This window comes from Anas acuta, chromosome 2, assembly GCF_963932015.1.
Source record: "Anas acuta chromosome 2, bAnaAcu1.1, whole genome shotgun sequence".
In the NCBI taxonomy this organism is placed as follows: Eukaryota; Metazoa; Chordata; class Aves; order Anseriformes; family Anatidae; genus Anas; species Anas acuta.
This window is the reverse complement of record NC_088980.1, coordinates 76,364,600-76,508,778: the sequence shown is the minus strand read 5'-3', so window position 1 is coordinate 76,508,778 and position 144,179 is coordinate 76,364,600. Positions and strand designations below refer to the sequence as shown.

At 40.0% G+C, this 144,179-nt stretch overlaps 1 long non-coding RNA gene across 2 annotated transcripts; it reads right to left on the bottom strand.

Annotated features, from left to right (window-relative positions):
• Positions 1-37,284: 37,284 nt before the first annotated feature.
• LOC137851751 (uncharacterized) lies at positions 37,285-105,531 on the bottom strand. Of its 2 annotated transcripts, XR_011093430.1 has the most exons (4): positions 105,409-105,531; positions 103,023-103,104; positions 43,018-43,135; positions 37,285-39,899 (listed from the first exon to the last, which is right to left on the bottom strand). It is a non-coding gene; the product is annotated as an uncharacterized lncRNA (long non-coding RNA). The 2 variants fall into 2 exon arrangements; XR_011093431.1 differs by lacking the exons at positions 103,023-103,104; positions 105,409-105,531 and adding an exon at positions 43,490-43,659.
• Positions 105,532-144,179: the final 38,648 nt, after the last annotated feature.

The following is a 144,179-nucleotide window of genomic DNA, read 5'->3' as shown; positions in this document are numbered from 1 at the left end:
AAAACTGCCTTGCTTTACGTAACATCTTGAAATGATGTACTGTTCTTTGTGCCCTGGCCATTTTTTATTTCATTGTAGGAAAGAAAAAAGTAACAACAGAAGTATACAAAAGGGACATATTTATTTTGAGTATAAAGTATCTGGTTATGACCAATTACCACATACATATACATTATATATTAATATAGTTTAATTTATAAGAACTTCTAAATAAGTAACAATTTATATATTACTACTTTTTAACAACAATAATTTAGTCCTGCTTTTGGGATATTTTAGGTATGCTGAACTATACAGAAATTGATTTAATTAGCAAGTATTTAGGAGATATCATACAGCTTTGCCAATGCATGCTTAAATACAAAATGCATATGCTGAAAATAATGCTGTCAAACAACATATTTAACTGGAATCTGACAGATAAAGCTGTACCAATAAAACATGTGCTAATAGACAGAAAGAAAATAAAGATGCTTCAAATTAGTTTATGAACAGCACAAACAGGAGATACTTTGGTTTTATTTTTCTCAGAATATCTACAAAATTGATAAGGAGTACCACCCTGCACACAGAAATTAATTTTCTACACATGAAAACTATTAATGGTTCTCTGTTACTGCATAATCATTTGGCTTGTAAGCAATTCACAACACCTTAGAGTACTGGTCAATTTATTTGTATGGAGGTGCTGCTAGACAGAAGTTTTTCAGCATTAGTATATGCCATCATTTGTTAAACTTAATAAATGTTACAGACATGCATATATTTAATTTTAAGTACACATCCAGATCCAGTGAAATTATATGTTATTTGTCTTCTATTGCTAAGAGTGAAAAATGCTTTTAGGGAGAAAATTTCATGCTAAGAACTACAGAAAATGCAGAGTGTAAGGCAGGCAAATACTAATGTACTTTCCCTCAGCATTTTGTTAACCTAAGAAGAAATTCCTTTATTGTCAGTACAGGTTTTAATGACATTAGATTTTTCAGTGAGATGAAGTTAGTATTCAATGCAAAGGAAAAAAAAAAAAAGATGCTTTTCCTTGTTTTGTTTTATGACTGCAACAATTTTGTATAATCACTGCAATAAGTTGTGAAAGGGGCAGAAAATGAATAAAACCTACCTACTGCAGAGAGGATAAAGCTGTGAATTTTCAACTGTGCTGCACTAGTCTATTTATTGCACACCACACAAATTGGTGACCTTCAGTTCAGATGGAGCCAGAAGATAAAGGCCTTCCAAGTCAAGGTGTCTTAACACTGAAGAGAAGAAACAATTTGAATTTTAAAGTGTTTATATTTTATGTCTAAAATATTTTTATCTTAATTTTTCAACTCCTTAAGGCACTTTTTCTTGTCTTCTTTAAACAACAAGTTGAAACTTGTGGAACAAGAGCTATTTGCACATTTCAGTTCTCGGTCTCTACCATTTTTTGGTAGAAAACTTGATGGTGTTACTTAAGAATAAAATACTTAATCACTCATAGAATCATAGAATCATAGAATATCCTGAGTTGGAAGGGACCCTTAAGGATCATCAAGTCCAACTCTTGACACCGCACAGGTCTACCCAAAAGTTCAGACCATGTGACTAAGTGCACAGTCCAATCTCTTCTTAAATTCAGTCAGGCTCGGTGCAGTGACCACTTCCCTGGGAAGCCTGTTCCAGTGTGCAACCACTCTCTCTGTGAAGAACCCCCTCCTGATGTCAAGCCTAAACTTCCCCTGCCTCAGCTTAACCCCGTTCCCGCGGGACCTGTTGCTGGTGTTAATGGAGAAAAGGTCTCCTGCCTCTCGACACCCCCTTACGAGGAAGTTGTAGACTGCGATGAGGTGTCCCCTCAGCCTCCTCTTCTCCAGGCTGAACAGGCCCAGTGCCCTCAGCCGTTCCTCATACGTCTTCCCCTCCAGGCCTTTCACCATCTTCGTAGCCCTCCTCTGGACACTCTCCAACAGTTTCATGTCCTTTTTATACTGTGGTGCCCAGAACTGCACACAGTACTCGAGGTGAGGCCGCACCAGCGCAGAGTAGAGCGGGACAATCACCTCCCTCGACCTACTAGCGATGCCGTGCTTGATGCACCCCAGGACACGGTTGGCCCTCCTGGCTGCCAGGGCACACTGTTGGCTCATATTCAACTTGCTGTCTACCACGACCCCCAGATCCCTCTCTTCTAGGCTGCTCTCCAGCGTCTCATCGCCCAGTCTGTACGTGCAGCCAGGGTTTCCCCGTCCCAGGTGCAGGACCCGGCACTTGCTCTTATTGAACTTCATGCGGTTGGTGATCGCCCAGCTCTCCAACCTATCCAGATCCCTCTGCAAGGCCTTTCCACCCTCATTCGAGTCCACAACTCCTCCAAGTTTGGTGTCATCAGCAAACTTGCTCAAAATACCTTCTATACTCATACAAAAATACCATCATTGCAAGAAAGGTAGCTAAGAATGAGACCGTTAAATTCATTTCTACTCTCCTCAAAGATTACAGTGCAATTAAAAAGTAATGAAGGACGGTTTGCTTGTCTGAGCTATCTGTAACACACAGTTCAACAATATCTTGTACAGCAATAGCACAAAGCTGCAAGAAGCAGAGCTTTCTGAGCTACTCTAAAATCCACAGCAACTCTGTCAAAGTCAGTAGTGTGAAAGTACTGCCAAAGTCACATTCAACTAGCATAAGAATAAGATCAGCGTGAGACCCTCTGTGTAGCCTTAGCTGTAGGAAGCTAAAAAATGATTTACACCATTTTAAAAAAACATATAGGCAGGCAGCAGGCTTAAACTGAGCCATGCTTCATCCCTGCATTTGGAACCGTCTGTGATTTGAAAACAAGGTACTCTGTTAGGAATTATCAGAGCTGTATTTTCACCTTACTTCAGCTAATGGGTGAAGTCCAACTTCACTGCTCCTGGCCAGTCAGGATGACAAACTACAAGGAGCCTAGGCTTTATCTAAGACCGATAATTTTCACCAGAAACACACACCAATTGTGGAACAACTACACAAAGTTGGCCTTAGGAAGAGAGAAAAGGGAGAAAAATAACAGCTATGTTTACATCACCTTCTGGACACGGTCTCTATCTCCCTAGACCCATCCTCTTCTTTAAACTTGCTTCAGAGTCATACAGATAAGGGTCAAATCCATCCTCAGCAAGCTTCCAGGCAATGCACAGAAGAAAAATTGAGCCTGTGCTACCCTTTCATATGAAAACAAGTGCTCACTTATTGTAGCGTGCATGACTGATGGGCACCCTTAACCACATTTTCCATCACACAGTACTTGTTTCAATGTCACTCTGCAAACTTTAGACAGGTCAGCTATGTTTTTTCCTAAATGGCCTGATGTTATGCTTTGCACAGTAGTATGATAGTCTCAATTAGTCAGCTAGGGGCAAGTGACCTGCCATAAAATGGGGAGATAGAGCAGTACAATGAACTTTAGACTATTTCTTGTCCCAGACTCCAGAAGTCAGTCAAAACCAAGCCAGTGTGCTGTCAGCTATTTGTTTTTGTGAGCTCTGAGCTCTGCACTGCAGAAGCAGAAAGGTGAAGGTGGATGTATGTGGAAATACAAAAACAATTCCATACACATACCTATTAAGAATAGGATTTTATCTGTTGCTTCTCTGCTTCTCTCAGGATTTAGTAGTGTCCCTTTAAAAGTTTCTGGTCCCCTGTTCCCCTGCCTATCCTACTCAGATGAAGCAATACCCAGAAGTCTCACTACAGGCTTTCATCACAACAAGGAACAGTGTTTGTGAAAATCTAATCAAAAAGCAGTACAAAACTAAACCTCAAAGGGGCTGTGATATTACGTTACAGAAGCATCGTCAGAGAATATGGGCCAAAGAGGTCAATGTAATGTTAACTGAGCCCCAATGAAACACCATCCTCCTTCCAGCAAAGTTAAAAAAGAAAAGAAAAGAAAAGAAAAGAAAAGAAAAGAAAAGAAAAGAAAAGAAAAGAAAAGAAAAGAAAAGAAAAGAAAAGAAAAGAAAAGAAAAGAAAAGAAAAGAAAAGAAAAGAAAAGAAAAGAAAAGAAAAGAAAAGAAAAGAAAAGAAAAGAAAAGAAACACTCCCCTCAAACTCTCCACATCCACTTACTTCAAAATAAAAAGTCTGAACAATAGAGAACTTAATGTTATAGAAACTGAATGGGTCATGGATTCGGGCAGGAGGGACCTCCAAATTCACACCCAAAGCAGGGTTGTCTCTGAGGTCTCAGACCAATTTGCTCAAGGTTTTATCCAGTCTGGTCTTGAAAACCCTGAAGTATGGAAACTGTACAGCCTCTCCCCTGCTCCTTGACTACCCTCAGAGTGAAAGTGTCTTCACAGACACTGAATCCTACATCTCTATCAGCTTGTGCCCATTGAATCCTGAATCTCTCATATCAACTTGTGCCCATTGAATCTTCTCTTCCTGCCATACACCAAAGTAAAGAGCCTGGCTATTGACATAATTTACATGAAATTCATGCATAAATATCAGTCACTGTATAAAATACAGAAGAGTCTTCCAAATAGAGACTGAAGCTTGGAAACTTAACTTTTGGAAGGAGAGTGAAGAAGTATCCCAAAGCCTGATGAGCTTTTAAGAGAGATGGCTACATTTTATTTTATTTTTTTTCTTTTTGTAGCGTGTGTGACCCAGCAAGCATACTTCGAAAACATCTGCTAGAGCCCTTCAGGAAAGGCAGATAGAGAAGTGCCAGATTTCTGTAGACACATTTCTCTGTTTTAAATATGTAATTTCTCTGAACAGAAAGCATTCCCAAGTACGTCAGTTCAGTGTCAGAACTGCTGCAGTTTCAAAGTGCAGGCAGCTATGTGATAATGCACAAGTTCTCAAGAGTATACTTTTTAGTTTAAATGTTGAGCTTCATTCCAAAAGAAGCAAACAAGAACAAAAATCCTTTCATACATTTGCTGCAGTTATTTGTTACAACTACTTTGTGTTTCTTCACATACCTCCCCTTAATTAGCATAACCCTTTAGGCACTTCATAAATATTGATGTAATTTACAGAGGACCTAAAAGGCACAGACTTTTTTATTTTGTTTTGTTAGAAGTCAGAACACCTTTTCTAACTTCACACGGAAGATTTTCAGCAGAGCCAGAATCTGAATCTCCATGCCTTACTTTGTCAGGTAGACTTAAGTGCAACAGCTTCTTTTCTCTCTAGACCACCACATTAAGTTGACTTTTTTTTTTTTTTTTTTTAGATCTGAGATTAAATGTTGAGGAAGAGACAGGTCAGCAAAGAGATAGGTGCTTGACTATCAAATTAGTAGGGAAAGCAGAGGTCATGCTCCACAGCAAATGGTTGATTATAATGTAATATAGACTCCAATTATCTTTTCCGGGTAATAGAAATTTCTGCTAAAAAATAAAAAAAAAATTCAACATTAAGAATGAAATACTCACAAATGAAATTTAAAGCTAGTTTATCTAATAACTCCAGGACATAAAAGCCAATTGATTTGTTTGGGGTTTCTGCAAGTTTCTCACAGCCAGAAATGCAGTTCAAAACTTGGAAGAATAGACAAACAGTTGGAGAACAGCATTAAAAAATGAAACCAACAGTTATATATCAAACATTTCATTCAATTTTAAGTCTTTCTGCTGACATAACAAAGTTAACCTGGGCATATTTTTAAAGGTGTTCCTCCCCCAAGTTTAAGGAGATCTGTATAAGGAATTTTACTGATCATGTTCCTGGATGTCAATGGAAGAAAAAAAAAAGTTTTAAAAAAAGGCAATTGACAAAACAGTGGTAGGTAAATTCAGCCATTATCATCACAGTTTTGTTTTGTTTTGTTTTGTTTCACACGGTAATGTAAAATCCATCCAGGTTAGCCAGCTGGCATCATGATCTCTTAGCCTCTCCCTCTCAAAGGGATTCAATTTCACAGGGCTCTTCTGCATAGCATTATAAATTTAAGATTTGTATATTTAGCAGATGAACTAGGGAGGGGGCAACACTTATCCCAACATAACCCAAAGATCTTCTAACATAGACAGGTAGATGGGACCAGCTGGTATATCACCATAGTTCTGCCCTTATCTGATAGTGCAACACCAGACCATGGGATGCTAGTCCACCCCCTTGGTGTACTCAACATGTTCACACAAGTGGCCTGTACCAGGGAAAAGGAGAAGAAAGTGGTCTCAGAAACAGCGAAAATGGAAGTTATGACTACCACGGAAACAATATCAAACCATCATCCAATTCATAGAACCCCGCTTCTCTGGTACTATCCTATATCCCTTTCAGATGGACAGTCTTGCATGAGAATCAAGAAAAAACAAAAAACAGATGTAGAGTTCTAAGTCTGTCAAACCAAACTCAAACTCAAAGTTAAAGATGACATCAATAAAGCATTCATCTGCTACAAAGTCCAGGTCATAATGTGAATTAAAAAAAAAAAAAAAAGTTTTTTTGGTATTTTATCCCAAATGTGGAGCAAAGGTTAAACTTTGACAGAACAACTATTGACCTATCACTAACATTAACATTTCAGCATGCCTAAGTATACTGATAAATGCTACATAAACAAAGATAAAATGAGAGTAACTACAGCCATTGGAAAATTATGAAAAACCAATTACAAACAATTTACTACAGCTTTCATGTTTCCTGGCCACCTAAGTACTTTAATTAAATCTGAGGTATGAGACAAAACACTAGTTTTTTTTTTTTTGTGTGTGTGTGTTTTGTTTGTTTGTTTGTTTGTTTGTTTGTTTGTTTGTTTGTTTTTCACTGCTAAAAGATCAGAAGAAATGGCCTAACCATAAAAAAAAGCAGCAGGCAGACATCATACCTGTAATATGGTATGGTCATATCCAATTTTTATTGGTAAGACAAGAGTTTAAAACCTATCCTCATTTAGAAATACCTGTCTATCAGAAGTTCCCAAACCTCTCATGAGAAGACTTAGAGATCACATAAGATAAGATATCGGCTCTAGTACATTCATTCTAACCTTCCTTAAGCTCTTATTTTCCAGCCTCACTTAAAGTTAAAAATAAATAAATAAGGAAAATTATTTAACAGCCATATAATCAATCACATACATTTCAAACCATACTTTTTGCTACATCTTTTCTGTATTACGTCTTTTGTTACCCGTACTGAGTGGTTAGGTTAAGAGATTCTTTAACAAGTTTGATAAAAGCCTAGTCTTCTATAGAGCTGATTTCTTCCTTCATATTGTTTCCCAGCTAATGTCTGAAGGTCAATAAAATTTTTCAGCACTTCAGAAATGCCATGTTTTTATGTATTGGAAAAGTTTTTTCAAGCTTCTGGGTTCTTGAGAATTCCTGGGTTCCTTCATTCTAGAAGAATACCAGCATAACTTCAGAAAGCACAAGCTGCAAAAACTTTAAAGCAGCAGCTTTTTAGCAGGGTTCAGATTTTCTTAAAATTACTCAGAAATTACCTGTTAAAATAAAATAAAAAAAAAAAAAAGTAAAAAAAAAAGATGTATATGGTAACATTAAAAAAAAAAAAACACTTTCAATAAAATAGCTTTTCTTGAAGAAAAATCCTCCATTAAGTACCAGCTTTCAGTATCCATTAGCATGGAGCTAGAAATGGATTAAAAAACTTTACATAATTGCAAAGCTTAAAGTTTTTACTTCACTGTTTCAAGCAGTGTGGTATTTGCTTTCCATGTTAGTTTTATTTTCTCCCTTCCCTAACAGCTTTACTGTGCAAAGAGTCTTTTTTTGCCCCCATGGGAGGAGAAGGATTTGGGCTAAATATGTATATTCAAACACATACATATATTTTTATACGCAGTTAATTTTACATTGAAACACCCCTCTCTGCCTTTCCTTTCTGTAACAGGAATTACTGAATGAAGTCAGCTGGCTTAGACTATACAAGAGGTCAGAGGAGATGATCACAGCAGTCCCACAAACACTTAAGACCCTAACAACTGGGAGACAGTGGTAGTAAGAACATACAGTAATATTAACAATGAAGCTTAAGTTTAAACATGAAGGGAGACTGCATTATCCACACAATTAGGTCTCTCCACACTAGGGCTGAAGCAGGTCATTTGAACAAGCCTAAGGATGAGTTACAGTTGTTCGTGACAGTGTATTTTACAGACACAGATTACTGTGCTACTATCCTCATCCTGCCTCTTTACAAATAGTGCATTTTAAACAAACAAATAACTGGTAGATTAAGTTGCATTATTAAAAGACATGTAATTTCAGGGTTTATTGAATAAACACTTCTGAAAGAAGAATGCACTCCCCTGTAAGCAACAGCTGGAGATGGAAAAGAAACAGCTGGGGGTTGTCAGCAGCTGGAGACAACAATCACTGATCAGTAACTAAAATTTCTCATATAGAAAGAAAACACTATCCTGAACACTGGAAACACTACACTGGCAAAAGGGTTAAAACTGCTTGATTGCGTTATTATAGATTCAGAACACACCTATCATTGGTAATAGAGCAAGAACTGTCCAAAAAAAAACAAACCAGATTTGAGTCCAAAGCACATGCTAAGTTTTGGTCTAAAGACAGAACAGATGTGTTAACCCAGCACTACAGCAGTTGGAATGCAGTAATAAGTAGGCAGCTATCTAATTCTGTAGTAGACAGCTGTGAACTTTCTGTACCTTGCACTGTTACACAACTATGCACACACTTTGAAGTGTTTTCATGTATCTTCTGAGATCCTATTAAATCTGCAGTATATCCTTTCAGTTTTGGGAAGGCAGTACACAGGTACAAGTGTCAGTATACAGAGATTAAAGTGCATAATCATAGTGGTTAAATCCCCATATCCAGGTACTTTTCTCTGTAATACAAAGTCCATCTGTTATCCTAAGTGTAAACATTTTAGTATTCAAAACTTCCTGGAACAAAAAAAAGATCACCTCAGAAGAGGCCTCCGAATTATTCACTAAAATGGAAAATTGCTGAAAGAAACATATTTTCATTAAGTTTCTTTAATCAGAAACCATTTCTATAATCTAAAAGCTCTAGCCATAATTTGTTGCTGGGTCTCCAACCTGTTCTGTCAAGGGACAACATGATCCAAGGCTAAGTATCAGAGATTCCTACATAAACAGCGGCTCTGTGTCAAGAAGATTTGAATTAGGATCTGAGAATATGAAATGAAGAAAATCAGTTTCTTATTAGCTTTATGGAGGACATCTAAATAATTTTACAACCCAAAAAGTGGAACAGAAATGGTTTGCTTGACACTCCTAACTTTTTATTCATGCCTTTTCAAACAGAACTACTGATGCTAACCTTTGAATACTGAATCCAAAAGTTAGAGTATTCAATGAATAAACTACAAAAATTATTAATCCATACAGTCTTGCTAATGATAGCTGATGATGTGAAAAATACTTTTGCACAGCATGGATACTTTTATTTTAACCATTACTTATACAAAGCTTCAAAGAACACATGCAACATACATTGAATGTCTAGAAGTACAATGGATTTGAGCTTCACACCGGTGCATGGATCCCACACAAAAATAATACTCAGTAACCTCCACCAGAAGCATAGAAAGTATTTTGCAAAGTACAGTTTGTTTATGTTTAGTCTGGAAAAACAGACAATTTGCTCTTTCCCAGGGAACAGCATGGCTAATAGCAACTATCTATAAGGTTGTGTTGAAAAAAAAAAAAAAAAAAGGTAACACTGTACACATCATAAAACATAAAATCGTGAAAAGCAAAAACAATTAAGTAAAAAATAAAGCTCTACTGTCCTTTCCTCCAATTTACCTAAAGATCTGGTAAGTGCTTGACTTTCATCAACCCAAAAGATCCCAGCTTCTCTCCCCTGGCCTTTCCCCTCCCCCAAAAAACAAGTTCACACAAAGCTCAGCTATTTTTAAAGTTCATATTCATTACAATAGGGAAAAAAGATGTTTGAGAAACCACCTAATGATCTCAGACTACTAAAGACTCAACCAATTTATACAGGTAACACAGCATTTCAACTTTGATAATTCAAATTGGCTTGGAATTGCTCATTTCACTAAATACCTAGAAGCCTTTCAAAGTAATACACAAGATAGAGTTTTTTCTTGTCTTTCAAGGAATAATGCCAAAAATAAATACTCAAAATATTCTTGAACTAGATCATAAACCAAGAATAGACCCAAGAGAAAAATACTCTCTATGATTTCAGAGTCCTGTGAAAGGAGCAAAACAAGGATGGAAGAAGGATGTAATTTAAACAAACTAGCAGAAGCTGTGTTTGTTAAAGTTAGTTTTTCTATATTAATCTATGATGAATGCTAATTTGCAACTATAAGTTACAGAAAAATTATGAATTCATTCAATTTTCTCAGCACTGCTTTTCCAATTTGCTCTGTTCATTTTCCATGTTACTGAGATGCAATTAACATTCAAATTCCATTAAGCCAAATTCTGAACACCACAGTAAGCATTAGAGCAAAAGCATACTGATGTGAGACAGGTATTCATACCTTTGCAATATTTCCATCCCCTTCCCTAACGCCTTCTTAATGCCCCAAAATTAATTCAAATCCTCTGTCATTGACATGCTAAAATACACAAATTGTTACTATTGTGGCAAATGTCATCTTTTAAAACCTAACCTGCTGGTGAAACTTTAAAAAAATATATATATAATAATAAAAAAATTACACCAACTTTCAATGGGAATAAAACAAACAAACAAACAAAAAACAACACTAATAGGTTGCTGCTTTATACATTGGTAATTAATAGCAGAACTTTGTTTTCTTCCCTTCCCTGCTTCAACTGAAAGTCACCTCCTTATGAAATTCTTCTAGGTGTGGTTCAAAACAGAATACAATCATATGCATGGGTCCCCCTAAATCATTTGAGGATAAACCATCAGACCAAATACAGACACAATCAGAGCATCCCAGAGGGCCAAACTCAAATAGCTGTGATTAGAAAGTGCAAGCTCATTTTGCAGAAGAACTTTACTATTTGGAAATTTATCTGTTCCAATTCAACCTGAAAAAGCAGCTGAATGATTTCTCTGTATTGTTATGCAAAGTTGTACTGCAAAGTCTCAAAGTTACTATACTGTCACATTTTGGTATCTTCAAAGCATTGCCATCATGTAATATGCAACTCCATTTAATGCATAATGATATTAAATACTTAACGTTATGTAGTAAGACAGATGAAATATTCACATTGTCTTAACAATATTAGAATAGATAATACACTTAATAATTAATAGCTAACAGAATGGTTAATACATCTAAGGGTTTTGGATATTTATATATGCATATATACATGTATATGTGTGTGTGTGAATATATGCATATACAATATATATTATATGTTATACGTATGTGTGGATATATATATCCATAAGTACACGTATATCTCCAAATTAATCCATACTACTCCACATAAATAGAAGTATTATAAATTTGGCAAGTTGTGTGTGTGTGTGTGATTCTGTGATTCTGATATTCCTCCCTCCCCTTGTGCCTCCCCACTGTCCACTCAGCCTTTATCAATATTCATCTCTTTTGCTCTCTAATAAGATTAGTTCCCTAAAGGCCTATAGTGGTTATAGTCTTTTTAAAACAGATAACTGGCTTTGCCATTAAGAGTCTTAGCTGTTGTGCTATTAAGCAGAAGAGTTTATGGTCCAGTTCTTAACAAGGTATCGACTCTGACAGAGACATAAAGAAGCATTTGGGGGTGCTGTTCAGACAACCTTGCCAACAATGATCTGAAGTAGAAAGTTAAGTGAGAGAAGTCCTTCAAAAGAAGTTAATTTAGTTATAAGCTTGAGTTAAAGCCTTAATGAAGGAGTACATTAAGAAGAAATCTTAGATTAAATTAATTCAACCTCTGTAGAGACATGTTCACATTCATAGCTAGGCAAATCAAAGCAGGGAGGTAGATGTAGTACAAATTAAACAACAAAAAGAGCTCCAAAAATTTCTCTAACCCAGAAAACTTCCAAAACCAGTGGGGGTGCAAACTGAAACACATTATATTACCAAACATCAACCAATAAAAAGGTCACCGTTAGCAGAACTGAGCTCCTAAAAGATAATTTTCTCTACTATTCTCTTCCTCTGTTTCTTCTCCCATTCCAAGTAGTTTTTCATCTCCTTCACATCACTCTCCTTCTCTTCTCACCTCCCATTTTCAACCTCCTCTGCAATTCTCCTCCTGCATCAAACCCTCTTTGTTAATCAATTCATCTAGCTTTCTTGTTCTAACTACACAGATATAGGATATCCACATAAGGGCTACTATAACAACAAGTATGACAAGGAACACAAGTCCTACACACACTACTACTTTAACCAAGAAACTTTTAGATTTCATGGCTGAGATCCTCATTCACACCATGGATGAAGGAAGTTTTCCACTTCTGAATGCACTCTTGCTTCTGTCATTTATTTTTTTTTTTTTGCAAAACCCAAATTTCTTTTGCTTCAGGTCTTTCTCTTAAGCACCATATATGAAAAAATGCTATAAATGAAATAAAACTAAATTTAGAGTTAAGCTCTTTAAATTATACTATAAAAATATTGTAAGGACAAATAAATTTCAATGCTACATTAAAATATTACTGGTATGCATAATTAAAATAAATGGCAAGCTTGAGGAAACCATTGTTATATACTGTTAAGACATGGACTGAAAGTATCACCTTATACAGGTACAAAATACATTTTTTTTCTTTGCTTGTTTGTTCTAATATATAGTTGTTGGTGGTTTTTGTTGTTTTGTTGATAGAGAACAAGCAATGATTTTGGATATTTACGAAGTTTCCAGTAATGCTTTTATAAATGTTATATACCTCTTAGGTATAGACTAATGAAGCTACTGTCTAACACGGAATAGATTTCATTAAAAAAGGTCTCTACCACAGAATCAGAGAATAAATTAGGAGATTTAGCTTTCATTAGGTTACAAACCACTTATTGAGACCACGATGCACAAAGGATATTACTTCTACTCCCATAAAACTTGAGCATTTAAATAGCACTACATAAGTTAATGCAATTAAGCCAAGATATAAACAGAATGGGAAAAAAAAATCATTACTAGCATAAATATTTTATTAAATAGATGTTTAGCTAGAATTTGTGAAGAAGCTAAAGACAGCAAAAAATCATTACATTCATTATTACCTATGGCTATTAAGATGACATTTTAACTAATGATCATTATTTCAAGTCTATCTTGAATGTAGAAATTAAAGATTCTCTCTTTAAAATACAAATTCCATTTCATACATTCAGATCCTTTGAGTTATATTCCTAGCATGCAAATTCTCACTAAATTAACATTTATCTACCTAACCCACCTCCCAAAGAAGTCATGTCTTAATTTCCAGAGGCAAGAGTGCTCTAAAACATCACAAATGTATGTTGAAAAGATCAGAAAACAGCAGTAGTCCAGAACACTCAGTAGAAAAAAAAATAATTCTACTACATTTTACTACATGAACACAATAAGATGCCCTTCACAGAAAAGGACAGAAAGACACATAGGCAAGAGAGGACATGTCAAAATCTGAGCCCAATACTGTTTGCTAACTTCAATTAATTTATTTCTAAAACCATATTCCATCTCATACAATGAAACATCACCATTACTATAAGCCCTCAAGGTACGTGAACACGAGACAGAAAAGAAACCTTAAGAGCTCAGGTTGCAAAGTGTCTGGGAAAAGAGCTGAAGTCAGATAAAAGGCAAAGAAAAACCATAAGAAAACCCCCGCAGGTATTTGGAATGGCCATTTCCTTAGAAGACTTCTTCCTATCCTCTAGTAATAACTCCTTCATATCAACAATCTTTTTCGCTTGCAAAGAAGTTTTGCATTCTACTTACCTAACTGTTGTTATTACCAGTTACATTCCTCATGGAATTTTCAAAAGATTAGTTCTCAGATGGGAGTGATTATTTATATGATTACATAAACAATACTGCAGTTTGCCTAGGTACTAACTACTAAATCAAATATAAACTTGCAACTCAAGTATCATAGTTTTGCTGTAGTCTCAACAGAAATGGAGGATTGTTTACATGCTTAGAGAGCAAGATTTACCACATGAACAGGGTCTTGCTCTAACTCAGATGAATAGACATTAAAATACAATCTTTCCCAGCTTCATGAAGTGACATTCACCCAGTAAAACAATATGGAGTGGTTAAATGAATGATGATGATGATGATTATTATTATTATTATTACTAATATTAATGCAATGACTTTCATTACTGACAATACGTTATTCAAAGCTGCTGGAGCACCTTTAAAACTAGGCTTTACTAGTTCTCAGAAAGGTCCCAAATTCAGCCTTCCTAAACAAAACTCACTGATAAAAAAGTTCTGTCCCCCTCCCCTAATGACTAAATTTGGTGAAGCAAGCAACTTCTTTTGTAATTTAATGTTCCCCAGTCTTTCCCCTTTGTAATGCCAAAGGGACAGCAGACAGTTTCTCTGAAAGACATAAGGAAGACTGGATCACCAATTTACTGGATGAACAAAAAAAGGCTTTTGAGATCAAAGGTCCACTGCAGGAAAGTAAACAGTAAAGATAAGTTCTGGGAGACGTTCCTTCCTTCCCTGTCTACTAAACTTTGATGCTAACATTGCTTTAGCACACTGAGTAGAATTGATTAAATGAAGAATTGACTATTATAGGCCATGATACATGTATGTCATCCCGCAGAGGGGCAGCTAGCGACAGTAATATTGTTTCCCTAAATACTAAGTTCTGAGTTCAGAGTATTGGATGTAAAGATTTTAAGAAAAAGTGAGATGTGTTAAGATTCTTACAAAAAAAAAAAAAAAAAAAAAAAAAAATCACTAAATCCAGTGGACTCCAGGACCAAGAGGATTCCTCCATTCTACATGCTGAAGTCCAACGTGATATAGTCTCAGACCAGCTTTCCTGTCCTTGTCCCATGGGTGCAGCTGCTCATCCTCCTTGCAGTCAGAGGCAAGACTGAGCACTCACTCCAGAGAGACATGTTCAAACACACTCATGATACAACAACAGCCACACAAAGAGAGATGTGTCCCTACCAACACACATGTAAACACCAACAATGCTTACTTTAACACTACAAATAAGACTTGCTCCTCTTCAGCTGATTAGGGTTGAAGTTCATTTGTGGAAAAAAAAATACATTTCTGTCTCACTTGGTTCACAAGCATACATGTCTCAAACATCATTAGAGACTCCACATCCATTTGATATCCATCCTTAGACTCTAGGTGCCTTAGTCACTGCTTCAGACCTTGAGTCTTTTCAGATGCCAGTTTGGCATTTTCAAGCTCATTGCATATGCATAAAACAGAACTGCAGCTCAGGAGGAAAGGGAAACCTGGAGAGGTTAGTTGCTGACACCTAGACCTACAAGCCCTGTGATCCACAGCTACTTCTTCAGTAGTACACCTTTAAACACAGACACATAGTCCCTCCAATTGCTGGTATTTAGAACCTTCACCACACATGCATGTTACATGGAAAACAAGAACAAGTTTTATTAAGAAGATAGGGTAGTGCTGGTCACTGCAGTGACCAGGTGCTAGGTTCAGTCAGCCAAACATACTGACCAGTAGGTGCTTACATGTGGCTAGGCCCTTATCCTCTTCTCTCCATTTTCTTATGCTTGTATTTCCCCCAGACCCATAAGACACACTCCCCAGCCCTCCCTTTCCCTTTTTCCACCACGTTTGTCTTCTCCTAGCCAATTTGTCCCTAACTCCTGTTTCCATATTAGTCCCAGTTTGGCTTCATCCATGTTAAAATTTGGAACTTCTGATACTATTACCTATCATAGAATCATAGAATATTCCAAGTTGGAAGGGACCCATAAGGATCATCAAGTCCAACTCCTGACACTGCACAGGTCTACCCAAAAGTTTAGACAATGTGACTAGGTGCACAGTCCAAACACTTCTTAAATTCAGACAGGCTTGGTGCAGTGACTACTTCCCCAGGGAGCCTGTTCCTGTGTGCAACCACCCTCTTGGTGAAGAACCTCTTCCTGATGTCCAACCTAAATATCCCCTGCCTCAGCTTAACACCATTCACGCGGGTCCTATCACTGGTGTTTACAGAGAATAGGTGACCTGCCTCTCCACACCCCCTTGCGAGGAAGTTGTAGATTGTGATGAGGTCCCCCCTCAACCTCCTCCTCTCCAAGCTGAACAGGCCCAGTGACCTCAGCCACCATTCCTCATACGTCTTCCCCTCTAGGCCTTTCAACATCTTTGTCGCCCTCCTCTGGGCACTCTCCAACAGTTTAATGTTCTTGCACTGTGGTGCCCAGAACTGCACACAGTACTCGAGGTGAGGCCGCACCAGCGCAGATTAGAGCAGGACAATGACTTCCCTCGACAGACTAGCAATGCCATGCTTGATACATCCCAGGATACGGTTGGCCCTCCTGGCTGCCAGGGCACACTGCTGGCTCATATTCAACTTGCTGTCAACCACAACCCCCAGATCCCACTGTGTGGGGCTGCTCTCCAGCGTCTCGTTGCCCAGTCTGTACGTATAGCCAGGGTTGCCCTGTCCCAGGTGAAGGACCCGGCACTTGCTTTGTTAAACTTCATGTGGTTGGTGGTCGCCCAGCTCTCCAATCTGTCCAAATCTCTCTACCTAAGTCATCTCTATCTTACATGGCAATACTGATAAACTTATTTATTATTCCCTCCAACTGTTTCCAAAACTCAGCAATAGCTTACGTATCCAAAACCCAACCATTCCTCATGGCAGTACTTATGTCAACTTCTCAACAACGTTTTTTTTCCCCTCCACATTGAGCAGTCTCAAGTCATATCCAGTGGTTTCTCACAGTCCATTCAGTTAGCTGTCCCTCAAGACTAGGGCCTAGTCTTTTGCCCACATATTTTTAGTGGTATATACAAACATCTGCCTCCAAGACTATAAGCTGCTTTCAACTCATCTCCAATGACTCTAAGAACACTGCCACCCTGCGAGTTAGTGAGCATGTTTCCCTTTCACTCCTACAAGTTTTTTTCACCAAAACTGAAGAGCTACCTACGTCTTTCCTGATAACAGTTACTTCTACTCTTGGTGGATGGAAATTACAGTGGACTAATGCAATAACTGTTAAGAGGTTGGAAAAGCTTTGTTAGTTGAGCACAGAGATGCATAAGAATGAAGTAATAGTGTTGCCTGTTAGAGAACAGTTGCTAGGGTACTGCTATTCTGGACTTGGGAGTTCATTTACACATTGCTTTTCTGATACAGAATTAGTGAGCTGATCTCAACAAGAAGTCTCAGAGGAAAAGCTTTGTATTTTTGGCAAGGTCATGCTCCCATGTTTTAACAATAGGCTAAAGCCTCAAGAAAATGAATATGTTTGAAGTCTCTTTTATGTTGCCAGAACAGCATATTGGGAATTTAATGCAAGTGAAAGTTGCATTACTTTTTGATTAATATTGCTGCCACGGTTACAAGTCTCTTGTCTGGCACAGAAATTCATCAATCATTACATCTGTCTCCTCAAATTAAATTAAATATATTAGGCATGAAACAAAACAAACAGCACAATGACAAAAACAAAACCAACTATAAGGGGCTTAAATAAGAAAATTTAGGTCAGAGGTTGGACTGAGTGATCTTGGAGGTCTCTTCCAACCTTAATGATTCTACGAAAAACAGAGTGAAATTCAAGACACAAAAAGGCAGCAAATGCCTACCACACAAGAGCTTGCCAGGGGCTACTACTGCTGAACACATCCTATGTTCTGTTTTGTAAAATACAAGAGTTTTCTCCAAAAGTAAATATCCATTAATAGATTAGCAAAACTCTTCTCTATTAAAGCTCGTTGGGGTCACCTTATGCAGTATATGGTATTTATTAGTTTGGGCTGGAGTCCAGCAATGACAAGCGCAGGACAGCCAAGTAATGGAGTATCTATTGACTGGGCCCCTGAAACCTTTATATGATGTTTAAAACCACAAAAGGAACTCAATTTCAATCCATCCAAATGAAATCATAACTTGCGTTTTAAACCACAGACTCCTAGGGAACTAATCTGCCAGCAAAAACAGCATAAACATGCCTGCTTGCTGATAGGCCCATTATCCTAAAACCAACTGAAAATGCTTGTAATCATTAATCCATACCCAGACAGATGTCTGAACTTGTCCACTAAAATTTGAAGACAGACAGGACCAATGGTCTCCTTGTATTATTTTTATTATTTCTTTTTTTATAGCTACTAGCAAGCAGCCCAGGAGTTTCAAAATACCAAAAGTATTGTGGAGATCCTCACCAGGAGCAATACCTTCCCATGAGTCAGCTACAGAAACATGGATTTTCTGTAACAAAAGAAAAAAAAAACTCCAACTAGATGTTCTGACAGAGCTTCTCTTGTAAAAGCTATTCTAAAAGCCTTTAAGTATGAAATATGGATGAAATACGAATACACATGGTACTGATATACACATTTGGAAGAGAAATTAGGAAAAAAATAGCTCATTATCAAATTCCTTTGAGACTTGGAATCTGACCTTGTATATCAAACTTCAACTGAAATAATTTTTAATACAACCAAAGTTATAAACTTCAGAAGCCAAAAGCTGTAATGAAAACGCTGAGTGACCTGTACTACAGCAGCAAACACTGCTATAATTTAATTTCCCCTATGATTCAGAAATGAGTCTAATTTCTTACTCTTAATGGCATTCTACACTGACCATTTAAAGCCTACTTATTAGATACAATATAGCAAGATACACTAAAAAGAATTTACCAATTAAATAGAATCATCTTATCTCTTTAACCTTTTTTCGCTCTGTCCCTGTTGTGAACTGACAAAATTTTATTTCCCCATGAAGCTCTTCATATTTTCTAAAGCAGGTGTTGCCTCTTCTTAAAACCAGTCAGATCTTGAGGTCAAGAAAGGGAGGGTGATTGCCCTTTCAAATACTGAGTACACAAATTAGTTGGAGAATTGAGGTGAATTGGACTTGATTTTTTTCCTAGAATTAAAACAGAAGTGATTAGTGAAGCTTAGCCATTCTTAGTGTTGGTAATTATTCACAGTGGTAGACATGACTTGAAAAGTAGTTTTGTTTTGAAAGCATATCCTTGCAGTTTATCATGTTAATGCTAACAAAAACACCAAGGCATATTCAACCGAGTCTGTAAATTCCTGCAGACTGGTGTCCCACTGAGCTCCAATTCAGGTTTCACCAGAACCACCCAGGTGGCAACCGACCATTCCTCACCTTCAGAATCCACCTGCAGGTGGTCCACAACTCCATGTCTGGTTGGATGATTAACTCTTCATGCAGTGGTTCACAAAGTAACTCTCTCGCAAAAAAGTCTACCTTTCTTACGCTTCCACTTCCTTGTTGCACCTGCACAGAGATGCTCATGCCATAATAAGAAATTATCATTTTGATTTAGTTTTCAGTATCAATTAAATGGTTTGTAAAGCTAGTCTGGATCAGTCTTGTTACCAAAACAGCTTTTTATGAATTTTGGATCCTCCTTCTTGACATTTTTGGTCAACAGCAATTTAAATATGAGCTAGCAGCATGCTGTGACTGCCTAAAGGGCCAGCCATATCCTGGGTTGCATCAGGCACAGCAAGGCCAGCTGGCTGAGGGAAGGAATTGTCCTGCGCTGCTCCTGTCCAGCCACACCTCAAGTACTGTGTGCACTTTTGGGCACCAAAAGATAAGAAAGATATACAACTATTATAGAGTGTCCAGAGGAGGGCTACAAAGATTGTGAAGGGTCTGGTGGGGAAGATGTATGAGGAGTGGCTTAGGTCCCTTGGTTTGTTCATCCCAGAGGGATGAACAGGCTGAGGGGAGGCCTCATGGTGGCCTGCAGCTTCCTCACAAGGGGAGTGGAGGGGCAGGCACTGAGTTCTGCTCTCTGGGGACAGCGACAGGACCCAAATGAATGGCATGGAGCTGGGACAGGGACAGTTCAGGGTGAGTGTTAGGAAAAGGTTCTTCACCAAGATGGTGGTCAGGCACTGGGACAGGGTCCCTGGGGAAGCAGTCACAGCAGTAAGCCCACTGGTGTTCAAGATGCATTTTGACGAGATTCCCAAATATATGATTTGCTTTTTGGGTGGTCCTATGTGGAGCCAGGGGTTGGGTCCCATGATCCCTGTGGGTCCCTTCCAACTCAGGATAGTCTATGATTTTATTATTTTGCAAATACAAGAGTAAGAGATAAAACTAACCATAGAATGGTTTCGGGTTGGAAGAGACCTTAAAGGTCATGTAGTTCCAAACCCCCTGCAACAGGGGGTTCCACTAGACCAAGCTACTAAAAGCCTCATCCAACCTGGCCTTAAAGACTTCCAGAAAGGGGTCATTCATAGCCTCTCTTGGCCACCAATTTCACTGCCTCGCTATAGTGAAGAAATTCTTCCTAATATATTCCTAAATCTACTCTTTTAGTTCAAAGCTATACTTCCTGATAAATGGTCCCTCTCCAGCTACCTGAAGCTACCTGAAGCACCTTTAGGTATTGAAGGCCAATATAAGGTCTCCACAGAGTTTTCTCTTCTGCAGGATGAACAACCCCAGCTCTCTCAGCCTTCATAGGAGAGGTGCTCCAGCCCCCTTGATCATTCCCGTGGCCCTCCTCTGGACTTGCTCTCACAGGTCCATGTCCTTCTTGTGATGGAGCCCCCAGAGCTGGATGCAGTGCTCCACGTGTCTCATGAAGTGTCTCATGAGTGCAGAGCAGAGCACCTCCTTCACCCTGCTGGTCATGCTTCTTCTGATGTAGGATAGTGTCCCTTTTAAAACATTCAGTTTTTATAAGGAAAAACAGACATGCCCTGCATAGAGTTGTGTTTATTTTAATCTCCCAAAGTGCAACTAACTAAAGGATGCCAAAGAGGTGAGTACTGCAGCATGTACCTTTCCTGTCACCAACCTGAACTATACAGAGCTTCAAATCTAGCCACTTTGTCCAAGTGGAAAGTAGAACTTCCTGCATATTTTGATCGATTACTGTTTTTGTAGACCTAAAAGCATTTGAAATTTCATCAAAAGTTCTGGTTGAATTTTCAAAAAAACTTTTTTTTTTAAACAATTTTTTTTTTTCCCAATCAGAACTAACTTTCCAAATGCATACGTGCAAGATGCACTCCTGTCTATGGTCAAATGCTAGTACAACCTCTACTGAAAATTGACATGAAGGACCTGGGAGCTGTGGGAGAACCACAGGCTGCAAATGCTGTGATGATGAAAGGAACTTCATTGAATAAAAGGGAAAATAAACAAAATAGCTGCCTGCATGGTGGCAGGGCCAGACTTGCATTTAAAAAGACCTGCTTTTGAAGTTCATTTTCCTCGGTTTCTCTAGTAAACCAACAAGCAAAAAAAAAATTTGTTTTTTCCAGTTTCTATTTGAATAGAACCTGGTTGAGTTTAAGAGCCTTCTAATCTTCGGGAGCCCACATCACGATCCTATTGCAGCCATTGAACAGGAGGAAGGAGATCTGTGTTAGATTTCTGACACTGCCTGGACTTAAGGTCACTCATTGTGCATCAAGTCCCTGGCTGCAGAAACATGACAGCATTTCCATCTTCCTGAGAGGTACAGTAGAGCTGAAGGATACATGAATGGGCAATGAAAGAAAGCAGATAACATTAACTCTTCACAGCATCAATGGTGTTGCAAGGTTGTTATAGTATGGAACAGTAATGCTTTGGTGCTCATTATGCAGGCACAGTATTCTCATTCATATCTGATACTCTGGCTGATGGCCAGAGTATGCTGGCTGAAAATGTAGGAACAACAAAAAGGAAGGTTTAAGACTGACAATAGCTACAAACATTGACTAATTTACACCTTAGTGTAAATGTCTGACAACACAGTAGGTATACCTGCACCATCTAGAGTCACCACATAACATACAAACATCAGATCATATTTATCACCAGTCTGATCTCTCATGACCCACAAAACTCCCTTTTCAGAACAAAACCACACATTTTATACTTCTTTTTCAGAAAGTATGAAGACTCAGAAAATCTTTCATAGTCCAAGTGCTTTCTTAAAAAAGTAAATATCAATAATGCAATTGCAAGCTCAGTATCGGAAATGCAATGATGCAGTTCATATGTTCCAGTGTTTTAATATATGCACAAGGACTCATACACAGAGAAGCAAAAAGTTGGAGTAATTTGCCAGAATTCTAGTAAGAGGTTAGCATACCTTATATCATATAAGGGTTGCATCAACAAAAGTGCATCTTAACTGAATTGTATCACTAGGACATAGTGGAAGTGCTTAGGCCACTTTCGAGTTATTTTTAGTCCAGGTCTTTATTTTGCTAAATAGGTTCAACTGCTCCTTTTTTAGCTCCAGGGTGTCTCATAATGAGCAGCATAGCTATTATTAAATGATGTTTAAGCTTTCTCTAGCTCCTGTTTTCTCTCTTTGTGAAAGCATTAGAAATTTCCATCTCAGAACACTAAAAATATTAGGCAAGATACCTGGAGGGATGGTGCACAATCTTTCTACATAAACTACATCTATCTGTGACTGTTAAGGTCTGTTCTTCCCTAACCCAGATAACTGTATCCTCTAACTGTACCTGGGTTTATGATTTTTATTTCCCCTCTAGGCAAGGGCATTCTCTTTCATTTGAGTTTAAAAAATAAACAAACACCCCACACTTAGTCTAACTACTTATACAAAAAATAATCTTAGAAATCTTTAAGACAATGTGCAAGACTATCAAAGAGGAAGACAATTTTATGAAAGGACAATGCTCAGGTGAAGATGAAACTGTCAAGGGAGGTGAAAGTAACAAATGTTTTCCTGACCACCTGTGTTGACTTTAGCTACAGTACCAAAGTCACCTTGCCCAGGAGATGCTAGGAATGGTACCATCCACAACTGAGGATGAAAAAATGAATCTAATTGTTGCTATGATACCTCCCCCACTCAAAAAGCAATAATTATTACTTCTTTGTCTAAACTACAGAAGTTAGAACTTTGTTGTTGTTAAAAAAAGGATAATTTATTGTCAATTAAAATATAGCATTACAGTAAGAAATTACAATAACAAAAACATCCCCCTCCACACCTTTTCTTCTTAGGCTCAGCTTCCCTCCTTCATTCCCAACTTTTCTACCTCCTGTGGAATAGGGGCTGGAGTCAGTCCGTAACAGCTCTTCTCTGCTGCTTTTTCCTCTTAGCTCTTTTGCCTTGCCCCACCGTAGGTCCCTCCACAGGCTAAAAACCTTCAAGACAAACCTGCTTCAGCATGGACACTCCATGAACCAGAGTTCCTTCAGAGAACATCCATGCACTCCAGCACAGGGTGCTCCACAAGCTGTAGTATGGATATCTTATTCACTTATAAAAATATTGTATTTAAATTGTAGTTTCTCCGCAGAGATTAAGCTAATGGTGCAGGTACACCTACTGTGCTGTCAGAAAACATGTGACTATTTAGTTTATTTTCCTTGCATGAGATACAAAAATCTGAAGTGTGTTTTTGTGTACTCAAAGTGTCTCTGGAAATTCAAAATAAGATTAAGGCACTGATGATCAACTCCAGATTGAATACATATGCATCAATGGAACATAAAATGGAAAAAAAAAATTGCCCATATCAATTCATTTGTTCCAAAATCTGCAATAAAGACCTGATAAAACACCAATGAGAAGTCTTCAGGAAAAACAAAATTCTCTCTTCAAATGGGATATGAATATTTTCTCCATGTCTCAGTGGCAAGTAAGATTGTAACAAAGCTCTCCTAAATACACTGATTTATGCAACTGCATAGTATATCTACAGGAACAGTATATTACCAAGCCCACTGAATGAGAACACTTATTCTGCTTATCAAATAGCTGAAAACATCAATTCAAGACATCTATTGTATATACAAAGCAGCAGCAATAAGAAGTCAACAACGGAATACAGGCAGAAATTTTTTTGACACCCAATACCAATGACAATCACACATCACGGAAGATAAATCCTTCCTCTTAAAAACTACTAACCTTAGCAGAACCCAGGTGAAGTTTGTCCCCGTATATGCTCAATTTAAGTATGATAGGATCATTCATATTTACACATGTGCTTATATGTACTCTGAATAAGCCTATATTGCATGATAAAAAGAAAAGTATTCAAAATTTCTCACTGATTTGAAAACCCTAGATAAAACTCACTTAAAGATCTAGAGGTCTGTGAATCAAATCCAACTTATGAGAAATTCAAACTTGCTTTTTACATACAACTGTAAGCCATAAGGTCAAAACCATAAAAGAAATGTCGATTAAAATAACTGTAGCAGAATTAACTAGAATTGCTTTACGGTGTAGTACATTATTTAGAAAAAAAAAGGATTGAATTGGAATTCAGTGGTATATTTAGTCAAAGTGAATCATGATGTAATGGGTGCAGCAATGCAGTGGAAAATTCACATAGAAGCTTCTGCTTATAGTTTTGGGGGATAAATCTTCTTCCAAACAACCTCAGCCCAGAGCATTCCCATATTCAAAATAAGAAAGGAATAGCAGGAGCTCTAAAAATAATTTCTTTCAACTTTGGAAGAAGTCTGCAATCAACTGAACCAATGAGTAAGATTGGCTAAGATGAAAGTTGGATGATAAAGAATTAAAAGAACTTAAAATGGGGAAGTCAGGTTTCAATATTTCTTTCTTCAGCATTGAGATAAAATTATTCAGTAGGAAGACTCAAAATCCATTACTAGCACTTAAAATAGGCTTCTATATAGTCTTTTAAACAAATGTGGAAAGATCATCCTGTTTATAACAAGATAATAGCATAACAAGCAATTAAAAGGAAAGCTAAAATGAGTATGACCCCTTTGGGAACTTTCTGGTGTTTCACTTTGACATCAGCATCTCCATTGTCACAAGATCGTAGTCGAGTGGTTATATGTCCACCACATTTTGCCCCTAGAGTAGCCACTTGCTGCTGTCAGGAAAAATACCTGACTCCATAAACTAATAGAAGTACTGGATAAACAGTCAATACTCCAAAGACGTATTTATTTATTTAAGCCTCAGGTCAGTTTGGCATGTCCAAACTCATTAACTTAGTTAATGTTAATTAACTAGAAGCTCTGTGCCTTGCTTTGCAGATTTTAAATGCAGGAATCACTCAATTTTGGAAAGCAATTCAGGTTTCAGGAAGCATCTTTTTCTCTCTCCCCCTGCATTAGCTGATCAAGAAATAAGGAATGAATTGGCATTAGTAGAGCACCCTGGTCTTAAGCCAGTGTGCTGGGTGTGGCTTGGATAGTTAGTTTTTCTTCACAGCAGCCTGTATGGTGTTATGTTTTGGATCTGTCATTAAAACAGCATTGATAACATTTTTTATTTTTTTATTTTTTTTTATGAAACAATTGCTGATCAGTGCTTGTACAGCATTAAGGCTGGAGGTGCCCAAGAAACTGGGAATGAACAACTGTGACAGCTGACCCAAACTGACTGAATACATCTGGCTTGTACTGCATATCATGCTCAGCAATTAAAGCTTCCAGAAAGGAGGATGCAGGAACGTTCACGGTTATGGCATATCTTGCCAAGTAACCATTACATGTTCTGAGGCCTTGCCAAGAAGCTAGACAGCTGCCTGCCAAGGGGTAGTCGTAAATAAACTCCTGATTTTGCTTTGCTTGTGCACAGTTTGCTTGCTTCACCTGTTCCACTGTCTTTATCTAAACACACAAGTTTTCTTTTGTCCTTCTGACTGTCTCCTGAATCCTGATGACAGGGTGGGAGCTTAACTGCTGACCAGCATCAACCCACCACAGCCACTTAAATCGTTCTCTGGAGGATTGATCCTCTCTACTGACTGAGGCATCTAATTTAAGAGCTCAGTGGGAGAAACCTCAAATCTTCAAATTATACTTCTCTTTTCCTTTTTTTTTATTTATTTATTTATTTATTTTTTGCAATACTACCACACACTCAATTCCACAACAGACTTGTTCACTTAAACAAAAAAAAAAAAAAAAAACACCCACTGCATTTCTGGAGAGCTACAAAACAGGCAGGTTTTGTGTTTTTATTTATTTATTTATTATAATTACTTCTCCAGAAAACATTAAGCTATTTTTTAAAGTGATAGCAGGGTAAAAGGGAAAAAAAAAAAAAAGGTAGGGCATTGAGGTTTGCATCACTGTAACTAGCCAACACCTCAGCACAGACTCTTGAATAGTCCATAGTGGCTTATATCAGAGTGTTTCAAAAGGTGTGGCTCCACACAACTGGGAGTAAAGGCTCTGTGAAGTCACTTTTCCTCTGGATTGACTGAAGAATACACTTTATTAAGTAATAAGACACTGCCTGTTTACTTAGTCTCATATGTCCACATCAATCTCTCACACAAATTAATGCTTTCCTTGAATCCATCTATAAACATTGTTTTCTTAATGCTAAAAAACACTAAATGACCAAGGCTTAGTAGTTCTGCTAGATGTAAAGACTTCAACAGTACTTTGGAGTAGGTGATCTTAATAAAAAATGACAGCAACATACTTTCATTAGATGAATATTTCTATTCCTCTATTATTTCACCAATATTTATGTAGATGAAAGGTAAAATACTCCATGAAAGGCATAGACTTTCTACTTCCTTTCCAGTTATCGATCAAGAAGATATAACTGAATTATTGCTGGCATCTTATTGAAAAGTTTGAATAATTTAAATAGCTCTGTACATCCTCCTTAATATATCCTTCAAAAGAAGTTAAAAAGATCTACTTCTCAGTCCTCTTCCACTCTTACAACATAGGTTTAGTCGATAAAATGTTAAAAAGTGATTCAGACTACTTCCACAAAATAAAGAAAAATATAGGTTTTAAATAGTCTGTATTCACTTTTACATGAAATCAAGTTTCATTGTCACTTAAAAAAAAAAAAAAAAAGGTACTAGTGTTTTTGGTCCTGCAAAATCAAATCTTCATCTCCTTCATTAGAGCAGAGTTATTTTACTTAATCAGAAGCTCTACTAACTTCAGTAGAAGTACAAACGGACCTCAGTGAAAACACCAAAATTTGTCTGTTAAATCTGGAAAAGGAAAAAAAAATGTACAGAATTCTTCAAAGTGCAGGGAAGACGCTCAAGGAACAAACATGGAGCATACAGCCTATCTGCCTACTACCGTATCCAGCTAACACAGAAACTTGCAGTGGAAAGTTATGAGACTTTAGTTAAAGAGACAGTCTAAAACATAGCTTCTCTAGCCACAGAAAGATGCAATTTTAACTTTCAAGAACATTATAATATAGTACAGAATTAAAGAAATAGGTTTTGTCATCCAACTCACAGGAGAGTACATTTGAAAGCACATACCATGGCAAGTAGTATAAAAACACAGAATAAGAACATTACGATAATTTCACTACAAGAGTTTTGAAAAACTGATAATGCATCACATGCCACGATATAGCTTTTTGACTCTTGTGGGAAAATGATTGCTCTTTTAAGAATAGGCAGTTCCTTTTCACTAATCACATCCTGCAGTTATTCTCCGTACAATATGCAAAAGCCAGAACTGTAAAAAGCTTTTCACACCTTTTGCTTCTGTAGCTTTTTGGAATGTATGCTGTACTATCTACAGCAACCAGCTGTGCTCACATTGGATATCCTCAGCTAAGCAGGATCAGATTTTGGCAGTGCTATTATTAACTGCAAGTATTTGTTTATTTCCTTAGTGCCAATTATGCCCTGTTGGGACTGCCAATGACACACAGTGATTCACGAGGCAGAGTTAATAAACAAGCTTATATCAGCGACAAATATTCCATCAAGTTGCAAGAAAGCACTGTATTTAAGATTAGCTATTTTTCAAAAGGTTACAGTTAACTTCTGGACAACAGGATTTTATTTCTTTTTTAATAAAGTTATTTAGGCCTCTAACTTTCACATTAGCTGTGGATGTGGAATAATTAAAGAACAGCTCTCAAATTTCACCAGACCATTGCTCATTTACAGTTAAAGGAATACCCTTGCTTCTTGTTCAGCATGAATGTGTCTTTTAGCTTACTGATTCAGAACCTGATGCAAAAATACTTTTTCTTTTGATATCTACAAGACTATAGGACTATCTGCAATAGGAGTTTAACTTCATAAAGCTCAGCCATGGAAAACCAGACCTAAACTTGAAGATAGTCAAGAAAAAAATAGCACAGAAGTCCACCATTCTGTATTAAATTGGAATAAGATCAGTGAAACGGATGGGAATAAGAACAGGTAAATCACAGATATCATCATAAAAATGATAATAGCAGCAAGTATTGAATTAAATTTCTGGCTTGCAGCATTCACTTCAGAGCAAAGCAGAAGTGCTAAGGTGGTACTGGAAGAGTTGTCCTTCATCCTCAGATAATTCTATGCCAAGGAATTTGGGGGAAAAAAAAGAGGAAGTTTGTTTCAAGATCAATCAGTCTCAAGTGTTTAGATAGTAGTGCAATTTGTCTTTTCCCTGTAAAACCACAAATTGCTTAACAGGACAGGATGTTACCCATAAAGTACATTTTAATTGTTAGATATTAACAATTTGTCAAGCGTACAATTGCATCCAACTCTCCTTTTGTCATACACTCAGCTTAGGAAAAGTCTCAAGATCTGAATTTTTCTTCCTGAGACCAGCAGTATAAAGACTCAGATCTGCTCTAGTCTCTATGCTCTAATTAGTATAAAAAAAAAGTAACCTTATTACGAAATTTGTAACTTGGGCAAAAGGTCATATACTAATGTAGAAAAAAACACAAACAAAACTAAAACAAACAAACAAACAAAAACAACCCTACATGGTGGAAATTTTGATTACACTATTTGGGGAAAACCTACTAGCTATCATTCAGGGGAGACATACGGTGGGATGGAAGGTGGCATACCAGATAGCCTGACCTCTCGGCAGTTCTGTTCTAAAAGAAGAGTTCTGCCCACATGAACAAGAGTTCATTCCAACCACAGGAAGGACCTAGAACTCAAGGACCTAGAAACCAAGATGACAATTTAGAACCAACGTAACCACAGAGAAGTAGGTGACAAATCATTAACAATGTGAAACAATTCTTCCCCTTTTATTTGGGAAACCAATTTAAGCCTGAACAAATACTGTATATCATGAACCATGGCAGGACCCCAATCTCCACAGTTCTCCAGCTGTAGAAATCTGCTTGTTCTCATTAGCTTCTTAACCCACATTAGAAAGTATTGAAGCTAATAATCTAGTAAGAAAATCAATGTTCTTTGAGACACAATCAGAAAATAAATGGTCAGTGATAAAGGGAATTACATGCAACTCCAAGGTTCCAAAGTTGATCTAAATCTTCATTGTGCTTTCCACCCAATTTCAAATAAAGTTAAGAAAATATGCTTTAAAAAGAACTCACTGTCAGTCCCCGTAAAACAGTTTTTTTTTTTTTTTTTTTTTTTTTTTTTCTTTTTCTTTTTTTTTTCTTACTGTGTTTACATTTATATACTTACAGGAAAGGGAAAGCTCTAAAGAATTCTATTTTGGGGAGATTATCTGTTTCATAAAATATCATCTGCACTGGATATTTACTCAATCCTTTATAAGATGAAATTTGGCAGCTGAATATTATGTATGACAGACTTCTTTCACACCATCTGTTATCTGCAGCAAATCAGAAAGCATTTCTGTGCTGCTTTTTGTGCAGGAATGGATACAATTGGAACACAAATAGCAAAATGTATTTGCTGTTTGAGGAGAAATAGCAACAGTGGTCATTCTTTCCTTGGTCTTCATTGCCTTGCTATTCAGAGTCCCTTCTCAAGAGTACACAAGCTTACAAAAAGACAGAAACTTTAAAGGTTATAAAATTGGGAAATAAACTCCTTCGTTTTCTCTTTCTAATCTACTCACTGCTGAGTTAATCCAATTGTCTTTCATGTGAGCTTGTTCCGCACAAAGAAAACTTAGCTCAAGTGAGGCGTTGCTTTTAACTTCATTTGGTCACACTGAACAACTTCAAGCTGTTAACTTCTCATCATCTGTTAGTATGAGCATTGACTGAAGCCAAAACTTTCTTTCAGCGTGGGTACCCTCTCCAGACTGGAGTTCATGTTGTAAGAAAAATCTCAAATAGTTTTCTTCAGACAGGATCTTCTGTGAAGCTATTTTATTTGCGATTACAACGGCAGGCGTCCTGTCAATCAGGAGCGCATTTTAGGAAATAAATCATAACCATTATTCCCTATTACCCGACACTTAATCACCTCCCCTGTTTCCTCATTGGCTTAGTACTACAGGTTCACAAGCTACTTGATGCTCCTGTATATCATATATGTACAATTTTTCTTTTCTTTTCTTTTCTTTTCTTTTCTTTTCTTTTCTTTTCTTTTCTTTTCTTTTCTTTTCTTTTCTTTTCTTTTCTTTTCTTTTCTTTTCTTTTCTTTTCTTTTCTTTTCTTTTCTTTTCTTTTCTTTTCTTTTCTTTTCTTTTCTTTTTTTTAACCCTTTAATTTCTCCTTTTTCCTTTTTTTCCCCGTCATATGTTTTGAGAACCTGTGATCTTTGTTTTACTGTTCCCACACTGCTCATCCTGTTTTTCTTCAAGCTTCCAACTTATTTTGGAACAGTTTCTACTTCTTCTGTCCACTTCTTCCTTCTACTGTCCACTTACCTACTTAGCATTTCTCCTTATTATGACTACACAACTACCTTGGAATACAGAAAAATAGTTCTCTACTGCAAAAACACAACTTAGTTTCTCACAACGTGAATTAGGCTTTGAGCAAAGACATAAATAACTATAGCTATAAAAAAACAGCAAAAAATTAGACTAATGATGTAGGTGGGTTTTTTTTGGTGTTACCACCAGATGTTTATTTGCCCACTTCTACACTCCAGAAATTTCAACCACTGTTTCTTTCCCTGACCATGAATACAAATATGAGGTGCAGAAGTGGTTTGAAAACCAATTTACTCTTACAGTTCCACCCTTCCCAAGGCACACAACTACTAGGTATGCCGAATAACTGAACTAGAACTTGAAAGGAGCTAAAACATCAAATTAATACTGTTCTCTCACAAATCAGGACAAACTTGATCGTTCTTTAAGCAAAACTATAACTAAACAAGGAAGTACAAAATAAGCTCATCATTAGCCTCATGCATAGTCCACCTATCCAAATTGCTCTGGAAGATAAAAATTTTACAGCGATATACTTTCTAGATTGACTGAAATCACTGAGAATTTCTGAAGTATGAGAAACAAAATACCTTAGTAGACAAGTTAGCACTAATGCATGCTTCCTATCTTTTCTGTGGACGTAGCTAAACTGAAGCCTTTTTACTGTGGAGATAGTGTTACATCTTTATCTCTGAAAACAGATCACTAATCAGGAAGTTTAGTGAACGTTTGCATGTTGTATGACAGTATCCGTTTAATTCACCTATATTTAGTAACTGTAGTAATCTGTATGTACCTCTTTCCTACATTTCCAATTACTCTTTGGTACTACTAATTGCTTCCGTCTGTTTTGTGAGTGCAGAGGTTGTATAAATGACATCAATTTGTGCAGCTGAAGGTTTATCCCCAGCAGGCACACGCATGCAGCCAGACACAGATCAACATGAAATGAAAACATGTAGCATAAAAATAAATGGCACAGATGCCCAATCGTGTGTTTTCTACAGCAGATCAGGATGGAGTCTGCTAGTTGACTATAAACACACGTGTGTGGTGGCTTTATAGACTAAATCTATCTGGTAGGTGGCCCTAGATTTTCTGGTCTCTCCACCTGCTAGTACCTCATGGTAGAAGCCTCCTGAAAGCCTACAGTCTCTCCAGTATCTGACTGCCAGACCTCTTAAACTGCTCAGCAGGCCATTTGACTTGAAGTCAGCTGGTGAGATACAGCACTGTACTGCACTGTGCAGCACTGTAGCTCCCTAAGGAAACAATCAGACTCCCTCCAGTCACTGGCACTTCAACCTCAATACACACACAAACCCAGCTGGATCAGTCTCCAGTGCTTGACATTTAAAGAAGCTTAGTATGAAGTTCAGAACTAGGCTAACTTCTTTAGCTTTGGTATTTTTTAGAAGTTACAAAATGAGACTAATTTCATAGAGATTCAGAGAATTTTCAATAACACTACACTGAACACAAACAGACTTTCCAATCTTCAGTTTATATAATGAGAGCAGTTCATTCTTTGTAAGAAATGCAAATAGAATGAACAAATTCTGCAGTACATCCATAAAACATTTGAATGATATCTTCAGAATTTAATTAAATATGCACTTTTCCCCCAGAAAAATAATCCATAAGTTCCTTTGGTTTACTCATTTCTCCTGCATCTTGACAGGCATTTGTATACTGCAAGGTGGAAGCGCAGAATCTTTCAGATATAATAGAAAGTTTTATGAAAACCTAAACAGTAAGAGGTTTTTCTCTCATGCTAAATAGTTGCCTGCAACTAAGATTGGTTTTGGGGATCTAACAAAATCGCAGACATTGCTGCTTTAAGAGGGATTTTCTTTTAACAACACTTTTACCCATACATAGATTGTATCCTATAAACACAATAGTTTTTGTCTGCCTACTGCCTTAGAAATATACAAGCCTTTTCATAAGAGGTTTCGTATCCTGCAGTAGTAGGTCTACTTTCTTTTCATTGCCCATCTCTTATTTTCATGCACATGCTTCATAATTTCTCTGGCCTTCACTAGTCTGCAAACTGAACTAAGGCCTACCTTTTAACCATCTGTATACAAAGCCACGATTCCAATTGGACTTCATTTTGACCAAATATATTTTGCTACATTACCCTATAAGAATGAAGAAAGCATTTATTCTGTCTGCATCCAAGCTGTCATATTTATTTACTCTCTCAGCTGGTCCCACTCATGATCCTAGGATAGCCACTTTTCATTAACAATTTCAAACAGATTCCCTCAGTGGTTCTTTTGTTCTGTTATTCAGGAAAAGAAAAACAAAAGCACGTGTGAAGTGCTATAAAATGACAATCCAAGCCCTCTTCCTCTGACCTTTCTCCTCATCTCATTTAGGTATGTGCAAAGAAGGTAAAATTTTGGATGCAGTTTTTGAAAGATTTTTTCATCCTCAGAAGTAAGAAAGAAATTAGTCACACCTACACTAACACAGATGAAGAATAGCTGCACTTATTTTGGATTTTTTTTTTTTTTTTTAAATAATTCACTGTGTTCCCATATTGAGTTTATGCAAGTTCCACGACACTTCAGCATTCAGACATCAGCGTGATTATGGTACCAAAAGATGCATCTGCATTCAGTATAACTGGACAACTCCTGACTTCATTGGATCCATAATTCAGCCCAGAATACTTCAAATACAGATAAGGAAATACAACAATAAAGAACTCCTATGTACAAGTGCGTAGGCATAAAATATTATGTTTTAAGAGAACTGATGTCCTCAGCAGAACTCCTGTGCTTTGACCGCCATTCTTCTCCCATAGTGAAATACTGTATTACATAAGGCTTAAGTATGCCATTCCTGTTACCTTCACTAGCAGAAGTAACAGCATGACACCGACCAGTCAAATTATTAACAATGAATGTCAAATCACAGACTGAGACATAACAATAAAAGCATTTAAAAACAAGAAAGCTTTCTCCATAACAAACCTTACATAAACCTCCTTAAGTAGCAGAAACACATGGAAAGTTATCATTCTGGAGAAAAGAAGCCCGAAGATCTAATTCTTAAATCTACTTATAAATTTTGTTATCTAACTAAAATATTAATTTATTCCACAGCAGGGAGTGCTTTTTCCCATTGGTTAATCAATTGGTTAATCAATTCACTCTCATCCAAATCATTTGTATTTGTAGCATTATGGTCACAGTCTTAGACATTTTATTAAAAATCTAAAGGTTGACAGTAACTTTGTATCAAAATAATCAAACCTCACAAATGAGTTATCAAAGCTTTATTACTGAGAAGCAGGATACCCTTATAAGCTTTTGGAAACACTCCAGGGGGAAAATTACATATGAAGTAATCTGTAGTTTCTCACAGCTAAGTACAGGCTCTACAAACCACCTAGATGCAAGAACAAATGAAGCTTTTAGTCCTTAGTTGAAGTTTCATACTCATTTGCTAAAGACCAATTACTATGTGCACAGTAATGGGTAACAGGTCTTTTAGATCTCTCTGTGTCTGACTGCAAGACTGACCTATGGCTTTTAGGACAAATTTTTTAACAGATAGCAGTGCTAAAAAAAATAAAAATAATCAGGGTTGACTTTACTGTATCTCCAGGAAAAAAAAAAAAAAAAAGTAAAAAAAAAGAAAAGCCATTATCATTACAGATATTAAATAAGCAATCTACTAGTCTAAAGCCCTTAATCACCTAGAGTTGAAGAGGGAAAAAAAAGAACAGCCCTTATGCACTGTAAGAAAATGCTGATGACTTGCTCTTTGGATAGGTAGAACAGATTCCTTGCAAACTCCTGAGTCCTGAGAAGTGGATAAGCCACAGCTCAGGCTAACAGGAATCACATGAAAGTTACCCTTCCCACCTTCATCAGTCCTAGAACTCACTTTCCATTTGCAAGGCTATAGATAATAGCCTTTTATAGATAATTCTTTCTCACTATTTGTAAATGAACAAGGGGGGGTGGGTGGGCACACGCTGTCTAGTTCTCGTAACATGACATCTTGGTTATGTCTGGAAAAGAGCTGTGTTTTTTTCTAGCACTTGGTACGGTGCTGTGCTTTATCAGTATTGTTCTCATCCTAAATCCAACATGCTGATGTTTTAATTGTTATTGAGTAAGCAGTGCTTACACAGAGTCAAGATCTTCTCAGCTTCTCATAACACCTTGCCACAAGAAACTAGAAGGGGACATAACCAGGACAGCTTACCCAAACTGCCAAAGGGATGTCCTTTGAGCAACCACATTGTGCATCACTGTTTTTGTATATTCTGTTATAGTCTTGAATATTCTACTTTGTATATTCTGTTATCATTGCTACTATTATCAGTTCCTTTTCTGTCCTATTAGAATTATCTTTATCTCAACTGATAATTTTTACCTTTTTCTGGTTCTGTCCCCCATCCCAGGAGAGAGCAAATGGCTATGTGGTGCTTGGCTGCCTGCTGGGTTAAACCAGAATAGCTCTTCTGGTGCCCGCCCAACATGGGGCTTGAAGGGGTGCGATAATGATAGATCTGATCAAAGCATGTTAAAATAAGTTTTTTATAAGCATTATATTAGTTTAATAGTTGCTGGTCACAATGTTGATTGATTGATTTTTACCCTGTGTTGTTGTGCTTGCTCTCAGAGTTGTATTTTGTAGAACCTTACTTGCAGTGTATGCTCCCTGTTGTGCTTTTTATCACCTTGGGTGGGGGGCAGGGGGCACGGCGGTGGTGGATTGGTTATCATTTTGCTGTACTGTGTAACACTAGGTTACACATACACAATATGATAAAATTACCAGTCATTAGACTAATCCAGCATTTGTACTCAGCATTACCATCATCCCGTCATCTCAATCTGTCTGGAGCCATCTCCTGAAAAATGTTAATAATTACACTCTCTACCTTTCCCCCTCAGAAAGCCAATCTATGGGGGAGACACTTTCCCCATGTTTTTTACCTTCCTTTTCACCTTGACCTTCCCCTTCTCCTCCGGGTAGCTACATTAGCTCTTGAGAACTTTGAATGTCCTTGGGATGTTCAAACTAGCACATTCCTGTTTTTATGTCTCCCGAATGCGTTTCAGGTTTTGCTTATGATTAAATAATTATTTATGAATATTACCCAGAGATCTACCCCATGTTTGGATAGTTATGAGCGGCAGGGTGTGTGGGACAGTATGGGCATGCACCTAAGGCAGTGGGTACCTCCTATGTTTTGGAATTCCATCCTTGAACAAGTAAAAATACTTGAAAAGCTAGTAAGTTATTTAGAAAAAGTATTCTGTCACCCTGACAAATCCAGAGAGACACAATCACTGCAAAGCACAGGTGCCTGACCTATGCCTACCGAGCCCCACTCACCTCTATTTGGCACCATCAAGGGCTTTGATGACAAAATTATAGGCACAGCAGCTGAACCAGAGAACCAACCTGTGCTATTATCTCTCTCCCTATATTTAAGAAGATACAACGGATGTGAAAGTCAGCTCATTTAATAAGGAAAGAAACTCCTACTCAGACAAGGCAGAAGAAGAAGTGGGCAAAACAGGCTATTCTGAAGCAGGGCCATCAGAAGAGGGAGGAGGCAGAACTCACAGATGCAGCACTAACCGCCCTATCACTAGGTGACCCACAAAATGTGCGTAAAGATTTCAGTCACTGCCCAGGTGAGCACACTTACCTGGCTGCTCTGAGGCTGGGTTAACAGGGCTAGTAGCATAAAATCAGAAGGCGGGGAAGCCAGGCAGCTGGGATCCTTCTAGGGATGGAGGCATTGACAAAGCAGTTGGAAAAGGGGCACAAGTCTTCAACCTCTGGAGGCAGCTCTTGTCAGGCGTGAAGAAAGGCATTCCTTCAAGGAAGATGATACGTGTCACCCAACCAACCAGACCACTATGGAGAGTACCCCAGGGAATTCGCCATGCTGGAGATTATTTATGATGACCTAGATAATTCTTTCTGTGAATTCTTTCTGCGAAAGAACTTCTTCACGGTGAGGGTGATGGAGCATCGGAACAGGCTGCCTAGGGAGGTTGTGGGGTCTCCTTCTCTAGAGATATTCAAGGCCTGTCTGGACACCTACCACGGCGGCCTGCTCTGAGGAACCTGCTTTGGCAGGGGGCTGGACCTGATGATCTTTCGAGGTCCCTTCCAACCCCTACAGTTCTGTGATTCTGTGATAATGAGCAGTTATCCAAAGATCCAGATGAAGTCACGTACATGTGACCCATTGTGGCAGAAGTTTGTATGGAGTGCAACATCATTGTATGCCAACTCACTGGCAGTAATAGCTTGGAAAGATTGAGAGGAACAAATAGTGGATGAATTGGCTGCCAACTCCAGCAGTATGAAGAAAGCCTCTCTTTTTCTCTGTGGGCTTGCATCTCAGCTGTGGAGGAACTGTACCAGGAGTTCCAGCAATTAAGAGGCCATGCCCTATTCCCCATTTGTACAGACCAGTATCTCAGCTATTAGGAGTAAGCATTCCTCTGATAAGGAGGAAGGATATAGTGGGTACACACCACATGCTACCCAGTGGTTCTACCTGTGTGACCACCGAGTGGACATGAGAAACTCAGATGGAAAAAATCTACCCCAGCCTAGAGGCGTGGGTACATGTGTTGCAAGAAAAACCACCACAAAAGTGCAACAGCAATGGAGCCAGAGCTGGCCTCAGCACACAGCAATCCAACATTGCACACCATCTCTCCTACCCTGAAGGACTGTTATGACAGATGGAGCCCAGAGCCATGGACTAAAACTCAACAGACATTTTAGGGTGGTGGCCAATAAGCCAAGGTAATGGTATCTGTATATATATATATATACAGATGGTATACATATATATACAATAAGCTAAAGGAAAGGTATCCGTATATTTATATATATATATATACACACACATATACATATATATGTATGTATATGTATATATATGAAGAAATGTGATTAATTAGGATTAATAAAAAGCATGGGACCTGAGCATGAAGTAAACAGTATAGAATAAGGGGTAGATATTGTCCTGGTTTCAGTTGAAATAGATTTATTTTCTTTATAGTGGTTGATATGTTGTTTTTAATTTAAGAGAAAAAAAAAGTGCTGATAACACACATTTTAGTTGCTGCAGATCAATGCTTGCACAGAGCCAAGGACTTTTCAGCTTCTTATACCACCCTCCCAGCAAGGAGGCTGAGGTGGACAAGAGGCTTGGAGGGTACAAAACCAGGACAGCTGACTCTGACTGACCAAAGGGATGTCCCATACCTTGTGGTATCATGGAGAACAATAATACTAGGGGGTTGGTGAGGGGCTGCCACTGCTCAGGGACCACCACTGCTCAGGGACCAGCTGGACATCAGTCAGCAGGTGGTGAAAAATTGCTTTGCACATCACTTGCTCTGTATATTTTTATACCAACACTGCCCTCCCTTTTCTGTCCTATTAAACTGTCTCAATCTCAACCAATGTGTTTTTAACTTTTTTCCTGATTCTCTTCACCATCCATCTGGAGGGGAGTGAGCAAACAGTTGTATGGTGCTTGCCTGCCAGATTAAGATAACACATGAGATGTTAGCAGAGATGAACTGCCTTCTCTACATGGTATCTAGTTCAATTCACAAAGCAGCTGAGCCTACATAAAATTGGTGAAAGTTTTCTATCAAAGTATGCAGTGGGAATGTTTTGTAGTTGGAATAAGTCAGTCTTTGGAGACTGCCAGAACAGTTCTGTTCAGCTAGTTAAATGAAAGAGTGAACATACTCTGCTTAAAAACAGTGAGAAACTCTAATCCTAGACACTGAAGGACAATCCCCTACTGTATCATAATTATTCCTGATTTTCTCTAATGAACAAAACAGGCTAATATTTGACTTGCTTTTTGAAATAATTATTTGATACCTCATTTTCTCATTTTTAATCAATTTCCAGAAGCATTCCCCCTTTCTCAGTCAGCTCTGATTTAGAAAGACAAAAGCCTGAGCAAGATCCACTTACCGTAGAATGAGGATGGAGTGCTTGAATATTCTACTTTCTCATTCAAAATTTTTTAGTTCTAAAAGCTTCCTACTTTCTCCTTTTATCACCTTTTAAGTCATCCACTCAGTAGCGAAAACTAAGCTTTGAAGCTGATTTCCAAATTATAGGCAACTAAGTCTTTACTTCAACTTCTAAGAAACCAGACATTTTCCTAAATGCAAAGAAATCAAAGCTCCACAGGCTAAGAACTTCAGTCCAGTTATTCTGCTACCTAACCAGATTCAAAGGCCTCTTATTTAAAAGGCCTCTTATTTAAAAGGAATATTCAAATGCAGATGGCTAAGCAGCACTAGGTCTGAAGCCTCAGTCCTTTATTTCCCTAAGCTTCCATGAACATCAATAGAAGTCTGAAGCAATATGATTCATGAAGACTGGCCCTTCATTCATTAGGCTTGAAACTCAGTTACCTTTTAATCCAAACTTCCAGTCCAAGATGCACATTTACTGAAGTGTCAGGAAAGAAGTTGTAAAAAGTTCCCAAGAATGAACAGCAGTTACATTTTAGGAGCCTAGAATTGAAGCGACAGTATTTTTGTTACGATTCCGTATGTGAAACTCATACTTAAACAGCATACATAAAGAAATAGATCATTCTTCTTCAAAAGTGACGTTCATAAAATTACTTCCAATCTTAAGTCTTCATTTATGCAAGCAGAGTCATTCAGTTCCTTAAGGGGGGCGGTTGGACAGAAAGTTTCTATTTGTGGTGGAGGAACTGGGAGAAGTTAGACTTTGTATATAGGTTTATTTTCTCTAAGATCAGTGAAATCATTAGTTTGGATTGATAATAACGCACACATATAAAAACTGTCTTTAAGAACTAGTTAGCATGTAGGAGTAGGTGAAGGCTGGCATACAAGCCCATCTTCCAAACAGATTTGCTCTTTTAGGAGATTTGGTGCTTTTCCAGGGCCCAGAACCTCAACCTTGCAGAGCATGCTGGAACTCACAGAGGTCTTGAAGTACTCCTCCTTGTTGCCCATCTACATAGGTATGAGGGGACTGAGAAGATCAAGGGAAATTACATGGCTCTGAGGACTCAGGTGAAGACGACTGAAGTCTGCAGGATATTCTCCTCAAAAGTCAAGAAGACAGGTTATGGCAGCAACATTCTGTCAGTCAACACAAATCCCTCTGCCCACTGCAGAGCCAAGATTTCTGCAAACAGTGATCTTCCAAGAGCAGACAGCTGGGAAGGTGTGCTGGTGCTACCTGAAAAAATTGGGCAACACATAGACACAATAGTTTTCATGAATAGAGTTCAGACAGATGGATAGAAAATTTTTAGGAAATAACAAAAAGTCCACATTATACATAAAGAAACTGCTTTCCTACAATAGTCTGAAACAGGATCAGTGAGACCTCAAAAATGGAGACATGGCAACTATCCAAAACGGACGTGGACAAAATCTTATTCAGACCATTGAAAGATGTTCCAGTCACATATTCATTCTTAAAGATGACTTTAGACACTTTAATATCTACTATAAAGCCAATACTGCATAGCACAATCAATCCATAACATCTCAGCATTTTATTATTATTTTTTTTTTATTGCTGTACAAGACAGGCCAACAAGGCAAGTAAAGGGTATGTAACACCCCTACGCAAACACACAGTAAAAAGATTTTTAAATGCTGAGTCAAAGTAAGTAAAATTGTTGAGACTTTGACCAGAGAAATTTTTTTTATAACAAAAAACTCCTTCAGTGAATTGCAGACTAGCAGATGCAGAATCTTACACATGTGATGGACATAAAAATAGGTGCCAGTTATTAGCTCTTCCTTTTTCATCGGTTTCCATGGTCATTTTAACAGAGCTGAAGTCTGTCCAAAACATGACAGTAGAGAGCTTTTCCATCAGAAATCATATCTGTCTAGACAGCTAACACTTTGTCCCTTTTTAAATTTTACTTCAGAAAGTAGAATTGTGTCAAGAACCTCACTTAATGAAATCCACAAAAACAGGTACTGAAGAAAGTTCTGTTTTTAAATGTATTTTTAATGAGTACTGCAAATTCTTGTTCTAGTATTCATTTTGCCCATTATTCTACATTTTGAATCACCTTATATAGAGGCATATGTATTTTACAAATGAAAAGTGTTCAGAAAAAGATTGATTGCTTCCTTTGAATAAATATAATTACGTTACTGTTTGAGTTTCTTCACAGTCTAAGTATATTTTGCAATAGTATGGATGTACCTAAATATACTCTAGCAATTTTTGCATCTCAAATCAAATATATGGCAATGATGGCACACATCACCACCACTTTATATAGTTTTACTTGGTAAAAAATCCCCATTCTTCTTATATTTAGATGAGCAAATACTGGACAGCATTAATTATGCATTTTTGTAACACACGCACACACCATTATTTCCCTTTTTCTTTCACTCAACCCCTTAGTGTGAAGGATTTCTTGAGAAACAACCAAACTTATAAAATCTATAGTCTCATATTTTGGTGATCAATACAAAGTTTCTAGCCTTGTAGTGAAAATGCCAGTAGAGTGACTAGCACTAGTGATCTGAAATAACAAATAGAACAAAGAAAAGAAAATAGGAAGGAAAAACAAGTTTCAGGTATACATAATCTACCTCCACGATTCATTAAATATCATTTATTCCTAGTGGGCTATTTTAGCTTAACATGCCTTTCAAGCTATTAGAAGGTGATGATGTTATTTTTCATATTGATATATGTTAATTTAGCATATTTTGCCTTTCCCTAACATAAGTGACTTTTCTTCCCAGTTTTATTGAAATAGGATCCTGTACTTGGGGAAAAACAGCACAAAAAACATGATCTTTCTTCAGTTCACAAAGTTCCAATACAGATTTAATTGAATTATGCAATCCAGGACAAAATAATTAAAAATTAATAAATCCTTTCTTGAAGCAAAGAAAAAGCGTTTTCATAATTAACTTCCTTAATCTCCAAATTATCTTCCAGTTACTCAAATTCCTGACTTTCAAATCAAGTACCATCTAAATCTTCTAATATTATTTTAAGTTGTACAGTGTTTATGTGGCAGGGTTGTGGTAGCTGGAGGTTTGCAGAGGTGGCTTCTGTGAGAAGAGATTAGGGGATGCCCTGATGTTCGACAGGGTCAGTTCCAGCCAGCTCTCTTCAAAACAGGTTCACAAGCACAGGGCACAACTGGACCACCAGCCACAGATATGGCAGCACTGTGATAACACATCTAAGAATTCATTTTATTTTTTTAATATACTTTGGGCAGTAGTTGAGAAAAGGGAGTGAGGGAAGAGGAGCAAGGAAAGTGAAACAACCCTGTAGACACCAAGGTAAGTGAAGGAGGGCTAATAGGTGCTCCAGGCACCCTCTGCAACTCATGGAGAAGGCCATGGTTGCTCCCCAGAAGAACATGGAAGAACACGTCAGAAGATATCCACACTGCAGCCTGTGGAGGACCACACACCAGAGCAGGTGGAAGTGCCCTGAAGGAAACTTTAGCCTGTGGCAAGCCCACACAAGCAGCAGGATTGAATTGTATCCCCTATGAGGGATCCAACATTAGAGCATTGGAAAAATGTGAGGAAGAAGATATGGCAGAGAGGAAGTGTTGTGGACTGATTGCAACCCCCATTTCCTCATCCTCTTGCTCTGCTTGGGGTGAAAGGGGTGTGGAAGCATGAGTCATGAACAAAGGAGCAAAGTTCAGCCTAGGAAGAAGGGAAGGTGTTATCAGTTCTGTTTTTGTCTGTCAGCATCCTGCTCTATTTTTATATAACTTAATCTTCCTCAAGTCAAGGCTGTTTTTGCCCATGATGGTAATTGGGAAATGAGCTCCCTGTCCTTTCATAGAACAGTAAGTGTTGTCCATCTTTTCTCTCCATCTTGCTAATGAGGAGTGACAAAGTGGCTGGGTGGGCATCTGGCAGCCAGCCAAGATCAATCCACCACAGTTTACCTTTATCTTAGTAATTACAATAACAGATTTAGGACTGGCATCTAAAAGCAACCAAAATGCTAGTGTTTACATATAATCTATTGACATCCAAGCTCATCTCCAACACCTTTAACCCCAAACCCAGCTAACTATCAATATAATATTAGCTATCACTAGCAAGCCTACTTCACATCAGGATCCGTTTTCTATTTGCAGTACTTTCAACCGTGTTCTACAGATTCTCTCATTACTGAAGACTAGTCAATTTGTAAGTAATATTCTTTAAATCTATGCCCTGATTTTTATCCCCACATCGAACAAGTATCAAATTACAGATATTAAGTCTCCATAATCAAGCAGAGTGTGCGTCAGTTTTCATAGCATTGTGAAAGGGAAATTACCAGTCTTCTCACCCACATGATTTTCAGCACTTTAAATCTTCAGTTTTCCCTTCCACTTCAGCTGCTGTCACTTCCACTTTCATAACCACTTCCATTAGCCATCTCCCTGCTTTAAGTTCAATGTCACCACCAGTCTAAAAAACAAAACAATCATTACATTCAAACAAATTAATCTCGACCCAAAGCAACAAACTGTCAGTTCTTGACACACTGTCCTCCTCACTTTGCTTTCTCCACATGACTTTGCATACATAAGATCATGTTAAGTTTAGGAATAGTATCTTACACATGAGTTCTTATACAACTTTTTAATAGTCTTATTTTTGGACATGGAAAACAGGTTATGATCCCCAGAATTCAAACAGTACAAACAAAATAGCAGGTAAAAAGTCCAGAGGACATGAACGCTTTGCACTATTGGACCTGTACTTCTCCATGAGGGCACAACTACAGGCAGATGTTGCAGGCAGGACAGCATCAAGTCTTACCCCAGTTAATTTACTGCCAGCCCACACATAGTTGTGACCAGAGGAGCTGGGTAGTGGCTGGGACCTCTACCCCACCCCAGGGGCACACAGACACCAGCCTTCACCCTCCCCAGTCCTAGCAGGGCAGAGGGGCAGGCGGCCATCACAGTGCTCCCACTACCCCACCTCACCATTCCCCAACGACCACTGAGGGCCACGCGCTCGTCTGACTGGGCATCTTTTGATGCCTGTCAGAGGTTTCTCCACCCACCATTTTTAGTTACCCCAGGTTGGCTGGGACCAGTTTTCCCCAGCACAGGGCAGTTTGTGCTGCCACCAGGTGCCACAGCAGCACACTGCTGCTTGCAGTTTACACTATGTTGGGGTTGCAGAGGAGGTAAGCCAGCTGCTTAGTCAGTTACCTATCAGAGTTCACAAAAACTGTTTCCAAGAACTCCAACAGCTACTTGTGTTGGGTCTGTCTGGGATGGAGACACCTTTCCCTGCAGCAGCCCACACAGTGCTGTGCTCTGCACTCGTAGCTGGAACAGCACTGATATCACTCCAGTGTTGTGTCTATTGCTGCATAGTGCTGGCACAGTATCAGGACTCCCTCCAAGCTCCCAAGAGCCAGCAGGCTGGGGTGGGCAAGTGATGGGGAGGGGACATCGCCAGGGCAGCTGAACTAAACCAACCAAAGGGATATTCCATAACACCTGATGTCACACTCAGCAATAAACGAGGGGACTCTCGTGGGGGAGGTGGCTGTTCCATTCCTTTTCCCTTTAATTCAATCATTCTCATATCAAACCTTGAGATCTTTGTGTTGTATTTTCTTCCCCTTCCTCTTTGGGGGGGAGGGGGGTGGGGAGGAGTGAGAGAGCTGTTGTGGTAAAGCTCAGCTGCCCACTTGAGTAAAACCACCACACTACTTCAAAGCATTGCATAACCCAAACTTTAAACCTGATCATTTCCTTGTTTTCTATAAGATAACAGAAGAAAATATCAAGTCTTGAAGTGTTGGAAACATACTGACTTAAGTTATCTTCTTCTCCTCCTCCCCTCCCTCAAGGCTGAATATTTTGCCAGCTTTCAAGGCTGATCAACGCAAAAGACAGCATGCCAATTCAGATACTGTCTGCAGGCAAAGGAGTGACCATGCATCAGTCATAGAGTGACATATTGTCGAGAACAGGAGCAGAATAAAGAAAGTGAACACATCTGAAAGGAGGTAGCATTTGCCTACTTGACGTAATAACAATCTGAGTGTGTTTACTTAATTTGTGGATTGATTGAAAAGAATCCTTGCACAGAAAATTTCACCTCTAATGTCATTTGTTTTCTCAGAGTGAGCGATGGAGTAAAAGAAGTTGCTATACTTACTGCAAAGAAAAATATTTCTCACCTTTTTAAATATATTTAAAATTATTTAGACAATCAGCAATCTCATTTCTCTGAAGGACAGATTATTGTTAAACATACTATTTACAGTACTGGAAGTACAGATGTGGTCTAGTTTTAAACAGCATTTTCAGTCGCATTAAATTATTTTCAAGGATAGTCTTGCTATGATTACTTGTTCTGAGGAATTTAGCACTCACCCTAGATTTTCAAGCTTAGAGGACAGAGATCAAGTTCAATTATATCTGAGAGCACAGTTTGTCGGTTTTAACATCAATGCAGTTACAGGACTTGCATTCTCTTTTCAGAGTGACAGGAAGAAAAGTTGCATTGGGACGAAGTTCAGGAATAAGTCTGAAAACAACACATCCATTGAGTGCCTTCCCAGGCCATGGAAGAAATGTGTTCAGATCAGTGAGAGATTAAGATGTGTTACTTTTCATGGTAACAGCAGAATCCAATTGCATTATTTTCCATCTCAAAGTATTTATGACAGAAGATAGTGGTAAAGGTGCAAGAGCTGTCTAAAGTCCATTTAAAAAAAATCTACTCCAAAATTTTTTTAGGGTTATCTGAAATAACTGCTAAGGCTATACAAAATAACTAACCACAAAAGCATCTATTGGAGTGAAGACTGAGTGTAAGATTCCTGAGTTGTCACCCATGCAGAAGAACTGCTTCTGAGGTACTCAGTATCAGACAGGAGAGAGCTTCCATTTAAGAAAGCAGTAGTTCTTAGCTACCTAAAGAAACACTGAAAGATGGCACAGTAACTGAATTGTTTTTAAAGAGAGATATCTATGGAACACCACTGTAGTATTTAACATCTTTCATTTATGACTAAATGTTTTATACTCCCTCCTTCCATTTGCATTTGAGAACATAATTTTTCATTTACAGTTCACTGATTAAAGAGTATCAATCTAATGCAACTGTGACAGTGACCTAGTCCTCTATTAGGTTTTACCAGCTTGTCACTCTATCAATTCAGATGTATTACCTTTTCCTATATCAGTTAAATCAAGGCCTGATTAAAAAATAGTCTAAAGTTTTGGTCAGTGAAACTCTCCTTTTAAGAAGACTTAAAATATTAAGGTAACTGTAAGGTTACCTTAATTCTTATGCTGTTTCACACATTCCAATTCAATACTGATAAATATTTCACTTTGATCATTACATGAACACAGCATAACTGTTATGAGGACGGGGGAAGTGTGAATAAACAAAGGCAGATGAGAAACTTGCACAATCTAACTAAAGATCAGAAATCTAGAGCAAGATTAAACTCATTATGAAATGTCTATCTTAAATGTATGCCAAGCTCTTGCATCCACTAATTCGCAATACAATCAATCTAGAAGCAATAGCATCACAATGTTACAGTCAAGAGTAAAAAGTCCTCAAAGAGCATGAGGAAACTTCAATCCTTTAGTTTGGGTAGTGTGTGGGGGAGAAGTCTTGATTAAGTATTGGACCTTTAAATCATACTTTCAGGCTTGCACATTGAACCAATTAAACGATCACCTCCAGGCCACATCCACCTGCTCCACTGGGGACTCCTCCACGGGCGGCAGCATGGAGATCTGCTCTGCTGTGCATGGGCTGCAGGGGGACAGCCTGTTCCACCAAAGGCCTCTGTACAGGCTGCAGAGGAGCTGCTGCTGCATGCCTGGAGCACTTTCTGTCCTCCTTCTGCACTGACTTTGGGGTCTGCAGGGCTGATTCTCACTCCTTGCTCTCCTAGCTGCTGTTGCACAGTAGTTTTTCCTTTCCTTAAATCTGCTCTCACAAAGATGCAAATAACATCACTTGTTGGCTCAGCCCTGGCCAGCAGTGGGTCCCTTTGTAGCCAGCTGAAACTGGCCCTTATCTAACATGGGGCAGCTGCTGGACTCTTCTCACAGAGGCCACCCCTGGAGCTCCTCACCACTACCAAAACCTTGCCACATAAACCCAATACAAAAGGTATTTTTGAGCAGAGAATGAGCAGAACTCACTGTCATTCTCAATATAATTTTTACGATCAGTTAAATGTGGTCATTACAGGGTTAGTCTTGAACATGATTAGGCAAGAAAGCAAGAGGAAAGAAGAACAGTCTGAAAGGGAACAAATGTAAATAGGGAGCAGGGAAAGAGAACCCAGAATACAACTTTCTTCACTGCGTAAGACCCAATTCATACTTGAAGGAAGATTGAAAGCATTACACAGTAGATCAAGCCAACTATCCTTAAGATAAATCAGGTAAATCAACTCATAAGCAACACAAGTTCCCACCAGAAAAAAAAAAAAAAAAGAGCAAATTATTCAAACCACCCAGATCTGAAATCAGTCTCAGTGACCCTTGTTCATATTCAAAAGGTAGCAAGAATAGCTAATTTTGTCCCTTCTTCTTGGTAATAGATTTGAGTCTCCAACACATTAGACTTCAAAACATTCATTGCTTCAGCTGAGGTCAAGGGAATGCGTCTTGAACCCTGATATCCTAGACTGAATCAAGCTATATACAATTACAGGTTATTTCTTACAAACTTCATCTTGTATTCCAACCTATGCCTTAGGGATTGCAGGTCTCTGCCTTTGGAAGGGTACTACAAGTACGTTAGGTCTGAACCAGACATTGCGATCACAAGAATTACATAAAAATGTTACGTCAATCTTTAAATAGGGTGCTAGCAGTGTTCAGAAAACATGTTAGGGTCATATCTCAAACACCAATCTGAGTAAGGACTCAGATTTGTAGACTGAAACAGAAATATACAGGAAAAAAGATTGTCACAGAGCTGAAGATTATAATAGCAGACAAGCAAGGAAGTGAAATTAAGTTTATGCTTAATTTTGTTTTGACTAGCTTTGCAGAATTGTTACTGAATATTTAATAGTCAAACGATTTCCAAGCATCACCTCAGTTATTTTTTTAGAGAACATACTACACTTATAAATACTAACATTAGTAGAAATTATTTGATTTCTTTTAAAGTATGTTTTAGTGTTCTTTTTCCAGGCCAGTATAATGTGCAATAATATGCCCTGCTATATTTTCCCAATGCACCATGGTGTAATTCTCATTCAGAAGGAATGATACATACAAAGCAAGTGTTTAATCTCTCATGGGCAAGAGGTCACTTTCATGGGAAATTCATTTCATAACAATTTCATATCTGTAATACTTAAGAATGATCTTCTAGGATCACAGAATGAAATAGAAATCTTCTTGGGAAATGATACTACATTTCTCCTTAAGATTTAGGTCATCTGTGTTTTGAAGAACTATGTTTCTGTCAGAATGTAAAGGTGTCCTTAGCGAATTGAAAAGGGCACAATAATAAAACTATCTGAACTGGGGAATGTGTGCAATAGGAAATAATTTCTGTAGGACACAATAGAATATAAATTAAAGGTTAGAAATGGAAGCATTATAACAACTTGTAAGGATAAGGTACCAGATGCGTATCACAAATTATCCTATTATAACAAGGGAAAATACGGAGAAAGGAGAAAAGGGGAAAAAAGATATTTGGAATGTAAGAGAAACTTATTTCTATAAATATCCTTTCTATGACCTCTGAAAACATTTCAGACCAAACTACTTTTTCCTGCTATTTTATATCAATGAGAAGGCAGTGAACACCTATAAGCAATATATGCTATTACTTTGGAATTCAGGATCACAAGATTGCTGTTAGCTCAAACTGATTCATTAGGAAATCTGTTAGATATATTGCTTTTTTTTTTTTTTTTAATTGCTCTGATTTCAAGAGTCTCATAATGAGTTTCATACAGAAGCATCAACTTAGAGGAACATGAAAGAAAAATTTAGAAGAGGTTTTGAGCAGGTTTTGAGAGGTATACATTAAAGGACTTAAGCAAGCTGTACTCCCTTGAATATACATATCCTACTATTTTTAACCCTAAAAGACTCAGCTCCAGCTATTAACTGTAGAAAAAGAAAACATTTGTTCTTTTCTTGATCTGAATGTTATAGCCTAGATTTAGAATAAAGGCAGTAGAAACAGAAAACACACTTACTTATAATGCTAAAGGTCACACTGTATCTGTCCCAGTTGAGAGTATTCTCCATATGAAACATATGTAAGGACAACAGAATAAAAATAAAAAGGTTAAAACATCTGTTTCTACATTGCAGTGTTTATATTGTATGTGATTTGTGTTCAAAACCCAATTTCTTCATTGTTGTAAACTGTTCAATAGGCTGTTGAGTACTGCATTTTTGTTTAATATAGCCAGTGTTCGATACTCAAATTTTTAACTTTAAACTACATTGGAGGTCAACACACCTGGGACACATTCCATCATCTGCTACAAATGTCCTTCTCTATCTTGAATGGATTTCTCAGTAAACAATAGGTCCCTGGTCCCAGAACAGAAGAGATATTTGTATGCCAGAACGGTATATCAAGCTTTTACTATAAATTGTAAGGATTCTCTCTTACTATAACTACAAAAGCCACAAAAGTCATAAAATGACAAAATAAAACAGGGAAGGAAAATGTTATTCATTATTCTTTTAAAGTGGACATTACTTGTGTTATAGCAAAAATCAAGCACTGAACAGCTTTGTCTTCATATTGCCTAATCACATTAATATTTCTATAAAGTTCTGTCTGATATATGTGCATATATACTATTAATAAAAACCATACTGCACTTACTAAAAACACTATCAGTCTGAAAATCAGACTGCTTTTGGCTAACACATTGCCAGTTCACATTGAATTATGAATTAATTTATGACAATGATATAAGCATTAAAATATGTATTTATCAGGCTCAGTCCCATAGCTTTACACTAAGCACTTTTATTATTAAGGTTTTTTGTTGGTATACCTCATACAGTCAATAGAGTTGTTCTGATTTATATTGTCCAAAAAAATGGCCCATGGCTATCATATGATTAAAGAAATTAAATTTGACAAAGTTCCAATATCGTTAATGGAATATTAAATTTTAAAAACAAGCCATGTAAGTTTTGTTGGGATTAAAAGATTCCTTCTGGGTATATATTTGATGGATAGCATATTCAGTGTTACTTTTTAAGCAAAAAAAGCTTATTTAATTGAGGTATTTTTAGTGTATTAGTAGGCTTCTATAAAGATTAACATTGAAAATGTAATAGCCAGAAGTAGAGCCTCAAACATAGGGCATTGGCCCCAGAAGGAATTTTTAATTGGCCATAATGCATTTTAAAGTGCCAGGAATGGCAGAGTCCATCAACTGAGAGATGTGGCCCATTCATGTCTGAGGACAACTTTTAACATAAAAATAAAAGGCTCTTAACTTCCTTTAGCTAGTAATAAAAGTTTTTTTTTTTTTGTCTTCTACCTTTCCATTCTTCTAATAGTCATGTGACAGTTCTAGTAACCATGACAGCTATGCCAAAAAAAAAGATATACACTACTTAAAAAAAAATAAAAATACATACTTTTTCCAGAAGCTTTATACCCCTTTTCATTTGAAAGTTACTCATATTTGCACAAAAAAAATCAGGCCCTATCTGAAAAGTAGTACAATTCTAAAAGGGCCAAGGCAATGTTAATTAGGAAACTAACAAGTTCTGCCTGGTGAATAAGATTTTTGAAGAATTACTGCAAGCACCAAGAATAATTTGCCTTTTTCAGTGTTTCCAATCAGCAGGGTTCATTACTTGCTGATTTTGAAGCCTATTAGCAGGCAGCATGCATGAATTAGGACATTGTTACCTATGCTTTCAAGCTGTATGAGGTAGAAAGTCATAAGATTAAGAGAAATTCACCTTCTGGTTAAAGACTTTCAAAAATGGTTAACTATCCCCCAGTTAATCTGGAAAATCCTTCCTTATGAAAGGGGACAACTGCAGTAGTTGTAGCTGGGGTGGGTGCTTCTTCCTGTCTGCCACTTTCCTGCCTCAGTCACCTCCTTTTCCCACTCCTTTTGGAGTGGGGAGTATCAGCATCTCAGCTTCTTCCCTTCCCATACAACCTAACTTGGTCAGATCTGGATTGCTTTTTTTTTTTTTTTTTTTGAAAAGAAAAAAAAAGTGCAAATAGAAGGTGCCGATATGATATGGGTGATGTGGATGTCATGCTTATGACAAAGGAATGCTATTGCATTGCTAGTCTCTTATTTGCAAATTACTGATTTTGGGAGAGGTGAAAGCAGATAAAGCGTATCATTCTCCCTTCTCATCACCATCTTTCTGTAACACCTTACATTTGTCTCCACTAATTCTTATCTACCAGCACTCATTTTTTCTAGTTTTTCCCATAACTGTGTTGGAAATCAGGCCAGACTCACTTCAATCTCAACTTTGAAGAAGTAAAAATACTGTTTCCCTGATTCTCTGGGGGAAAGCAGATGGATGGAGTTGCTCTTCAGCTCCCTCCCTTCCAACTACTTCCTGATTGATCCCTGTTGGCCGTGACAGCCCTGAATCATAGAAAATGGGTAAGGATTTTTTTTTTTTTAACCCACCAGAATAGTCTTTCCCAGCAGAACCAGATCAGCTATTGCACACATGACTACTGGAGAGACTTTTGGCTCAAGATGGACTATGCTTCACATGGAGAGTCTGAATGTCCTTATTATAGCATCTGAAAGACATGGTGGTGCTTCTGCTAAATAAATACCAAACCAAACAAATGCTGAAGTCCTGTCTATGGGACCTCCTGTACATGAAGATACCTTTGTTTTTTTTCAAGTTAAAAATTCTGCTTTTACCGCTCACTTTATTATGTGATCATGCACAAATCACAACCTTACTGGCAGAGTTTAATCTTGCATTATTTTGTTAAAGCAGCTGATTAGGGATGCATCTATCGAGTACCTTCATTGGTACCACAGCCTGTACTAAACCACTAATGATTACATTTTGTATCACCCTAAAATGCTAGCATATCTAATCAAGATGTTTTGTAGCTTAGAGTATATATTTCATCCTAAAGCACCCTAAAACAGAAAGGAACCCAAGGAGTAAAATGGCTAAACAACAGCCGTATCACTAATGATTTCATATGGTCCCAACAATTCAGAGAACTCAGAGCTCTATCTCAGTTTCAGCTGCTTAACAGGCCATAGCACTGTACACAATTTAAATTATCACAAGGATTATCTCAATCCATAACATGCTGGTTTCTGACAGATTTCTGAGTATCCATCAAACTTCGGGAAGGGTGTTTTTTCTTGCATCACTTATTTTCTAAGATAGAAGAGGCATTTTCAGAATTCCTTCACAAAATTTTTTACAAAGAAAAAGATCACAAGTTACAGGTAGGGCATACAACATCTGTTTTGTTTGTTTGTTTGTTTTTCCTTCCAATTGCCTTTAAAAAAATTTTCCTAGAGTGTGCAACAATGAAAATTAGACATTTTCACTTACTTCAGTTTTCACCTTTTACAATCAGCAAAATAATCAGTCTTCCTCTTTTTTTTTTTTTTTCCTCAAGGCATATTCCAGTAGACTAACACCTGCAGATCCATGTGCTGTCATTTAAACTCAAAGGACAATACTACATTTTGCATTGACTAATAAAGTTGTCTTGGACTGCAATTTACACTGGTCCCTGAATTAGTTTTAAAATCTCCCCTTCATAATATGTTACTGCTTTATCACCACATACTGCCTTGTTTGCAGTGCTTTAGTCAATTTTCAGCCCAACCAGTCTAAATGGAAAGTATCACTGACAAATATTTGTATAGATTATTTAAAAAAAAAAAAAAAAAAAAAAAACTGTTCTCTTAATCCCTTTTAAATAAGGAATCAGATATATAGTAAGTTTTCTTGCATTACAGTTCTACAAACCTTCATACCAACATGAAACCACAAGTTTTGAGTTTTGAATTAAGTTCACAGGGTTAAATTAATATTTACCTCAAGACATGTTTAAGCTTATAATAATGGATAACGAGAGAGTTCAATCATGCAAGACTAAGTTGAATCCTTTAGCAGTCCAATATTTCACTCAATTTCACTCAGTCATTGCAAATGTCCAGTGAAAACTGGAACAGGTAGAGGGCAAAAAGGACAGTCACTTAATTACACCCATTCCTGCTTTGACATTAGTTTAAATGAAGCAATGAAGCAGTAGTGATAGAGCCTCCTGAGTTCTTACTAACATAAGCTAACTTAAGTCAAACACTATTTTTTTCCCAACCAACACTGGAAATGCCATTTGCATTTTGCATATTCTCCCAGCTCTTAGTACTGTAAGTTTCTAAACTGAAAAGAGATTAAAGCTCTATGAAGATTTACAGTTTAATGGTTTAACTCTGTTCTGAAGTGGCATAAGTAACAGAGGGAACCCTGAAAACAGTGGAAATTCTTTGCAATGTGTTGGTGTTACCATAAGCAGCCAAGCAAATATTGGGGTGTTCTAGCAGCATGTTCCTTCATTCTGATATTACATGCTCTCAAGCAGTTAAATAAGCTAATATATCTTTAAAGCCTGCCTCTGGTTTATTTTACTGGGGGGAAGAAAAGTGATCAACAGCCATGGACTCAATTACATAGCGGGTTACAAGGTTTCTCTAGCCTCCTTTTTCTCCATGCCAATAACCTTTTGGGAAGCACTCCCTATTGCAGTCCAGGTATATCTTTTTCTCACTTCTGTTTCAAGAGATGAATTTGGTAAACATCCTGTGGCACTGGTAGCATGAACAAAAGCTGTAAATGTTGCTGGAAGACACTGAGGAACTCTTAATTGAGACTGTTAAGACAATGTCCCTTGTTGTCTAAAGCTTTACACAAGCCAAGGACTGTTTTACTCCAGGATTGCTATCTTTGCTTACAGAACTTATTTTCATTTTTGCAAGAAGCCTTAGCTAAGTCTTAACAGCTAGTCACAAGACAAAGCTCTAGGACAACTGACATTATGCAACCGCACTAAAATTTCCCACAGAAGCTTAAATGCTATTCTATGGAGCTCTGATATTATTATTATTATTATTATTTTATTATTATTTTATTATTATTTTATTATTATTTTATTATTATTTTATTATTATTTTATTATTATTTTATTATTATTTTATTATTATTTTAATGCACTCTTTCAATAGAATAGCAATTAATATAAAAAGTTCTTACTGAAGAACACAGACCCAGGAAACATCAAATGAAACATGGCCACCCACACTTCAAAGAGAAGATTTGAAGCTCCCAGTGCTGTCAGGAAATTTCAGGTGCACTAACCTTAACTCCTTGTGTCTAGTAAAGCTAGTGAAGAGATTTTTTGCAAACAGTTTACTGACAACATATAAGGTACAATCCCAGCTAGTAATTTGTTTGTCATAAGAATTTAAGTCTTTTTCACTTTGATGGCTGCTTTTTTTCCCTCACTGTTCAAGTCTATATCGGCTAGGAAAAGCATTTTCTTACAAGTCATGCAGTATTAAGACAGTTTGATAAAAGGTTACTGCTTCATTATTCTAAAAATAACATTTAGTTTAAATCAAGCTTCATTTTTCTGTAGGCAAGGAAAAATACTAAACCAGACTCTGCCTTGATCACAGATCTCAACATTCGCATCTACTTATAAATGAAGCTGTATATAATAAGAACTGCAGTTTACATTGTAATGCCTATATACATGTTGTATTAACTCATTCATTTCTTTCCTTTCTGTACAAGACTAGCTCAGTTGCTAAGGTGAATTGTAAGTATTTGACATTAAAAACCGCCATGTTTTGTAAAACATTCAGTAAACATGTAGCATACTAAAAGCAACTGAGGACAACAGGACCTGGCGTATGTTATCTGATGGTGTAAATTGATTCCTTTAGCACAGTAATTCTACTGGCAGGAATATTCAGGTTGGTGCAAAGGGTATTGTTCATTTTATTTTACTTCAATTTCTATTTCACTCCTTTAAAAAGAGAGATGAGTACCAGTGTGGCCCTTGGAAAAAGGAGAGGACACCCTCTGTTGAACACAAGAATGTACACTCAGATATTTGGATGGCAGGGTCTATTACCTAAAAGGAACTGTAGAGAGAGATCCACAATCAGGTTTCAGAGGCATCTGACAACTCTCTAGGGACTAAAAGGAATCACTGCAGATCAAGAAATTAATTCGTAGCCTGCAACCAAGCCTGAAAATAGTTGCTCACCTGTACAGTTGGCACAAAAAATGTTCATTAGACTGAGACTGTTTTACCTGACCCAATCACCAAGTTGTCTACATTTTAAGAAAAGTATAGTTCTTTTAAGACTTTTTTTATTTATTTTTATTTATTTTATTTAAATTAATCTCAAAAGCCCTTTAGTTTCCTTTGGGGTGTTGATCATAAAGGATAGAAATGTATTCTAGTAAAGTTCTTACCAAGCTATGACCCCGCACTATTTTGTTAGCATCTGACAACAGAAAAGACAAGACTTGTTTTGACCTTCTGAACTGAATTATATGTTGTCATAAAACTGGGAGTAAAGATTTTGTTGAGAAATAGAGTAGAACTGGTAGAGAAGTCAATGGAGAATGAGGTATAGAGAACTGTTAAGTGTTCAATAAATCCAATTTTGCAATTATCCTACAAACTACGATTTTTCACTTTAATAAACCTCAGTCCACAACCTAAATAGTAACTAAACATTTGCTAGAGCACTGCCTTAGTAGAGTCCGTTAGGAAGGTGGTGGGAATCCTGACAGTTTCAAATTCTCCAAATGTTAAGTAATGATAATGAAAATACAAGCCACTCAGAAGTGCAGCTCTATCCCCCTCACTTAGGTAGCCTTGTGCTTAGGGTCCCAGGAAGGCAGTAGCACCTTAGTAATTTCTGTAATGTTTTCATGCCTGCTTGGTGGGAACAACAACTCCTGTGAACTTACTTAACTAGGACTTGGGACACCGATTTACAGAGCTCGCACCCTCTGAAGTGATGAGCCAGCATAGCGTCTGTGCCCATCACTGCCTCGAGGCTACAGAACCCTGTGCTGAAGACCAAAACCAGGAAAGGAAAAAAGGTAATTGCAACACCTTCACCATGGAGTCATGGCTCTGAATTACAAGATATTTAGATATAAGGGCACAGACAAAATAACACATAAGATACCAGTACAGCCTGAAGGACACTAAGGTAGTAGACTACTGTCACTGTATCTGATGGATCGCCTCCAGCTCAAATTGTTACATGGTTTACCATAATTGATTATCATGTGCTGGTATCCTGAATACAAAGCTCTCTCCACTTTTAATGAAATGAGAATCCTGTAAAGCACAAGGATGACACTGACCTTTAGAGACGTGTTTCAAGATGTTATTTTTGCTTCCCAAACAGGAAAACATCTGCACTCAGTGTTAGCATGAAGTAGTTTTAACAGGTGTCACCCAAGACAATGGGAGAAGTCTGAAGAGATAGATCACTTTTTCAGTAAAGCCAAGCCAGCATTCAAGAGTAATCACTAATCTGGTTTAGCATTTAGAGATCTGTGGCTGAACACACTGGCTAGTTAGGGAGTTATCCAAGTGATCTGGTCACATAAGAGAAAAAGTTCCATTAGAAATATGGTTAAGAAGTGTGGAAAAAATCATTAATTTAATAAATGAAATTAGGCTTTTTCGATGGGTGTTTGTATGGGACATATCATCACTGGTGCACGAGAATCTTACTTCGCATTTCAACAGCTCACTTCAATGTTTCTTACAGCAGCTATACAACATGACAGAACTTTAGGAAATTCAGTTTGACTGAGGGATGGGGTAGACAGATCCAGGACAAAGTTTAAGTTCAGTAACAGCTGAAAGAAGAAACATGGTCTAACTCTTGCATATGTTCCTCACAAAGAATTTTTATTCACTCAGCTGGCATTAAGGAGCATTTTCTATTGAACTTTTATGAAACAATGATAACCAAGTGAATGATTACAGTAATCATACATCAGTATTTCCAATAGATATTACAAAGATTAAATCCCAGGCTCCTTCCTGATGTAAAAGCACTACTGTGAAAGTGAATCAGAGTCCACTACCAACCACTTCAAACACTGACATCTATACATTTGAACTCTAATTACACTGACTTGAATTTGCCTTGAAAGTATTTTCAATACACTATTATGTTGATTTACAATACTGATGTTTCTTTACGTTGCATATACTCTGCTTGTATATTAAAACTTATTTTTAACAGAGCTATACAAATTATGACAGTGACAGTGCACTGCTGGACTATAAGCAGTTATAATACTTTAATCCTTCAGTGTGTTGCCACAGGAGTGAAAAAAATGTTTTTGTTTCAGTGACTGTTTGACTGTTGTACAGAGTAAGACTTTCCTCCAGAGCATTTGAAATTCAGGAAACAGAATCTAAGGTCAGAATACAAATACTGTAAAAGATGCTGAAGATGTTAACAGATTTTTGCTCCCTTAGGGGCAGGATTGAATGAGCAAGGTAGATAGGTTAACAGAATAAAGACTGAAAAGGTTTAGGGTTCTAGAACAGAGACTGTGCCCATACTGTGGAATTCAGGAGATTCATGGTAGATAAACTCTAATAAGCAACACTGGATATCATAGCAAACAGCCACCAAAACATGCTCCTGCTATCTAATAAGAATCGTAACATGCCATAATAGCCTGTTAAGTCACTGTCTTGCCCTTCTATAAGTTACCTTAAGCTCTCAGTGTTTAAGAAGTGTTTTTTTTTGTTTGTTTGTTTGTTTTTGTACAAATAGGCTTAAAGCTGTCTTTAGCCAATTCTGATCTAAGATTATGGGTAGCAGTAAATCTCTAGGGTGTTCTCTGAACACAGTAGCTTCTGATCACTTATTTAGATTAACAAGCAATTGCAAGAGATTATTTTCTAGCAATCTTAACAAGCAGATAAAATTTGGTCATGGTACAGACGAGGCAGCTAAAATAATGCAATAAGTCTTCATATTATTGCTTTTCATAACACAGCATGACCTTCTGAATTCCCCCATGGTGTACCATTTCTGGGATCTGTACCAAAAACTGTAGTGCAAGTATCCCAGAGCAAAAGAAGAAATTTTGCCTTAAATCAGGCTACTGTGCATGTAGGAAAAAGGCATGTGTGAAGATGAAGGGGTCTACTCAAAAAACAAATTCAGCACAAAGGAGGAGAGACAAGTAGAAACTTCCACACAGAGCTCCAGCTATATTAGATATTGTAGTATTAGATGTTGTTCTTAGATATGTTCAACCAGGCAGCTCTTAACACGTGTTTTTGCATTGAAGTGGAATTTCATCTTAAGGGACTGTGTGCTTGCACTGCCGGCAATAGCACAGTTCCTGTTACTAGAGACATTCCTAAATCAGGATAAACAACAGAAGAAACACACTTAGAAAGCTTCAAACGAAATTACTGGGCTAATGAATGATGCAATGAAGGTATAGACAGTTTTGTCCACCTCTTCTAGGAAGAAAATATTGACTACTTAAGTAATTTGCTCAAGAAATGGTTTATAAACTCAAAGACGGTATCTCTGAATGAGCACCGTTTTCACCAGTGGAAGCTGTTTGCTAAGAGTCATCTTAAAAAAAAGGTGTCTACAACTAGTTTTTAGCTAAGTGCTTACATGCAGAATGTTTGAGTGAAATGATTTACTAGCTAATCCCTAATATGCTTTAAGAATATTTACAGGAAGTTCTACATTTAAATATAAATAGCCTTTAGAAGAGTTGTGTAGATTTACTAATAAACCCTGTAAAATACAACTACAACTTCAAGTAATCCAAGAGCGTTACAGCTATCTAATCAAAGTTGAAATGAAGTTGTCTGGCTTTCTGGCTTGCTAACTCATTTTGCAGCAAAAAATATTATTTCTTGGTTTTATTCCTCCCTCTCTCTCCCTCTCCCCCCCCCCTTTTTTTTTTTTGAATGTCAATCTGATTTGAATAAATTTCTTAGATTAGCTAGGATATTACTACTATACGAGTATTCACTAATCTCTAATTAGCATTTTAAATCCTTACATTTTGAATTAAACATGCATGAAGTCTAATCTCTGTAACTGCAATTAGAATCACTTATTTAATTAAATATACTTTGTGCTAATGAATGCATTGTTCTAAAATTGTTTATCATCAGATATTTCACAGAACAATAATGGAGACTATAGAAGTGTCCATAGTAATATATACTTTGATTACTTCCTTAGTGACAAAGTGTTGTGGGTTTTTTTGTTTCCTGGCTTTTTTATTATTATTATTAGTGAGGTTGTTTTTGAATTTCCTCTGATTTGATTTAAAACCAACATTAGCCCCAGACAGATATGATGGCAACCTACCAGCTTATCCAAAATAGCTCAGTATGATTGAAATTCATAGATCTTTATCTGCAATAGAGGGCATTCCGCCATGAAGTTGTGGCTGTGACATTTCTGCTTTTTAATAAAGATCTGAAGATTCTTATCTCTCAACTAATATAAACTTTTAAAAAACAACGATGAGTTAACACAGATGTAAGTCTCACTGTGCAGACTGGTAAAGCTCTGTTCACTTTCTGCTTTTAAAAATAATTGAAAATTCAATTGAAGAGCAAGTTTCTTTGTAAAAGGTCCTTTTACATAAAGCAAACCACCAAAGCCAAAAAAAACATGGACCCACATTTAACAGCTAAAATAGCTCTTTACCTGGATTCAGTGCATCTGCACTAAGAACCACATGCAGTCCACCTGTCCTGAAGACAGGTCTGATCAGTCTGTGATGCCTAGCCCTAGACTTAAGCTGAGGACTGAGACAAATTTAAGTAGAAATTGTTGCCCTTCTATTTGACAGGAAAGCTTGAGAAAAGCTTAAGATGCCTAGATGCTCTGGTAGGTGCCCTTACCTTTTGAACAGCACAGGAGGCCGCATCTGCAGCTTGAACAACCATGACAGCCTCCACTATTTAGCCTTTTCCCTTGTCACTGGAAAGAGTCCAACTGCTCAGCTGGACATTTCTGGAGCATAATGAAGGTGATGAGGGCTGGATGCTCAGCCAGCTGCAAGAACTGGCTGCTCTACAGCCGTGCAGCACATCATTGCCCTTGCTAGGTCCAAGTTTTCAAGGCATCAGAACGGAGGCTAGGCACAATTGCTGTACCAGACTTTTTCTTGACCTGCCTTCAGCTTTCTTTCACTTGGTTCAGCTGTGACAACAATTGTCTCATTGAACAGGTGTCTATTGCTGATTTGTTTCCCTTCTGTTTATATGGTACAACCACAGCTATACATAGATAGAAGCAAATGTTTACTCTTTGCAAATATCTCCTACAACATTCTACAAATTTTACAGAAGTCTAGTGATGAGGCCAACTATTGCAGCAGAGGCTTTGAGAAGTGGAGGCAGCATCAGATGCACGTATGGGATAATGAGAAATGGGGCATGTGCTTGGTGATAGAAACCCCAGGTTTCTACAGGTACAAACAAATCAGCAGTGGTCAGATTAGGAAGTGCAGACAGGAGCTGAGAAAAGCTGGGATCTCAGATATCCCAGCCCTTTTAAGGGTTCTCTAATTACAATTTCCATGAAATATCATTGAAGGAACTTTCTGTTTCCTGATCTGTAAACTAAGTTATACACATTCAAGAAGAAACAAAAGTCAGCATTTCTAGATCTACTTGCATTTTCTTCAATTTATACTCTAGAAAGAAGAATATTCTTATTTTTGATCCAAATAAGGTTTTCCCCACTCCTCACAGAACCCAAGTAAGTGACTGATTATCTTGAAAAAAAGCATAATGAATAATTTATGCAGCTTCAGGCTTGAGTTGTGATTTCATTCAAAATACCCCATGCACAGCTCAGGAAGTCTGCAGACATACAGATACAGTCCACAACAAGCACATCTTCCTAAAGCTGGATGTCTTCACGCGTCTTTGCTGTTGAGCAGTTTAGATCACTTAAGCTAGGCCAAAAGCCATGCTGTTAGCCAACTAGGTTAATACTTTAATAGAGGGAGGAAGTCCAAATTATTTTTTCCCATTTTCTGTACAATGTCACGATATTGCATTTGAGATTTTTGCAAGTGCAAAGACCAATTCTTGAGAGAACAGTGACTGAAGGAAAGCACTTTTAAAATTAAGATTTTAGGGTTCAAACTAGTTCTTATTTATACTTACATTGAAAGCAATATTTTTTCTATGTCATTTTTAGGTCTGGGCTCTTCTCCCCTCTGTCCCATTCCCCAGGGGAAAGTTAGTTTTCATTAGTTCAATGTTTTACATTTCTATTTGTCATTTTCAAATAACTTCAGCGAATGTGTTTCCATTAATATTTCATCTAAGCTTCATAGCAAGACATCTCAGGCTTCATCACAGTCTTTATAAGTACATGAAGAGGTCATTAAAAATGCTTGGACTGTAATGATTTGCTGATAACAGTTAGGTGTGAACATTAACTTGGAATGTAATTTCATGCATTTCTCACAAGCTATATATGTAACAGAGGGAGGACACCTTTCCCCTTCACATCAATCAAAATCAGCCTATGATATTTTACTTATTCAATTGTCCTTCTAGTTCCATTCTAGTTGTAGATACACTGGTTAACACAGATTTCCTGAACTTAACTTCCATTAAACTCTCAGAAGTGCAAGAGACGTTCCTTTTTTCTGCTACTACAGAACAGGGAATGTGGCTACCTTTGAGGCCTTTGACATGCAAATGTCAGTACACAATAAAATATTACCAATCTTTACATTAGGCAACTCAATCCACAAAGATCTTACAAAATTAACATAGACTAAGCAGTTCCAAAGATCAAGGAAAGTGAGGAAAAAAAAGAACCATGGAAAACATGGAGAACCCTAGAGGCTTGCCACATTTTCTTTGGGGAAGAGGCTTACAAGCGACAAATGGCAATATAAAATACTGTGGTGGTTTACAGGAATACAATATGTTGTCAGATCTGATTGCACCTGAACTCATCAGAATTGATTCAAGTGTAAGGTATGTAGCGAAAGGAATGTCAAAATCAAACTAGACAAAAACAAGGAAATTAACATTTCAGTGGGCTTGACATCAGTTTCCCCAAGGGTTTTCACAAGAAGCCATGAAGTTCATTCAAAGGCTTGTTAGGAATTTCTAAATCTATCCTCCCATCATCTAGAATGAGCCTCCAGAATTTAACAAAAGCTCCTTTATTCTCTTTGAGGTCTGAATATTTTGGAAGATTTCATGCAACTCCAAAAACTTTCTTTAGTACATAATCCCATAAACCATCAGACTCTACTGAAATCGTAGCAAAATAATATTTCTGCTAGTAGCTGCCTACACCTAACCTAAGTTGTTTTTGTACAAATACCAGGTAATCTTAGGTAGTCTGGAACATCATCTGCCTCAATAATTATAGACTGCTTCTTTTCATTAGACAAAAAACAATGTTTTGAAAGATTTAGTGAAAATAACGCTAAGAAAAAAACTATGCAAACCCAAAGCACATTACAAAAACATGAATGGACATAAAATGAATTTATGACAAAGTTACTTGTACTCTAGCTTGCTCTTAGGAATCATAATACCTCTTTCAGTTCAGTTAATTGGAATTAAGCATGTTACTATGAAAGCACTTCACTTTGAAGTGGGATTGTTTAAATGTCATGGGTCATCAGCATCTATAAAACAGTCTCTCAAGAATAAAATCATGAATGTGTCAGAGATTAGGCTCTAGAATTAGGATTCCCTATTTCTAAGGCTAGGAAATCAGGGTTTCCATTCTCAAATCGAGACAGACAACACTAAGTTTTATTGTCTTCAGAATGAATTCATTATTTAAGAAGCAATCAAAAAAACTATAACATGAGACAAGAATTAGGATCAGCTTCTGTTAGATCTGTTCACAACTCTGTCTCAAGTCAGATGATTAGATTTCTTTAGCACTTTCCCTTCCTGTTTCACCATATATTTCCTGTCTGCATCTAAAATGCAGCTATGGGGAAGAATTTATGTTATGACTCAGTATAATAAGTGCCTACATAACTCAATAGTTCAAGAGAAGTTGACTGGAAAAGCTTAATTAGCTTGTAAGTATTCTAAACATGTGAAGTGCAGTAGCAGTGCTAAAGACTAATAACCTCTCTGGTCATTCTCATTTGCAAAGATAAAGATGTAATTTAAATAAAATACCTACACTATCACAATTATGAAGCTGATATTCAGGAATTGTCATTTTAGAAAGCTAACGTTGATCATTGTATTTAAATTCTGATCTTGTAAAAAAGCAAACACCCCATCTCCTCTCTCCAAGTCTCTCCCTACCCCCCAAGGACACAATTCCATTCCACAGCCGCTGCACAAAACATCATCATAACTTCAGGATGCTGGCTCCTGTTGAAGACAACAAATAAGGTGATTTTAGGCCTTTCATTACACTTAGTTTCATCCCCATGCTGAGGTAGCAAGTAAGTAAAGCATGTATGCCCAGAACTAACCATTGGCTTAAAAAAAGAGGCCTCCAAATGGGGAGCACAAATCTGAACGTAAAGCACATCTAAATTTTGGTTATAGATAATGTAGCCCAGAGTTAGACTTGTAGAAGAGATGTCTCTGCACTCAAGGTGACAAATCAAAAGGAAGCATTTCAAATGTTAAAGCATTCCTTGAATTACCAGTCTTTGTGCCTGAAGTTCACTTCTGCCTTTCACAGAATGGTTGAAGTGGGAAGGGACCTCTGGAGGTTATCTGCTACAAATCCCTTGCTGAAACAATGACAGAGCAGGCAGGACAATGTCCAGACAGGTTCTGAATATCTCCAAGGAGGGAGAGTCTACAACTTCACTGGGCAACATCTGCCACTGGTCAATCACAGTCACAATAAAGAAGTGGTTCCTGATGTTCAGACAGCACCTCCTGTATTTTAGTTTGTGCTCATTGCTTCTTGTCCTTTTACAGGGGGCTGCTGAAGAAAGATTTCATGTCTATATATGTTGAAGAAGTTACCCCATAAGGCTTCTGTTCTCCAGGCTAAAGAGACCCAGCTCTCAGCCTTCCCTCCTGTAAGAGACGTTCCAGTCTCTTCAGCGTCTCAGTGATGTTTTATTGGATTATTTCCAGTACATCTGTATGTCTCGTACTGGGGAGCCCACACCTGGACCCAGTACTCCAGGTGTGGCTTCACCAATGATGAAGAGAGGGGAAGAATCACCTCCCTTGACCTGCTGGCAACACTTGCCAAATGAAATCGAGGATACCGTTTAAACTTCTTTCCTGCAAGAAGCTGCTTTCCAGCTGGGTGGGCCCCACTACATATTGGTGCATGGGATTATTCCTCCTCAGGTGCAGGGCTTTGCACTTCTTTGTTAAATTTCATGAGGCTCCTGTCAGCCCTCTGTCCTGTTAAGGTCCTTCTAGATGACAGCACAACCCTCTGCCATATCAGCTACTTCTCACAGTTTTGGGTCACCTGCAAACTTTCTAAGGGTACAGTCTGCCCCATCATCCAGATCATCAATAAATCTGCAGAACAGAAATGGACCCAGCATTGGCCCCAGGAGTATACCCACTAGCTACCATCCTCCAGCTTTCCTCCTTTTGATATGGTTACTATCCATTTGTTTTCTTGGTATAAAATAGACTTTTCTGATTAGAACACATTAACCTGTATAACGTCAACTGTTTAAATTGACAGCAGGAAGTCTGCAACCCATTTATGTACCATAAATCAGATGATAGATTTTCCATTTGCTGTGGGTTAACCCTAGCAGGCAGCTAAGGACCACACAGCTGCTCTCACTGCCCCCAGACCTCCAGTGGGATGGGGGAGTGAATCAGAAGAGCATCTGAGGAAACTCCTGAGTTAAGATAAAAACAGTTTAATAAAGAAAAGCAGTAGGGGAGAAAAGAAAAATGATGGAAGAGCAATTTTTTACCACCAGCCAGCTAATTCTAAATCAGAACCCCATCATATGAACAACAAAACAACAACAAATAGAAAACACTGCTTCTCACCTCTGTCAGTTTTCACTACCGCACATGACATTATATAGCATGGAATATCTTTTTGATCAGCTGTCCTTCCTTTTTGATCAATTGTCCTGGCTGCATTTCCTTCCAGCCTGTTGTCTATCCCTAACCATCTTACTTTGGATACAGAGTGAGAAAAGCCTTGACACTGAAGACACTGTTCACACTGTTCAGCAACAGGTGAAAAAACAGTGCATTATTAACACTTATTTTCATCACAAATCCAAAAAAAGCACAACACTAGCTACTAGGACAGAAATTAACTCCAGCCAGCCAGACCCAGTACACTGCCTATTCACAATTCTATTTTCTTCAAGACTGTTAAAAAAGAATAAAAATGCTTTTTGTTTAAACTTCAGTGAGGTTTTCAAAGAAACCTAAACATAAGCCACACAAAAAGCATACCACCAAAACCACACTGCAGGTCCTGCCCCCAATGCTTTTCATTAACTTTAATGAGCTTCAAATAAAACCCCATCTTTATAGATTTAAAGGAGTGATTTGTATAGTTGTGAAAGCAAACAACTTCCTCCTTACCATTTTAAGTGCTTAGCATCATTAAATCCTCAAAGAATCTATCCTTTCCCATCCCACTTCTTCCCAAGCAACTTCTGTTAGCTTCCGGGAATGAATCACAGTAGAGAAACAGTGGTTATCTCAGATGCTCCCTACTACCTCCCAGTGCTCCAGTCTGTAGGGACTATGGGGAAAAATGAATAGGGTCTCCTTCCAGAAGCTAGGCTTTCTGGCAAAGCAGAAATAACTCATTAATTGGCCATTATTCACATAGCAATGATCTCAGTAGCTGTTAAAAGCATATGCTAAGAACATTCATGAATGCATTAGTGATACTGATGCTAAAGCTAACTTACATATCTGGGACCCTCCCAAAAAACTCAAGCTTTACAAGGTATCTGGTCCCATCCCCTATTGTTCCCACCAGATCGGGATCTTTTTAGTCACATTTCTTTTAACACAGAAGCCCCTTTGGTGACACCACTCAACAAAAGCTATACACATGGACATACTACAAGTATAATGTGAATTTCAGAACATTAGATAAACTTTCCTTTTTACTGCGATGACTATTAAATAACAGGATTGGCTAATGACATATGAACACTGGCTGAAGTATAATCAGTCATGAACAAAGCAGTATCCAAAGCAAGCAGAGAAATTTTAACCATTCATGTATACATCTAACCCTCAGAATTTTCAGTGTTTTGCAAAATCTGAGACAACAGTCAAGCGTGAAAGACTTATAAAATTATTTTTTCCTAATCAAATGTTCAATATAAGCAGTTTTAATAAAACTTATATTTCTCCTCAGCCTCAGGAAAAAAATAAATCCTTGAATAAGGGAGGCTCAAGTATATTTTCAATTAAATAATGTCTGTAGTGCTGTCCTCAAAAGATAGTGTTAACAGATCCTGTATTTTCTTAACTGTAGTATGTAAATGTAGGTAGAGAAGTCATCTAAACTACTTCATTATGTCTAAGATTCAAATCTCTTATCCCCTGTTCTCACACAGCCCTCACAACAATATCTGCCCCAGATGGATTTACTCATTTTGTGTAATGCATTTATTCCCTTTACAACCTGGCTTACATGAAGATTATCGTTACTTACTATCTTTATTTAAAGATGATAAAGCACAAGAACGCTAAGAACCAGAGCAACAAAAGGATTTGTCTCACTGTGTTGACTATTATACAATGTTTTCTAGGAATTTGTTTTTTCTACCTACTTATAGAAAAACATTGCTATGGTAAACCTCCTGTTAGATCTTGCATTATCTGAGGGGCAACACATGCTTTCTTATCTTGTAGATACTAAAGTGACTCCAATACTCTATTAACTGGTGCATAAAACATCAAGGACTTTTAGATATGCTTAAAATATACTTGAGAACTTAGGAACCAACTCCTCAACCTCTCCGGACAACCAGGTAAGTTTTATGAGGCTGATTTTTTTTTTAATTATTATTTTTTTATATATATTCATGCATGATGTAAACAAAGCCAGGACAACAGTAGAAGCTACTTTCTTTTCTCCTCACCTTCAAGAGGATAAACAAAAATATGCAAGGGTGAGTTACTGATTCCTAAGAGAATGAAGCCTTGAGTGGAATCCGTTTTAGAGAATAAACATGTGCCCAACATCCATGAATACCCCAAGTAGTGCAAACGAGAAGGTACAACTCCAGGTAGGGCAACAGAAAGAACAAAAGTATTATTCCAGCATCATCTCCCACAGCTCAGGCCAAACACAGACCAACACTGCTACTTAAACCATAAATTAAGTCATTGGTAAAATTAACAGCTGACAGCTTCCCCCCCAGAAGATCTTCAGTTTTGAATCTGCCTTTTGCAGCACTTTGCTACTGCAGACTCAGCAGTGCTAAGTAACCTTAAATTGCAAACTGCCTTCCTATATATTCCAAGTCACCTTTCCCCAAGGCCATGACAAGGAGAAATGAAAGACCTACAGAAATAAATACAAAAAGCCTTCAAGTACCGACAAGAATTCACACATAAACTGTTTAGAAAAATTATTCCAATAAAAAGGAGCATTAATTAAAAAAATAATAATGAATCACAATAACTTGGTACTGGATATGTACTTCAGGTAGAATTCAAAGAGCGCTGTAGCTAAAATACTAACTTAACAGTAAGCCTTCAGAATTCAAGGTGCCCGTATGCATTCCAGGAAATTGTATTTGCTTTGCAGTATCTTGGTGCAAAATGCTACTAAATATCAGAATTAGGATCAAAAAAGAAGCGTGCATCAATCCCAATGGATAATACTCACAAAAGCCGTAACCATTATTAGCAACAAAGCTGAAAATGCTGCAGAGTCTGGTGAGCTGTGAAACATCAGCTCCTGCTGTTTGTCATAATGTGAACAAATCTAACATAAGATCAATAGACTAAGCACTGAATCACTAGAGAAATATTTCAATGCGAAACACAGCAATTTGTATCCATGAAGGTAACCAATCACACAAGGAGCCTTTGATACAGCAACAAACCCCTTTACCATGGGTAGAAGATGAAGGGTAGAACTTTGCTGTTAAGCTCTACTTTAATTTGGTAGAAGCATTGAAAGTTTACTCTTAAATACATTAACAATATAGTAGCACTTCAGCAGCCAAGGACTTTCAAGTCTGTAAAGCGTACTCTTAAAGTGAAGAAAACAAGGAAACCTTGAAGAAAACAGGGATACTGGTAGCCTTGAGCTAGCAGAAGCAAGGGAGAAGAGGGATGAAAGCTAAAAAAACAAGGAGGTATACAGCTGAAGGAAGATTCCAGACTGACCTTTTGCTCTTTAAGGGTCAATAACATATTAGAAAACACACCCATCAAAATGCTAATGTATGCAAAAGTAGGACTTGGTGTTCCTCCTGCTGGTCCTCTGCAACATGCAGACTCAATAGAGAAATTAGACAAGATAAAACAACCAATCAGAAGTAGCCAAAGAGATAGTTTCACAAGTTACCTCTGTATAAACAAAGGTGATTCAAGTCACTGGTGTGCTTCTTTTGCAAAAGATCACCAAGCACCTGATTCTGCAGAATTATATATTTAATTATTTAATTAAAGACTTCTATATGACTTCCAAATCTGCATGCTTATCAGCAAGGCAAATCATGCATAAACCTATGGATAACAAAAGGATGATTCAAAAGAAAAAGTGTTGAGAGTTCCCTCATAACCATATTCACAGTACAGTCAAAGTACTGTGCCAGTCACAAGGGCTCCCTCTGATTTTCCTGATCACCTGAAAGATAGGGTGGGAGGCTGCAGACCACAACAAGCATCCAGTGTGAATGCAACAGGGCTAATGGGAATATACATGACCTTTGTTACTGAGAACTGTAAACTTCAATAGTGCAGCTCAATGGTCTTTGTGGCCTTGATTGTTATATAGCAATGCTGCTGGTAACTCTGAGTACAGCCTCTTATCAGTATAACATATATAAAATTCACAAGTGCTAAAAGGCTTAAGCTTACACACTTTGTCTGTTCACTATCATTTGAACAAAAAGCCTGGCTTAATTTCAGTGCTAAAAGACTGCTAATGAACTGCTTTAGCTACAATACTATGCAGCATTGCTATGTGCTGGATGTTCAAAGTCTTGCTGATTCTCATTAATGCACCAAGACAACCACCTAGTCTTTGTGATTTGCATCCAAATGTCTTACTTATATTTTTGCTAAGCACTACCTCATTTTTGCAATTACTAGACCAAGGAAGTAGTTGCTAATTTTAGGATGATTTATTTACAACAAACATTGATGTGTTCACTTAAAGTGATTGACAAACCACACAAATCATCAATGCTTGAATTTTTGCAAGAGCTTCAACAAGCCTTTGAATACATTCTTGCTGCTTGGGACTTGATAACTAATAATACAACAAATGGTGTTTGGGGGGAGTGCATCCATGACTTCAAAGGCTTTAAAAAACAAAGCTCAATAGTAATTCTTGAACAAACTGTTGCATTTGATGAATTAGAAAAGATACTCTAGAACATGGATTCATAGAATTGCAGGGATATAAGACAAACTTGCTGGAGAACAAACGTGAAAAAATGAGCTTTCAGAAAGCAAGAATATGTTACAAGAACATGTACAGTTTCTTCTGACTAACAAGGTTCAATTTGTTATGTAAATACAGTACAACATGAAGCAAAGTTAGATTTACAATTTTAAAAAGGTAAACACAAATAGGACTGTAAGAGACAACAACCATCTCAAAATGGAGAATTACCACATAGTTTAAAGTCCTATCGGCCTCCAATATTGATAATGTCTTTTCCATTTCAAGTGGAAATATGCTTTTACACCTGTTTTATATCTAGCTCATGTACTCCACACTCATTCCTATATCAGCTGTGACTGGTGATAGCCCAGGGCTATCTCCAGTATATATAACTCATCCACCTCCACCAATCCCATCACCTCTCTGATATAAAGGACTATCTTCACAAACTCATGAATTTATATACATAACTACTTTTAAAGGCATATTATTATTTGATTACACTTATTATCGTGTAGTCTGGTTCAAACTAGTCTTTTTATTAAATAAAGTTTTGTCAAGTACTCGTGGATATGACAAGAAGTTTAGTCAATGGAATTAACCACTCTATTTTCCATTTAAACAGTCTAAAAATGCAGATTTCTGTAAAAACAAGTTCCCTTTGGGGTGTATCAATCAGCATCAGAGACAGACTACTGTGTACTGTATTGAGCATAGAGCTGTGAGAGCATACTCTGCTGTGGCAGGACATGAAGACATGAGGACATGAAGGCTCTGCAGGAGGATCTGGATAGGCTGCACCGATGAGCTGAGGTCAACTGCATGAAGTTTAACAAGGCCAAGTGCCGGGTCCTGCACCTGGGGCGCAATAACCCAAAGCAGAGCTACAGGCTGGGAGACGAGTGGTTGGAGAGCTGCCAGGCAGAGAAGGACCTGGGAGTGATGGTTGATAGGCAGCTGAATATGAGCCAGCAGTGTGCTCAGGTGGCCAAGAAGGCCAACGGCATCCTGGCTTGTATCAAAAACAGTGTGACCAGCAGGGCTAGGGAGGTGATCGTCCCCTTGTACTCGGCTCTGGTGAGGCCGCACCTCGAGTACTGTGTTCAGTTTTGGGCCCCTCGCTACAAGAAGGACATGGAGGTGCTAGAGCGGGTCCAAAGAAGGGCGACGAAGCTGGTGAGGGGCCTGGAGAACATGTCCTATGAGGAGTGGCTGAAGGAGCTGGGCTTGTTCAGCCTGGAGAAGAGGAGGCTCAGGGGCGACCTTATCGCACTCTACAGATACCTTAAAGGAGGCTGTAGTGAGGTGGGGGTTGGCCTGTTCTCCCATGTGCCTGGTGACAGGACGAGGGGGAATGGGCTAAAGTTGCGCCAGGGGAGTTTTAGGTTAGATGTTAGGAAGAATTTCTTTACTAAAAGGGTTGTTAGGCACTGGAACGGGCTGCCCAGGGAGGTGGTGGAGTCACCATCCCTGGAAGTCTTCAAAAGACGTTTAGATGTAGAGCTTAGGGATATGGTTTAGTGGGGACTGTTAGTGTTAGGTTAGAGGTTGGACTCGATGATCTTGAGGTCTCTTCCAACCTAGAGATTCTGTGATTCTGTGATTCTGTGACATGAACACAGTGAATCTGTGGTTGGTTGGACATACAAAGGTAACTCACAACCAACAGGCTCCAAGAGTAAATAAAATACAGAGCTATACAGGTAAGTATTATGTGTTTAACCTTTATGAGAGCAGCTGGGCAGTATATACTTGAACAAGGCTTTTTCCAGATCTATACAAGCAAGCTATTTTATTAAAGTCATGGTCTCATTTAGTAGATACCAATTCTTAGTTTTTTGTTTAAAAACAAATCTTTAAAGAATAAAACAGATACAGAAAGAACAAACAAACAAACAAACAAACAAACAAAAACACCAGAAGAGATACAGGTGGTTCACAATTGTTTTAAGTAAAGTTTAGACATCACAGTACAGGAACATGGAAAAAAAAGATCAGACTAAATACAGCATACTCTGGACAGAGCTTCTCTATGAAGATCTGCAAGTAGACAATAAGGCATAGTATTCGCATAAGCATTTTACTGTCACAAACATCAACAAGTTTATCTTTGCATGTTGCAATACAGCAAAAAACACAAACTCATGAAATTTGCTTGTGTTCTGTTTTAGGAGTACAACACCAGCTTAAAACATTTACAGTCCCTAACCTCAGATTTGTTCCTTAACTTCAACAATGCTTTATACTGAGAAAGACAGATTTTTCTAAGCCTGGAATAATGTAAACAGTTCACGATTTCAAGCAAGAAAAAAAAATAATATATCACATCCTAGCAGAACACCAACAAAACCAGTACAGTATTAGGAGACACACTTGCAAAATAAAAGGCACTCCATTGCAGGCTTCAAGTACTTCTAGCTTCAATACAGAATTTTCAGTTCACTCCTGAAACTTCTCCCCTTTCTTCAGGGTCTCAATCACCACTTGCTCACCCCACATATATCAGATCCACTGTTAGATTCCCCATACTGTGCTCCAAATGAGAAGTCAAACCCCAGGGGAAGGCTGCACTACTCCCTCCCTATGTATCCTTAACAGGAAAAAAAAATCACATTTTTCCCCCCACATCTTAGATACAGTTCACTCACCTTATGAAAGCCAGGCCTTCTTCCTCTTCTGTACTCCCAACAAAATGCAGAATTCACACTACAATAAAAGCCCCTTTTAACTTAAGTTTTCAAATACAGCAAACAGAAACTCAAACCTTCCCTCCTTTACTTTACAGAATAAGGTGTGGTAGCAGCCTACTTGTTTCTTTTTAATTGGCTCAGGGCAGCTGGTGATCACTTGATATTTGAATTGATGGTTTTTCTTTTAAAAAAAAACATATTTTTTTTTTTCAGGTTTTATTTTTATTAATTTTTTGTTTTATTTTTTTAAAATCAGGCCAATTCTCCATAGTTTTGTTTGTTTGTTTGTTTGTTTTATAAATGACTTGGATACAGGACTTGAAACTATACTAAGTTTGTGGACAACACTAAGTGAAGAGGAGTTTTTGACTCCCTCAGGGGTGTAGAGGACTTGTGGAGAGATCTTGACCAATTGGAGGGCTGGGCAGTCACCAACCATATGAAGCTTAACAAAAGCAAGTGCTGGATTCTGCACCCGGGAAGGGGAAATGCTGTGTCTATGTACAGAGCGGAGTCTGAGAAGATGGAGAGCAGCCCTGCAGAAAGGGATCTGGAGGTTCTGATCCACAGGAAGTTGTATACGAGCCATCAGTGTGCCGTAACAGCCCAAAGGGCCTGCTGTTCCTTGGGGTGCATCAGGTACAGCACTGCTAGCTGCTGGAGGGAAGGGATTGTCCTGTGCTGCTCTGCCTGGTACAGCCTCACCTTGAATACTGGGTGCAGTTTGTAGCACCACAGCATAAGGAAGGCATAAAACTATTCGAGAGCCTCCAAAGGAGATCACCAAAGTTGGTGAAGGGTCTGGAGGGGAAGTTATATGAGGAGTAGCCGAGTTCATATGGTTTTTTCAGCCTAGAGAAGAGAACAGAGGGGAGGCTTCATGGTAGCCTGCACCTTCCTCACAAGGGAGAGGGCAGGCATTGATCTCTGTTGATAGCTACAGGATTTGAGCAAACAGCATGGAGCTGCAACAGGGGAATGTCAGGCTGAGGGTTAGGAAAAGATTCTGCACTCAGAGGGTGGTCAGGCACAGGGACAGGCTCCACAGGGAAGTGGTCACAGCCCCAAGCCTGATGGAGTTCAGGAAGCATTTGGATAATGCTCTCGGACACGAGAGACACTTTTTTTTTTTTTTTAATTAATTAATTAATTTTTTTCCCAAGTCTTTTAAGCTTCTGCTTTTTCCATAGGGTAATAACATTATCTGATTACAGCTACTGCGCACTTGTTTGAATACTGTGTTTGTCTTAAGGTCAGGTAGTAACACTGTGATGCATAGCAGAAGGCATATAAGGCATACATGGTGCCTGGCAATTATTTCCATGTCCAATGCTTTCTATAAGGAAATAGTTTCAGTTTCAAACCAATCAAACCAAAGCACTTGTTCTAACTGTATACTCAGCAACAGGAAACAAAGCTGCCTTTATTCTGAACTGGGAAGTGTTGTGCGAACAACACAATTGTGCGAAGAACGAAATGCTGTCTTTCCTGAAATACTGTTGGGGAAGTATTCATAGGATTAGGAGAGATTTAAATTCCCATTTTATCTTTCTATTTCTAAAATTTCTTAAGTTCTGGATAATCAATAATTTTATGGTACCTAAAGTGGACCAATTTTGCCTTTTGAAAAAGGTCCACTTTGCCAAAGTGGACCTTTTGCCTTTTGAAAATTAAATCCAAGAGATTGACACTAAAATGATTAAAATCTGTGCTAAATTTTGCATACTTTGCAAGCTCACCACTACAGTAAGTTGTATATGACATTGTGGCTTCAAAGTATACTTGTGTGAATATGGTTTTATAGTACAATGGCAACTTGAGCCAAAACTAAGTTTGCTGTTTAATTTGTGACTTGATGCTGAGCATATAGTACTTCTCCCTTTCCTGAAGAAGTCACAGTCAAAATTCTGCTAAAGTAGAAATCAGCTAAAATTGCCAGACTGCCTGCAGATGAGAATCTGATTGTGTGATCCTGCCAGTACTGCCCAGAGACAGAGCAGATCTTCTTTGAACAGACCTATTCTAGCTTCCTAGAGCCCCTCCAGATCGTAACACACTGGGCAGGTGCTGCAGCTAAACATAGCTACTATTTACAAAACGTTCAGGCAGGAAATAAGAGCCTCAGTTTGGAGTTGTAGGCTAGGGAGCAGGAATGTACGCAATGCATCAGTAAGGGTTGAGAATGATGGATAGCTCAGCCCTTCTGATGTCAGGAGTTATCTGCACAGACAGTAGTATTCACTGCTGCTCAGGATGGAACTCACTACATTAACTTAGGAAATACCTATACAAGGCAAAAGGGCACAAGAAAGGGCTTACAGCTGTAAGCCAACCGCTCTTTTGAGAAAGAATATGAAGTGCACTAAGCTTGTATTTACAATGCTGTTTGTTGTTGTTGTTGTTTGTTTTTTTAATTTGTTCATTGTTTTTAACTACTTCGTGTAGTTAAGCTTAAGACTGTAATAGAGCTGACAACTGAGTTGGAGTTCCTTAATCTGCAATCCTGCTGCTTAAATATAAGGCTATTTGCCCTCTGCAGAGGCTTTTTGGCTTTTTTTTTTTCTTCTTTTTAATAAACTAGCTAATAACCAGCTGTAGTAATTAATCTTGGAAAACTGATTAAAGACCAAAAACAAGTGAAGACGTTAATCACCCTTGGCATACATTATGATCAGCCAGCCATTGCTTTACTATTTGAACTATCAAAGTTCAGCTAGCAGGCAAAATAAAGGGCAAAATAAAATAAAATAAAATAAAATAAAATAAAATAAAATAAAATAAAATAAAATAAAACAAAGGTAGGTATGCAGTTGAAGCAAAAGCTTTTACATAGAACTAAGAGCCATAAAAAAGGTGATTTGTCATGTGTATGATTCCCTTATTTCACATATAAGCCAAAGGCACTACTGTGCAGCATACCTTGGAGCAAAATGGCAGGTTTTAATTATTAAATGTAACTTCAGGGGGTATGATATTAGATGTAGCTTTTTGTGTACAGTTTCAGGTACACTTGAGACCATATCCCACAAAATGGAAAGCTTAGTTGCTTTGTGGATGTGCTCTAGGGAGTAGCACACTAGTCTGCTGTAGTTCTCACTATTCAATAGGAGGGTGGGATGTGGAATATCTTTATTTTTAGATCTTCACATTCGGAAACAGATGCGTCTTTTCTTTAGGGAAATGTATTCCATTCAGTCTAAAAATCAATGCACATACACATTCCAGAACACTAAGACTTGATTTTAAATATTTTGGGCCTCATTCATTTTTAATTACTAATAATTACTATAATGCAAAATGCTGGCCAGCATTAGTGTTACAGTGGGAAAAGATTAATTTCTCTGAGGAGTTAATAGCAGCCATCATTCTCAAGAGAGTCACAGTTTCTAGGAGCATTTCAGAAACAAAAAATGGGGCAACAAAATAAAAACACAAGAATCTACATTTGAGGTAATAGGGAGTTCAGTTTGTAGACAGGTCAGAATATTGGCTAATGGGTTGTCTTAGAAAACTGCAGAAGACAGTATGATGAAGGAAAATACACTAGCTTAGAGTACGTCATAAATAATACACTACTGCAAAACAGCGCATTGGCCTACCCAATGAATATCACCCCATGTTTTCCTCCAAATTGATTTTGTTGGAGTATTATCTCCAAATCCAATTCTGTTATTCTCCCAACTCCTTGAAGTATTTTGTATCCTATATATTACTGCAAAAATATTCTCCAGGACAGCGATGTCAGCTCTTGCTCTTCACTGACATGATCCAAATGCTATCGCTTCTGAGCTATTTGAGTTTTCAAACCAGGAAAGAATTTGGCATTCTTTCCAACTGTGTTCTAAAATACCAGTTGCAGGAACTGAGCTTGCCATCTGGTTTAGAGAATTTATCCATGCTATTCCTCTTGTAATGGCACCAGTCAATACTGTTGAACAGAGAGGAGAAATAGCAGCGTATCATGCAAGCAACATTAATTCCTCATTAGGCTACTTCCACAGACGGTAAAGCAGAACACTGCCTTCCCTGTCCCCCTTCATCTCCCATGAAATGTTATTTATATCTTTCTGATGATGCTTGTCATCATCTCTATTACCCAGTATGGTCTTTTAGCACAATGAACTTAAGTTCACGTAATGACTTTTCCATATTCTTTCAAAATACAGGATTACTTGGAGATTTCTAAATTGTGCATTTAAGTTTTTCAATGTTAGAAGAACAAACCTTGAATTAACAGAACATGCTCATGCCTAGTTCTCGGGAAGAAACAGAAGTTGTTTTTCCAATTAGACCTATCTTTCAGGAAAGGAAATTAACACACACCTAAAAGCTGTAAGTTATATAGCATGGCACGGTTATGAAGGAAGTTTTCCAGCTTCAGTGTTGTCCAAAAGCTAGCAGTTCTTTCCCACTGCTTTCCCTTCCACTCCCTCTATCAGGATATTTTAATCTGAGAAGCATTTCCTTTTCAGTTTAGTAGGGCATTTAAGCAAGTACTGAAGTCTCTGAAAGCTCTGCTTAGTTCTTCACAAGCCACTGATATCTTGATATTGCAAGCATAAAGCCCTTATTGACATAAGATCAACAAGTAAGACTAGAAGACTCCTAGCAAGGAAAAAGAATACTTCAGAGAAAGCTATCTATAACAACTGGGAAAGTAGCAGAGCAATTTCCCCCCGCATTTCTTCCAGAGATAGTTTTTCAATGTAAATGAAAAATGAGAAAAGAGAAAAGATAGCAATGTTTTCCTTGCAAGAAGACATTTATATCAGTATGAGATCAAGTGTTTTTTGCTTAGCAAAATATAAAGTAAGCATAAAGTAAGCAAAATCTGGAAACTACAGCAACAGTTTAACTCGGGCATTGAACAATCCCTGCACTGGTCACCATTGTTTCTATTTGTTTTCACCAAAGAATAATTGATCTCCTGAAAGATGAAGAAGCCATACCCCAAAGTAAAGCAACAACAGGCAGTAACCAGTCTCACTGCTTCTGCTGTTTGTCAGTCAAGGCCTGAGGTCTGTGAGATGCTGAGTACAGAGTGAAAGGGATAGCAACTGAAAGCCTGTTAGTCACGGAAATGCAAACCTGGATAGCATTCCAATATCAGGTATGATGTAGATGCATACCAGGAGAGACTACACAAGTCCCAGTCCTAACTAAGAGCACATACTATTATTACGCTTGGTTCTGCATCATAATATGTAGACCTAACCCTTCTGTCCTCCCTCAGACAAATCAGGACCATATATGCTAACAATCACTGAATTACAGACTGCCTAAAATGCAAGCACATAAGTGGTACAAAGCTCTGCTATCTTCTGTCTAAATTTGGAGCAATTTAAATAACCTAAGTACACTCTTAAAGAGAGAAAGGCACTTAGTACATTAATTAAATAAATTGATTTTTTTTTTCCTGCTGGAGCTACAGCAGCCAATATTACAATTGAGAGGTTTATAAATGCACAGTAGCTTGTCCAGCTTTCCCTGAATTATTCATAAACCTGATTATGCAAGAATCCTGTTGACCAAGTCTGATAAGGTTGAAATCTTTACTGTAAATTCTGTTTTTCAGATACAGCTGGGCTTCATGTTTGTTTACTTTTGAAGACTTTGTTTTTAAACAAGAAAATTTTCATCTACCTCTGAACAGACAGGAAATTTCTGGCTGGAAAACATGCTCTAGCTATTCGTAAGATTTCATTTTCAGTACTATTCCAGTAATGAATTGAAGCTCTCTCCTGTTTTCATTTAATAACAATATATCACAGAATCACAGAATTTTCTAGGTTGGAAGAGACCTCAAGATCATCGAGTCCAACCTCTGACCTAAAACTAACAGTCCCCACTAAACCATATCCCTAAGCTCTACATCTAAACGTCTTTTAAAGACTTCCAGGGATGGTGACTCCACCACCTCCCTGGGCAGCCCGTTCCAATGCCTCACAACCCTTTCAGTAAAGAAATTCTTCCTAACATCTAACCTAAAACTCCCCTAGCGTAACTTTAGCCCATTCCCCCTCGTCCTGTCACCAGGCACATGGGAGAACAGGCCAACCCCCACCTCGCTACAGCCTCCTTTAATGTACTTATACAGAGCAATAAGGTCACCCCTGAGCCTCCTCTTCTCTAGGCTGAACAAGCCCAGCTCCTTCAGCCACTCCTCATAGGACATGTTCTCCAGGCCCCTCACCAGCTTCGTCGCCCTTCTTTGGACCCGCTCTAGCACCTCCATGTCCTTCTTGTAGCGAGGGGCCCAAAACTGAACACAGTACTCGAGGTGCGGCCTCACCAGAGCCGAGTACAAGGGGACGATCACCTCCCTAGCCCTGCTGGTCACACTGTTTCTGATACAAGCCAGGATGCTGTTGGCCTTCTTGGCCACCTGAGCACACTGCTGGCTCATATTCAGCCGACTATCCACCAATACTCCCAGGTCCTTCTCTGCCTGGCAGCTCTCCAACCACTCATCTCCCAGCCTGTAGCTCTGCTTGGGGTTGTTGTGCCCCAGGTGCAGGACCTTGCACTTGGCCTTGTTTAACTTCATACAGTTTGCTTCAGCCCATCGGTGCAGCCTATCCAGATCCTCCTGCAGAGCCTTCCTCCCCTCAAGCAGATCGACACACGCACCTAGCTTGGTGTCATCTGCGAACTTACTGAGGGTGCACTCAATGCCCTCATCCAGATCATCGATGAAGATATTAAAGAGGACCGGCTCCACTACCGAGCCCTGGGGAACGCCACTAGTGACCGGCCTCCAGCTGGATTTGATTCCATTTACCACGATTCTTTGGGCCCGGCTATCCAGCCAGTTTCTAACCCAACAAAGCGTACGCCCGTCCAAGCCATGAGCAGCGAGTTTTGTGAGGAGAAAACTGGCAATTTGGGCAAAAAGTGGCAGAATTTGCGCAATGTCCCTGCCGATGGAAAAATGGAAACATCATGCCCCTACCCTTCAACGATTAAAACAAAGAATTGAACGAAGAGCACTACTCTTCAACAATTAAAACAATTAGGAGACATTTCTTCTCAGCAAGAGCAGACAAGCAGTGGGACGGGCTGCCCAGGGAAGTGCTCGAGTCACTGTCGCTGAGGGTGTTCAAGGAAAAGTTGGACCTGGTGCATAAGGACATGCTTTAGTGGGTGACATTGGTGGTTGGGTGATGGTTGGACCAGACGATCTTGGAGGTCTTTTCCAACCCTACTGTCTCTATGATTCTGTGTTACACTGATGAGAGGCTAGAGCCTGAGCTGGAAAACATCCTGTGGAACAAGGCAGATAAGGCCGCCATTTGCAAGGTCCTGTAGTTCTGCCGCCTAAGCTAACCCATAAAAGTGGCCTAAGAGAAAGCTGGAGAGGGGCTCTATCAGGGAGGGTAGTGATGGAACAAGGAATAATGGCTTTGAAGAAATGGAGGGGAGATTTAGACTAGATGCCATGTGAGGAAGAAGTTCTTCACTCAGAGGATAAAGCACACATGAGCATTGGGGCTGAAGATGCACCGTGTTTTCCGTAAACAAGAGAATGAAATTCCATAAAAAGCGGCGTTAAAAATAAACCCAGGGCACAGGATGCGAGGTGGAGGGCAGTCCCTGTGGCCGAGGGGCAGCCTTTCTCTCTGGCAAGCCAAATGGCCCGGGGGAGCCAGCCCCACACAAGGGGCCGTCAGCTACCCCAAATTGGCCACGCACGGGCCCCTGCATCACAGAGGCTTCCTGAGGTCACAGTGGCCACCACTGCCCCGCCCTTGCTGCGGGCCCTATAAAAGCGGACCCCCGCCGCTGGCCCGGCACTCGCTGAGCTTCGAGGCCCTCTGAGAGCCAGCATTGGCGGCAGGAGGAAGAGCCAAAGCAGCAAGGCGAGAGGCGGCCCTCGTTGGTGTGAGCGGGCAGCGTTGCAGGCCCAGCGAGCACCAGCAACGAAGGCAGCTGTTAAGAAGGAGAAGGAGATGGAGGAGAGTTATGGGTGGAGGCAGAGAGCCAGCGGCACGACAGACACCAGTGCCCAAGGCAGCTCTGGCACCCAGACCAGCGACACCCCCAAGTGGTACCATGGGTACCACAAGGATGCGAGGAACAGGCCGGCCCCCCAGCCACACAGTGACAGGGGGCCTGGGCCTTCTTCTAGTCCAAATGGCGGCGTGGGGAACCGGCAGGACCAGCGGCCAGACCGCCGCCAGGAGCGCGCGAGCAACAACAACGCGCAACGCAGCGTAGGGCCCAAGCACGGCCAGAAAGAAGATGGCAGCGTGGGGCCCAGAAATGGAAATGAGGCGCAGAGTGGGACGGGACCTGGGCGTGAAAATGAACAACGCCATGGCTCAGCACCCCAGCCGAGAAAGTGCACGGAAAAAAGGCATCACATAGAGCCAGCACTCGTCAAGGACAGGCTCAGACTTCAGCAAGGCCAAGCCGTGCACCATCCCTCCCCTTATCGAGACAGCGACTCGGGCCATGGGCCTTCCAATTCACAGAGCAACGGGATGGGGCGAAGGCAGGAACATCGGGCAGGCAGCCACACGGAGCAGAGGCGCGCCCATGGAGCAAGCAGAGACTCCTATCAGCATCACGATGGGCACCGCAGCCATGCGTGGAAGAGGCCATCCCCTCCACCACGCAGCGACGGGGGGCCTGGGCCTTCCCAGAGCCGCCACAGTGGCAAGTGGCAAAGGTACGTCCATTGGGAAGACAGCCACATGCAGCAGAGGCGTGCCCAGAGTCCCCAGCACAGTGCAGGATCCAGGCATGGCCAGAAACCTGACGGCAGCATTGGAGCCGCAAATGCAAATCCACCTCCCAGTGGCATGGCACCTCGGCGTGCAAGTGAACGACCCCGTGCCTCGGCACCCCAGCCTGAAAGGTCTCCTGATGGAAGGCATCGCGTGCAGCCAGGAACAAGCAAGGACGGGCTCCGACACCAGCAAGTCCAAGCCGTGAGTCGCCCTTCCCCTAGACAAGACAGCGACTCGGGGAATGGGTCTTCCAGCTCACGCCACGATGGCACAAGGCGAAGGCAGGAACATCAGCCAGCCAGCCACACGGAGCAGAGACGCGTCCATCGAGCAAGCCCAGACACCTACCGGCGGTACCACTGGCACCGCAGCGATGCGAGGAACGGGTCATCCCCTCCACCACGCAGCGACGGGGGCCCTGGGCCTTCCCACAGCCGCCACAGTGGCACGGGGCAAACGGAGGACTATCATCGGGCAGACAGACACGGGGAGCACAGGCGCTCCTACCCCAGCGAAACCAGTGCAGGACCCAGCCACGGCCACAGATCAGATGCCAGCAGTGGTCGCACGCAGGAAGATCAAGCCAATGGAGGCACTGCACCAAGGAGTGCAAGCGGACGAGCCCCTGGATCTGCTCCCTGGCCTGAAAACATGCCAAGTGGACGACAGCCCGTTTGGGCAGTCCCAGCCAAGGACTGGCTTTGCCTTCTGCCCAACACTGTGGAGCCGATGGAGACGGATCCCCCAAGGGACGAGGAGGAGCCGATGGAGGTGGATCCACCTCCACCAGAACTGAGCTGGGACCCCCGCGGCGCGTCCTTGCTCTCTACTCTCCAAGCGCACAAGGAGCGTCGCAAGAGTGCCCGCCTAGTGCCCTACTCGTCGTCACGCCGGCCCCATCGCAAGCATTAGCTTGCGACGGAGCCCCCAAGCACCATGGACATGCCTACCTGCAAGACGTCCCGCCAATAAACCACTCTGTTGCTAATTCTCAGGGGTTGTGTGTGTGTGTTTCTTTCCCATCCCCCAGCCCTTGTGCCACAGGCGCCATCCCTTCTGCACAGAGCCTCGAGGACGAGCACAAGAGAGGACCCAGCTGCCTTCCATCTGCTGCGCTGGGGTGACAGGAGGAGTCCCCGAGGGCCACCATGCACCTCTAACATTTGTGAAAATAGACCGAGGGAGGGCTGAAAATAGGAGTGTGTAAGCGATTAGAGGTGGCTAAATTCTTCTCCTAGGAACGGGTTTCTCTAGCTGAGTGATTGCTAACAACAGTCATGGAGAAGGCTGAGGTTCTCAGCAATTTCTTTGCCTCCATCTGCACTGGTAGACGGGCTTCCCAAGTCTTTCATGGCCCTGAACCCACAGGCGGAGGCTGGGAGATCAAAGTCCCACCCACTGTAAGTGAAGAGCAGGTTCGAGACCACCTGATGGATCTCAGCAGGGACAGGTCTATGGGACCTGATGACATGAATCCCAGGGTCCTGAGGGAACTGGCTGATGGAGTTGTCAAACCTCTCTCCATCCTAATTGAAAAGTCCTGGCATTTCACAGCATCACAGAATTTCTAGGTTGGAAGAGACCTCTAGATCATCAAGTCCAACCTCTGACCTAACACTAACAAGTCCTCCACTAAACCATATCCCTAAGCTCTACATCTAAACGTCTTTTAAAGAATTCCAGGGATGGTGACTCCACCACTTCCCTGGGCAGGCTGTTCCAGTGTCTAACAACCCTCTCGGTAAATGAATTGTTCCTAACATCTAACCTAAATCTCCGCTGGCGCAACTTTAGCCCATTCCCCCTCGTCCTGTCACCAGGGACGTGGGAGAACTGATCAACCCCCACCTCACTACAGCCTCCTTTGAGGTACCTGTAGAGAGCGATAAGGTCACCCCTGAGCCTCCTCTTCTCCAGGCTGAACAAGCCCAGCTCCCTCAGCCACTCCTCGTAGGACTTGCTCTCCAGGCCCCTCACCAGCTTCGTCGCCCTTCTCTGGACCCGCTCAAGCACCTCCATGTCCTTCTTGTAGCGAGGGGCCCAAAACTGAACACAGTACTCGAGGTGCGGCCTCACCAGAGCCGAGTACAGGGGGACGATCACCTCCCTCTCCCTGCTGGCCACACTGCTTCTGATACAAGCCAGGATGCCGTTGGCCTTCTTGGCCACCTGAGCACACTGCTGGCTCATATTCAGCCGACTATCCACCAATACTCCCACGTCCTTCTCTGCCTGGCAGCTCTCCAACCACTCATCTCCCAGCCTGTAGCTCTGCTTGGGGTTGTTGTGCCCCAGGTGCAGGACCTTGCACTTGGCCTTGTTTAACTTCATACAGTTTGCTTCAGCCCATCGGTGCAGCCTATCCAGATCCTCCTGCAGAGCCTTCCTCCCCTCAAGCAGATCGACACACGCACCTAGCTTGGTGTCATCTGCGAACTTACTGAGGGTGCACTCAATGCCCTCATCCAGATCATCGATGAAGATATTAAAGAGGACCGGCTCCACTACCGAGCCCTGGGGAACGCCACTAGTGACCGGCCTCCAGCTGGATTTGATTCCATTTACCACGATTCTTTGGGCCCGGCTATCCAGCCAGTTTCTAACCCAACAAAGCGTACGCCCGTCCAAGCCATGAGCAGCGAGTTTTGTGAGGAGAAAACTGGCAATTTGGGCAAAAAGTGGCAGAATTTGCGCAATGTCCCTGCCGATGGAAAAATGGAAACATCATGCCCCTACCCTTCAACGATTAAAACAAAGAATTGAACGAAGAGCACTACTCTTCAACAATTAAAACAATTAGGAGACATTTCTTCTCAGCAAGAGCAGACAAGCAGTGGGACGGGCTGCCCAGGGAAGTGCTCGAGTCACTGTCGCTGAGGGTGTTCAAGGAAAAGTTGGACCTGGTGCATAAGGACATGCTTTAGTGGGTGACATTGGTGGTTGGGTGATGGTTGGACCAGACGATCTTGGAGGTCTTTTCCAACCCTACTGTCTCTATGATTCTGTGTTACACTGATGAGAGGCTAGAGCCTGAGCTGGAAAACATCCTGTGGAACAAGGCAGATAAGGCCGCCATTTGCAAGGTCCTGTAGTTCTGCCGCCTAAGCTAACCCATAAAAGTGGCCTAAGAGAAAGCTGGAGAGGGGCTCTATCAGGGAGGGTAGTGATGGAACAAGGAATAATGGCTTTGAAGAAATGGAGGGGAGATTTAGACTAGATGCCATGTGAGGAAGAAGTTCTTCACTCAGAGGATAAAGCACACATGAGCATTGGGGCTGAAGATGCACCGTGTTTTCCGTAAACAAGAGAATGAAATTCCATAAAAAGCGGCGTTAAAAATAAACCCAGGGCACAGGATGCGAGGTGGAGGGCAGTCCCTGTGGCCGAGGGGCAGCCTTTCTCTCTGGCAAGCCAAATGGCCCGGGGGAGCCAGCCCCACACAAGGGGCCGTCAGCTACCCCAAATTGGCCACGCACGGGCCCCTGCATCACAGAGGCTTCCTGAGGTCACAGTGGCCACCACTGCCCCGCCCTTGCTGCGGGCCCTATAAAAGCGGACCCCCGCCGCTGGCCCGGCACTCGCTGAGCTTCGAGGCCCTCTGAGAGCCAGCATTGGCGGCAGGAGGAAGAGCCAAAGCAGCAAGGCGAGAGGCGGCCCTCGTTGGTGTGAGCGGGCAGCGTTGCAGGCCCAGCGAGCACCAGCAACGAAGGCAGCTGTTAAGAAGGAGAAGGAGATGGAGGAGAGTTATGGGTGGAGGCAGAGAGCCAGCGGCACGACAGACACCAGTGCCCAAGGCAGCTCTGGCACCCAGACCAGCGACACCCCCAAGTGGTACCATGGGTACCACAAGGATGCGAGGAACAGGCCGGCCCCCCAGCCACACAGTGACAGGGGGCCTGGGCCTTCTTCTAGTCCAAATGGCGGCGTGGGGAACCGGCAGGACCAGCGGCCAGACCGCCGCCAGGAGCGCGCGAGCAACAACAACGCGCAACGCAGCGTAGGGCCCAAGCACGGCCAGAAAGAAGATGGCAGCGTGGGGCCCAGAAATGGAAATGAGGCGCAGAGTGGGACGGGACCTGGGCGTGAAAATGAACAACGCCATGGCTCAGCACCCCAGCCGAGAAAGTGCACGGAAAAAAGGCATCACATAGAGCCAGCACTCGTCAAGGACAGGCTCAGACTTCAGCAAGGCCAAGCCGTGCACCATCCCTCCCCTTATCGAGACAGCGACTCGGGCCATGGGCCTTCCAATTCACAGAGCAACGGGATGGGGCGAAGGCAGGAACATCGGGCAGGCAGCCACACGGAGCAGAGGCGCGCCCATGGAGCAAGCAGAGACTCCTATCAGCATCACGATGGGCACCGCAGCCATGCGTGGAAGAGGCCATCCCCTCCACCACGCAGCGACGGGGGGCCTGGGCCTTCCCAGAGCCGCCACAGTGGCAAGTGGCAAAGGTACGTCCATTGGGAAGACAGCCACATGCAGCAGAGGCGTGCCCAGAGTCCCCAGCACAGTGCAGGATCCAGGCATGGCCAGAAACCTGACGGCAGCATTGGAGCCGCAAATGCAAATCCACCTCCCAGTGGCATGGCACCTCGGCGTGCAAGTGAACGACCCCGTGCCTCGGCACCCCAGCCTGAAAGGTCTCCTGATGGAAGGCATCGCGTGCAGCCAGGAACAAGCAAGGACGGGCTCCGACACCAGCAAGTCCAAGCCGTGAGTCGCCCTTCCCCTAGACAAGACAGCGACTCGGGGAATGGGTCTTCCAGCTCACGCCACGATGGCACAAGGCGAAGGCAGGAACATCAGCCAGCCAGCCACACGGAGCAGAGACGCGTCCATCGAGCAAGCCCAGACACCTACCGGCGGTACCACTGGCACCGCAGCGATGCGAGGAACGGGTCATCCCCTCCACCACGCAGCGACGGGGGCCCTGGGCCTTCCCACAGCCGCCACAGTGGCACGGGGCAAACGGAGGACTATCATCGGGCAGACAGACACGGGGAGCACAGGCGCTCCTACCCCAGCGAAACCAGTGCAGGACCCAGCCACGGCCACAGATCAGATGCCAGCAGTGGTCGCACGCAGGAAGATCAAGCCAATGGAGGCACTGCACCAAGGAGTGCAAGCGGACGAGCCCCTGGATCTGCTCCCTGGCCTGAAAACATGCCAAGTGGACGACAGCCCGTTTGGGCAGTCCCAGCCAAGGACTGGCTTTGCCTTCTGCCCAACACTGTGGAGCCGATGGAGACGGATCCCCCAAGGGACGAGGAGGAGCCGATGGAGGTGGATCTACCTCCACCAGAACTGAGCTGGGACCCCCGCGGCGCGTCCTTGCTCTCTACTCTCCAAGCGCACAAGGAGCGTCGCAAGAGTGCCCGCCTAGTGCCCTACTCGTCGTCACGCCGGCCCCATCGCAAGCATTAGCTTGCGACGGAGCCCCCAAGCACCATGGACATGCCTACCTGCAAGACGTCCCGCCAATAAACCACTCTGTTGCTAATTCTCAGGGGTTGTGTGTGTGTGTTTCTTTCCCATCCCCCAGCCCTTGTGCCACAGGCGCCATCCCTTCTGCACAGAGCCTCGAGGACGAGCACAAGAGAGGACCCAGCTGCCTTCCATCTGCTGCGCTGGGGTGACAGGAGGAGTCCCCGAGGGCCACCATGCACCTCTAACATTTGTGAAAATAGACCGAGGGAGGGCTGAAAATAGGAGTGTGTAAGCGATTAGAGGTGGCTAAATTCTTCTCCTAGGAACGGGTTTCTCTAGCTGAGTGATTGCTAACAACAGTCATGGAGAAGGCTGAGGTTCTCAGCAATTTCTTTGCCTCCATCTGCACTGGTAGACGGGCTTCCCAAGTCTTTCATGGCCCTGAACCCACAGGCGGAGGCTGGGAGATCAAAGTCCCACCCACTGTAAGTGAAGAGCAGGTTCGAGACCACCTGATGGATCTCAGCAGGGACAGGTCTATGGGACCTGATGACATGAATCCCAGGGTCCTGAGGGAACTGGCTGATGGAGTTGTCAAACCTCTCTCCATCCTAATTGAAAAGTCCTGGCATTTCACAGCATCACAGAATTTCTAGGTTGGAAGAGACCTCTAGATCATCAAGTCCAACCTCTGACCTAACACTAACAAGTCCTCCACTAAACCATATCCCTAAGCTCTACATCTAAACGTCTTTTAAAGAATTCCAGGGATGGTGACTCCACCACTTCCCTGGGCAGGCTGTTCCAGTGTCTAACAACCCTCTCGGTAAATGAATTGTTCCTAACATCTAACCTAAATCTCCGCTGGCGCAACTTTAGCCCATTCCCCCTCGTCCTGTCACCAGGGACGTGGGAGAACCGATCAACCCCCACCTCACTACAGCCTCCTTTGAGGTACCTGTAGAGAGCGATAAGGTCACCCCTGAGCCTCCTCTTCTCCAGGCTGAACAAGCCCAGCTCCCTCAGCCACTCCTCGTAGGACTTGCTCTCCAGGCCCCTCACCAGCTTCGTCGCCCTTCTCTGGACCCGCTCAAGCACCTCCATGTCCTTCTTGTAGCGAGGGGCCCAAAACTGAACACAGTACTCGAGGTGCGGCCTCACCAGAGCCGAGTACAGGGGGACGATCACCTCCCTCTCCCTGCTGGCCACACTGCTTCTGATACAAGCCAGGATGCCGTTGGCCTTCTTGGCCACCTGAGCACACTGCTGGCTCATATTCAGCCGACTATCCACCAATACTCCCACGTCCTTCTCTGCCTGGCAGCTCTCCAACCACTCATCTCCCAGCCTGTAGCTCTGCTTGGGGTTGTTGTGCCCCAGGTGCAGGACCTTGCACTTGGCCTTGTTTAACTTCATACAGTTTGCTTCAGCCCATCGGTGCAGCCTATCCAGATCCTCCTGCAGAGCCTTCCTCCCCTCAAGCAGATCGACACACGCACCTAGCTTGGTGTCATCTGCGAACTTACTGAGGGTGCACTCAATGCCCTCATCCAGATCATCGATGAAGATATTAAAGAGGACCGGCTCCACTACCGAGCCCTGGGGAACGCCACTAGTGACCGGCCTCCAGCTGGATTTGATTCCATTTACCACGATTCTTTGGGCCCGGCTATCCAGCCAGTTTCTAACCCAACAAAGCGTACGCCCGTCCAAGCCATGAGCAGCGAGTTTTGTGAGGAGAAAACTGGCAATTTGGGCAAAAAGTGGCAGAATTTGCGCAATGTCCCTGCCGATGGAAAAATGGAAACATCATGCCCCTACCCTTCAACGATTAAAACAAAGAATTGAACGAAGAGCACTACTCTTCAACAATTAAAACAATTAGGAGACATTTCTTCTCAGCAAGAGCAGACAAGCAGTGGGACGGGCTGCCCAGGGAAGTGCTCGAGTCACTGTCGCTGAGGGTGTTCAAGGAAAAGTTGGACCTGGTGCATAAGGACATGCTTTAGTGGGTGACATTGGTGGTTGGGTGATGGTTGGACCAGACGATCTTGGAGGTCTTTTCCAACCCTACTGTCTCTATGATTCTGTGTTACACTGATGAGAGGCTAGAGCCTGAGCTGGAAAACATCCTGTGGAACAAGGCAGATAAGGCCGCCATTTGCAAGGTCCTGTAGTTCTGCCGCCTAAGCTAACCCATAAAAGTGGCCTAAGAGAAAGCTGGAGAGGGGCTCTATCAGGGAGGGTAGTGATGGAACAAGGAATAATGGCTTTGAAGAAATGGAGGGGAGATTTAGACTAGATGCCATGTGAGGAAGAAGTTCTTCACTCAGAGGATAAAGCACACATGAGCATTGGGGCTGAAGATGCACCGTGTTTTCCGTAAACAAGAGAATGAAATTCCATAAAAAGCGGCGTTAAAAATAAACCCAGGGCACAGGATGCGAGGTGGAGGGCAGTCCCTGTGGCCGAGGGGCAGCCTTTCTCTCTGGCAAGCCAAATGGCCCGGGGGAGCCAGCCCCACACAAGGGGCCGTCAGCTACCCCAAATTGGCCACGCACGGGCCCCTGCATCACAGAGGCTTCCTGAGGTCACAGTGGCCACCACTGCCCCGCCCTTGCTGCGGGCCCTATAAAAGCGGACCCCCGCCGCTGGCCCGGCACTCGCTGAGCTTCGAGGCCCTCTGAGAGCCAGCATTGGCGGCAGGAGGAAGAGCCAAAGCAGCAAGGCGAGAGGCGGCCCTCGTTGGTGTGAGCGGGCAGCGTTGCAGGCCCAGCGAGCACCAGCAACGAAGGCAGCTGTTAAGAAGGAGAAGGAGATGGAGGAGAGTTATGGGTGGAGGCAGAGAGCCAGCGGCACGACAGACACCAGTGCCCAAGGCAGCTCTGGCACCCAGACCAGCGACACCCCCAAGTGGTACCATGGGTACCACAAGGATGCGAGGAACAGGCCGGCCCCCCAGCCACACAGTGACAGGGGGCCTGGGCCTTCTTCTAGTCCAAATGGCGGCGTGGGGAACCGGCAGGACCAGCGGCCAGACCGCCGCCAGGAGCGCGCGAGCAACAACAACGCGCAACGCAGCGTAGGGCCCAAGCACGGCCAGAAAGAAGATGGCAGCGTGGGGCCCAGAAATGGAAATGAGGCGCAGAGTGGGACGGGACCTGGGCGTGAAAATGAACAACGCCATGGCTCAGCACCCCAGCCGAGAAAGTGCACGGAAAAAAGGCATCACATAGAGCCAGCACTCGTCAAGGACAGGCTCAGACTTCAGCAAGGCCAAGCCGTGCACCATCCCTCCCCTTATCGAGACAGCGACTCGGGCCATGGGCCTTCCAATTCACAGAGCAACGGGATGGGGCGAAGGCAGGAACATCGGGCAGGCAGCCACACGGAGCAGAGGCGCGCCCATGGAGCAAGCAGAGACTCCTATCAGCATCACGATGGGCACCGCAGCCATGCGTGGAAGAGGCCATCCCCTCCACCACGCAGCGACGGGGGGCCTGGGCCTTCCCAGAGCCGCCACAGTGGCAAGTGGCAAAGGTACGTCCATTGGGAAGACAGCCACATGCAGCAGAGGCGTGCCCAGAGTCCCCAGCACAGTGCAGGATCCAGGCATGGCCAGAAACCTGACGGCAGCATTGGAGCCGCAAATGCAAATCCACCTCCCAGTGGCATGGCACCTCGGCGTGCAAGTGAACGACCCCGTGCCTCGGCACCCCAGCCTGAAAGGTCTCCTGATGGAAGGCATCGCGTGCAGCCAGGAACAAGCAAGGACGGGCTCCGACACCAGCAAGTCCAAGCCGTGAGTCGCCCTTCCCCTAGACAAGACAGCGACTCGGGGAATGGGTCTTCCAGCTCACGCCACGATGGCACAAGGCGAAGGCAGGAACATCAGCCAGCCAGCCACACGGAGCAGAGACGCGTCCATCGAGCAAGCCCAGACACCTACCGGCGGTACCACTGGCACCGCAGCGATGCGAGGAACGGGTCATCCCCTCCACCACGCAGCGACGGGGGCCCTGGGCCTTCCCACAGCCGCCACAGTGGCACGGGGCAAACGGAGGACTATCATCGGGCAGACAGACACGGGGAGCACAGGCGCTCCTACCCCAGCGAAACCAGTGCAGGACCCAGCCACGGCCACAGATCAGATGCCAGCAGTGGTCGCACGCAGGAAGATCAAGCCAATGGAGGCACTGCACCAAGGAGTGCAAGCGGACGAGCCCCTGGATCTGCTCCCTGGCCTGAAAACATGCCAAGTGGACGACAGCCCGTTTGGGCAGTCCCAGCCAAGGACTGGCTTTGCCTTCTGCCCAACACTGTGGAGCCGATGGAGACGGATCCCCCAAGGGACGAGGAGGAGCCGATGGAGGTGGATCCACCTCCACCAGAACTGAGCTGGGACCCCCGCGGCGCGTCCTTGCTCTCTACTCTCCAAGCGCACAAGGAGCGTCGCAAGAGTGCCCGCCTAGTGCCCTACTCGTCGTCACGCCGGCCCCATCGCAAGCATTAGCTTGCGACGGAGCCCCCAAGCACCATGGACATGCCTACCTGCAAGACGTCCCGCCAATAAACCACTCTGTTGCTAATTCTCAGGGGTTGTGTGTGTGTGTTTCTTTCCCATCCCCCAGCCCTTGTGCCACAGGCGCCATCCCTTCTGCACAGAGCCTCGAGGACGAGCACAAGAGAGGACCCAGCTGCCTTCCATCTGCTGCGCTGGGGTGACAGGAGGAGTCCCCGAGGGCCACCATGCACCTCTAACATTTGTGAAAATAGACCGAGGGAGGGCTGAAAATAGGAGTGTGTAAGCGATTAGAGGTGGCTAAATTCTTCTCCTAGGAACGGGTTTCTCTAGCTGAGTGATTGCTAACAACAGTCATGGAGAAGGCTGAGGTTCTCAGCAATTTCTTTGCCTCCATCTGCACTGGTAGACGGGCTTCCCAAGTCTTTCATGGCCCTGAACCCACAGGCGGAGGCTGGGAGATCAAAGTCCCACCCACTGTAAGTGAAGAGCAGGTTCGAGACCACCTGATGGATCTCAGCAGGGACAGGTCTATGGGACCTGATGACATGAATCCCAGGGTCCTGAGGGAACTGGCTGATGGAGTTGTCAAACCTCTCTCCATCCTAATTGAAAAGTCCTGGCATTTCACAGCATCACAGAATTTCTAGGTTGGAAGAGACCTCTAGATCATCAAGTCCAACCTCTGACCTAACACTAACAAGTCCTCCACTAAACCATATCCCTAAGCTCTACATCTAAACGTCTTTTAAAGAATTCCAGGGATGGTGACTCCACCACTTCCCTGGGCAGGCTGTTCCAGTGTCTAACAACCCTCTCGGTAAATGAATTGTTCCTAACATCTAACCTAAATCTCCGCTGGCGCAACTTTAGCCCATTCCCCCTCGTCCTGTCACCAGGGACGTGGGAGAACCGATCAACCCCCACCTCACTACAGCCTCCTTTGAGGTACCTGTAGAGAGCGATAAGGTCACCCCTGAGCCTCCTCTTCTCCAGGCTGAACAAGCCCAGCTCCCTCAGCCACTCCTCGTAGGACTTGCTCTCCAGGCCCCTCACCAGCTTCGTCGCCCTTCTCTGGACCCGCTCAAGCACCTCCATGTCCTTCTTGTAGCGAGGGGCCCAAAACTGAACACAGTACTCGAGGTGCGGCCTCACCAGAGCCGAGTACAGGGGGACGATCACCTCCCTCTCCCTGCTGGCCACACTGCTTCTGATACAAGCCAGGATGCCGTTGGCCTTCTTGGCCACCTGAGCACACTGCTGGCTCATATTCAGCCGACTATCCACCAATACTCCCACGTCCTTCTCTGCCTGGCAGCTCTCCAACCACTCATCTCCCAGCCTGTAGCTCTGCTTGGGGTTGTTGTGCCCCAGGTGCAGGACCTTGCACTTGGCCTTGTTTAACTTCATACAGTTTGCTTCAGCCCATCGGTGCAGCCTATCCAGATCCTCCTGCAGAGCCTTCCTCCCCTCAAGCAGATCGACACACGCACCTAGCTTGGTGTCATCTGCGAACTTACTGAGGGTGCACTCAATGCCCTCATCCAGATCATCGATGAAGATATTAAAGAGGACCGGCTCCACTACCGAGCCCTGGGGAACGCCACTAGTGACCGGCCTCCAGCTGGATTTGATTCCATTTACCACGATTCTTTGGGCCCGGCTATCCAGCCAGTTTCTAACCCAACAAAGCGTACGCCCGTCCAAGCCATGAGCAGCGAGTTTTGTGAGGAGAAAACTGGCAATTTGGGCAAAAAGTGGCAGAATTTGCGCAATGTCCCTGCCGATGGAAAAATGGAAACATCATGCCCCTACCCTTCAACGATTAAAACAAAGAATTGAACGAAGAGCACTACTCTTCAACAATTAAAACAATTAGGAGACATTTCTTCTCAGCAAGAGCAGACAAGCAGTGGGACGGGCTGCCCAGGGAAGTGCTCGAGTCACTGTCGCTGAGGGTGTTCAAGGAAAAGTTGGACCTGGTGCATAAGGACATGCTTTAGTGGGTGACATTGGTGGTTGGGTGATGGTTGGACCAGACGATCTTGGAGGTCTTTTCCAACCCTACTGTCTCTATGATTCTGTGTTACACTGATGAGAGGCTAGAGCCTGAGCTGGAAAACATCCTGTGGAACAAGGCAGATAAGGCCGCCATTTGCAAGGTCCTGTAGTTCTGCCGCCTAAGCTAACCCATAAAAGTGGCCTAAGAGAAAGCTGGAGAGGGGCTCTATCAGGGAGGGTAGTGATGGAACAAGGAATAATGGCTTTGAAGAAATGGAGGGGAGATTTAGACTAGATGCCATGTGAGGAAGAAGTTCTTCACTCAGAGGATAAAGCACACATGAGCATTGGGGCTGAAGATGCACCGTGTTTTCCGTAAACAAGAGAATGAAATTCCATAAAAAGCGGCGTTAAAAATAAACCCAGGGCACAGGATGCGAGGTGGAGGGCAGTCCCTGTGGCCGAGGGGCAGCCTTTCTCTCTGGCAAGCCAAATGGCCCGGGGGAGCCAGCCCCACACAAGGGGCCGTCAGCTACCCCAAATTGGCCACGCACGGGCCCCTGCATCACAGAGGCTTCCTGAGGTCACAGTGGCCACCACTGCCCCGCCCTTGCTGCGGGCCCTATAAAAGCGGACCCCCGCCGCTGGCCCGGCACTCGCTGAGCTTCGAGGCCCTCTGAGAGCCAGCATTGGCGGCAGGAGGAAGAGCCAAAGCAGCAAGGCGAGAGGCGGCCCTCGTTGGTGTGAGCGGGCAGCGTTGCAGGCCCAGCGAGCACCAGCAACGAAGGCAGCTGTTAAGAAGGAGAAGGAGATGGAGGAGAGTTATGGGTGGAGGCAGAGAGCCAGCGGCACGACAGACACCAGTGCCCAAGGCAGCTCTGGCACCCAGACCAGCGACACCCCCAAGTGGTACCATGGGTACCACAAGGATGCGAGGAACAGGCCGGCCCCCCAGCCACACAGTGACAGGGGGCCTGGGCCTTCTTCTAGTCCAAATGGCGGCGTGGGGAACCGGCAGGACCAGCGGCCAGACCGCCGCCAGGAGCGCGCGAGCAACAACAACGCGCAACGCAGCGTAGGGCCCAAGCACGGCCAGAAAGAAGATGGCAGCGTGGGGCCCAGAAATGGAAATGAGGCGCAGAGTGGGACGGGACCTGGGCGTGAAAATGAACAACGCCATGGCTCAGCACCCCAGCCGAGAAAGTGCACGGAAAAAAGGCATCACATAGAGCCAGCACTCGTCAAGGACAGGCTCAGACTTCAGCAAGGCCAAGCCGTGCACCATCCCTCCCCTTATCGAGACAGCGACTCGGGCCATGGGCCTTCCAATTCACAGAGCAACGGGATGGGGCGAAGGCAGGAACATCGGGCAGGCAGCCACACGGAGCAGAGGCGCGCCCATGGAGCAAGCAGAGACTCCTATCAGCATCACGATGGGCACCGCAGCCATGCGTGGAAGAGGCCATCCCCTCCACCACGCAGCGACGGGGGGCCTGGGCCTTCCCAGAGCCGCCACAGTGGCAAGTGGCAAAGGTACGTCCATTGGGAAGACAGCCACATGCAGCAGAGGCGTGCCCAGAGTCCCCAGCACAGTGCAGGATCCAGGCATGGCCAGAAACCTGACGGCAGCATTGGAGCCGCAAATGCAAATCCACCTCCCAGTGGCATGGCACCTCGGCGTGCAAGTGAACGACCCCGTGCCTCGGCACCCCAGCCTGAAAGGTCTCCTGATGGAAGGCATCGCGTGCAGCCAGGAACAAGCAAGGACGGGCTCCGACACCAGCAAGTCCAAGCCGTGAGTCGCCCTTCCCCTAGACAAGACAGCGACTCGGGGAATGGGTCTTCCAGCTCACGCCACGATGGCACAAGGCGAAGGCAGGAACATCAGCCAGCCAGCCACACGGAGCAGAGACGCGTCCATCGAGCAAGCCCAGACACCTACCGGCGGTACCACTGGCACCGCAGCGATGCGAGGAACGGGTCATCCCCTCCACCACGCAGCGACGGGGGCCCTGGGCCTTCCCACAGCCGCCACAGTGGCACGGGGCAAACGGAGGACTATCATCGGGCAGACAGACACGGGGAGCACAGGCGCTCCTACCCCAGCGAAACCAGTGCAGGACCCAGCCACGGCCACAGATCAGATGCCAGCAGTGGTCGCACGCAGGAAGATCAAGCCAATGGAGGCACTGCACCAAGGAGTGCAAGCGGACGAGCCCCTGGATCTGCTCCCTGGCCTGAAAACATGCCAAGTGGACGACAGCCCGTTTGGGCAGTCCCAGCCAAGGACTGGCTTTGCCTTCTGCCCAACACTGTGGAGCCGATGGAGACGGATCCCCCAAGGGACGAGGAGGAGCCGATGGAGGTGGATCCACCTCCACCAGAACTGAGCTGGGACCCCCGCGGCGCGTCCTTGCTCTCTACTCTCCAAGCGCACAAGGAGCGTCGCAAGAGTGCCCGCCTAGTGCCCTACTCGTCGTCACGCCGGCCCCATCGCAAGCATTAGCTTGCGACGGAGCCCCCAAGCACCATGGACATGCCTACCTGCAAGACGTCCCGCCAATAAACCACTCTGTTGCTAATTCTCAGGGGTTGTGTGTGTGTGTTTCTTTCCCATCCCCCAGCCCTTGTGCCACAGGCGCCATCCCTTCTGCACAGAGCCTCGAGGACGAGCACAAGAGAGGACCCAGCTGCCTTCCATCTGCTGCGCTGGGGTGACAGGAGGAGTCCCCGAGGGCCACCATGCACCTCTAACATTTGTGAAAATAGACCGAGGGAGGGCTGAAAATAGGAGTGTGTAAGCGATTAGAGGTGGCTAAATTCTTCTCCTAGGAACGGGTTTCTCTAGCTGAGTGATTGCTAACAACAGTCATGGAGAAGGCTGAGGTTCTCAGCAATTTCTTTGCCTCCATCTGCACTGGTAGACGGGCTTCCCAAGTCTTTCATGGCCCTGAACCCACAGGCGGAGGCTGGGAGATCAAAGTCCCACCCACTGTAAGTGAAGAGCAGGTTCGAGACCACCTGATGGATCTCAGCAGGGACAGGTCTATGGGACCTGATGACATGAATCCCAGGGTCCTGAGGGAACTGGCTGATGGAGTTGTCAAACCTCTCTCCATCCTAATTGAAAAGTCCTGGCATTTCACAGCATCACAGAATTTCTAGGTTGGAAGAGACCTCTAGATCATCAAGTCCAACCTCTGACCTAACACTAACAAGTCCTCCACTAAACCATATCCCTAAGCTCTACATCTAAACGTCTTTTAAAGAATTCCAGGGATGGTGACTCCACCACTTCCCTGGGCAGGCTGTTCCAGTGTCTAACAACCCTCTCGGTAAATGAATTGTTCCTAACATCTAACCTAAATCTCCGCTGGCGCAACTTTAGCCCATTCCCCCTTGTCCTGTCACCAGGGACGTGGGAGAACCGATCAACCCCCACCTCACTACAGCCTCCTTTGAGGTACCTGTAGAGAGCGATAAGGTCACCCCTGAGCCTCCTCTTCTCCAGGCTGAACAAGCCCAGCTCCCTCAGCCACTCCTCGTAGGACTTGCTCTCCAGGCCCCTCACCAGCTTCGTCGCCCTTCTCTGGACCCGCTCAAGCACCTCCATGTCCTTCTTGTAGCGAGGGGCCCAAAACTGAACACAGTACTCGAGGTGCGGCCTCACCAGAGCCGAGTACAGGGGGACGATCACCTCCCTCTCCCTGCTGGCCACACTGCTTCTGATACAAGCCAGGATGCCGTTGGCCTTCTTGGCCACCTGAGCACACTGCTGGCTCATATTCAGCCGACTATCCACCAATACTCCCACGTCCTTCTCTGCCTGGCAGCTCTCCAACCACTCATCTCCCAGCCTGTAGCTCTGCTTGGGGTTGTTGTGCCCCAGGTGCAGGACCTTGCACTTGGCCTTGTTTAACTTCATACAGTTTGCTTCAGCCCATCGGTGCAGCCTATCCAGATCCTCCTGCAGAGCCTTCCTCCCCTCAAGCAGATCAACACACGCACCTAGCTTGGTGTCATCTGCGAACTTACTGAGGGTGCACTCAATGCCCTCGTCCAGATCATTGACGAAGATATTAAAGAGGACCGGCCCCAGCACCAAGCCCTGGGGACGCCACTAGTGACTGGCCTCCAACTGGACTTGACTCATGTCAAGCGAGGTGTAACAACACAATGAAGGATGTCTAAATATGATCTTTCAAAAAAACAAAAAACAAACAAAAAAAAAAAAAAACAACAAAAAAACGCTAAGGGAATATTAAATATTTTTATAAACAGAAACTCAGATATCATAGAATCATAGAATCATAGAATCATAGAATATTCTTAGTTGGAAGGGACCCTTAAGGATCATCAAGTCCAACTCTTGACACCGCACAGGTCTACCCAAAAGTTCAGACCATGTGACTAAGTGCACAGTCCAATCTCTTCTTAAATTCAGACAGGCTCGGTGCAGTGACCACATCCCTGGGGAGCCTGTTCCAGTGTGCAACCACCCTCTCTGTGAAGAACCCCCTCCTGATGTCAAGCCTAAATTTCCCCTGCCTCAGCTTAACCCCGTTCCCGCGGGTCCTGTCGCTGGTGTTAATGGAGAAAAGGTCTCCTGCCTCTCGACACCCCCTTACGAGGAAGTTGTAGACTGCGATGAGGTCTCCCCTCAGCCTCCTCTTCTCCAGGCTGAACAGGCCCAGTGCCCTCAGCCGTTCCTCGTACGTCTTCCCCTTCAGGCCTTTCACCATCTTCGTAGCCCTCCTCTGGACACTCTCCAACAGTTTCATGTCCTTTTTATACTGTGGTGCCCAGAACTGCACACAGTACTCGAGGTGAGGCCTCACCAGCGCAGAGTAGAGCGGGACAATCACCTCCCTCGACCTACTAGCAATGCCGTGTTTGGTGCACCGCAGGACACGGTTGGCCCTCCTGGCTGCCAGGGCACACATATGATTTCAGTTAATACATGTGAAAATAGGGATAATAAGTTGCAATACCTATCCACACTAATATTCTGGTATGCAGTGTGGTATCACGTTACACTGTCAATCCACATGAACACTTGCATAGTCCCTATTCAGAACTCAGCCATCAGCAAAACTGTTAATGATCTCCAATACCTGTGGGGAAATGACAGCAGAGTACTATGAAAATACAGTGAAAATTGTCTGGGAAACACTGAAAGACTAGGAAAAGAGACTATGGGCAGGAAAACAATAACAGAGCGAGCATTCACAGAACTGTGTGGCAGAGAGCTAGTAAGTTACGCAAACACAATGTCAGGTTAGGGAAGACAAATAACGAATGTGGTATATAGGCCACCCTTAAGCATAACAATGGGTTGTACTTTTAAACTGCTATAACCTTAGGGCCTCACTTAATTTCATGCACAGTTAGGTTTGTCTCAGGAGACAAAGTTTTAATTGCTGCTAAGTTGCCCCAGGTGTGATTGCAGATTCGATTGAAAAAAAAAAAGGGGGGGGGGGGGCAATGTCCCTATGTATTGTTATTTACATTACCCGCCAAGAGAAGACCTTGCTAGTACTACAGAATGGAAGAATGGAATATACATTATTTAAACACTTATGTGTAATAAACATAACATAATGCACCTGTTCAAAACCTTTTTGGAATTCAAGAAGTGTAAAGGAGAAATTACTTTGTTGTTTAATGAAATGCTTGGTATATATCCATATACTCTTTTCCATGTAATTACTGAGGTATGATCCATTTACTTGGTATGTGCTCATACATCTTCTGATAACACTAACTTTTAGGGCTTGTTTCTGTGTTACCTGTGTTGGAGTCCAGCTGTTGAGCTTCCCTTTAGTTTACTGTGTCAGTCCTTGGCAAAGGGAATCAGAAGAGATGAGAAGAAGCGAGGTGACTGACTGTGTGAAGGACTATGGATAAGACATGTCAACCTCTGGTGTCAGCCTTTAGAAAAGGCATTCCAGTCCTGTTCCTACAGTGCTTCCTACACCACTTAGCAGCACCTTACAGCCAGCACTACCCAGAGGACTGTGGAGGTCAATGCAGACTTGCCAGTCCCCTGCCAGTGGTCACTGTCAGCACAGCCTCTCATTTCTATTCTTCCTGTGCAGAGGAGAGAAATTTGAATGCATGTGTTCTGCTCTCCCCAGCTCTGGGAAAAGATGTTCTATCAATTGATATTCGTTTCTAATGATTTCTGTATTGAAAGTACTGCAGTTACACATATGAAGTTCGAACTTAACTTTGGAATCTAGGAGAGGGTGCATCATAGCGTATGTGCAAAGTGAATGTTCAAATGATAGACTTTTAAGAAACTATTTTTTAATCTTAGTATTATAATTATGTTTTCTAGTTAAAGAATATGAAGCCCAATACCGCATACTAGGGTACCACAAATCCTGCAACAATGCAGAAAATTCAAACTTGCATTGTATCAAGTGGCTTTCTGTGATGCTATTAACAGCTATGTTATAGATGATTGGTGTTTCCTGCACTACAGACATACATTTGTACTATGCTATTAAGATACATGTTATTTGCATAGAAACATGAGAAGCTGCAGGATTCTATGAATTCTAGAACTGTGATAACTAAAGACAAGAAAGATAAGAAAACAGCAAAGACACAAAGTAACATATGAAGATAGTCTGCAAGGTAAAGGAATCACATCTGAAAACTTAAAAGAATTAAGAGTCTTCATTGCACAGAATGCAAAGCCTTGCAAAGAAAAAAGTGCAAGACACTAATAGTGAAACATTCTTTGCTTGTGAGTGATGAGACTCCAGCAATCATTTTCAAGGGAAATTGGGAGAAAAGAAACGGAAGTAAGAAGAGATTGGTTGCCACCAATGCTGAAGTATTATATATATTATTTCTGTAAACGTCACTCATTTTCAGACTGTTAGTATATACATTAACTATAAATATATGTTTATCTCTAGTATTCTAAGCTTTCACATTTTTTTCCTTTGATAACAGAATGGTAGGAGAAATGAAAGACAGCAGAGAAGTTTTAAGATATTCAGCTACAAAAGCTAACAAGCTATCAGCAGTGAACAAGGACAGCACTCTATGAAGACACTGTTGCTTCTTGGAAAAGGCAAGGACACTGCAAATTGCAGTTCCCTTTCCTTTCATTCTTGCATACTTCTTGTATATGCCATAAGAGTTGCAATTCTTTTCAGTGTGTTTATGTTTCTTATTGGAGGAAGCACACAGCATTTCAGAAAGAATTTTTCTATTCCCTTCAAGTAACACCAGAACATAAAATAGCACTGATGTGATCTTGACCTAGCTGAAGTCCATAGTACAATCCTTATTGTCTTCAAGGAGACTAGCAGTGGATCTGTGTTGTTGTGAGAACATCCGATTTGACATCTGGAGGTTTATAAGATGCCATGGAAGAATGCCCAGTTCAAACTGCCTATAATGTGCCAGACCCACCCACCTGTGTCTTGCCAGCTCTGCTTTGAAAGATGGAACAGACCTTCACTGTGTCTCTTCTCTTGAAATAGCACTGAGAAGAGCTCCCATACCCTTCTGTAACTCTAGCAGCTCTCCAATAGGCATCTCTGTTCTGCCTAGAGGCAGATATAGGGAGACAGAGCTTTCCTCTTTCCTAAGGCTAAGCTGGGATAAAACACAACTGAGTCATGAGCGAACAAAGCACACGTTACAGCAGATATCTCAGGCTATAAATCATTTTATAAACTGTGCTACAATGATGCTTATTAAACAAAGAGCACCAAATCCAGCCCATACTTCAGCTGTAGAACTGCTGCTACCACAGAGAATATTACACAAGGATTGAACTTGACTTAGCCTCACTAGGTCCTTGGAAAGATCATTCCCAAGAGTTGTTTCTGCAAAGTGAAATGGCATAGATGCAACAGTGAGACAGAGAGGAAGGGAGGACAGTTTAGATTTTATATATGAAAAAATACAATGATTATGTCCTGGTGATTTCTGCCCATTTTAAAATTGAAATTAACCACACAACTTAGCCCTTCCTCTTCATATGGGTACTCAAAAATAGGTCTCAAAAATACTTCATAGCTAAGCTATTTTCCCTACCCCATCTTACTAAAATTAATTTTTGTTGAAGCAGAGAGAATAATGTGACCTGCCACATAATCTTTACAATAGGACTGGAGGTTTGGCTCAGCAGCTAGATGTGAAAAAGTAGATTAATTTCTTAGAAAAATATGTTTCCTCTGAAAAAAAAAAATGTAAAAGATGTGCACAAAAAAAAAAAAAAAAAAAAAAAAGAACGACATTATTAATATCACACTGGCAATTGAGGTAAGATACTTCACCTACCTTGAAGCTAAAATTGACTTACACTGAGTATAAATAGAATGGTCACCCAGGCTGTGATTCTAGGATAATTTTTCCTCCTCCAGATTCTGATGTTTTTTTTAGAGGGGTGGGGGTGGAGCAACAAAATATTTAACCAGTGCTGTTTTAAAACTCCATCACAGCTCTGAAACCAATACACAATAATGCACCAGAACACCCACTAGACAAGGAGCTGTAGCTGGATGGATGTCCTATAATGGCCAGTAATGGCATACAACCTCTATGAATTCACTCCAATTTTTACAGGTTGATTAAATTTCTAGTATGTTCTGCTTATCAACTGGAAGTCAGTTGAGACATCTGATGTCCAAAATAATTAAAATTCTCCTCCTAATGGAAAAGGATAACTGCAGGCTTAAGAGAGAACATTAAAGAAAAACAAGAAAAACATTAAAATGTTGAAGGCATGATGTCAAGAGACTGATGAAATGGCTTATAAAACCAACCTTTTCCCTGCCTTCCCCTCTGCCTGCCAAAACCAACCAAACAAACAAAAACAAACAAACAAAAAACCAAACTGCTTTCTCCACTCTGAGTTTTGAAAAGCTAGTTTGATGTTCCATTCTCTCTTCTTCCACTTTTTTTTCAGCTACTCTCTGTCTAACTCTGATGATCCTCTTTTCTGTGATTTGCTCCCAGATTTATATTATCATAGAATCATAGAATATCCTGAGTTGGAAGGGACCCTTAAGGATCATCAAGTCCAACTCTTGACACCGCACAGGTCTACCCAAAAGTTCAGACATCTTCCATTATCTCACCTAGTTCACAAGTTCTTTTGTTCTACTAATGTCCAATCTCTTGACATGCAGTTACTTAGGTTTTTATTTCCCCAAATCACTTGAGATGGTGCTTTGGACTGGGTAAACCAAAGTCCACTATACACTCAGTTATTTTGCTTATCTTTTGGTCAAGCTGCATAAAGAAATTACTGGAACTCTCCAAACAAAGTCTGTTGTTTCATTTTAGTAGTTTTAAAGCAGACAGTCATCAAGGTACCTGAACATCTGAACACATTCATACTTGCAAACATTTATCTAAAATGAAGCAAATTCTTATACCTTTTAAACTTCACTGCTAACAATGAAAAAACTTCAAAGTAAAGTAAAGTAGGTCAAAAAAGGCTCTATCATAAGAAAAAAAAAAAAGCTTATAATGTGAAAAAAAAAAAGTCTTTCCCATGTTGACTGAATGCATGTCTTAGCTACAGCTGTATGCAGCTCAGAAATGCATTCAGCGTGTATGTAGGGCTGATGACAGACAGATTAGCATACCATCCTAGGAAGACTGAAGATGAGAGATTCTCTTTCACTAAAGTGGTGGGAGAAGGATTAACATACAATAGGGAACTAATGTCTCCTAATGAACATAAAAGCTTTGTAAGAAAGAACTTAGGCCTAGAGCTATGTGACTCATTAAAATCTCAGTTTACTATCTATTCCAATAGGGAAAAAAAAAAAAAAGAAAAAAAAAAAAAAGGAACTAAAAATATTTTGTGTCTTAATTTTCAAAACAGGCTAATAAATACATTTATTTAGTGAAGGAAAATGAAAGCTTCTTTTCAACATTTTCTGTTTAGATTTGATTTGATTTTTCTTGCAAAAATGAGAGACATCAAAAAGCAGGTAGTAATACGAAAAAATAAAGAAAAAGCTCAGCTTTTTCAGTTCGGAGGGAAAAAGAGGATGAAGGGCATGAAATCTGTCGAAAGTTAAATTACAAGAGATTCCTATGATACTCAACAACTTTTTTGTTATGTTTTGGGATTTTATGGAATACCAAGCTGAACTTTAGAATTTAATTCATGTGTACCCAGAGCACTCAGCAGACTGAGCAAATACTCTGTAAAGCAAATTCCCTGTTAGTTCTTTTATGAAAACTCTACTGAGGTCAATGACAAGCTAATTGTGACCTGAAGAAGGCTTTGTCTTACAATCCTGATAGCAGTTGTATAGGAAACTGCAGTAAGAGACTACCTGAGCCCACACTTACCAGATGGGACAAAGACGATGATTCAGAGATTCAGCTACTGGAAGGCAGACAGGGGTGGAGCCAGTCACTGCCCAATAAGAATCTACAATTAGAAAGAGAAAATTATATGGCACAATTGGGTGCTTAAAAGTGTTTTAATGGAATGTGAAACAAATCATTTACATGATTTTCATAAGTTATGGGACAGGGTCCTCTAGTCAATAGGTACATAAACCCCAGATTAAGTACCAGGGATGGGGTAGGAATGTATGTAGGGAGGAAGGGTTGAGATCTCTCTCTCTCTGAAAGCTCACAGCTGGGTCAGATTTAAAATGCTGGTAAGCAACACTTACATGTTATCTTCTACAGTTTAAATTTAGGAAGATTCCTCTGAAGTAAAAACAAAGTGCAAGAGTTTGGGTTTTGACTTTTTAGGGATGTGCAACATGGCTGTAATATGTCTAGAGGCCATTTAGCTGTTTTTTCAAGCAATTGCAATACTACTAACAGCAAATGCTCTCTAAGCTTTCCCCTAATATTAGAGAATGGGGATTTTGTCATTTTTACTATTATGTTTTTATGTACTATTTTTACTTTTGTCATTTTTACTATTATGTTTACCTAGTCTCATGTCCAGAATCTCTCACGGACTTGAATCTGATTTCTTCAAAGCTAGATTGATTTTGACTGAGTTTCTCCCTCCTCAAACAATTCTTTTGATCATCTGAGTAAGTAAAGACTAAGCAAGAGGTGACTAACTCTTGCTCTAAACTAGGTGACTAAGCAACTAAGTTATCTGTATTCAAATCTCTATCTCAACAAGCAGTGAGGTATTTCTTACTAGGATATCAAGAAAATGTACAGAGCTCTGCAGCTACATTGACGGTATTACAGGTATAGCACATACCTGTCCATTCTAGAAGCACACATTCCTGAAAAGAAAAATCCCCACAAGAATATTCAAGGTTGAACATTTTTTTCTGTGAAAATTATGCTGGAACAGCATAACTGTGTTTCTTTTATTTGGAGGATGCTGTTTAGACTGTATGCTGTTCAGTGCACCTGTATTTTATCTGCATGAGGCCATCTGCAGCACTTCAGTCTCAGTCAATATCAGCAACTCACAGGTTTGCAAAGATGCTGGCAAAAAATGCGGTTCATTCATTGTAAAATTCTTATATGGTATGAATGTATGTTGCATAGTGCAGATTTTCTAACAGACAAAAGCTTCAATTTTAAATGCCAATACCCATTTTGTTTTAATAATAATATTTTATTTTCAGAAATTGTTTCATTGTACCGATTTCCCATTTTTACTGTGCTGTATTACTGTTTGTTGCTGACACAACAGCTCATTCACCAGATCTTTCTATTCAGTACCTTCCTATTTTTTTTCTTTCTTTAGTCCATCCCTCACATCATCATATGTCAATTTTTACCCCATAAAAGTACACAATTAAACAGCAAAGCAAGCCAAGGCAACATGAAGTATGTGCACAGGTTCTCTGTTACCTTTTGAAGTATCTGCCATAAGTCGCCAATAAAGAAGCAGAAAGTTCAGACAGATATCTTATTGCAAGCTGCAATTTCTGATTTTTCATGACCCAAGTAGATCTTAATGTAACAGATTCTTTTGCATTTTCTCACCATTTAAAATGAAACAATACCAGTTATGAGCAAAGGTGCTACAGTGGATTGAGGATGGAACAGGCGGCTGTTACACTGAAATTTCCTAGTTACTGCTGTCAACTGTAGCACAAACTGTCCCCCACCTGATAACATCATGGTAGTTGCGTGGCTATGAACCACTTCATAGGAGAGATGAGTCAATTCCTACATCACTATGTCTATCACCAAACAAAAGCTGACTCATTTGGAACTAAGGGCACTGTAGAGTGAATTTCAAAACGCACAGAAGTGTTATCAAAGAATCATTTTTCTCTCTTGAAATGGAAGATTTTGAAATTTTGGACCATGCATTAGTTCTTCCCAAGCTTAAAATTCACATGAGAAACTGTAGTGAAACAAAACCAAAAAATGTGTATATATGAAACATGATAAAATCCCATTTCTGCTGCAGAAGGAGTAATGAAAGATTTATTTTGTGTGTGTGTGTGGATAAGATCTACCTTTCCTGTTGTGACTCTGTGCTTATTTACACATCTAATCAACTGAGTAACAAAACTGATTTTATGTTTGGTAGCTCTGAAAATCTCATAAATTGAATAAACATGTAAGACTGTGACTTCAGTGTTTCAACCTGAATCTTTTCTGATCTAGCCTATCTCCCCACTAACTAAACTTACTGTTATTTCACACTTCTGTCTAATTATGACTACTGTAGCTTATGGAATAAGAAGCAGTAGCAACATCAGTTGAAGTTAGGTTTCAACTGTCTATTACTTACAAATTGTGTGATGTTAACTGGGTAGGATGTTGAAAAATGGAGATGATAATCTGAACTTGCTTTACTTCAACACAGGTTGGAAGAATTCAGTGAGCAAACAGTTCTGAAGTTCCCATTGAAACTGAAAGGAAAACAACAACAACCAAAATCAGTTTCTGATTATTTTTGCCTAAATATTACTATTAAAAATGTCAGAAATCTTACACTATTTTCATTATTTTCCATACAATTTGTTTAAAGTGTGCATTTGTCATCATCCCGTGTGCAATCAGAATCAGCCTTCCCTGCCCTGTTTCCTGTTATGAAATTACACATTTACTCAGTGAAAAAGATTTGACTTGAAAATGGCTTATTTTAATGTGATGGTTTAATTCTGATTTCAAGCTAAATAAACACATGATTAAATTTCAGACCTTTCTAGAAAAAATTAATGTATCTCATTTGCTTTAGATATTTCTTAGATTGTGATAAGTTGTTATTGAAAAGCATGTATTTTTGATCCAGTTATGTCTTTCTCACTCAAACTTTTTTACTCCATGCAACTTTTGCATGATACTTCAGGTTTTCATCATTTCCAGAGGAAATGGTGAAAAAAAATGAAGCTCCACATTAGCAATTCTGCTTTAGGAGTTTGGCTTTCTCATATCAATAAACATTGAATATGTATGTAATGTACTGCATTAAATAGTCTTGAACTCAGAACTGAAATCTGTATACAAATGTTTCTAACAGGTGACTGCCTAACAATTAATTTATGTGTTCCCAGGGAGCTCAAATCTCAACCTTGGTGTGTTAGCTCAGTGATCATGTGCACAAGGCAGCAGAGCAGAACACTTTCAGTTTTCCCACTCAGATGAAGAATGCTCATCTGCCATTCAGACAACTCTTCCAGGAACTCTTTCTGGATTTAAGCCAATATAATTTACAAGTCATTAACATCAACAAAGTGATGTCAGAGTTTGCAAGCACTGTTCTTTAGAAAAGCCAGGCATACTGTGTTAGGGTAGTTTCCCAGGTGGGACAAAATTTCCCTAACCTATGAATATTTTTTTCCACTGAAAATTTGAGTTACAGTGTGTTGAAAACCACAGGTGCAGTTTTTCACCAGAAAAATTTAGACGATTTTTGCCATAGATTTTGGTGAAATTAAGTTCTTACCCTCACTATTTGTGCCAAACTCAAAGCTTTCCCTAACAGAACTGAGTACTGAGGCATTACTGAAGACTGAGCTGGAAATCCAGCACTGAAGCTTCTTGACCCTCAAAGATGTGGCAGATTCTAGTGATATATTTCAATAGCTTTCCATATGTAGATTTACAGAAGTTGTTTTTCACAGCTGGGGATATTATACTCTTCATGAGGGGGCTCTAAAATTGCTGATGTATTCAGTTTGTAGGAATGGAGAAAGTGCATGTATTTTCTACCATAACTTGACTTGTTATCGATGCTGCTCTATGCTACTTTCAGAGAAACCTGAAGTAGAATTATATCTAAAATAAAGAATTTATTTTGCTTCAGTAAAAATGATATCTGTGTAACCAAGCTACAGAGTTTAGTTAGATGTTATTGTGGGTTATGAAATATTCATCACCTTTTCAAAGATTGCACTTGGCTTAGAAAATATTATTAAATAAATTATACATCCTCTTCCTAATTGCATATTTTATGTATCTTTACCAGATACACTTCTACCTAACATTGTTATTATTAGTATTCACTTAGTATTAGAAAAAAGTGCAAAATTTTGTATTATAGAAGTGGTAGTGAGTATTCTATAGCCATTTGCCTTTATACACATGTAAAACACCAAAGTATATATGCCATACTTTTATTTTCTGTTCCATGTGTCTCTTTTTCAGACACTGATTAAAAAATAACTGATGTCCATTTATATCACAGTTCTTAAATAAAATAAAAGTTAACAACAAACACCAAGAACAAAACAAAAACTATTGATTTCAATATTGTCTGCCAGGGTAAGCCAGGGTCTGCTAAGTTCATCTAACTTTTTTAATTTAAGTTAGATATTTCCTCCTTCCTATGGAGGAAAAATGAATAGAGCCAGAGTTGTTCTTTCTGTTTGTGGCTAGGTGGTACCTCTGAAAGTTCCTCTCTCTCCTTGCTAGGATTCTATATAACCAGCTTAAATTTAGACGTCTAGCACAAGCTAATGAATTCAAGTGAGCTGAGTTCCATTTTCTATATTTGCTTTATATCTGAAGTTGTTTCTGCAGCTTTGGTTATGTCGGGTTTAGATAAAGTACAGCTACAGCAGTATTTTATTCTCCCTACAGACACCCATTATAGTCAATACCAGTAGTTACAGGTACCAGAAAGCATTGTAAAAGAGAAAAAATTAAATAAATTTTCAGCTTTTTAACCTGCAACAAGAAATATTTGGATAAAGTGAATTTTCATGGACACTACAAAAGTTCTTAAAATGAAGTGTAAGTATCAGTAGTATCAGAAAATGAGGTAATATGAGGAACGATCAGAGGAGCAGTTAGGCATTCATGCCTCCATTCATCAAGGCCCCATTTCACGCTTAATGATGTGAGGAATCCCAATGCAACCCAGATCACGAAGGTCTAGAAATCAACAACTGCTTCAGAACAGGTAAACAGCATTCAATAAAGAAAGACTATCAGGTTTTGAAAGCTTGCAGTGAAGTAGGTCAAATTTCTTTGCAACGCTTCTACACAGATTCTTGTGTCTGAAAGACTCTTGATAGCTTATGCTCTTACTATAATCTCAGCAGTTTTTGTTGATTCACTGGTGAGCGCAGGCAGATAAGATAAATCTCATCTTCACAAGAGACACCAACACACAGCCAACACACACACACACGCACACACACACACACGCACACACACACGCACAGATACAGACACACACACAAAATAAATAAATAAATAAATAACCTGACTGAAAAAAAAATGCAAGAAAAATTGTCATTGATATTTTCTGAGCAAAATAAAGAATGCTGTTGAAAAGTATTGCCAAAATGTCATGCCTGCTTAAAGTTGTGGATTAAGTTAAGATAGAATTGACAATGCAGTATTCTCTTTTCATTATAAATGCAGGATTTTCAATTTGTAGTGATAGACTGATTCACAATTTTCATAATATTTTGTCATTCCTAATGAAAGCCTGTGGGGTTTTTTTTGGTTTGTTTGTTTGTTTGTTTTCTTGCTTATATTTTAAAACTGCCTGAAGACATTTCTCTCTGTTTTTTGTCATCTCAAGGACTGCTTTTCTACTAAAGCATGGAAGAAGTAATTGCTTCCCCCCTTTCTAAAGAAAAGCCTCTCCCTGGTTTTCTGTGTCCCAAATGCCTACACTGAAATGATTTGCTTTAGATGTAGCTTCAAAGTCATTGTTAGTTAACAGAGAAGTAGGTAAATAAGTACATACTCTTACAGAAAACTGAAAATCTCTACTGTATGAAACAGTGCTCCAAATCATTGTTTGCCACAAAGATGAGCTGTTCTTTACAGCTCCCCCGTTCCTACTTCCCCGACTACGATTTTGCAATAACAAGACCATAGTTTAGCATACTTGGATGTCACAGTATGTTAGACGAGTACAGTGTGAACAAGAACAAAATACTAGGTGCAGAGCCTGCCATCTAAAATACATGTAGTTTTGAAACCGTCAGCTTTTCTTGTGTAGAAAAAAAAAAAAAAAAAAAAAAAAAAGTAAGAATTTCTATAATGTCCTTTCTTTACGGGTTTAACAAGTAGGATGTGATCCTGCTGTAAGCACTTACCTAAACCTTTTGCTCCTATGGGGCAGAGCAGTAAAACAGAAATTTGGAAGATTTGTGGGAAATCAGAATTTCCCTGGGATCTTTGCTGTTGTCCAGAGGGATGACATATTGCAGTTGTCTTGCAACGATTGCAATGATCAGCTTTATAACACCATTTTTGGATACAGGGACTTACCTAACAGAGAAAAATTCGGTTTTATACTGTGCAGTTTCTCAACAAGCAAGCAATAAAGATGGTTAAAGCACACCACAGTTGTGAATAGCCTGCCTGACTTTGCATTCGTAGCTTCTGCTAAAATTCAGAAACTGAAAAAGGGGACAGAAAAGCTTCATGGACTCTGTGTAACTGAAGAAGCAAGCGCTTTTTGTGGGTCACTGCTCCTTGGGGATTTCTCTCATGCCATTTTCATGTATCTGTTTGAATGCCCTCATTGCAAACTATTTTTTAGCACCAGTCTGAAACACAGTAATCTAGGGAAACATCAGCAGGAATAACAGGAGCTTTATACAAAGCTTGAAGAGAATGAATTATCAGACACAAATGAAAGGCAATAAGGCTTGGGCTCTTTCAGGATACAGTACCTTATATGAACAGTTAGAAATTCAGAAAATGTTTGCTTAGATTGTCTGAAAAACACTAGGGACTCCAGGAAGCAAGCTGCCTTTCTGAATAAAAGATCTAGTCATTAATGGAAATAGCTGCCTTTAGCAAACTCTTTGCAGTAAATGGATACTACGTGTAGGCATCATTCCGTGCATCCATTCTCTTTGGAACTGAATTATATCAGAAATTGTATATTTGATAGTCATGATATAACACAGATTACTATCATTAGCACTAGTCTGTACATTTGAGTGAATTCGCACATGTTCTTGCAACACATGTTCTTGTGTATGCAATTTCTAAATGCAATGTCAAATGCTTTATAGTCTACATTATAGAAGAAACAATAAGAAATTTGTTTGGGAAACACTCTGTAGAATTAAATAGGAAAGTAAATCATACCAATGAAGTCCAGGCAGAACTTCCCATAAGAGAAAAAGGAGAACAGGGCATGTTGGAAAGGGTATGCAGTTGTTCATCTTTATCATTAATATTTTCATCCAGTTCTTTATAAAGGTTGTTGCTGGGCACCATTGAGGAGGAAAATATCACATGCTTTCTTTTCCAGTCATCTGGGTTTTCCTGCAGCTTGAGATTTCGTAACATCTAGCTCCAGAATTTAAAAGCTGCTTGTCATTTATTGATGTGCTCATTTCAGGGAAGAGCCACAAGACAGGCTTCAAAGCTCTCGCCATTGCAGGACCATCTCACACAAAGAAGAATTTACATCTTATCACACCCCAAAGTAGTTCTTTCTGCATATTGCATGAAATTTATAACAGTAGTGAAACCAAGTAAACTAGGTCAGCAGAATTTCAGAGGCCCAGGTAAACGCAGAATCTACCCTGTATTAAAACCAAACAGCATTTTCTCTCTAGAAGTTTAATGAGAAGAAATTAACAAAGAGATGATTATTCAAGTTCACGTACACTTTAAATGAGCTTGTGAAAATCTGAATTAAAAGCATTCAATCTTTTTATTCTTCCACAATTTCTATCTGCTATAATAAATATATTTTATTTTATTATTTTTTTATTTCTTTTTTGCAATGATTAATAGTTTAGTTTCTTGCAGTCCTGATGGAAATTAATGGAGAATAGAGTAGAGAAGAAAGGAATATAAAGGATACATGTAATTTCACTGTTTTCATGCTCTAAAGTTTTTGAAAGTCAAGTCCCAGCAAGGTTCCTTGAGTGATAAAACCCCACTTACAGTATCTATTACTTAGCATACAAAACAAACAGTCACTACACTGGTGAAGTTACTGATGTTATTATTGAAAAAAAAATACTTAGCTACTGATGAGGAACTTATAAAACAGATTTAAGGTTGAGGTTTACAAGCAGAAATCAGAGAAGAGAACAGTCATACACAGAGGCAAACCAAGGTCAGGAGGTTAACCATGGTTAACTTAGGTGGTGCTTCTGCGATCAGGCAAAGGTCATTCAAGTAAACAAAAGCCACAAATATATCATGAGGCTCCAGAGCAAGGGGATGAAAAAAAATCTTTTAATAGCCAACAAACGCATGCTCAAACATGAGCTCAATCTACAGCAACCCACTCAGGACCACTGATAATCTTGAAAGTAGCTGTTGCAAGAGCAGATCAAACTTAGGCCCTTTAAATCTAATAGCTGTTGTGTGGGTTGTTGCTTCTGACTTGCAGGTAAATCTTCGAATATTTTTGCTTTCTATTAACTTGAAGGTCCAAATTCTAGTCAAGTATGGCGGTACACGGTATTCTCTGATAATACTGCAAGAGAAGGATAAAGGCTTCTGGAATGTTTTAGTAAAGGAAATGGGAAAAATAACGCCTTGCTTTTAATACTCTTTAACTAATTTTGACTCAGTTTATTTCACATTATAAAACTGTATTTTGAGCTGTAGATTAATTTCATCTGCAGACATCTTTAGCAGGTAACTGAGTGACAAAATTGATTTCAATGTTTGCACTGAGTGACTTGAAATTCAGCACTTTTTTTTCTGGACTCGTGAGTATGAGCTGGAAAGTCCTGCAGACCACTTTCAATTTTCCCACAAAACGTAAAGCCCTTGCTACACTATAGAGAACTTGAAAGTTCAGTATCTGGAAGCCATCCAAAACAATCAATTGGGCATTGAAATGCCCAATTTTTATTAGAGAAAGATGATTTTTATTAGAAAAAGAGAGACAAACAGGAGTAGAAAAAAGAAAGTATGATGGAGTCTCACGGCAAATGCTGAGGTTTGCCAACACAAACCCTGACTTGAATCCAGATCATTGACTAAGAAAGGCAAGACCACAAAAAGGACAGAGCCCATCTTTAAATCATTCTGAGATCATAGGAAAGTAGTAATTTAGATAGAGAGTAAAACAAAATAATATGAATGCATGGGGGTGCTTTGACCAGGATTCTGAGTGATGACTTTCATTATAAGGAATGTTTTTCCCTTCATCCAAGTTACATCCATTGGGATCTCCTTCTGCTGGCCATCAGCTGTTGCTTGCAGTTGGGGGTCTTCTTCCCTTCATCCCATGTCCTTCCTGCACTCTCTTTAGGCATCCTTCTAAGGGGCAGAGTGTGGGGGCACAAAACTCCAGCTCCACTCTCACCTTTGGATGGCCGCAGTCTGCACTGTCCTTGGTTCTCTGCAGGGTAGAGGTCCTCCTATGTCAGACCCCATCCTCTGTTCATCCAGCTGTCTCCCAGAGTTCCCTGGTGATGTGCTTGGATCTTGACTACCTGAAATCCCATGGGTGCTGACACACCTGAAATGCTTCTCACCCCTCCTCCGTCATTCAAGTGGTCCCCTTCAAGTGTGGTCTGATCCATCACAAGCTTTGTAGTCCAATGCCCAAGCTGCAGCACCTAGACTATCAGAGAGTGGCAACACAGGGCAAGCATACCTCCTTAGTTCCTCAGTAAACAGAGTTCCTCAGTGAAGCTGCCAATACCTTCCCCACTTTCACCACACCGTGGAGAGACCACATGCCAGGCAAAGACATCCCTCCTGCCTGCCTCATGCAAACTTAGAGGCACTGCCCTTTGCTGCAAGAGCACCTCAGCTGCAGAGCATGGACCTATCCTGCGTCAAAAGGCAGAGCCACAAGCAGGGAGTCAGGAAACACACCTAGGATCAAGATGCATCCTGCCCAGAGACAGGCAGGGCTGGCATTTGCAGTCCTGCTCCGCTTCACCCTTCACTCAGGCCTCTGTTTTGGGCAACATAACAGCCAGAGCAAGAGCTTATCAGCACAGCAAGGTTTCCACAGTCTGGCTCTGAAAAAGGTGGAGATATTCTCTCCTTTAAAGGGATCCCCTTTAATATCTGCCTGACAGAGGATAAGGAGACAATATTTCTCATCTTTGAAACAGCAACACATGCAAGGACTATAACAAAGGGAAAAAACAAATCCCAGTGTGTGAGGCACTCCATGAGGTCCTAAGAAAAATACCAGACACAGGGGACACAAGTGGGAAGTAAGAGGCCTGCCACCGATTAGGAAGCTGTGCTGTGCACAGGCAGAAAGCAACTACACACATCCTCCTCATCCTGGAGACTCCCCACTAAGAGCAGCACAGTTTCAGCCCTGCCTCCTGTGCCTCCACTACACATCTCTCAAGAGACACGTGGCAGGGGGTTCACTGTAAAACCCCACAGCCCTCCTCCTTCCTGCTCCACTTTGACAGCAGGGCTCAATTCTGAAAACACTGCAAGACCAGCCATGTGATTGATCTCTGCCTCCATCGCTGTGCTGACTCATGCTCTTGACAACTTTGTCTTGCAGAGGGAGGCTGTTCACTGAGGCTGGCTCTGGTTCTACCCTTGAAAAGGTGAACGATCTATCACCTTTTGCTGTAAGTCATCATATTTATTCTCTTAAGTTTGTATTAGACCTAGCACCTGATGAGAACAACAGCACTGGTTTATCTGTCTCTCCAAACACATTCTAATGAACCAAACCCACAACTGCATGTTTCACAGAAGTCTTTTTTAGCAGCTAGATGGAGAATACGATGGGAGGAGGGAGATACTCCTGTTGCCTGATGCTCTTCCAGTGGGTTCAATTTGATTAAGATAAGCTTGGTTTCAACTTATCTTATGAAACCTTCTGATGCTTCAGAAGAAGGATTAAAAACCAACAATCATAAAATTACACCACCTGTTTAAGTATCTCCTGATTTCATAGGTGGCTAGAATTTCATGCGTCAGAGAAAAAAGAGAGAGGAGAGGGAGGAAGTTATCTGGCCAGATGTGAAAAAAAGCGGAAAGAGAAAAAACAGTACAAAAATACAAACAAAACTCTGACTTCACAGAAAAAATATCCCCCAAAGGGTGGGATTTTTTGCCTGTATGTTACCAGTAAAGAATGCCTTGGATCCTTAGCAAAGAGCTCCTTTTTTGCTTCACTGGGAGATAGGAATTGAAGAATGGTATTTATTCTTCTCTCTCTGAATCTCATTCTCTCTGTGAATGGACTTCTTGCTCTGCTAGGGCCTGTGAAAATAAATTCTATTATGCAAGTTAAATCAAATCAATTACCTCTAGCTAAATGAGTCTCCCTGTTAATGTCAGACAGTCTTCCTCTCTTATGTCAGTCATATGTCTGGAAGATGGGAGGCTGAGGGGAGCTGGTTGAGAAGGGAACACGACAAACATTCACAAAAGATATTATCATCACCATTGTGATACTAATGCAAACCACCCAGTAGCTACACTCATCAAATTTCCTTTAAGTTCTGTGTTTGGACCCATTTTCCTATAATGCTGCCATCCATATTTTCCTTAGAATTTATTATATATTCAGGGGGAAAATATTAAATGCCATTTCAGACTAACCTCACTAAAGAATCAATACAAGCCTGAAACACTGCTTTTTAAGTGGAGAAATGAGAATATAAGAAGGCAACACAAGACCAGCACTTAGTAGAGCAAGAACTGATGTTTTTTCCTTCAAAATATCAAAAAAGAAAGGGAAGAGGGGAAAGAAGGGGGGAAAGAATTATTTGGATAAAATTAGAAGAGGATGGGGTTAAAAAAAAGAAAAAAGAAAAGAGAAAGAGAGAGAGAGGTATGTGCCATAAAATCAGAACTGTTAGGACAGACTGTGGAGATCAACATCACACCCGAATCCATCAATACGCAGCTGTATTTTGCAGATTTTCAGATCACTGTTTCAAATCTGTTGCTCGTTCACCATATGACAGATCAATGAAACACTGCCTTCTACAAGACTGGAAACTCCCTGAAATCTTTTCTTTCTTCCCATTTGTAAAAACAAGTGCAGAGCTGTGCGGAGCCTCAGAGTGAAGATTTATCCAAACTGTCCCCCACCCTAAGAGCACTTTTGTCAACATCCTTTGACTTGCCCCAGAAGAAGCGGGATGGACCGACGCATTTATAGAAGGACTCATTTATTGTCATTGCTATTAGAACAGGACACAGACCAGTACTTCAGATTTAAGGAGAAAATAGCATTGAAAGAAGGACTCAATGAAAATCCAAAATACTCAATTGATGTCTCTTTCAATGTGCTGGGGGCAGTGACATATTCTATGTGAAAAATGTTTTGTGATGAGTACCCAGACCATTTCCAATTTGTCCTTGTTCATGCATGGCCGCCTGAACACACAAAGCCACACACACACACACACTTACATCCTCTGCACTGCTCCTAGCCACTCCACTTGCTTATTTTAAGTGGTTTCACATATGCTTGCTTCATGCAGCCATGAAGATGGTTCCTTCAACATCTCCTGTTTCTTATCAGGACTTAACTTGTATTTCTTAGAAAGCATTACCTATTGTGAGTTTCTATTCTGTTATTGCTGGTTTTTTTTCACTTTTACGTCCGTATAAGCTGACACTGAAGTAAATGTGTTTACTTATCTCTTTATCATTTATAAAATGGGAAGAAAAATGCTTTAGTAAGTCTTCAAAGCATTTTCTTCATTATTTCTTCTCCCTTGAAATCTCTTTTAATTTAATATATTTTACCTTTTTGTTTTCTCTTTTTGAATTTTCTTCTACTCTTCTCATAATTTTCTTTTTAATCAGTTCTAAAATGTCATCAGCTGCCTTCTGAAATTAATTGGTCTCCCACTGTTTCACCACTTTCCTGTTCTACATTTACAGGAGTTATTTCCACTTTCTCACAGTTGCTTTGTCCTGTGGGATGAGCAGCTTATTCGTTATGACACTTTCCCTTAAAGGCTTGGGGCTCTTTGGCTCAATTCGTGTTAAGACACTGCAGAGCCCACACTTTGTGACAAACAGTGCATGCTGAATGTGCCTCCTGTTGCTTACAAAGCATAACGGTACCAGCATCCTGGGCTTCACAAGGCCAGAGAACATCTCTCAATCATCAGGAGTGAGACTGTTTTTCCAGAAGGTTCAGAATCTATGCAGGTTTATTCTAATTTAAATTTAAATGCTTATTTATTACAACCTCTTAAGAAAATCTGGTAACTTGTTTTTCTAATTATACAGAGGTTGAATTCTCCAGAAAACTCTGACAATTAACACCATCAACACAGTCTAATTGTAAAAGCAAAGCACACATTATGAGCTCCTCAAAATTAGAGAAAGATTAATCAGCATACTATGTCTTTAGAGATACAGTACATAGGTGAAGCAGAAAGGCGATGACCGAACAGTAGCACTAAAAAATGCATCACAAACAATTATTTTCCTTAAAACTGCCTTATTATAGCTTTTACCTACAGGTTTATTTTCTAAATATAGTCCACCTCCATGCCCGTTTTTGGGGTACTTGATTTTGTATGAATTCAATCAGCTGAAAGTGCTGTATAGAATATAGTTTGGGCTACATTAAACCTGCAGGACTCTATAGAGAGTTTCCCAGGTATTAGTTCACCCGTGTTCACTTCAAAACAAGAAATGGGCATGCCACTCTCCAGCCAGAGGCCACAGCCCTAGCAAGTGCTGGCCAAAAGGGGTCTGCACAGCATGCACTACGCCCCATGCCCTGGCAAGGAGACCATAACTGCAGTGCATGCTGCAAAGTGCACCTCCTCTGCTGATGAAAATTGGAATGGGTCTTCCTAGGGCCATCCCATGGTGTGGTGTGTGCAGGGGGGCACTTCCCAGATTGGAAAATCAGCAGACGACTCCAAATGGATCTCTAATATTCACTCTGCTGTACGTGGGTATGCACCGCTTTGTAATTTGAATACGTAAACCCAACAACAGGTTTCTGTAGCAATTGGGCTGACCCTGTTCCTCCTACATTAATTGCACTAAATAAACATTGTTTCCTGGTATTTTAAAGAATGTTAAATATAGCCATAATTACTGATTGAAAAATGCAGTTTTATGCTTGAATTAAGCTACTGCAAAACATCATTTTTATTTTTATTTTTTATTTGCAAGGCAGAATGAAATATTCTTTGCCCAATTTATACATCGACATCTGTTATATACTGATACATGAGTTTCTGGCAACGATGTCAAAAAGGTAACTTATAACAATTTGTTACCAGATAAAAGCTATTTTATTTTCAATAACATCTTTCACATTTTTCAACATCCTCTTACAGTAAGAGTCTCATTTAAAATTATCGATCATTCTGCCCAAAGAAAATTCCAGGATGAATTTGTGTGTTACTGCTATTGGTTTTCCTGAATGGCCTGATACATGATCATCTGAGGTCACATTTTTGGAGGACTCTTCTTCAGAGATCTCTATCTAATAAATCGATACAATGCTTTTTGTTTTCAAATTGCAAATCTTTGCAAACATAAAACTTCACCTGCTTAAAGCCAAACAATCAAATTTAGAGGAAGGATTAATAATTTTGTGCCATCAACAAATTAAATCAATTGCTAACATTTCCTTTTCTATCCTCACTAATAAGTGGGGAACAACAGTAATTCTCAAACATTGCATATAGGACAGAATGATGTATGTATGTCTGCAGATAGACAAGCTTACCCGATCTCTTTTGGTAATATTTTGTTATGGTCTATCCAGCATATAATTTATTTTGCACAGAATGGGTATATTTAACAATTATTTTTACAAAATATCCCCTTGAATTAGTCATCTAATCATATTTATTTAGATACTGAAGTAAAAAGCAGAATTACTGAAAGTGCTCTATCAGTTAAATCAAAAACTGAATACCCTTGTAGATTTGCTGAATTTGATACAGAACTATGAATACAGATTTTGCATGATTGCTTACCAGTCAATTTGTAGAGAATCTCTCTTCATTGTCTAACACTTTTTAAAAATGCTATTTGAGGCTGGGCTATGGCAATTGCAAATTATAGGTGAATGTCCATGCCTGCTAAAGACCATGAGGGTTAATCATAGAACATTTGCAGGGATGCAGTGAGTCTGAGTTTTAATCAGAAAAATATTTTAGCCTACAGTGCAACTCACTGAAATGGAAAAATCTCTTTCTGACAGAAAGGTCAACACATTCCAACCACCCATGCTTATGCAGTAGAAAGTTCCAGGTCCATAATATTGGGATACATTGACTCTGTCTTCAAGGATGCTGACCAAATGTATACAATCAGTTGCAATCAGTGGAAAATTTAAAATATCAGAGAACCAAAGTCTGTAATGAGAAAGAAATAAAAAGAGAGTAAAAAAAAAAAAAAAAAAGTTTTCTTCAGGAGGTTAATCCACAGGAACCACAGAATGCTTCTGGACAAAATGCTTAGCAACTTATATAAACGTAAGAGGTATTACTAAAAATCACAGCCAAGATTTCAGACATGGCATATCTACTGAAAGAAATGTTAAACCACTCAAGAAGGCAAAACAGTAAAAAAAAAAAAAAAAAAAAAAAAAAAAAAAAAAAAAAAAAAAACCTTCCCTCCTCCCCCCCCCCAAAAAAAAAGAGAGAAGGCAATAAAATGTGACAACATGAGAATTAAGCTAACTTTTGGATGGCACGGCCTTGCATAGCACCTATTACATTTTATTTTATTAATTTTATTACATTTAGTGCATTTTATGCATTACAATACAGATACTTAAAATCTGAATTAATATCAGATTCCCAGAGGACCTTTTAAAACAGATATTCCAAAATCTTTTCAAAAACACTCAACTCAAACATCCATTCCTAAGTTTATAGAATTATTATTTTTTAATTATTTTTTTAATTATGAATTTTTATAAATTTGAGTGCACTACTTTTAATGGGCAGGATAGTATTCAAAAGACATTTAACTTTTCTCATATATTATGCATGCACAATTCAGTTAATGGAGTAATTGGCAGCAAACTGGAAATACACAATCTGAGGGCTTCTATAACATTCCGAGGCAGGAGAGTGATTGCTCACCAACAATAAAATATGGCAATAAATGAGTGTAGCATCACTTCTTGTGTTTTCATATATATTTGATAAGCATCTGGAGTCTAAAACTGACAGATAAATATTTATTGCTGATTTAAAGAGCATAAAAAACACTTTTCAGTTTGACATCTTGTGCAAAAGAGGTCATAGAACTTCACTCAGAGAAAAATATGTATTGGAGATATAAGTACTAAAGAACATGGATTTATTACATTGTGACAGATAGAAGACTTCGGAAGGACAGAAATGTCAAAGAATATTATATTAACATGTGATGTATATTATGGACACAGATTTTTTCAAAGTCATTAAAGTGCAGTTGCACTGCTGTGGTCATAGCTAGTGGTAATTAATGCAAATCTGATTAGTCTTTAGACAGTCTTTATGCATGGAAAAAAGAACTAGTCGTACACACAGACCTGACCTATAGTGAAGGTAAAGGATATAAAGAGACAACTGTAATCTTGGGTCAGAGGATAAATTCACACCATTCCAGAACTGACACGAAGAAGGAGGCTGACTAATCTACATCTGCATTAAGGATCCAATTGGGATGATGGAATTAGCCATACCTACTTCATCCTACCAGCCCTTATGGGACAATGAAGCCTGCAGGTCTAGGACTGTAATACAGTTCATAAACCTGCTGGGAATAATCACAATGAATTTCAAATGGATTAAGGACCAAATCACTGGTCTGAAGGGAAATGAGCATAATGACTCACTCAAAAAGATTACCCAACAGCTTGACATTCAAGCATTGTTTCTGATAAAGCTGGAATGACAAGCGGTATCATTAATATGATAGTAATGGCACAAATATGGCATTACGCAAAACAGCAAGTATTCTGAAGTTAATATGCATCAGATAATGAGAGAACTGTTGGAAGGTTGTTTGGGTACTACAAAAAGTATTTTTCCCAGAATGTACAATTCATTTGAATGTACTTCCATGAAATTATAATAATTAGGGTCAAATATATTGCTACAAAATTGGAATTAGATCTCCTTGATGTAATTTTCAAAGTCAGATTCTAGATATTAGTTTTCACTGGCTACCAGGCAGAATCAGTACATTTTGACAAATGAAACAAGCACATATTATAATTGGAGTTTTTTAAAACTAACTATAGAGAAACCACAGGGCTTGCTGCATCAATGAACTGATAATATTTTATGTCTGTTTAAAAAACAAACAAACAAACAAACAAACTTATTTTTATTTTAAAACTCCCTCCTCCCATTCTTTTGAGTGAGACCTCCTTGCAGGAGAACTGAGTTCATGACTGTCACAAAACACTGGAAGTCAGCATGATAATGAGCCAATTTGTGTGGAAATGAACTCATTAATGCTAATGTTTTGCTGACTCCCAGCTGATTCATGAACTCCTTGACAAAATTCAAAACAGAAGAAGGAGGGGAAGTTCATGAATTTTAGAAATGCTAAGTGAAGAAACAAATGTTTATTTTCCTCATTCATATTCCCAATTCATTGATCTACGCTGTGTTCTGACAATTCACAACCAATCCTAGATAATACTCTGGGGAACGTTAACTCATACGTAAGATTTCATTGTTGATTTCCCATTAGATGAAAAAGAAAGTATTGATTGATTCCAATTTTGAATTCTTTCCCAAGAAAACAATTATTTACTTTAATATGAACCTGAAGAAAACAGGACTTTTTATGTAAGAAATCATGAGAACAATTCTGGGAGATCTTGATTCTCACATACACTTCAGATATATGGAAGTATCTGACCTTGATGTAAATTATATTTTTACCAAGGTATCTTCCTGGTAGAGTTTATCAACATTGCAAGTAATTTCTGCACACAATCCACATATTCCAAATTCATCAAACTTCATTCCATTACAAAAATTAAAAGGGTGCAATGAAAGTAAGGCATGAAGTTGTGTTATCTCTGAGGAGAGTATTGAGAATTTTATCACTATGAGCTGCAAAGAGTTTAGAAAACTTCTGCTGCAAAGCGTATTGGAAGAGCAGGAGTTCACAAGGTTTATGCAATTCAGATAAACATTTCAGCTCTTAACTCAGAAGGATTAGGCTAGAAGTCTTGTCCTTGTGTGCTTGAACAAGGAAGTATTGAAGTGCATCATGTAAAGTTTCAACTATTTTATGAACATTATTATTACATTTTTAAGAATTATGCATTTTTTTTTAAAGACTGATAGTTATTAGATTAGGTTAAGATGATACAGAGCCCAATTACCACTTAATTTATATTTTATCTACTTCAATCCATACTCAAAAGCTCTAATTAGCTTAATTAGAATTTTAGGATATCATTCTTTCTGATGACACAGATTTGCAGTCAGAATTGCATTAGCATTTTTTTTATATTACTGTGGTCTATACAGTTGTATTTCTTTGTTACCAAGCCACAGATATAGCAAGACATAGAAAAACTAGTTTTTCAAGTATATATATTTATTTCCTAATGAATAATCAAGATTTGTAATTACCGTTCTCTCAATGTGACAACTACAAAGTGGCACTACCTTTTAGACAATCTTCTCCCATTGATCAGTTTATAACTGGACGTTTTTCCTATTTATTTATTTATTTTTAAATTGAAACACCCTGAGCGGATCAAAAGGCTTTATCTTCATATCTAAAGTAGGATATGAAAGAAAATGATAACCTCCTAGCCTAATACCTAGTATTACCTCACAATCCTTCATCTTTTTTCTGAGCTAAAATATCACAACATATTCTCCTTCTCAGTTCAGCTTAGAAATTCCAAAATTTTCAACTTACTGATGATTTGAATGAAGATCAAACAGTGTAGTTAGGGGAAATAAATGTTAGTGATATAATTATGTATAATTACATATATTTTATCTGTGATTTCTGCAGGCTAGTTTTTTGATAATTGGTACAACACTGAACTGTTACTCTGCTGCAAAGTCACTCCAGAAAACACTTGGAACCTGCAGCAGCTGAACTAACTTTAAGCAAGTCATGCCATAAAGTGGATAAAGCAGCATATCCAGGGCTCCACAAAAGGATGTTTTCATTACTAAAACATGTTCATTTTAATCCAGTGAGTGATCTCGTTCTATTACTACATTTTAATCACATACCTGAGAAGTATTTGAATCATATTTAGCCCTCTTATCTCACCTTGCTCCAGAAGCATAATCAAACGGAGACTCCTCTTGCCCCAGTGAGCACTGCTCACCAAGTCCATGGCTCAGTCTTGAGTCATGCCCCCAGGATCCCTATTTTTAAATGATGGCAGACCCAAAAACAAGCAGACTGCAAATCACATAGTTGTGTCAATGACTCAAAGAATATCCTCACCTCTGGACCTCCAAAGCAGCCTTCTTGGCACCTGGCTTTCCCAATCCATTGCATTATGCTACAGAAGATGAACAGAAGGAGAAGGTCTGCTTAGAAGTGTGGTGCTGCAGTCAGGAGAATGAGAGACTGCATCTTGCTCTCTGCCCACCATTTTTTAAGGAGAAGGAGATTTGAAAACAGCAAGAATGATCATTTTAGCAGCAAAACCCTCTCTAAGAGCAAGGAGTTGCAAAACCACTTGCATGCAGATAAGAGTTTACTTGTGAGCAAGTTAACATTAAGAAATAATGTTTTCCCTGAAGAACTCTCACTGGGATTCTACCTGTCAATACAAGATAAAGATCTGACCATACGCTTTATTCACTCTCTAGTTGGGTAATGTTCAACAGCTTAAGTTTTTTTCTTCAGATGCTATTTATATGCTGTCTGCCATCCAGCCTTTGCAGCACAAAGTGGGTGAGAAAAAGGTTAGATTTCATTTCTAGGAGCCTCTGAAGACTAGCACACTTCAATCGAGCTGAGTGAGCAGGTGATCTACAGAAGCATATTCTGCACAGATGGAAGACATTATAATATAAAATGTTATTTCAGTGATAAGTTTCTCCCTTGTGCAAAAAAGTATGTTCCAGATAAGCTTCAAAAACACATACTTTAGCACCAGAGCAGGCATAACAGTTTATGCAGGTGGATAAAAGAACGATAATCTTATTATGAGGAATTGTGTCATAGATGGAATTTCTTTAAGTATTTAGGTCTTTATTTATAATCTTCATAAATCAACTGAACAGACCACTCAGCTTGGAAAACCTTAAACTTGCTGACAGAACTGCATATAGTGAAAAAAAGCAGAACCAAAAGTTAAGAAGCAGTTTCTACTACAAAAGGAGAAAAAAAAATGGGTTGTTCTGTCAGCATCAGCTGACTAATGTCATATGAAAGTAATATTAAGATATTCAGGGAAAGACAGTCACTGGTTACCTAAAATTAGAAAATAATTAGGATAAAGTAAAAGCAAAAGAAGCATGTACTATGCATGACCATTCTCTTAACTTCATTATGAAATTCATGTATTGTTGAAACTTAAACTCAGAACAAGCTGATACATATTTTCAGTGTCTAAAAGCATTAGGTTTTTCTAAATCAAAGCTTTTTGTAATGTTAAAAGCCTGCAGTTTAGAATAATTCCTACTGAATCACACTGAAAATACAAAACAACATGTAAACCAGAAGTTCATTATTTGTCCTTTTCTTTCCTTCTCCACACACCACACACTCCCCAACAGAATTGATAGTAAATCAGATACAAGATTACAGGAATTTCTCCCATGTACAAGTACTCTGCCTCAGGCTCCAACCTCCTACTGACCATAGAGAAGTGCTCAAGGAAGTTGATGAAGCTTTAGCTCAGTTCATCTGTCTACCCGAGACATTTTCAGGTTATATTCAAAAGTCTGTTGTGTAAAGAAGCACAGATTTGTGACTCAAATTGGGATAGAAAAGCGGATAAAAATATCTTTTATGACTATTGCTAATGTATACAACTCAGAACAGACAGAACTACTCAAACAATTTTGTCTCTGTCTCTTTTATCCACCAGCAATGGGCAAAGATTTTTCTGTCTGACAAAGTAAAGCATTGTCAAAAGAAAAATCCATGAAAAAAGCCTTAGATTCCCCCAAGCAATTAGCTATTTTCTTTTATCTTAAACAATTCCTCTAACCATATTTAAAACTATTCAGGCACTCTTTGTCTTTGAAATACTTCTTATTCATCTAAACCAAATGTAAAAATATGTAACTCACCAAAACTATTAAAAAAAAAAAAAAACACAAACTAATAAATAAATAAGTCACACACACACACCACCTGTCTCTGGTGTTTTCTGACAGACAGGAACAAAATTAGATTTTGTAAAGATCGGGAAATGACATTCCATCCACACACACTACAGCCTTTTGAAGCTGCTCTATAACTCCTGTGATTTGACAAGAGGGGAAAAAAAAAAAAAAAAAGGAAAAAAAAAACTTTCCTGAAACATTCAATTAAACAATTTTGTTTCCACTTAGAAAGGTCACTCATCATGCTCTCTTTTCAAAGCAGTCATTTTCTTTGCCTTGTATCTAATTAATTTAAACTTGGCATATATAATTCTTGAAGGACAGCTTTTAACACATTTTGCAACTATAGATGATAACAGACAATTGTACTGTCTCTCCAAGGATTTTCCTACACAGAAAAGACCATTTACAGCAATCTAGGGTGTAAATTTATAGCACAGTCAGCACTTATTATTAACTTCACCTGCAAACACTCAGTGCTTCCTACCCATGGGGTATTATGCTTTACTTTGCAAGTGGCATAAGTGGCTTCACAAAAAAGAAGCTTGTATTAGGCAGCAGAATTTTCCAGCCAGACAGCGCCAAGTATTGAGAACCCTGAAAATTTATGCTCTAATTTATATTCATTAATTTTCACTAACTTGTCTGCATAGGCAAACTGTAATATCACAAATCAAAGAAATACGCTAAACATTTCATGGTGTCCGCTGTTTTTACTTCATTGATTACATTATGTATACACACTCTGGTTGATTTTTGTTCTCCAGCAATCAAAATTGAACAGAAACTGCTTCAGAGCTTTTCCAACATGTGGCAGTTGTCTTTCCTACTAATGCACAAGCATATCAACCTGTTTTTTTTGTCGTTTTTTTTTTCTTTTTTTCCAGATAAAACCTTACCACAACAAGCCAGGACAAAGACAGAGTATGTTGGCAGACAGGGCAATGGCAGACATGGAGGAGCTAGTCTAAACTGGGGTGTTGAGTTCCTCAGAATGTGTCTCCTTCCAAAATCTAATTTTTATTCCCTTATGCTTCTGAGTCCCAAATATTACCTGAAGCCACCAGAACTGAAGAAGACTATCACAAGGACACTCGGCCTTCAACAGAAGAAAACAGTGTTACTTTAAATATGAGATCCAAAGGGTGTGTAACTGGGGACACCAAGTGTGGAGGTGCTCACTGCCATGGGCACCAACCAGCCTAAGCAGTAGCTCTCCGGGGTGAGGGGCAGGTGAGACATCCTCAGCAGATAAAAAGCATTAAGGTCACTGATGAATAAATATGAATAAATAATGAATAAATAAGAGAATTATGTAATAGAGGTATGAAAAAGAAAAGCAGTATGATACAATGATAAAAAATGTATGCAGATGCTGAGAATGATGTGGATGTTAAGTAAGGTGACAAAGAAAAATAAAAAGATATACTAGATACTCAAAAAGGAATGTGAAGATTGTTTTTAAACATTAGGGAATTTACCCATTAGGATAGATGCTTCAAGGGAGGCTTGAAGTATCTCCAAATAGATCCTCTATATGAACAAATTTAGTGGCATGGGGTTAGTTGCTATTATAAAAATTAAGTTAGTTTTTATAAGTTACTGAATATAACCTTATTTTATTGTGATCAAGATAATGTTAAAATGGTGGGTTTTGTCTACTTTGGAATCAAATTATTTCCTTTGACTTACCTACAGTAAAGCACACACCATCTTTTTCTCACATTGGCATTTCTCTGATGGTTATCATATATTTCTTTGTATGTTATCTTATGACAACTACTAATCTCAGGTCTATTCAAAGAGTTGGAATTTAAAGATCAAGCCTCTGTCTACTTTCCAGACTTGCTGAGAACGCAGGATGAATATGGGTATGGAGAAAGGTTTATCTGTTAAGACAGTTTGAATTTTATGGATAAATGCATATGTGGACAGCTTGGCTTATTGAAAAAGTTTCACTTGCTATCTGATAATCACAGAATCACAGAACTGTAGGGGTTGGAAGGGACCTCAAGTTATCATTGGGTCCAACCCCCCTGCCAAAGCAGGTTCCTCAGAACAGGCTGCCCAGATAGGCATCCAGACAGGCCTTGAATATCTCCAGAGAAGGAGACTCCACAACCTCCCTGGGCAGCCTATTCCAGTGCTCCGTCACCCTCACCATGAAGAAGTTCTTTCGCATGTCAGTGCGGAACTTCCTCTGCTCTAGCTTGCAGCCATTACCCCTTGTCCTATCCCCACAAACCACTGAGAAGAGGTTGGCTACATCCTTCTGTCCCCCACCCCTCAGATATTTATATACACTGAGGAGATCCCCTCTCAGTCTTCTCTTCTCCAGGCTGAACAGACCCAGGTCTCTCAGCCTTTCTTCATAGGGAAGATGCTCCAGGCCCCATATCATCTTTGTGGCCCTCCGCTGGACTCTTACCAGGAGATCCCTGTCTTTCTTGTACTGGGGAGCCTGGAACTGGACACAGGACTCCAGGCGAGGCCTGACCAGGGCAGAGTAGAGGGGGAGGATCAACTCCCTTGACCTGCTGGCCACACTCCTTTTAATGCATGCCAGGATCCCATTAGCCCTCTTGGCCACCAGGGCACAGTGCTGGCTCATGGTCAACCTGTCGTCCACCAGGACCCCCAGGTCCTTCTCCTTGGAGCCAGCAGGTCGTCCCCCAGCCTGTACTGATACTTCGGGTAAATCAGTAACTGTTGATCTGAAACCACTCAATTTTTTTGCTTTGTTTTGTTTTGTTTTGGTATTTCATGACTGAATGTCAGATCTAACTTAAAGCATGGCTAAAAAATCATTTATCTGCCAACTTTTGAAGAGCCATTAGTCAAGTAAATTAGCATCTAGTTGAATAAAGGGAGAATATTGGTTCTTACGTGCAATTTTAGAAGATATGTTCATATTGTTAAAGTCAAATACACAATAAATTATAATCCATTTTCTGTGTAATACATTTTATGCTTTGTAAAGAAATCTAGGCATAAGTTTACAATAATAATTGTATGCATCATTTGCAATGTTCTGCATTTACCTGTAGCTCACCAGACACTTGAAACAAAGTTGTGATGAAGGTATGTATTTTTTCATTTTTAAACAGGGAGAATGAAGTACAGTATTCAGAAGGATGTCATCAGCTTAAAAAAAAATGAATAAAAATCAGATGAAGTACTTTGATCTTCTACTACTGTTTGCACCTCCAGTCTCACTAAAGTAAAGTTACTAACTTCTTCCAAATGAGAACATTCAGGTTGAGCTCTTCTGAAGATAGGTGCTTCAGCTTATTTGAAGCATCGTATTTCAGAAAATTTTACTGCTTCCTCTATATAACTTACCAGGGAAGAAGATAATCGTAAAGCATTTGAAAATGTTACTCCAGAGTTACAAAATTAATTGATGGACTTGTGAAAGGGATGTTATTTGAAAGTACTTTTAAAATCCATTTTAGCAAAGTGCAGTCTATTTCATGCACTGATGAGTACGGATTTCTTTCATATGAGCCACTGTATTGCAACCTCTTTTCTTCAGATGAACACAATGAAAATACTGTATTTCATTTCATATTCAATATGTTTACATGGCTAAGAAAAAACAGCAACATTGTATTTTCATTTGTAATTCTTACTTTTTTTGAGTGTGTTTCCTATCCTAAACAGGCCATTTGTATATCAGCCCAACAGGTCTTTGGCCTGTTCCTTGTTCTTAAATGCAGCCAGATGTCAGATGCTGCTACCTGATTTACCAGGTAGGCACAGCAGCTGATCTGGTGACAAACAGCAAAGCTGGGAAGCACTGCTGGGAAACACCATACCTATTGCACACATTCAAATCAACAGCAGTGCTTGCACAGCCCTGACAGAAAAGCCAGGCTGAAAGACATGACCACTCCTTCCCAAGGGGAAAGGTTCAGTGATGTGACAGCATGAAAGACTGGGGGCTAGTGAGACATGCAGCCAAGTACATAACAATGGGTTCACCATTTCTTCTAACATGTCTTCTAACTCTAATTGCTGGGTTGGTGCTTCTTTCTCCTGGTACATCTCACTGCACTCTTTGCACACTAGGTAGCGGCTGAGCTACTTACTCTCTTTTTCTGTGAGTAGTGAGCAACATGTTTCTATATATTTTATTCTTAATTAAAGAAGTATCTTTGTCTTGCGACATCTTGCCAACATTAGCTCATATGTCCAATTCCAGCTGAAGCTAGCAAGAAGAGAGCCACTGTATTTTTGCAGGTAGAGCTCAGGAGAATTTATATGTATTTCCCATTACTGTCAAGTTCTGTTATGTACAGAAGAAACAGTAATCTGTGCCTCCAAGTGCAAAAAAAAAAAAAAAAAAGCAGAAAAATTTAGCAGTAATACGTGTGATGTGAAAGAGACCCAATATGAGTAAGGGAGCTTTCTCTTAATTATTATTCCTTGCTTACGTACATATTTGTGTACTGGTATAAAAAGCAGTGAATTCTCTGTGCAGATCAATTACTGTATGATCCTACAAACCCTTCTGCTGTTTTTGATTTTGGGATTGGGAAGCTGACAAGATGCTTTTGTTCCTGAATTTATAAATAGGAGGTTATATTTTAGTAAAATAAATATATAAATAAATAAATAAATAAATAACATTTTCCTTTGTTAATAATTATTCTCATTACTCAGGCTTGGTTGTGCCATTTGCAACACTAATTAGCTGTTCAATGCAGTTTCAAAACTGTATTCCATTGAGAGAGGCAATGTTAATATAAATCATAACAATGACATTACTGGAAGTTTATTTTCTCTGTTACACTCAAGTCCATGTATAATAAGTCAACACAAAGATTTAGTAGAAATACCTGTTACAGCATTCACAGATATGCTGTTCCTTTTAGGGGGATTATAGCTGTTTAATAAAATCTTTTTACCTATTTTCCTATATGGAATACGATAAAATGGAACTTTTGCTTTAAAATAAAACTAACAAAAAATAAATAAATAAAATTCACCCAACAGCTGAAGTACCAATAATCTCAGTTTAAATTTAGATCTATTGACTGAGCCTTGAGACCTTCTTTCATCTTATCTGGTGATTTCTATACCAGAATTAAAAGGAAGATTTTCTGTAACAATTTCTGTAACTTTTTTTCTTTTGCCTGTATGTATCATGGAGAAGAGTTAGCAAAACCTTCTTACAGATGACTAAAAAAAAACCTTCTTACTATATAACTAAGTTATTTATGAATGGATAGCATTTTAGTACTTTAAAGGAGGCAGAGCTGATGTTATCCTTTAACCTTTTCATATTCTTTTAAAGAGCTGACTAGAGAATGAAATATCTCAAGAAAATTCTGAATTTTTATTGAAACAAATGGCTCTGAATGAAAAACAATGTTTTAAATATTCATTTAAAACATGATCATATTGGATGTTTGCTTCGTAATGTTGAAAATATAAGCAAAATGATATTATAAAAATTAGGAAAATGAAAAAGTCTCAGAGAAAAGCTCTGCTATGATGTTTGTTTGAAATGTTTGCTTTTCTTCATCAGGTGTTTCTGGAGGAGTCCATATCACTTGTTATTGAAAATGGTTTTGTTCATAATCTCCTCTTTCTTCCTCCCTTCCTTTCTTCTTCCCTTTTTTTCCTCCATTCTATTTTATTTTATTTTGGCTATGATAGGAGCCCAGTGACCTGGGATTGCCCTTCCACATCTACCTCAAGACTCACCTGAGTTATTTTCAGGTGCATATACTATCTATGCAAGAGAATGAACTAATCCTTCAGGAATAATGTCCATAGGCTGCCCCAAAGAAAACTGAAATCTGCTGCTGGTTCAGGGTCAATCTGCTCTCTGCACAGTACCCGGTCACATTTCCAGTTCCCAACCAGTTTTTATTTTATCCCCCTAATTTGTATGAAGCTGTTACCTTGAGAGCACTGCAGCTTCAGTTCTGGATTTCACTAGTGCCATCAGCATTCTTCCAGTATTTGGAATATGACTCACAGCGACATACTTTCGAGATACCTTTTTTATGCAAAAGTAGTGATAGCTGAAATAGAAAAACAAATAAACAGGTCACTGTCCAGAAGGCTGGTGTGTCACGATAGCTCTATTTCAAATGCAACAAGATATACCTTGAAGTCACTGTTCAGTCCCTACTGCTGAACTATATTGGACCAAAGGGGTAGAAGTGAGATACTTCACATTCTCCACAATCTGTGAAGAATGCAGGAGTGTCAGCATCTCCTCAAGGAAGTGTTCTGGGCCACTTATTTCACATATAAATGCCCACTGGTTGGCTGCTTGTTTTAGAAAACTGTCTGTTATAATTACTGTTAGGAAATTTTAAGTCTTTTCTGACTCATCTTTTCTTTGCTTCTTTATATCCATACAGGTATCCAGAGGTGCCAACAAAAATATACATGTATATCATTCCCATTACTGTCTTCCCCCTCTCTATACACATTCTTCATATGGATTTGATGGCTAGGACTGACACTATTTTTCATCAAGATACTATCTAGAGATCTGTAATTCTCACAGGTCATGCTCCCACCTGAGCAGAGCTTTCCCTTTGGAAACTTTTCCTTAGTCTTGGTGGTGTAGCAGCATGGATCTATACAGGCCCCCTAAGTACTTAATTCACCCTTTATATGGAAGGTAGTAAACTTTTCACAATTACGAAAACTGTATATTAAAGGCCAAAACACAAAGAGTCATATATGACCCTAATATATTGATACTCCATCTCTTTAACCCATGCTTATCACAAAGTCCATCATTATTCCTTATTGAGATATAGTCAGAATGACAGAGATTCTAATGGCCATTAGGATGTTAAAATTCCACAGACTGTGAAACCATATCAGCTTTCAAACTATGTTTATGAGTTGCACTCCTATGAGACACTGAAAATCAAATTTCTTCTAGCTAAATGAACCATGAGGTTCTTAGGTCCTTCTGAGACTTTGATCTCATGATATTTCGTATTTCTGAGTCATGATTTACTTCCTGAAATCACTTGCTGCTATTATTAACTCCACTTAGTTTTTGCTCTGAATGATGTCACTGTCAAGAATAACATATAGGCTCTTTTATTCTTTTAATTTACAAGGAACAATTGTAAATGAGCAATAACCTTCTCTTTTCTACCATGTGTTCTACTAAGGCAAATATCCAAAACAAGACCAAAAGAAATAAATTGCCTTTCAATAATATCACACTGATTTTTTAAGTAACCCTATAAAGTAAAGAGAGTAGATTTTAAAAGTTTTTTAAAAATACCTTTCTCTTGCACAAATTTAATCTCAGTTTGTTAAATTGCATGATAAAAAATACAATGATGTAATTTCCACTAAAATCCTCAAAACCTGTTCATGACGAATTGAGCTTAATTTGTGAAATATTACAGCCAGATTCCCGGCCATAATATTTCTTTTTTTTTTTTTTTTTTTCAGAACATTGAAGATCTCTTTCCAAGAGTGAAGAGAAAACAAAATAAACTTACTAACATAAATTATTGTATATGTGTTAGGTCAGAAAGCAGTTAAAGCCATATGCAAGTTTACAAGAGGAAGAAAAGATTAGGAGGTGATAGCCTCCTGCTACTCTGTTATGGTCAGAATCACATAAGGGAATAAAGAATGTTTCAGACCATCTAAGGAACTTGGAGGTGCACAAGTCCATGGGACCTGATGAAATACGTCCATGGGTCCTGAGGGAACTGGTGGATGAAGTTGCTACACTACTATCTATTATTTGAGAAGTCATGGAAGCCTGGTGAAGTTCTACCTACTGGAAGAGGGGGAACATAACGCCCATGTTTAAGAAAGGGAGAAAAGGAAGACCTGGGGAACTACAGGTCATTCAGTCTCACCTCTGTGCCCGGCAAGATCATGGAGCAGATCCTCCTGGAAACTATGCTAAGGCACACGGAAAACAAAGAAGTGATTGGTGACAGCCAAGATAGCTTCACTAAGGACAGACTGTGCCTGGCAAATCTGGTGGCCTTCTACAATAGGTTTACAGCATTGGTGGATGGGGAAGAGCAACTGACATCTACCTGTACTTGTGCAAAGCATTGTCCATGGTATCTTTGTCTCTAAATTGGAAAGACGTGGATCTGATGGATAGACCACCCAATGGGTAAGGATTTGGCTGGATGGTCATGCTCTTGAGGTAAATGGCTCAAAAGGGACTCTTTGTCAGGGAATATAGGGATAGGACAATCAGTAGTAGTTTTAAACAAAAAATGAGGAGATTTAGATTAGACATTAGGAAGAAAATCTTCACACAGAGGGAGGTGAGGCACCAGATGGAATAGGCTGCCCAGAGAAGCTGTGGATGTCCCATAGAATCATAGAATATCTCAAGTAGGAAGGGGCCCATGGGGATCATTGAGTCCAACTCCTGGCACCACACAGGTCTACCCAGAAATTCAGACCATATGACTAAATGCACAGTCCAAATGCTTCTTGAATTCTGACAGGCTTGGTGCCGTGACTACGTCCCTGGGGAGTCTGTTCCAGAGTGCGACAACCCTCTTGGTGAAGAACCTCTTCCTGATGTACAGCCTGAACCTTACCTGCTGCAGCTTGATACCATTCCCACGGGTTCTATCACTGGTCACTGAAGAGCATAGATCGGTGCCTGCCCCTCCACTTCCCATTGCAAGGAAGCTGCAGACTGTGATGAAGTCTCCCCTCAGCCTCCTCTTCTCCAGGCTGAACAGGCCCAGTGACCTCAGCCGCTCCTCATACGTCTTCCCCTCTAGGCCTTTCACCACCTTTGTTGCCCTCCTTTGTACACTCTCCAACAGTTTAATGTCCTTTTTGCACTGTCGTGCTCAGAACTGCACACAGTACTCGAGGTGAGGCAGCACCAATGCAGAGCAGAGTGGGACAATCACCTCCCTTGACTGACTAGCAATGCCGTGCTTGATGCTCCCCAAGCTACGTTTGGCCCTCCTGGCTGCCAGGGCACACTGCTGGCTCATATTCAACTTGCTGTCAACCACAACCCCCAGATCCCACTGTGTGGGCCTGCTCTACAGCGTCTCGTCACCTAGTCTGTACATATAGCCAGGGTTGCTCCACCCCAGGTGCAGGACCCAGCACTTGCTCTTGTTAAACTTCATGCAGTTGGTGATTGCCCAGATCTCCAATCTGTTCAGATTTCTCTGCAAGGCTTTTCCACCCTCAACAGAGTCAACAACTCCTCCAAGTTTAGTATCATCAGCAAATTTGCTCAAAACATTTTCTAGTTTATAACCATATCATTTATAAAAAACTCTGAAGAGGACTGGCCCTAAAATGGAGCCTTGGGGGACCCCACTAGTGACCATCTACCATCCTGATGTGGCCCCATTTAGCACAACTCTTTGAGCCTTGCCTGTCAGCCAATAGCTCACCCATTGTATGATGTTTTTGTTTAGCTGTATGCTGCACATGTTTAGCTGTATGCTGAACATCCCTGGAGTTGTTCAGGGCCAGGCTGCATGGAGCTTTTGAGCAATCTGGTCTGGTGGGAGGTGTCCCTGCCCATGGCAGTAGGGTTGGAGTTTGATGATCTTTAAGGTCCCTTCCAACCCAAACCATTCTATGATTCTATGATCCTATGACTAAATGTGAATCCTCCTCCCAACTAAACCACAATGATAGTTGCTTTTAGACTTAATACTCATGTTCCTTCAGACACTGTATTCTGTAAATAAAATTTGTATTTCTTTAAGCAAAGGTAACAGTTACACAGCTTTATGACTGAATTTGTTGGAATTAATTATATATATATTAAAATAACAACTGTAATAGTTATTATTTCTCATTATCAGAAGTGTTACATGAATAGCAGTTAATTAGTGTTAAGAAATGAAATCCCAGCTTCAATTTCTGTTTGCTTTAATCCCACAAGCTTCTATTTCTGTATTTCTAATAAATTCTGTGTTTCTATTTATTTCTAATAAATAAAAAAGCATTACTTAATGTATATGACCTCTATTATGGCTTTTCAAATAAGAGCAATCTTATGTAAAACATGGGGATTGGCAGGGAGGTGATATGAATGTCACTGTAACCAGAATTTTTCTCTTAACTTTGTAGACTTAAACTACATATATATGAAATGTTAAAATGTAGTCATTTATAAATTATGGGTCTTGTAAATCATTTAACATCTAGAGAATTTAAGAAGGGATGCAATTTAATTGTTTTTAGGGTCTGTTCTAGAAACCATTTGTATCTATGGGATTCAGTTCATTAGTTGCAGTAGATTTTGCATCAGTCCCACAAATGCCTAAACTACACGAAATAATCATAAAGTAAAATTTTATCCTAAAGGTTCCTTTAATACTTAGTTTATGATCAATGTTTATTTTACATTCACAAATGAGAAGAAAGCTTCATTTTAACTGAATAAATGCAATGGAATGAAATTAAACTTGAACCATGACTTCGTTCCAGTGTTTGTACGGCACACAGAGAATAGTAACAACAAAATTATTCATCATTATTTGAGCAGTCACTAGGATTGAGTGACAACATGAAGTCAATTATTTTGCATCAGTAAGTGACCTAACAAATAGAAATGTGCAGAGTATTCAATATGCTGTCTTACTACATCATGAGTTTTAGCAAAACACCTCCTTAAGTAATTTTATGCTGATTCCCTTGAGGAAAAAAAAACAAAACAAAACAAATTGAAGACTAGCAGGCTGTCAACTATATTATTTTCCTTTACTTTAACGTTAGCTGTCTTTTACTCCTCTAAAAAACAGCATGTAAAATCAGTAAACATGAATTTATTTTTCTGGCTAAACAATGGTCAAGCTGATTTCTTAGTTCAAAATAATTAATTAATTAATTATTTTCAAGAGGATTATTAGAATGACAAGATTTGACCTTGAACATATGTCACCCATTTGTTAAAAATCTTGAAATACCTCTGCAGAATACTGCTATTAACATGTTAGTTATAACCTAGGAAATACTGAAAATTGCAACGGAATTACTTAGTTTCCCATTCAGAGGCCGGTAAGAAAGAGTTAATTAGTACCTTCCCTTCTCAAGACAGGACATTGTAGGAATGCCTATGAACCTATGAAAAATTAATTAATTGACTTGTGGCATGCTACATTCAGGATGTGCTTTATTGAGATGGAGTTAAATTTGGCATTAAGATGGAAAGAAGGATAATTCTTAAAAAGATTTTGAGTTGATGACTGCAGTCCTACATATTTTCTGTCCAAACTCATTTTTTACATTTTTAATCAAAAGGGCCATTTTTACAAAATCGGAACACCTAAAAAGAGGGTTGTAGTTATATAGCACACGAGATGAAAGCTGTCCAGAGAGCCCTGACTGCAGAATGGGATGATAGTCTGAACCAGGGTTACAGGCATTTCCATGGGGCACTGTGTTGACCAGCCAGAAGTGATGTGTTTCTACAGTGTGACACCCACTCCCAAATGTGTCCTCTAAATTATCCTGGAACCATAACCAGAAGCAATTCCTGTCATTATTTTCAGTTGGGAAACTGAGGCAGAAAGCAATTGATTTCCCACACATCATGGAAGGCTGCGCAGATCTAGAAATGGAATCTTGCTTAATTCAGCAATAGTTCTATAACCAGAGTACCAGTTATACTGCATTACAAGTTTTGAGTGTTCTGTCATACCATCCATGAGGACATTTTTACGTGAAGGAACAATTTTCCAGGGTCTTTTATTATGTGCCCAGCTTCAGCACTGATGTACTGTATAAAGCCGGACTCATCATTTTTCTCTCTGACTTCTTTTCCTTTACCATCAAATACAGGTTAATTATTCTTGCCTATCTTTGTGATATCCTTCCAGAGCTATGTTCTATTTGTGCTAAGAATTGCTGATCACTGATTTTAAAATAATTCAATACGAGGTTTAAGTTCATGGTTTGTGTAAAGAAAAAATCTTTTTTTTTTCCTTTTTTCTTCTCTTTTTCTTTTTTTTTTTTTTAAATTTCTTGCTGTATCCATCAATGTTACACAAATTTTAGTGACATATTTATTCATGATACAAAATCACATATCTTGGCAATCAGTAGCAGAATATAGGTCAAGATCTCAAGAACAGCTTATGCTGTTTAATAATTGTACAATATATAATTCTAGCTCTAAAAGAACAATGAAAAGATGAAAAAAAAAAAAAAAAAGGAAAGGGATCTTCCTTCATGGTGAGAGAGGTATGGAGGTATTGGCCAGATAGTCACCATTGTGATGCAGATCAATGTTATCCAAGGAAGCAATAAAGTGTTATTGGTAAGGACAGCAAAATACCTAGCAGGTATTTATTAAAGTTATTGTTGAGGAAGATGTTTCCCAAGGTTAACTGTGAGAATGATTTAGGTACTCCACAAGGAGACATGGAAATGTCTTGGAAACATGCTTTGTTTAGCCTAGTCAAATGGAAGTTGACATTACTGAGGTAAAAAATAAAGGTAATATAAATATGTGATTAATTAGATCCTTTAATAATCTACAGAAACATACAATAATAATGAATAAGTTTAGAATTGAATTTCTAAACCCTATGAGGTATGATTCATGGTAAGTTTTTAGCCTTTGTGGCATAGGACTTGTTCCACTTTTTGAGATCAGATAGGAGCTTTATTTTGCAAATGTCCTGTCATTGCAAGAATTTGGGATGTTGGTAACATCCAAGGTATTTCCTGTCTCTTTCCTACAGTATTTTAGTTATGAATTTTGATCTTTTACTGCATGTCTTAGCATCATTGCAAAAGGTGAATTAAAGTGTGTTCTGCAGACCTGTCTAATCTAGACATCTTTTATATGCATTTACAAACTTTTGGATGGTATGGTTACTGCACAGTTCTGTGTTCCTGTCTGTTACCTAATCACTTCCTTGAAAGACTTTCATACTTGCTCCAGAGAGTAGCTGTCTGTAAATGTGTCACTGTGGAAACAAAATCAAAGTGTTCTCTGCCATCCAACATTTGCTGCTAATAACAGTAAACAAAAAAGCACAGTGTCTTTCAGAGCACTTCATCTTTTTATTTATATAACAAAAAAGTTAAAATGGAAACAAATAAAACCGAGTAACTGTAGTTACTCAGCTGCATTACTACATTTATTAGCAAATTTTCTTCATCTTTTAGCTTGATCACTGTTCAGTAATGACAAAGTGAAAATTGCCTTTCCTCACAAAGATTACAAAAACAGCTTTTTCTCCTCTGAGCAAGTAATGAGATTGAACTCAGGTCTTCTAGAAATGTATTTAAAAGGTTTAATTATTTCTGAAATGAAAGAGAAGTTAGTGAAAATAACATTTGGGGAATGGAGGATCACAACTGTATGACAGGATATACCTGATGGAATCCTTGCAGCCTCCATGGGCTAAGCTGTTTTGCATAGCTGTGTTGTTACCTTCAGAGGCAGATGATCCGTCACCTCCTCAGTAGGAGGTATGGGAAATAAGAAACTATAGGAGGGGAAAAGAATAGTAATAACAGTAACAACAGTAACAACAGGAATAAAAATAGCAAAACAAAACCAAAAACAATAATAGTAAGGATTTGCAAGTCAGGGATAATGTGTTCTATCTCAATCTTGCTGAGTTTGCAAGCCTTGCAAGGCTGTATTTTGACACATGCTGAGATTCAAACTATTCAGCAGACAAAGGATAAAGAAAGAGTACTTGGTTTGCCTTTCTGCAAGACCTGTTCTCAGACAGCAGTGGCAAATTGAATTTCTATGTCCATGAAATATATAAATAAATAAATTAGAAAATAAAAACTAAAAAAATAATGCTACAGAGATGAAGGTGAATGACTTTTCTCTATCCCTGATGGCATCTATTCCCAGCTTCTTCAAGATGCTGCAGTCTCACCAGTAAATGTTTTCAGGAGGAATAGGCTCACATTCTATTTTCTGCCCTGAATTTAGAGCTAATAGTGATCTGCCAAATTCTTCTAAAGAAGATATATTAACATCTTCTATGTTAATATATCATAAAGCAGTAGCACAGCAACCTGATGAGAGTTATACATGCCCATCTATGTGAAATAGAATTTAAGAAGTGGAACTTGGGTCAAAGTAGGAAGAAGAGGAAGAGTAAATTCTGTCTTTCTTTTTCCTCAGTGGTTGCAAGGATACCACCAGGAAGCATGTTTCTTCATGTACTTCAAGTGACTTGCTTCTGATCTGTTAGTACTTCATGGATAATAAAAGAACCCTAAGGAAGGAGCCTTATAATTACTAGTTTCATAAAGAAAAGCTTTACCCTTTCCTTAAAATGGATTTAGCACATTTGATGATACAATCTTGTTACAATCCCACGCAAAGACATGCTGAAAACAGGGAGAAGCACTGGGGAGTCACAAAGTCTTGGAGCACAACGCAGGAAGCAGCGGATGGTAAACACAAGATAGCAGCACATAAATTGCAAAAGTGATGTAAATTCACATACCCGCAAAATTATTTTACAGTGATAAATAGCTCTTTGAGTTTCGTAAACCTTTTTGATTGCCACAGACTACTTTGTAGTTCTGTAGATTTTTCACTTCTTTTTGGAGCTGCAAGTCAAGAGGTCATTAAAAAGTTCAGCAAGTTAAAAGGCATCTTTTTTTTATCTGGGCATTTCAGAAGAAATAGTCAATAACAGCAAGTCACAGTTGGCTGCTCTGCCTGTATTTGTGATGTGATGTGATTTCAAGCATATTACTTCCGACAACTAGTACTCACAATGAAATGGAGTGGCCAAGAGACCAAAAGAAACCACTGAGAAAAATTAACAGTGGAAGGACCCTGTGTGTGAGACATGCTAGTGACATGTAAGGGTTAAGCTCAGTTCAGAAGACTGGGTGAACTGCTGGAAGAATATTGCTGACAACCTCAAGAAGCCTTGTTTAAAAGACAACTAGCCGGATGTAACCCTCAGCTCTCTTCTTTAACCATCAGAGTAAGGTCTGACATTTCCCCACATTCAGTCTCTGAGAGAATCCTAATAAAACTGAATGAGAGAAACATGAGAGAACAGATGTTGCTACTGAGCCCTTAGCTGTAGATAGTCTACGTGCTTGACACTGGAAAAAGTTTGTTAGTACAAAAGAAACAGAAAGTTATTCGATTTAGCTCTGAAGCTAGATGAATTTCAATGTACAGTCTTAGATCAACATTGCTTCAAGAACCAACTTTGTTAAGTGTAACTGATTTTTTGAGATGAAGGTCCCAAAGACTAATAAAAGCTTCAGAAATGTAAGTGATCAGATAAACTGCTCATTAAAACAAAAGACAAATAGCCTGCATAAGTAGCAAAACTGTTCAGGATGATCATATATTTTGGTTTTAATTCCCAATGGAGAAGTACTTTAAAGTAAGCAGCTGGAGGATATGAGGATATAAGGGAAAGAATAACAGAGTGGCATTGGGAATAATGCTTATATTTTTTTCCTTATGGCAGTAAAGTTCCGTAGTCAGCACTGAAGAAAGTTATTTTCTATGATTGTGTGTCAATATTCTGAGACGCAACATAAATCAGCTTATCCCTGGTTGCATTCTGCTCTGGCTGGGCTGCTTCAGGTGCCCATGTGAGCTCTCCTTACATTGCTGATGGTGGAAACCCACTTAAGACCATAGACAAGTAATTGTCTTTAAAGGAACTCCAGACATCTTGAAGAGCTTAAAATAAATTTATGTCCTTCATCAAATTAATCCTGATGATGTTAACGTATACTCAGAGGTCACAATATCCATTACTCATATTCCTGTCCTGGCCCCAATGCTCTTATTGTGACCATTTATGTGGTTGAAACTTTCATACAGGCATATTCAACTCTGTTTTTGCTTGATATCCCTTCTAAAGAAAAAATCTTGGAATTAATTCATATCAAAGTAAGCCTATTAAAGTGTCAAAGGTTGAGAAATGAGAAATACTTATACACTCATCAAAATGTTTTTAGTTGTGATATGTTGTGTTATAGTTTAAAAAGAGATTAATCAAAAAGAATTATTTATAGTGACTGTTTTCAGATAGCCTGATTGTAATTTAACTTGCTTATATAGGGTGCTTTGGGGGTGAGTTGATGGGAAGCTGATTAATAAAAAGCACAGCTGTCTTGTTGATAACATGCATTTTCTTTTAGGAATCAGTGCTGTATTTATATTTGGTTTCATCACTATTAACAATGATTAGGAAAAAAATCTGCTGTACCTATGATTAAAATAAAATTTATAAGACATTTTTAAGTAGTGCACATGGACATTATTTTTAGCTTAGTAGTTTATGGAATTGTGTCATTGTTTACTGATATTACACATGGAATGTAGCTCTGAACATTAAACAATAAAATATTTCTCTCTTAGATGACTACCCGTCTGCTTGCCTTTATAAGGCAGATTAGAAAACCACTTATATTTACTGTGGTTATATCTTTGTGATAATAACATTTGCAATGAGGAAAGTTTCGAATTCTCTACAGGAACGTACTTTGTGGGTGATAAATACAGAAAATGAAGTGTCAGATCAATCCCTAAACTTTCTTGCAGATAAAGGGTAAACTGGTATGCAAAGTTTGGTGAAATTGACTGCTGTATTAATATGGAAAATATTTGTATACTCTTGACTTTCCTTTCAGTAGCACTGTTGTCCAAAGATATATAGGACTTCAGCATTAACAGGAAATTAAAGTTTTTGTTTGTTTGTTTGTTTGTTTTTTAAATTAACAGCATGCTGAGTCAGACTACTCAGATACTGAAAGAGGTAACCAATTTTCCTCAAGTAAAAATAATCATTTATTCTTTTGTTATTGTTGTTGTTGTTAACTATTAACTGTCACAGATTTGTTACCGTCATGGATTTGTTATTTTTAATTGCTGTACTTTCCCCACCTTTATAAAACCATCCAATTAAATCCACAGCACCTTTTTCCCCATTGCAGCAGTATAAACTCAAAACAGATCTTATGAATCCGAAGAAAGACAATGTTAGATAAAACATCAAAACAAAATTTATAGGAGACAATGAATTACATTTGATTCACTATTGTTTGTTTAGCTGTCTTAATCCTGTGAAAACTGGTTCTTAAGAAAAAAGCTATAGCATGCTGTTTTTTTTTCAGGTATTGTATCCTAGCATGCTAGGAACAATTAGAGTGCAGTCATGTCTTGTATTCTGATGTTACACAAACTTGATTAATCTATATTTTACTGTTACTGTTACTGTTACTATTATTACATTGAAGTCCTGCAAAAAGAAAAGAGTTTCTGGTTTCCAGAAGATCAAAGAGTTTGTTTTTGAATTGAATACAAGGGACTGCCTTTCCTCTGAACTATTGCACATCGTATTAAGCAGCACTGACCTGTTTCAGAAGATTTCACACTTAGATGACTCTCCAAGGTCTTAACTATTAAATAACCTCTGGCGGGTTCATAATGATGGGTATTATCACTATGGGCAGATTAAACTCAGGCAGCTGCATTCTGGTATCTACCTGACCTCAGCAGTGCTGTGCACATCCTGCTCTAAGCGGCTGCTTACAAGCCTTGCTGACAATACTAGCAACTGAAATTGCTGTTATTTTTGTCAACTGCCAGCATATGCATCCTATTTCACAAATACATAGACATGAAAGATTCTACTTTGTAGACTAAGAATAGTCACTTTGCCATAATTAGCCTACAATTTCAGAGCTAATGGTTGCGTGAGATAAATGTCGGCCATTCAGAAGCAAGTCTTCATTTCTATGTCTACCTTCTAAGTAACAGATATTTTCCTTTTTTTAAAAAAACCCAGATTGAAAGATATCAGAAAGGAATTATGTGATACAAACATCATCCTGTCAAAGCACGTAATGGAACCCATAGCACTCATGTTGTTTCTTTTTTCCCTGAGTTCGTAAGGTTCCTAATGATACCCTTCGGAGGGGAAACTACAGGTCCCTCCTATACCACTGGCAATAAACCAGTGATTTCAGCAACCACATCTGGTGAGAATCTCAAATTTAATTAAAAGCAGGATCAATTTTGGTTTTCTAAAGAAAATATCATTACCTGCATTACCTCATGTAAGTCATTTCATCATATATATATATAATGAAAAAGAGAGAGAGAGAGAGAAATAAACACTGTTGTTGATGCACAGCTCTTTATCCCAAGGATTTCCAGAAGCATTCTGTAAAGCTATCTTCAAAGAACATGGTAACAGTTCACTGCAAGTTTCTGGTACAACATGTCACAAAGCAGTCACAAAACAATCGAAATATGAGTCAGCGAGTAAAACTGATCGTCCCTCTTCTGAGTTTCTTTTCTGGACTCTATGAAATTATGGCAACATCTCAAGAAAATATGTCCTGAAGTAGATTCATAGAAATTATTTTTTTCTAATATAAGCATTCAACTGAAATTAACAAAACAGCATCAGAAGATAAATGTTTTGAAAAAGCAGTGTTTTGAAAAAACACTCTACTTTCTACAAGGAAAAAAAAAAAGTGAGAGTGTTATCAACAGTAATTGTAATACTTTATTGGAAAAATAAAAACAGAAAAAAAAAAGAAAACAAACAAACAAACAAAGCTATCCAGACATTTTCTGAGGTCACCATGACAGCATAATTTGTCACTGGATTTAAAGCCGATGTTCACTTAGAGCGATTTAGGACTATTATTTGACCATGTTTAATGTCAGTGAATAAAGGACAGTTCTATTCAGTAACATAGCTGAGAAAGATTCCAAAAAGAAACAAACAAACAAAATACACATTTGGATAGAACAAGGAATGGAAATCAAGTTCTGTCATACTAAACATAAAACGGTTTCACAAGATTGTAAAACAATCCATCCAAACCAAGTGGTGAAATGACGACAGTTAGAAAATAATTTTAAATAAAAAGTGAAAAAAAAAAAAAAGGAAAAAAAAGATGCCACCAAAAGTATATATCAAGGATAACATACAGATACAAAGTTGATAAGGACCTTGGACCTCTAGATGTCAGGTTGTTTGCCATTCTATGTGTATTTCTGGAATTACATCATGGATTATACAAATCTTAGAAAAACCATTGCACTAGATGAAGGTAGTATGTTACAAAAAATGGATTAAAATACACAAATATTGAAGTAATAAATAATTCTATTATATATATTTCTGTAGCATAACTGCAGTATCACAATGATTATACTCAACAATAATATAATTCACCATTAATTTAGTCAATAATTACAAAAGATAAACGTGTTGATACAAAAGGCTTTAATAATTAGCTCAAAAGTGTCCAATAAGATAACAGAATCTATTTCAAAGCCTGTTTATATTACTGTAAAAAAATAAATTAGGCAAAAAGGTTTAGAATGCAGCCCAACTAGACTTAGAAATGATGAGGTAAAAATTTTAGTGAGTTAAGTGGTCTGTCTAGATGTGATAGACATACAGATTTGATGTTGTGTGACATTCTGATTAAGGTATGATAGATCATAACCCAGGTAATCTTGTTTTACCTAGATTAAGAGGTAACTGAAAATGTATCCCATAAGGTACCTATCATAAGGAAATACCATGAGAAGGCAGTAATTACCTTGTGGCTGACAAGGGCAGTAACATAGCTGGTATTATTCAAAACTTCAACCAAAAATAAATTAAATAAAAATAAATTGTTGAGATTCAAAAAAATGATGTATCAGGAAACAGGAAGGCATCCATCCTGAACAATTTGGGTTAACTTGGGCTAAGCTGCTGACATCAAAGTATTCATCCAGCAAAGAAGCTGCATAGGGCACAGTTACAGAACTGATGAGTGCTCCTGGAAGAGTTTTTGGAGCCATATGGAGGGGTTCCTTGCCTGCTTTAGCCCAGTCTTTCTCAAAATTGTTGCTGCCAATTAACTGCTACATGTTGTTTCTTACTTGATGTGGGAGGAAACAGAATTGACAGCTATACAGCTGTCA